Genomic DNA, 144,179 nt, shown 5'->3' with positions numbered 1-144,179 from the left:
CTAGTTATTTACAATAAATGTTTGTTCAGTCATTAAATGAAATCAAAATTCCATACTTTTGTAAGGATGGATTTCCTACAGAGGTTCAGGCTGCAAGACTGCCGAATGACTAAAGAAACGTTGTTATTATTATCCATTTTAAAATTCCATACTTTTGTAAGGATGGATTTCCTACAGGGGTTCAGGCTGCTAGACTGCCGAAAGAAACGTTATCAGTAAGATGGTGGAAAACTGTAGATTTCTTGTCTATTACCACCCACTGCTACTTATATCAACAACGGAAATAAGCGCAGTTACAAGTTGTAACAACAGCTAAATATGTGGCAGATTGCTGCTATAGAGTGACGATATTGTTTTGCAATAGGTAGCACTTCAAAGTCAATACCTAATCAAAACTAGTTAGCACATTATATGTAATTGAAAGGGTCTAATGACACTATATATGGTTACACTTAAAGTTACAAAATAGATGTGATGATAAAAACTTATCCCATCCCAAAATACCATTAATTGTACCCCCCATATATGTAAAGTGTTACCTGAGAGATATAAAGAGAGGGAGAGGGTGTAGAAAGAGACAAAGAAAGAGAGCCAGAGAATAAAAGGGACAGAGAAACTGTTATAATCTTTGATGCCTTCCTTGACCATGTGTCTGTAACCCAAATGTGAGACGTTCAAATCGACTAATCCGATAATTAGAATTTCCCCCATTGTAAAAGGTGTGACAATTCGTAGACCCCCGAAGTACACACATTTTGACCTACAGGCCTTGAGCACTATCAGCACCTCTGCCTTTAGGAATTCCAAATGGTACCCTGGGGTAAGAAAGGGGAATTGAAACAGTAAAAGAAAATTTTTTGTTCATTTTCAAATATCTTTAATTATTTTCAATCTTACACTTTTCCACACAGACTTAAAATTGCAATACTCTAGATTTTTCTAACCATATTAAACATTAATGATTCATAAAACATTATATTTTTGGCATACAGTACAATTAGTGTTGCTTTCGTCAACGAAAATTATGACGAAATATTGTCGTCAACGAACCGTTATCACCTGACGAAAACGATACGAGACGAGACGAGACGTAAATGCTGGTCATGTGACGATGACTAAAATACATGTATAATTCAATATCGTTGACGAATAAAAACGTGACTAAATGTGGTTTACAAAATAAAAACTATGCTAAAATGTCTCTTCATTTTCGTTGACCAAAACGAGACGAGACGAAATGTTATAACGTCACGACGAATGAGAGAGTTGTGCGTGAACCCATTGCTTGTCGGCTTTAAATTCTGGTTTGCGATCTGGTCACCCGATTATCAGCGAATTTAACAATATTACTCCATTAGTTATTCTATTAAAATGTCTCATTGATATATTTGACACATTCATAATCATTACTTTTGCCGGTTCTTTGTGACAGCTGTATGTTATTGGCAGCGTCTCTGGTTACATGAACGCGTCACCGCATCAGCACCAGAACATGTAGATTTTATTTTAGAGAATAATCGCACAACCTATTCGATATTCTATAATTAAATGAACTAATCGAATATCCAAAAATCGTGACTCATCCCTGCATGAAATCTCTTGTTTCTTTTCCCAAATCTTCTCTCACGTCTCACCCATTTTCTAAAGGGATTATAAACGTTTCTTCAGTGGTTCGCTTTTAATTAGGCCTATTATATTCGTATTCTTTACTGTGGTAAAGTAGAAAAACGCTGTAGGACAGATAGCCTACATTTGTACTTGCATGTCAAATTCTTTTTAACACAGTTTGTGCTTGTTATATTAGATATAGGGCGCGTCAAGTTTAGTTGTAAAGCGCGTTTCACACGCGCGGGTGATTTTTAGTTTCACTTTCTCTGGCAGCGCAATCTCAAACATAGCCTAAATATCTCGCCCTTGTGGAGGATAAAATTCGCTCTTCAGACCAATTTACATCAAGTAGAAAACACGAAGATATCATAAAGAGATCGATGGTCTCTTTCCTGCTCGTGTCCCACATCCCTCTCAGAGCGCAGATTGGTAGGCTATATCACGCGTCTTTGTGTGGAAATATAAAACGAGTTTTTATTTTATTTAATTTTTTTTAAATAACCCCCCAACCACCGCTGGTAGTTTGTCCATTACCGCGGTGGTAAAAAAAACTGCCACCGTCACAGCCCTAAATATAATAAGATAACCTTGTTTGAAATTCTATATTGACTGGGTTAAATAGAATTGCATTACTAAAAAGAGACTAAAATACAATTTTCATTGACTAAAACTAGACTAAAATGTCATCAGTTTTCGTCGACTAAAACTAGACTAAAATGTCATTAGTTTTCGTTGACTAAAACTTGACTAGACTAAAAAGAGTATGAACGTGACTAAAACTAATAAAAACTAAAACGACAGCTTGACACAAAGACTAGACTAAAACTAAAATTAAAACAGGCCGCCAAAAACAACACTAAGTACAATCAGTACAAAAGTTTTCTGGAAGTGATAAGCACTAACAGGATGAGAAGAAACCTAAAATGCTTTATAACCTGTGTGGTTTGATGTTGCATGACCACTAAAGCCTGGTTCACACGGGACGATTTTAAAATTGTCGGCCGATTTTCCAAACCTGAGAGACCCCACACACGGGGATAAAAAATCACGGGTCTAACAGTTTTGGTCGTACAGTGTGTGGTGCGCAGCCACACGGCAAAATCAACACATCACACACGAACCGATTTGACTCCCGAGCATTCCCAGGTCAGACGGGAAATCTCGCAAAATACCTCGAGATCAAACGTGACTTCAGAGTAAACAATCATGGCGGACGAAGAGGATGCAGTGTCGATAGTTTGTAGTTTGTTTTTAACCGAAAAAAAAAAACTTTATCAAAAGAAAGGCGATGATCTCTGACATCCACCGGACTTTCTGGTGCGCCATGCCGCCGGCTGTTTTGATTATGTTTACCGGTGCTTCCTCGCCATTTCGTCACCTCACTTTCTGATTGGCTACACTCCACAGTCCACAGGCTGCGTGCTCGGGGGACACCACACACGAGAAGAAATCGGGCCAAATAAATCCAACATGTTGGATATCCCCGATTTGAGATCGGAGCGGTCCCGACGTCCTACCGAGCAGACGAGAGCAGCCTTAACACACCACACACGGCAGGTGTTACGGCGTCCAGTGACATGCCTGTTATTCAGTCTCGAGCGCCGTCCCCTGAATACTGAGTATGCATACTTGGCCTAGTTTGGGGTTCCAGAAATCAGAGATAGGTTATATAGATTATCAAAGAATGCTCAGATATGCAACACAGTAGTGGAACAATACTTCGCAAGGAACACTGAGCTGATGAGCCAGATATACGCTAGAGCCCAGCGCTCATTGCGAACAGGTGCATCGATCATCAGCGCACGAATGGCCAAACTAGGACAAGTATGCATACTCAGTATTCAGGGGACGGCGCTCGAGACTGAATAACAGGCATGTCACTGGACGCCGTAACAGAGCCCCCTCCCTGGGAGCGACTCCTGGCGCGAAAACCCGCACGCGCTGATGATCGATGCACCTGTTCGCAATGAGCGCTGGGCTCTAGCGTATATCTGGCTCATCAGCTCAGTGTTCCTTGCGAAGTATTGTTCCACTACTGTGTTGCATATCTGAGCATTCTTTGATAATCTATATAACCTATCTCTGATTTCTGGAACCCCTGCTTGTCCTAACGACTCTGATTCTGTGCAGCCTGCCAAGTGAACCTCTGCCTGTGACCCGACTTCGATTCACGCCGCCTGCCCTGAACTAAGCCTGCCTGACCATTGAGAACGGACTGTACCAGCTACCTTGCCCTCTTTTCCCCTTAACCCTTTACCTTCACTCTAACCATTAATAAAACGTTGCACATGGATCCGTCTCAGTCTCCTGCTTCAAAACAGAATACTTCGCCACCACAGGATCCAGCAACAGTGTCCGTTCTATCTACTGCATTTAAAGCCCAAGCATCTCAACTCGCTACTCACCATCGTCAGTTGACCCATCTAACCTCGTTGACAGAGGAACTTGTGAAGGCAGTGCAGAGTTTACAGAAGCCCACGGAGGAAACCCCTGTGCCAGTCGCGCCAGTTCCAACGCCAGCCGCTGACTCTGCATCCTCCAGCACTCGTATTTCTCTTCCTGAAAAATATGAAGGGGATCCAGGTAAATGCAAGGGGTTCATGCTTCAGTGTTCCATGTATTTCGCCCGGCAGCCCGCTCAGTACGCTACGGACATGGACAAGATTACGTTTATCTGTTCTCTATTCACGGGGCGGGCTTTGGAGTGGATCACCGCAGTCTGGAGGCCGGATGGAACCGCTTTCGCCTCTTATGCCGACTTTCTTGAGCGCTTCAAGGCCGTTTTCGAGCATTCTGTGGAGGGGAAGGGATCGGAAGACCGCCTACTGGAGCTCACCCAGGGGAAGTGTACCGCTGCTGATTACGCGCTCAAGTTCCGCACTTACGCAGCGCAGACGGACTGGACTGATAGCGCCTTAAAGGTGGTGTATCGACGGGGACTCAACTACGACCTCCAAGCTGAGCTGGCCTGTCGCGATGAGGGGAGGAACCTGGATCAGTTCATTTACTTGTCCATTCAGATTGACAACCTCATACGATCACGCCGTTGCGGCATCCGCTCCTCGACTTATGCACACCATATCCCCAGTCCGCACTCTCCGGGTCCCCTGGCATCGGAGGCTGGAGAGCCTATGCAAATTAACGCCACACGGTTGACGGAGGAGGAGCGTGAACGCCGGAGGATGTTAAAGCTGTGCATGTACTGTGGAGGAGATGGACACTTCCGTTTGCACTGTCCCCAGCTATCCACACGCAAAGAAAAGACAACGGTGAGTCTAACTCTTGACAGTCTAAATCCTCTCTCCTGTGTTTCTGTGCCCCTTGAATTTACAAAGATTAATCAAATATTTTTTACTTCTGCACTGATCGATTCTGGGGCGGCGGGGAATTTTATGTCTCAAGAGTTTGCTCATAAGCACAAGATATCTCTAATTCCCTCCACGTCTCCTCTCACAGTCGAAGCCGTTGACGGACGGCCCCTTGGCACGGGGCGCATCACTCATATGACGCAGGAACTGCAAATGCGCACCGGACTGCTGCACTGTGAAAAAATTCAGTTTTACGTTCTTCAAGCCTCACATACTCCTGTCATACTGGGTCTTCCCTGGCTAAGGAAACATAATCCTCACCTGCAATGGTCCACGGGTCAGATCGTTCGCTGGGGTGAAGATTGTTTTTTCAAATGTTTAAGCCAAGTAAAACCATTGTCCGTTCGAAACATCTCAGCACTCAGTGAAAGCGCCGCTCTTTCCAGTCTCCCAGCGGAGTACAGCGATTTGCAGGAAGCATTCAGCAAAGTTAAAGCCACCCAGTTACCTCCACATCGAGAGTACGACTGTGCCATTGAACTCATGCCCGGATCCGCGCCTCCCAGGGGACGCATTTTCCCCCTTTCACAGCCCGAGACAGAAGCCATGGAGAATTACATCCAGGAAGAGTTGGCCAAGGGTTTCATTCGTTCTTCCACCTCTCCTGTATCAGCTGGATTTTTCTTCGTTAAGAAAAAGGATGGAGGTCTACGTCCATGTATAGATTACAGAGCCCTTAATGACTGCACTGTGAAATTCCGCTATCCTCTGCCGTTAGTTCCCGCGGCACTTGAGCTCCTCCGCACAGCAAAGTATTTCACGAAACTGGATCTGCGCTCAGCTTATAACTTGGTTCGTATCCGTGAGGGGGATGAATGGAAGACAGCGTTCTCCACAAGCACCGGCCACTACGAATATTTGGAGATGTCGTTCGGCCTTTCCAACTGTCCAGCTGTTTTCCAGTCATTCATGAATGACGTATTCCGAGACATGCTTCAGCGCTATGTAATTGTCTACATCGACGACATACTTGTGTACTCAGACACTTTGTCGGACCATGTTCAGCACGTACGGGCCGTGCTTCAAAGACTCATACAAAATCAACTTTATGCCAAGTTTGAAAAGTGCGAGTTCCACCAGACATCCACTTCATTCCTGGGTTACATCATCAGTCCTGAGGGCGTGGCAATGGATGATGGTAAGGTCAGAGCGGTGCTGGATTGGCCCCAACCTACCACTCTCAAAGAGTTACAGCGCTTCCTGGGCTTCGCAAACTTTTATCGGCGGTTCATCCGAGGTTTCAGTTCGGTGGCGGCTCCGCTGACTGCGCTGGTGCGTAAAGGTACCACTCGCCTTCCCTGGACTGAGAGCGCCACTCAAGCTTTCAATCAGCTCAAATTCTGCTTCACTACTGCCCCGATCTTGCGTCACCCCAATCCAGAGTGGCCCTTCATCGTAGAAGTTGATGCCTCCAGTACAGGCCTGGGCGCCGTTCTCTCTCAGCGCCAAGGAAATCCCGCTAAATTGCATCCGTGCGCATTCTACTCCAGAAAACTGAACCCTGCAGAACGGAATTACGACGTCGGAGACCGTGAGTTACTGGCCATGAAATCTGCATTTGAAGAGTGGCGGCACTGGCTCGAGGGGTCCTCTCATCCATTTACTGTGTTTACCGACCATAAAAATCTTGAATATCTGCGAACTGCCAAGAGATTGAACCCACGCCAAGCCCGGTGGTCTTTGTTCTTTTCTCGTTTCCAGTTTACTGTGACGTATCGCCCTGGATCAAAGAACACGAAAGCTGACTCCCTGTCTCGTCAGTACGACTCTGAACTCACCAGTCAGACTCCCGAAAACATTCTCCGTCCTGACCTGGTCATCGGTCCCATCCAGTGGGATATTGAGACTGAATTAGAACAAGTTAACACTAACTCCGAACCTCCGCCTGACTGTCCTCCAGGAAAAATGTTCGTGCCCGAAGCGCTCCGGGAGAAGGTGCTTAAACACGTCCATGCACTGCCTAGCTCTGGTCACCCTGGCATCACTACTACGATTCATATTCTCCGGAACCGTTACTGGTGGCCCACACTGCCTCAAGACACGACCAACTTCGTTCAGCAATGCCAGAACTGCAATACCCAGAAATCTTCACGGCTCCTACCTGCAGGTCTTCTACAGCCTCTACCGGTACCCCAACGCCCATGGTCACACATAGCCGTTGATTTCATTACTGACCTCCCTCCTTCTGACGGACATACAACAATCCTTACTGTTGTCGATCGCTTCTCAAAAGCATGTCGTCTTATTCCCCTGCCTAAACTGCCCACAGCCCTGCAAACTGCTGAGCACCTCTGTAATCTGGTCTTCCGTTTCTATGGCTTACCTGATGACATTGTCTCTGATCGCGGACCACAGTTTACCTCTCGTGTCTGGGCAGCCTTTTTCCGGATGCTCCAAGTGAATGTCAGCCTCACATCTGGGTACCACCCTCAGTCTAACGGGCAGGCTGAACGTCTCAATCAGGAGATTATCCGTTTCTTAAGATCCTACTGTCATTTCCACCAGGAGGATTGGAGTCGGTATCTCGTGTGGGCTGAATACGCTCAAAATTCCATTTGTAAGCACTCCACGGGTCAAACGCCTTTCAAGTGCATACTTGGTTATCAGCCACCTCTGTTCCCCTGGTCCGGCGAGCCCTCTACTGTACCGGCTGTGGATGACTGGATGAAGCGCAGTGAGGAGACGTGGAATCTAGCTCACACCCATCTTTTACGTGCCGTCAATCGCACTAAGAGACAAGCTGATCGTCACCGCCGTGCTGGTCCCGTCTATCAGCCCGGTCAGTGGGTGTGGTTATCCACCCGGGATTTCCGACTCAATCTGCCCAGCAAGAAACTCAGCCCTAAATTCATGGGTCCCTACAGGATTATACGGCAAATTACCCCAGTGTCTTTCCGCCTTGCCCTGCCCCGTCAGCTCCGCATTGCTCCCACATTTCATGTTTCTCTATTGAAGCCAGCCACTGCACCTTCCACAGTCAGAAATGTAGAGTCTGAGGATCCCCGTTCCCAGCCCATCCTGATAGAGGGCGAAGAGGCGTACCGTGTGCGCCATCTGCTGGATTCTAGACGTCGGGGCGGGCGTTTACAGTATCTTGTAGAATGGGAGGGCTTTGGTCCTGAAGAACGCTCCTGGGTGGACTCAAAAGACATTCTGGATCCTTTGCTCGTTCAAGTATTTCATCATGATCACCCAAACAAACCCGCTCCTCGTCCCCGCGGCAGACCTCGCCGCCGTCAGGGTTTTCGCGCCAGGAGTCGCTCCCAGAGAGGGGGCTCTGTTACGGCGTCCAGTGACATGCCTGTTATTCAGTCTCGAGCGCCGTCCCCTGAATACTGAGTATGCATACTTGTCCTAGTTTGGCCATTCGTGCGCTGATGATCGATGCACCTGTTCGCAATGAGCGCTGGGCTCTAGCGTATATCTGGCTCATCAGCTCAGTGTTCCTTGCGAAGTATTGTTCCACTACTGTGTTGCATATCTGAGCATTCTTTGATAATCTATATAACCTATCTCTGATTTCTGGAACCCCTGCTTGTCCTAACGACTCTGATTCTGTGCAGCCTGCCAAGTGAACCTCTGCCTGTGACCCGACTTCGATTCACGCCGCCTGCCCTGAACTAAGCCTGCCTGACCATTGAGAACGGACTGTACCAGCTACCTTGCCCTCTTTTCCCCTTAACCCTTTACCTTCACTCTAACCATTAATAAAACGTTGCACATGGATCCGTCTCAGTCTCCTGCTTCAAAACAGCAGGAATATCTGATCAGATTATTTTGCGATAATCGGAGCATCCTTAAGATTGTCGGAAGGGGTGAATCGGGGCTAAAATCGGCCTAATTATCCTGCCGTGTGAACCAGGCTTTAGTTAAATGGTAGTCTGCTCCTTTATCTGTTGCTGGTAGAGGGGTAAATGCACATTAATTTAGTGATATTCAAAAGAGACTCGCTTATCATGAAGACAAACAATCTCTAAATGATCACTTAACTTTTGACATGAATTCAATCTGCTTTTGATAAATGTATTTTTAGAAAATCTTAAATTTATATTTTAGAAAACAGAATGGTGGGAAAAGTATGGAAACTAAAATATTTTTTCCATACTTGGAAATTACTCTAATCAAATGCCAAACTTTTCCAAATTGCCTAGGAACCCTGAAATTAAAAGTCTTTGTTTCTCTGCAATACTCAGTGGAAAATTAAGTATTTGAACATAGATCCACATTTTGCAATCACATTTATGCATCACAAAGTCAACACTGAGATTGTGTGCTTGTATCAGGTGGAACCAAACGCTCTCCATCTTTGCATCCAGGCCTTAATCATAGACTGGGTAGCATCAGGCATCTTCAGTGTTGGCTCCTTTTATTCATCCAGTTTTTGCCAGCTCATTCAGGTAACTGAAGAATGAGATAAAATAAGTTAATAATAGACCAAAAAGAAATGTTCTACTTATGTAACAACAAAACGATTAAAAAGAATCAAATATAGCCTACCCTTAAAAATGTGTAGGGCTATAGATTTACTAGACTAAAAAACCAGCAAAAACATAAACAGAAAAAAAGAGTATTTTGTACTGTATATTTTGGTATTGTGGGACAACTTTGCTTTAGTTTTACAAAAGTGATGCCCTGAAGAATGCCCTGGGAGCTGACAGCCATGTTTACTGAATGTTTTTTTTTTTTTTTTTTTGAATGAACAATGATTAGTTATAGAGAAAAATTAAATTATTCTAGAACTGAGCTTAGTGTATCGAAAATGATTGCAGCACATAGTATCAATACTACTGTATATTCCTGCAATACAGGAATATTACAGGACCTCATTTCTAGGTAAATGCAAAGCAATTAGAATCTCTTGAGTACTCCTTCCCTGACAGCATGGAGTATTGCGCTAAAAGAACAGCGATTTGAATCTATTGAGTACTCCTGCCCTGAGAACAGCGTGTAATGCACAAAAATAAAAGCAATTTGAATCTATTGAGTACTCCTGCCCTGAGAGCAACGCGTAATACACTAAACATAACAGCGATTTGAATCTATTAGAGCAGCGCGTAATACACTAAACATAACTGCGATTTGAATCTATTGAGTACACCTGTCCTGAGAGCAGCGCGTAATACACTAAACATAACAGCGATTTGAATCTATTAGAGCAGCGCGTAATACACTAAACATAACTGCGATTTGAATCTATTGAGTACTCCTGCCCTGAGAGCAGCGCGTAATACACTAAAAATAACTGCGATTTGAATCTATTGAGTACTCCTGCCCTGAGAGCAGCGCGTAATACACTAAAATAACAGTGATTTGAATCTATTGAGTACTCCTGCCCTGAGAGCAGCACGTAATACACTAAAATAAAAACGATTTGAATCTATTGAGTACTCCTGCCCTGAGAGCAGCGCGTAATACACTAAAATAAAAGCGATTTGAATCTAGAGTACTCCTGCCCTGAGAGCAGCGCGTAATACACTAAAAATAAAAGCGATTTGAATCTATTGAGTACTCCTGCCCTGAGAGCAGCGCGTAATACACTAAAATAAAATCGCTTTGAATCTATTGAGTACTCCTGCCCTGAGAGCAGCGCGTAATACACAAAAAATAAAAGCGATTTGAATCTATTGAGTACTCCTGCCCTGAGAGCAGCGCATAATACACTAAAAATAAAAGCGATTTGAATCTATTGAGTACTCCTGCCCTGAGAGCAGCGCGTAATACACTAAAAATAAAAGCGATTTGAATCCATTGAGTACTCCTGCCCTGAGAGCAGCGCGTAATACACTAAAAATAAAAGCGATTTGAATCTATTGAGTACTCCTGCCCTGAGAGCAGCGTGTAATACACTAAAATAAAATCGCTTTGAATCTATTGAGTACTCCTGCCCTAAGAGCAGCGCGTAATACACTAAAATAAAATCGCTTTGAATCTATTGAGTACTCCTGCCCTGAGAGCAGCGCGTAATACACTAAAATAAAATCGCTTTGAATCTATTGAGTACTCCTGCCCTGAGAGCAGCACGTAATACACTAAAAATAAAAGTGATTTGAATCTAGAGTACTCCTGCCCTGAGAACAGCGCATAATACACAAAAAATAAAAGCGATTTGAATCTATTGAGTACTCCTGCCCTGAAGTAATACACTAAAAATAACAGCGATTTGAATCTATTGAACACTCCTGCCTGAGAGCAGCGCGTAATACACTAAAAATAACAGCGATTTGAATCTATTGAGTACTCCTGCCCAGAGAGCAGCACGTAATACACTAAAATAAAAACGATTTGAATCTATTGAGTACTCCTGCCCTGAGAGCAGCGCGTAATACACTAAAATAAAAGCGATTTGAATCTAGAGTACTCCTGCCCTGAGAGCAGCGCGTAATACACTAAAAATAAAAGCGATTTGAATCTATTGAGTACTCCTGCCCTGAGAGCAGCGCGTAATACACTAAAATAAAATCGCTTTGAATCTATTGAGTACTCCTGCCCTGAGAGCAGCGCGTAATACACTAAAAATAAAAGCGATTTGAATCTATTGAGTACTCCTGCCCTGAGAGCAGCGCGTAATACACTAAAAATAAAAGCGATTTGAATCTATTGAGTACTCCTGCCCTGAGAGCAGCGCGTAATACACTAAAAATAAAAGCGATTTGAATCCATTGAGTACTCCTGCCCTGAGAGCAGCGCGTAATACACTAAAAATAAAAGCGATTTGAATCTATTGAGTACTCCTGCCCTGACTCCTGCCCTGAGAGCAGCGCGTAATACACTAAAAATAACAGCGATTTGAATCTATTGAGTACTCCTGCCCTGAGAGTAGTGCGTAATACACTAAAAATAAAATCGCTTTGAATCTATTGAGTACTCCTGCCCTGAGAGCAGCGCGTAATACACTAAAAATAAAAGCGATTTGAATCTATTGAGTACTCCTGCCCTGAGAGCAGCGCGTAATACACTAAAAATAAAAGCGATTTGAATCTATTGAGTACTCCTGCCCTGAGAGCAGCGCGTAATACACTAAAAATAAAAGCGATTTGAATCCATTGAGTACTCCTGCCCTGAGAGCAGCGCGTAATACACTAAAAATAAAAGCGATTTGAATCTATTGAGCACTCCTGCCCTGACTCCTGCCCTGAGAGCAGCGCGTAATACACTAAAAATAACAGCGATTTGAATCTATTGAGTACTCCTGCCCTGAGAGCAGCGCGTAATACACTAAAAATAAAAGCGATTTGAATCCATTGAGTACTCCTGCCCTGAGAGCAGCGCGTAATACACTAAAAATAAAAGCGATTTGAATCCATTGAGTACTCCTGCCCTGAGAGCAGCGCGTAATACACTAAAAATAAAAGCGATTTGAATCTATTGAGTACTCCTGCCCTGAGAGCAGCGCGTAATACACTAAAATAAAATCGCTTTGAATCTATTGAGTACTCCTACCCTGAGAGCAGCGCGTAATACACTAAAATAAAATCGCTTTGAATCTATTGATTTCTCCTGCCCTGAGAGCAGCACGTAATACACTAAAAATAAAAGTGATTTGAATCTAGAGTACTCCTGCCCTGAGAACAGCGCATAATACACTAAAAATAAAAGCGATTTGAATCTATTGAGTACTCCTGCCCTGAAGTAATACACTAAAAATAACAGCGATTTGAATCTATTGAACACTCCTGCCCTGAGAGCAGCACGTAATACACTAAAATAAAAACGATTTGAATCTATTGAGTACTCCAGCCCTGAGAGCAGTGCGTAATACACTAAAAATAAAAGCGATTTGAATCTATTGAGTACTCCTGCCCTGAGAGCAGCGCGTAATACACTAAAAATAAAAGCGATTTGAATCTATTGAGTACTCCTGCCCTGAGAGCAGCGCGTAATACACTAAAAATAACAGCGATTTGAATCTATTGAGTACTCCTGCCCTGAGAGCAGCACGTAATACACTAAAAATAAAAGCGATTTGAATCTATTGAGTACTCCTGCCCTGAGAGCAGCGCGTAATACACTAAAAATAACAGCGATTTGAATCTATTGAGTACTCCTGCCCTGAGAGCAGCGCGTAATACACTAAAATAAAATCGCTTTGAATCTATTGAGTACTCCTACCCTGAGAGCAGCGCGTAATACACTAAAATAAAATCGCTTTGAATCTATTGAGTACTCCTGCCCTGAGAGCAGCGCGTAATACACTAAAAATAAAAGCGATTTGAATCTATTGAGTACTCCTGCCCTGAGAGCAGCGCGTAATACACTAAAAATAAAAGCGATTTGAATCTATTGAGTACTCCTGCCCTGAGAGCAGCGCGTAATACACTAAAAATAAAAGCGATTTGAATCCATTGAGTACTCCTGCCCTGAGAGCAGCGCGTAATACACTAAAAATAAAAGCGATTTGAATCTATTGAGTACTCCTGCCCTGACTCCTGCCCTGAGAGCAGCGCGTAATACACTAAAAATAACAGCGATTTGAATCTATTGAGTACTCCTGCCCTGAGAGCAGCTCGTAATACACTAAAATAACAGCGATTTGAATCTATTGAGTACTCCTGCCCTAGCCTGGTAATACCAAACTCTGCTACTTCGCTTTGCTTCGTAGACAGAGTCTGGAATGGCATAATAGAGAAGTGTTTTCTCTCCCGCGGGGGGGCGCTTGTCTGAAGTTTAAAATCATTGGTTACCCGTAAGCCAATCACATAACGTTTGGTTATGGCGTGTGTTATGCGCATGCTCAGCCGCATCTAACTTCCACTGTAAACACATGTATGATGCGAAAACAAAAACCATCGAGCGAAATATCGGAGTGAACATGGCTGTGAACGACTTTTGCAGATTATGTGAAGTAAATCTATGCATCCACGGTACAATCAGCGTCTACGTCACGGCTCTCAGCCCGCCCTCTGTTCGTTGATTGGCCCGGCTGTTTTCAGGCCGGAGGAAAACGGAAAGCTATGACGCTGTCTCAGACTGAGTACAGAAGCGAAATGAAATTGAGCGGAAGTACGAAGTCTGACGTAGTCAGGCTACTCCTGCCCAGAGAGCAGCGCGTAATACACTAAAAATAAAAGTGATTTGAATCTATTGAGTACTCCTGCCCTGAGAGCAGCGAGTAATACACTAAAAATAACTGTGATTTGAATCTATTGAGTACTCCTGCCCTGAGAGCAGCGCGTAATACACTAAAAATAAAAGTGATTTGAATCTAGAGTACTCCTGCCCTGAGAACAGCGCATAATACACTAAAAATAACAGCGATTTGAATCTATTGAACACTCCTGCCCTGAGAGCAGCGCGTAATACACTAAAAATAAAAGTGATTTGAATCTATTGAGTACTCCTGCCCTGAGAGCAGCGCGTAATACACTAAAAATAACAGCGATTTGAATCTATTGAACACTCCTGCCCTGAGAGCAGCGCGTAATACACTAAAAATAAAAGTGATTTGAATCTATTGAGTACTCCTGCCCTGAGAGCAGCACGTAATACACTAAAAATAACAGCGATTTGAATCTATTGAGTACTCCTGCCCTGAGAGCAGCGCTAAGGCGGGAGATGTATCATTTTGACCGTTGAAATATCGCGGAAAATTTGAACGAGTTCTGTTCTCGCATATCAATTTAACAGACAGCGAGGTAGCATTGGAAAAGCATGTTTTACACCAGTTAACCCATAAGCAGCTTTGTTTTGGTCGACTGATGAAACAGTCAAATCAAAATGCACAATACGACGATGATTATTAGTTCTGTGCATTTTTAAATGTTCGCTTATTATCTTAGTAAACGTTAGAAGATGTTGAATTGTAACAACATATTGTAGTAAATTCACTTACCTTGCAATAAATGCATTCTCCCACGAACATCTGTCTTTTATTCCGACTATTCCTCAAGAATCCCTCCGCACCGCAACGCACCTCAAAATCAAACGTCTAAACCCCGCCCTTGCTTCAGTTTCATTGGTTGAAGCTGTAAACCAATCATTTTCCTTTCTGCCCTCAGAACATGTTTGAGTAAGTAAAACTCCCATCTGCATGCAAAGCGGTGTCCTCGCGCTGACCGTTCTAATGGCCCGATGAGGTCCATACCAATTCGTTCGAAGGGGACCTGCATTAATGGTAGAGGGCACAATGGTGCTTTTGGGGTGGCCGGTGGATTCACCAACTGACATTCACGACAAGACGCGCACCACCTGCGCACATTCTCGTGAATGCCCGGCCAAAAGAACCGGGCCATGAGACGGTTTAGTGTAGCCGTTTGTCCTAAATGCCCGGCCATTGGATTACAATGAGCCGCCTGGAAAAGCATTTCCCGACGGCTTCTAGGTATCAGCAACTGGGTTGTATCTTGCTTTGTCTGGGCGTCTTGGGTCACCCGATACAACCTATCTTTTAAAATTGAAAAATAAGGATAGGAGAGCGGTTGATCAGGACGAAGAAGCTGACCGTCGATAGAGCGAACCTGATCAAAAGCATTTTTCAGCGTTTCATCCCGGGACTGTTCCAGGGGAAAATCATCATGCTCAGGGAGGATGGTTCGCTCCAGAGCACTCGGTTCCCCCGGAACAGGCTCCAGAGGTTCCGGCTCAGCTTCTCCCAACTGTGCAATTGCTATTCTACCCTTCTCTCTTTTCTCCCAAGAGGCATCCGAGCATAAATATCCCAATAATCTATTGAATGAGGGCCAATTAGTTCCCAAAATTATCGGATGCCGGAGGTGCGGATTAAAATAAATTTTTTCGAATACAACATTCGATAAAATGTCCTGGGTCCCCACAGCGCCAACAGGCCGGCCCAGACTTTACCGCCGCCCTGGCGGCAGGAAGCGGGTCAAGTGATTGGCGTGGAGAGAGCGGGGGTGGAGTTGGCGGTGTGACGAATCCCGTGGTCGAACTCCCTCCCCTGGGAGGAGCCATGGGTGCAGCTGTTGGCTCCATCGGATAACCCGTTCTCCACCGGGGCACTGGTTTTGGCGGGAGCCCTCCACGGGACCTAGGAAGGGGAACAGGTTTGGAGAGAGAGAGGGGAGGGGGAGAGAGAGAGAGAGAGAGAGAGAGAGAGAGAGAGATGCGGATGGTAAGGGATCGCCGACCCCTGGGCACGCCACCATCTGGTCCTCCGCCAGCTGGATGGCCTGGTTCAGCGACGTCGGGCGGTGGCACTGGACCCACTGCGCAGTCTTCCTTGGCAGCCTGGCCACGAACTGCTCCAGTACCACACGATCGATCACATCCTCGACGTCGCTACTGGCGGCCATCAACCATTTGCGGCAGGAGTCCCGGAGCTGCTGTGCCATCACGAAGGGTCGGCCGGACTCTTCCAGGGTCAGGGTCCTGAACCTCTGGCGATGTTGTTCCGGTGTCCGACCGACCCGCTGGAGGATGGCACGCTTGAGGTCCTGGTAGACCAGGAGGTTTTGAACTGGCAGTTGGTGGGCGGCTACTTGCGACTCTCCTGACAGCAGGGGGATGAGCCGCATTGGCCAGTCCTCGGTGGGCCATTCCCGATCCTCTGCCGACTTCTCGAATAAATCCAAGAACGCCTCCGGATCATCCTGGGGACCCATTTTGTTGAGCGGCAGAGGAGGTGTACTGTCCTTAGATGAGGGAATGGCCCGAACCTCCCGGTCTACCCAGCTCCGGAACAGCTCGCGGTCTTCCTGCAGGGACCGGAGGAGCGCCTCGAAGCGTTGATCTTGCTCCTCCTTGATCGCCAGCAGATGTTGGTGTTGCTCCTGGTGAAGACCGGCGAGCGACTGGATGATATCCGCAAATGGTGTGGCGGGCGGGGCCCGCATGGCGGCGGCGATCTTCTTCCTTCCCGGGTTTTCGGCACCAGTGTGATGAGGTTCAGTCCACTCAGGGTAAGGAAGGAAGAAGACAGGGGTCGGCTTGAGCTGGGACTCTTGTTTTATTTACGTTTCTTCGAGACAAACAAAAGGTGCGCACAAAGCGCGTTCACCGTGCACATGCACAGCAACAACCAACACAATAACTCAGAATTCTCGTGGTGATTCTTTCAGTTCACAGCAGCACACAAGGTCCCAGCCCGTCTCTCTCCCTCTCTCTCTGCCACGCTCCGGCTTATATCCGGTCTCTCCACGCCAATTACTGAAATCAGACACAGGTGTTTATCATCTGCACTTGACCTACTTACGTTACGCTCTGCTCCGTCCTCTCTCTCCCGCTACAGACTCCGCAAAACCACGCCCCCCTCGCCACACTGTATGTATATGTAGTTCTGTTCTATATTTTGTGATTACTACTCTTGAAATGATGCGCTGTCATTGATTGACATAAGAGTGATTGAACTGTTTTACATTGTATAAAAAAACAATACAGACTCTGATAAGTGAAGCAGCAGCAGCTCCGTGTCCTGTATTAATATATACATATATCTCCCCTCATCAGGCGGTGAGGGTACTACTACATTTTGGAGGCACCGCTGGGATAGATGTTCGATGGAGTGACTCCCTGACCGGTAGAGCCCATTTTGCAACATCGTCCCCTTAGTGACCCAGATGAGCAGCAGTGTGGGATATTCCGGATGAGTGGTGGTAAAGACTGATTGAGCAGTGTGTGCACTTGGAGTTGTCACAAGGTCAAGTCAGTAAGGTAAACACCCTCAAAAGCCTGTCTACATAGCAGCAGAAATGGAGGAGTTTAAACATCTTCAAGAGGAAATTTGTGAGAAATTATGCACACTATCACGGGAAAAACGGACAAAACTCAGTGTCTTTCTTCACCTAACACGAGAAGATGAGGCAAATGTGACTCGTTTATTCCTGTTGAGCCTCCTTAGTAACCATTTACTAAGAGCTGAGCTAGAGGAGTTAGAAGATGGCGGTATGGCTGAACTGTTAACAATTAATGACAAACTGATCCAGCTCACGGGAATCACAAGTAATGCTCCTGAAAAAGATACAGAGAGGGAGGAAATTAAACTTGGAGATGTTAACACAGCCCAGAAAACAATACAAGAAAGTGGAGAGAGTACAGCTGAATTGTTTTCTACCATGTATATTAGCCCCACAGCATTACAAAATACAGCAGATAGACAGACATATGCAGCCCAGAACCCAGCTTATTCTTCACCCACATATCAGAGACAAGTGAACGCGACATGGCAGAAAGACTTCAAAATTTCTGGTCTAATAGGAGATCTAGGGCAGAAGGACCGTCTCGCATTCTCCAGTCTGGCACGGCAGATAGAAGGTGGACTTAAAAAGGGCTATGCAGAACAGGAAATAGTAGATTCTGTCATCAGGGCTATCACACCAGGGCTTCAGCTGCGGAGCTATCTGGAGGGGAAGGCAGGGCTGACACTCCCGACGCTAAGGCGGATACTTCGTTCTCATTATCAGGAGAAAAATGCGACTGAATTATATAAGCAGCTCACCAAAGAAGCTCAGCACGCTAGAGAAACCCCACAAAGCTTCCTAATTCGAGCTCTTGATCTGAGACAGAAAATTCTGTTTGCTTCTCAGGAGGATGACTCCGGGTTGAAATATGATCCCGCCCTAGTTCAGAATATGTTCTTGCACACCGTCTTGACTGGATTACAAAACGACCGCATCCAAAGCCACCTTCAACCATACCTGTCAGATCCCGCTGTTCCAGACGAAGTGTTGCTGGAGAAACTCAATGTAGCTTGCTCCAATGAATCTGAAAGACAAAATAAGCGAAAATATGAAAAAAATGGTACTGTTCATGCTGTACAGTTGAATGAGCCTGCCCCTGAACAAAAGCTTCAGTCCAAACAGTCGAAGTTCGATTTAATGTCACAACTGAAAAGTGATGATATCATACAGATTAAAGAGTCCATCCAGCAGCCCTTACCTGTCCCTCAGCAGTGTTTTGCAGTTTATGACAAAGACCCAGCATCAGCAGTGTCCCAACAGACATCAGGATGGACCCAAGTCCAAGAGCATCAGACCTGGAAACCTGAGACGGCTACACACCAACGGCAGGGAAGCCCATACATGTCTCCACACCAGTTCTCACAAAGCCAACAACAGGTGAGGGAACAGAAAATACCTCCCCGACCTGCAAACCCAGTTCAGTTGTCCACTGTTCCACCAGAACATTCTCTCCAGTCACGTCAGCATTATTCAATAATAGAGACGCACCATGGACAGCCGTATGTGTATCCTTCTCCTCAGCAGCCCCCCATGTCCGTCAACTATGTAACTCAGCCGTCAAGCTTTGCAGCACCGCAGTATTATCCACAGCAGTATATGGAGCCACCACGACAGCACCCCCATCAGTTCCGCCAGTCCCGTCCCTCACGAGCCAGACAATGTTTCCATTGCCAGCAGCGCAACGCAGAAGAACCTTGCACCCATTGTTACCACTGTGGAAGCAGCGAGCATTTCTCAGCTGGCTGTAAGAGTAAAGGTGCCAGGCCTCAGCGTGGAGCTCTGTTAAACGGGAGCGGGTTACCTCCAAGGGACAGGGTGTGGCCTGAGCGGCAGAGAGGTCCCAGAAAAATGAGAAATGTAGCATGGGCCATCAGAGGCAGGTTGAGCCCCAGCCGCTGGATAGTATTTTAACTGCCCCTTGTCAGGTTAACCAGCATTCTGCCATCACGTCCTTAGTGGGAAAACAGTGCCTTGTTACCTGTTATCTACAGGGAAAAAAGACTGAAGCGTTATGGGATACAGGCTCCCAAGTATGCATTATAGATGAGGAGTGGAAAGCCAAATATGCACCTGAAGTGACACTGAGAAATATTTCCGAGGCGACCGAAGCGCCAGACAGTCTGCGCCTGGTGGCAGCAAATGGAGCGAACATGCCATACAGTGGATGGGTGGAGTTGACTTTCAAGCTGGCATCCCCTGTAACCGATGAGAAAGAGTTAAACATTCCTGTGCTTGTTTTGAAGGACCAAGAATTGCCCAGGCCTATCGTCGGGTATAACGTGATAGAACACATAATGAGACGAAGCGAAAGTGGATCCCTTGATGTGACTAATGCTTGTTTGTACAGAACTGTCAGAAGTGCTTTCCCTAGCATAAAGAAGAAAAGTGTACATACCTTCATCAATTTGGTGACTGCAGAGAGGCTCAGCGAGTACGTAGTAAGAACCAGGAAGGAACCTGTGAACATAGAGAAGCACACCATTATGCAAATTCAGTGTCTGGTAAAAATGCCTCACGTGACACAAGATACGGTGCTACTGTTTGAGCCATACGTTAACCCAATGTACCCAGATGGCCTTGAACTCTTTGATACTCTCTTCCTTCTGGAAAAGGGGGCCCGCCCAATAATTACTATCAATGTGCAGAATGGAACAGATTACGACATCACGCTCGGTGGTAGAACAGAGCTAGGAATTCTGCAGCCAGTTAAGTCTGTTTTACCAATATCAAATGCACAGTGTGAAGCCACAGCATCTGTTACGCAGGTCCTACCAGAGATCACTGAGGCAGCTCCCAATACAGATCGATGGGACCCTCCAGTGGATGTGAGCCATTTAACTCCGCCCCAACAACAACAAGTCAAGAGGATGTTACGTGAAGAGTGTCATGCCTTTTCGAAGTCAGACGACGATATCGGCTGTGTCCCAGGTTTGCATCTGAGTATCTTATTAAATGATTACACTCCTGTTGCCCGCACATACACATCAGTCCCTAAACCGTTATATCAAGAGATGAAGGACTACTTACATGACCTGATTGCTCAAGGGTGGGTGGCCAAGTCTCATTCCCCTTACTCGTCCCCAATTGTCTGCGTCCGTAAGAAGGATGGTAGCCTCAGGCTATGTATTGATTACAGGGACCTGAACAGCAAAACAATCCCTGATCGCCAGCCAATACCCAGGGCGCAGGATATCCTGGATGGGCTGGGAGGTAATGCGTGGTTCTCACTGCTAGATCAAGGGAAGGCCTACCACCAAGGTTTCATGTCCCCAGAGAGCCAGTACCTGACTGCATTCGCAACACCGTGGGGCCTATACGAATGGATTCGTATTCCTTTCGGCCTTATGAATGCGCCTGCAGCGTTCCAACGGTTTATGGAAGAGAGCCTGGAAGGGTTAAGAGACAAAATGTGCATACCGTACTTAGACGACATCCTAGTCTTCACTGAGTCCTTCGATGAACAAGTGGAAGCGGTGAAGAAAGTACTGCAGAGGTTACATTCCCGTGGAGTCAAGTTAAAACCAAGAAAATGTGAGCTCTTTAAGAAAGAGGTGCGATATCTGGGGAGAATTGTGTCAGCTGAAGGCAGTCGTATTGATCCCGCAGACACCGTTGCTGTAACGGCACTGAAGGAACAGACACCAAGCACGGTGGGGGAACTATGCAAGATTCTGGGCCTGCTCAGCTATTATCGGCAATACATTAAAGACTTTTCCCGAATTGCCAGTCCCCTCTATGACCTGCTAAAAAGTAACACCGAAGGTGCTGGGCCACAGAGAAAGGGGAGACACAAAGTAAGAAATAACAAACGAAATCATGTGGTGCCGTCAAGTAAATTAATTGAGTGGACAGAAAAACATCAGGAGATACTAGAAAAGTTGATTAACTGCTTGACTCAACCTCCGATCCTGGGATTCCCCGACTTCTCTCAACCGTTCATCCTTCATACGGATGCGTCCAACCAAGGGTTGGGAGCTGTTTTATACCAGCAGCAGAATGGCAAGCTGAGAGTAATTGCCTATGGTTCTCGGACTTTGACGGCAGCTGAGAAAAATTACCATCTGCACAGTGGGAAGTTGGAATTCTTAGCTCTGAAATGGGCCATCACTGAAAAGTTCAGAGACTACCTGTACTATGCACCAACCTTTACAGTTTTCAGTGACAATAATCCATTGACCTATGTCCTGACATCTGCGAAGTTGAACGCCACCGGGTGTAGGTGGGTGTCAGAGCTTGCAGATTTTCACTTCACCATCCGCTACCGTCCAGGTAAAGAAAACATAGACGCTGACTCACTCTCCAGGATGCCAGTGGATCTGGAAACGACGATGAGAGAATGTACTGAGCAGTTTTCACCTGACTGTGTGGGAGCCTTGATCCAAGCTGTGGAGTCCCAAGGGAATCCAGATGTGACTTTTGTATTAGCCTGTCAGAGTGTACTGGCAAGTGTGGAGAAAAATGAGGGACACCTCAAACCCCTGTCAAAAGAGGAAATCAGACAAGCACAAAAGGATGACAAGGACATTAGAGTAATAAGTGAACACTTACAAGCAGGATCTAGACCTCCTCAGCAGATGCATGATGAGATGGGTCATCAGGGACTCGATCGCACCACAAGCCTCATTAGGGATCGGTTTTTCTGGCCCTACATGCAGAAAGAAATTGAAAATTATGTTCTTAGAACCTGCTGCTGTATCAAACAAAAAAAGCCCTGTCGTGAGACAAGAGCGCCTCTTAAAAATATCAAAACGACCCACCCATTTGAATTGGTGTCCATTGACTTTCTCCATCTGGACAAATGCAAAGGGGGCTATGAGTACATTTTGGTAATCGTCGACCACTTCACTCGATTTGCCCAGGCCTATGCCACCACCTCAAAATCAGCAAAAACAGTAGCTGACCGGTTATTCAATGATTTCGCCCTGAAGTTTGGGCTTCCATCCAGAATTCACCACGATCAAGGGGGAGAATTTGAAAACCAGCTACTCACCCAACTCAAAAAGTACAGAAGCGTTGCCGGCTCAAGGACCACCCCCTACCACCCCCAGGGTAATGGACAGGTGGAACGATTTAACCGGACATTATTGCAGATGCTGAAAACCCTGACTGAAAGACAAAAAGCTAATTGGAAAGATGCATTGAACAAATTGATCTTTGCCTATAATTGTACCAGATGTGACGTGACTGGTTTCTCACCTTTCCAATTGCTGTTCGGACGCTCACCAAAGTTGCCCATCGATGCTCTCTTCGGACTCAACTCCGACAATAACTCCCAAAGTTACAGTGAGTACATGGAAAGATGGAAAAAAGGAATGCAGGAAGCTTGTGAGATTGCGAGAGAACAGGCAAATAAGTGTGCAGAAAGAAACAAAAGGAATTATGACCAACGAGTGAGGTGTACTGACCTGTTCCCAGGAAGCTGACTCCAAGAGGTGGGACCGGGAAACTGCGGAATTACTGGGAGGATGAAGTTCACGTTGTCACACGCCAGGTGGCAGATGATGCACCAATCTACGAAGTAAAACCTGAGCAGAGTAAAGGTAGATCAAGAGTTTTACATCGCAATCTTCTTCTTTCCTGTGACCATCTACCTCTTAACATCACACCACCTCAAAGTGTCAAACCAAAGCAAGGACATCAACCAAGAAAAAGCAGAACTCAGCCCACAAGAGAGAGAGAGAAAGATAGCCAGAGTGTGATAATGAAAGTGAAGAGGATGAGTACTACTTCAGAGTGGAGCCTTATGAGAATAGACCACAAGAAAGCAGTGATATCCTAGGAAACAGGGATCCATTACCTTGTAAGCCGCTATCTAGCTTTCCAGTGTCAGAACCATGCCCACAGTCACCTTCGGTCAAGTCAGAAATAAATCTTCAAGAGCCAGCCCTTGCACCTGTAATAAGACAAGAGTGTCATGAAAACGAACCAGCTGTGGATCTAATGGAACGAGACTTACCTGTTGACGAAACAACTGGAGCGCTTGAGTCCAGGTACAGGACCTCAGAGGAGGACAACGAGCACCAATTCACCAGGAGGAAGCGACGGCCACCCAAAAAGTTTACATATGACAATTTTGGGGTCCCATCATGCTACAATGTGCGAATGGTGGGAAATGACCATTACCCACACTATGCCTCTAGTGGAATGACTGCTGCGACACCCTGGTTAGCAACGCCACTTTGTTACCCCCAGCCCTCATATATGTGCTATTAACTCTGAAATGCACTACCACATGAAACCCCCACGTCACTAGTTACAGAATGGTCTGTGTTGAAGGTGAAGTATCGCTATACACCACACTACCCAGAGACTGTTTATTGCCCATAGTGTGAAACAAAAAAACAAAACAAAAAAAGAGCAAACAGAAAAACAATGGACTGTTACCAAATATTAAGAAAATGGACTGTTGTGCGGTCTTGAAACTGTGGACACTTTGAGTCACTTTGAGACTTTCTTGTTGACACTTTTTGAATCTTTTTTCTTGCTTTAAGGACTTTCTGCCATTTTTGCCGGGGCAAATTAATGGACTGTTTTTCCCCCCTAAAAGAGACTCTGTGGTGTTAAAAGAACTTTCTTTTTTGACACTAAACCATGGGACTTTTACGAACAAGTGCCTCTGGACTATTAAGTAATATGGACTCTTGTATGGTCAAATGATTGCTTGTGAAAAAAAAAGAATGTTGTGCAAGAAAATGTTGGTAACAGTGTTGTGAAATCTGATGTTACGTAAAACAACTGCTGGGTGGAGTTAAATATTGTAAATTGAGCATTGCTGTAGCCTAACTGATTAAGTCAAGTCAAGTCAAGTTTATTTGTATAGCGCTTTTCACAATACAGATTGTATCAAAGCAGCTTCACAGTATTAAATTAAAATAATACAACAAAGTTTGTTTCAAGAGGAATTTATTGATTGATAAAATGTAATTAAATATCCCCAAAATATCCCCAACTGAGCAAGCCAAAGGCAACAGTGGCAAGGAACCGAAAAACTCCATCAAGTGACCTAATGGTGTCCTAAAACTCCATCAGGTGACCTAATGGAGAAAAAAAAACCTTGGGAGAACCCAGGCTCAGTCGGGGGCCAGTTCTCCTCTGGCATTTATGAGCTAGAGGCCGGATTGTAGTTTGAACTGTAGGATTATATGAATGCCTGGCTGAAGAGATGCGACTTTAATCTAGTTTTAAACTGGGAGAGCGAGTCTGAGCAACGAACAGTATCAGGAAGACTATTCCAGAGTTTTGGAGCCAAATGTGAAAAAGCTCTCCCTCCTTTGGTGGTTCTGGATATCCTAGGTATGACCAAAAGCCTTGAATTTAGTGATCTTAAAGAGCGCGATGGATTATAGGGTGATAGAAGATCCGTTAAATAGACTGGAGCTAAGCCGTTTAGGGCTTTATAAGTCAGTAGCAATATCTTATAATTAATACGGAGCTTTATAGGTAACCAATGCAATGATGATAAAATCGGTGTTATATGATCATATTTTCTTGATCTCGTAAGAACTCTAGCGGCGGCATTTTGGACTAACTGTAGCTTGTTTATTGAGGATAAATAAATATAGCTAATAAAGCTAATAAAGCATTACAGTAATCTAGTCTCGAGGTCATGAATGCATGAACTAACTTTTCTGCATCAGAAACTGATAGCATATTACGTAGCTTAGCAATGTTTCTAAGGTGGAAAAAGGCTGTTTTTGTAACATATGAAATATGATTTTCAAAAGACAGGTTGCAATCGAGTATAACACCCAGGTCTTTTACTGTAGAGGATAAAGTAACAGGACATCCTATGATGTTAAAGTTGTATTGTGCGAGGTTTTGTGGGCGGTTTTTTGAACCGATAAGTATTATCTCTGTCTTGTCTGGATTTAATAAAAGAAAATTACGCGTCATCCAATCTTTTATATCTTTAACACACTCTGTCAATTTGGAAAATTTAGCGTTTTCATCCGGCCGTGATGAAATATATATTTGAGTGTCATCAGCATAACAATGGAAACTAATTCCATGTTTCCTTATAATATTTCCAAGTGGCATCATATATATTGAGAATAACAGAGGGCCTAACACAGATCCCTGCGGCACTCCATAGTTTACTGGAGTTATGATCGATTTTTCTCCATTTAAATAGACAAAATGGTAGCGGTCAGATAGGTATGATTTGAACCAGCTTAGTGCTTGTCCTTGAACACCAGTATAATTTTGTAGTCGATCTAAGAGTAATGTGTGATCTATAGTGTCGAACGCAGCACTAAGATCAAGTAAAACTAGTATTGAGATACAGCCTTGGTCAGAAGCTAAAAGTAAATCATTTGTGATTTTAACGAGCGCAGTTTCAGTGCTATGATGCGGTCTGAATCCAGACTGAAACTTTTCATAGATATCATTTTGTTGCAAGAAAGAGCCCAGTTGAGCGGACACCACTTTTTCTAATATTTTAGACATAAATGGAAGATTTGAAATGGGTCTATAATTTGCTAGATTATTATGATCTAATTGTGGTTTCTTAAAGCTGCCGTCGGCAAGTCTGGCAGATTGGGTCGATTAGCCAAAATGTTGAATGTTTACAACTCTCATGCCCCTCCCCACTACCAGCGAGCACCCTCCCATCGAGGTCGTGCTCGTCAGTGCGTCACTGTGCGTGTGTACCTGATTTTCTGTGAACGCGTCCGTCTCTTCAGCATCTATCAACACCATGGACTCGGAGGTAGGCTGCCCTGGTTAGTAGATTTTCTCTCCGCCATCACGCTTCATGCAATCTCCAGGCGAACTTCAGGCGTGGCGTGTGCATGTGATATTAACGTGCGCGAGTGAGGGGGGATCTGTGGCGTGTGCACGACCTGTGATTGACAGTCAGATCTCACACCCCCCTGCGCTGATTGGACCTGATGAAGCGGGAGCGCTGGATTTTTGCAAAACAAATAACACGCTCCAGGTGGAGTTAGAAGCTCGGGTTTTTTTCTAAAACCACCTTATTTATGTTGTTCTGTCGGATTATAGTGTCGATTACACTGAATATGATCAAAAAAATGTTGCCGACGGCAGCTTTAATGAGAGGTTTTATAACTGCCAGTTTAAATGTTCTTGGAACATGACCTAAAGATAAAGACGAGTTAATAATATTGAGGAGAGGCTCTTCCACTACAGGTAACACTTCTTTCAGTAGTTTAGTTGGTATAGGATCTAATAAACATGTTGTTGTTTTAGATGAAGTGATAAGTTTATTTAACTCTTTTTGTTCTATAGTTGTAAAGCACTGTAATTGTTCTTGCGGGGTGATAATTGAAGCTGAATTATAAGGCGCGATTGAAGATTGAACGTTTACAATTGTGGTTCTGATGCTTTCTATTTTCTCAGTGAAGAAGTTCATGAAATCATTACTACTGAACTGTAACGGGATATTTTGTTCGGGTGACGTCTGTTTATTTGTTAGTCTAGCCACGGTGTTAAATAAAAACCTTGGATTGTTTTGGTTGTTTTCTATTAGTTTGCGGAGGTGCTCAGCCCTGGCCGCTTTTAGGGCCTTTTTATAACGTGACATACTGTCTTTCCACGCGATTCTAAAGACCTCTAAATTAGTTTGTTTCCATTTACGCTCTAAAATACGGGTTTCTCTCTTTAAAACATGCGTAGTATTGTTATACCATGGTGCTTTATTTTTCTCTCTGACCTTTTTTAATTTAATAGGTGCAACAACATCCAATGTTCTAGAGAGAATGGTGCTCATAGTGCTAGTTAGTTCTTCTAGTTCATCTGTTTGTTTGGGTTCAGGCAGCAGCTGAGACAGATTAGATAAGCAATTTGAGAAATTATCTATGGTGGATGGGAGGATTGTTCTGCCTGGTTGATAACGCGACGCCGCATGACATATTACAGCAGTACGTAATATGCAAGTTACCATGTAGTGATCAGTGACTTCATCACTTTGTGGAATGATATCTATATCGGTTGGATCGGTTCCATGTGATATAATTAAATCGAGTGTATGATTATGTTGGTCCGGTGACGTTTTGCTTGACCCCAAATGAATTTAATAAATCTGTAAACGCAGCTCCTAACGCATCATTTGGATTATCTACGTGTATGTTAAAATCTCCAACAATTAATGCTTTATCGACATTGACTAATAGGTCTGAGAGAAAATCTGCAAACTCTTTTAGGAAATCAGCGTAAGGCCCTGGCGGTCTATATACGGTAGCCAAGGCTAGAGATAATAGGGATGTTTTTCTAACATCTAAGAGCGTAACATTTAGTACAAGTACTTCAAATGAAATAAACGTATAACCCGTTTTCTGAGTAACATTTAGAATATCTCTCAGGGCTCTCAAGTCTCACGCATTGGGCGTGAGACACACGCAATTCAACCAGTTCACACGCTCACACGCCACACCGTGTATTTCTCACGCTGAAAAGGCAATGCCAACCAAGTTGTCCTGCGAGCTTTATATATAACGTTGTATACGAGGCGCAGGCACACAAAGTGAAGTTTCCTGCCGCCAGCACGTATCTCGGCCAGATTGCGTTCATTACAAGGCAACACAGATGCGCGAACACACGGAAGTTGACGGAACATTCTCGGCCACCGTACGTTCGTTACTAGGTAACCAACAACATCGCGCGAACACACGTCATGATGGAGAAGGTAAGTTGGAAGAAAGCTCGTCTAACATTTTTAGGCTAGAACATTTAATATATTGCCCATCGTTTACATTATTATTGATGCAGTCAAAAACTCTACAACTACTCTGCAACCAGGCCAGAAGCTTTGGCTCAGTTTGGCTAGCTTACGTTTTCTTAAACTAAGGGAATGTTAGTGGGTATGGGAAGGAATGAAGATGTATTTCTTCATTTTATTTTAAATACATTTAAATTTGTTTATTTTATTTTAAATTATATATTATACTGTATTAATAGTCTTTCTAGTTACATTAAGGCTACATGTATTAAAGCAGAGTGCTCTGGGTAATATTTTATATCCTGTCAAAACATACATTAATCATTGCCATTGCATTTGTATTTTTCAAACACAAAACACATTTCATAAGCTGGAGTGTGTACTCACACACATACACACACACACACACACCTTAATAATACTCTAATATGTCATTTGTTCACAATGTCCCATGCACCACACAATAAATAATTATACCATTTTGACTAGACACATTCAAAATGCAAAAAGATTTGTTTTTCCAAACTGTTTGGAGCAATTTGTTATATTTTTGTAATTTTTGTATAACTTATTTGTCATTTTGAAATATAACATTAAAGAGTATATTTGATGTGATGAATTGCTCTGTCATTTATCAGATTTACCAATTGTTATAATTTCAATTTGGGCTGGTTAATTATGAACAATGGGTAAAATTGGGGGGCGGGGACATATGGGGGCGGGGACATATGGGGGCGGGGCTCCATTAGGGCTCCTCCCCTAACCGCATGTGATCTCACTCCGAGCTTTTGGTAAAACTTGAGAGCCCTGATCTCTATAAATGGTTGCAACACCTCCGCCACGACCAATCAGACGGGGCTCATGCTTATAACAGTATCCAGGAGGAGTAGACTCATTAATACCGAAATAATCATTTGGTTTAAGCCAGGTTTCAGTAAGGCAAAGTACATCGAAGCTATTATCTGTGACTATTTCATTTACAATAACTGCCTTAGGTGTGAGTGATCTAATGTTTAGAAGACCTAGCTTTAAAAATAGTTTTTGTTTACTAATAGCAACATTTTCTGTTTTAATAACAATTAGATTTTTCCTAGATCCTGCAGTAGATTTATTATTTGATCTCACTAAACGAGGAATAGACACGGTTTCTATGCAATGTTCTACACTAGTATTTATATCTGTTAAATTGGTGCAGCAGAGACTATGGCTGCGTTCCAAACCGCATACTTCCGTACTATTTAGTATGGGAAAAAGAGTAGGCGAGCGAAAAAGTATGTACGAATCCAAAAGAGTAGGCGAGAATTACCTGGGTGACGTATTAATTATCGCGAGATTCGGGCTTAAGTGCGTTCGAATATGCCTACTTTCCTACTATATAGTAGGCGAAAACAGTACGTGAAGGAAGCAGTACGTTCGAAACATCAGTATTCATAAAAGAGTAGGCGAGAAGCACTGCATGAAAATTGGGATTTCCGACCCCGTAAACGGCCGTAAATCTCCCTAATTTTCGGCAGTTAACGACAATTTACAGCCTGTGAACGTCGCGTTCGTCTGTGCCGAATATTGTCGGAAACGAACCATGACGTATGCAGAGCGCTCGCGCCGGAGGTGTGAATGGCTCTAATTACCATATGAATAGCAGCTCCCGCCAGAGAAAGGCTTGAATTTCCTCACTCACTATTGGTTGAACCCACGTGGTTTAAACAAGAAAAATCACTCGTGATTGGTTGGCAGATCTGTTACTATTGGTCACCCTCGCTCATTATAAATTCAAAAAATTATAATATTCATATAAATGATGATACATAAATAATTTTTTTATATTCATAATATGCTATTCTGTGGTATATTCATGTCATTGTTAACCTATGGACTACACTATTATTACCATCAAGGACATGAATTTATAAAGGAAAGGAAAATTTGCCAGGGACATGCTGTTTATTCAAAGAAAGAGCTTTATTAGCACAAACACAAAACAATATACACCTATGTACAAAGCATAGATCATCTGCACACACAACAAATTGGAAGCTCAGTGTCTGTTTTCATCTTCGGAGCTGTAGGTGACTAGCGGCGTTCTCTCTGAATTCGATCCACTTTGAAAACGTCTGTGGTGCGTTGCCCTGTATTTAGGAGTCGCCTCTAATCTCGACTGCAGCGTAGCACAGAGCTCTGTGAGCTGGTGGTTGAACTTCATCGGACATCAGATCTATGGTGGCGCACTTCCAAATGCCCACGTCATCCTCACCTAGCACACCGTCTCGCTTCTAGCAGCTGTAAAAACAACCAATACAGACAATCAGTACTGTGATGCACTGTGTATGGACACAAAACATCTATTAATGCACTTGAAAAATAGTCACATTGACTAAAAATCTTACCCTCTTTCTTCTCGCTCGACTCCGAGCTGAACTCTTCACAGCTTCGGCCTGCAGTGCCAGATCTGGTTGTTTGTACCTGAAGCGCCTGCGTACTGTCTCGTAGTACGTCTTACAGGCAGCTGGAAAACAATTAAATGAGAGTGATATGAATAAAAACAACGCAAGTCACAGTAAAATGAAACAAGGAGAAAATAGTCAAAGTTACTTATAATGTCGTCATGATCAGCGTCATGAAAATCTGGACTTGCAGACATAGCTCTGAGTAAATGTGAGGTTACGCCCTCGTTATGAGGCGAGGTTACTCTATGGAAACAAAATGTATGATTAAGATCGTAAACTATAACGGATCTATTTTCTTATACAAGAGAATGAAAGCATATTCTTTGAATCTTACCTTTAAAATGTTTGTAAGTTTTTATGAAAGTAAAAAAATAAAAGAATGTAAGATTCTTTAATTTTTTTTACCTTGCTCCAGTTCGTAGCGCCCACAATTTGTCTCAGAGTTGAGAAGATGGCATACTGCTTCCTGTAAATTACAGGATTATTTACAATTATTAAACAAATAATAGCCATCACTCCCATGACCTCTTGCTTTATGATGAAATCATGAAAAACTGAATATTCTTACATTTCACAAGGCCTGACAAAATACAAAAGTGACCGATGAGATGAATACTTACTGGGTGTCAACAGGTCTTTGCTCAGAGGTGCGCTAGCATCTTAAGGGCGAAAAAAACAAAGAATATTCAAAAATGTACAATTATTGAAATCAAACAAAAAGGTAAGAATTGCCACACTCTGCTCTTCTAAGCAAGACTGTCTGAAACATGTCATTAAGCCAATAAAATAAACTGTTACCAAACTTGATTCTCAAGCAGTAAGTAAAGACCAATTTATAGTTATGCGTCGACCTCCCGCTGTAGCTACAGAGTAGGCTGTGTACATAGCGTACCCTTTAGCACACCCTGACGTGCACCTCTCCCAAAATGTAACAATGCGTCAATTTTACGTGGACGGAAGCGCTGTGATTGGTCTAGAACGCCTCCCTCGGGTTTCACAGGCTTCTTTCTGCATGTGTAATTGTGCGTCAACAGGGACAACAATGCAGAAGTATAAATGAAACAGTGTAGCCTATAGCGTAGAGGCTCGGGCTTCGGTCTGACGCAAAAGTATAAATCAGCCTTAAAGGATTAGTTCACCTCAAAATGAAAATTTCCTGATAATTTACTCACACTGAGTGACAAGATATCCATGTCTGTCTTTCCTCAGTGGAAAAGAAATTAAGTTTAAGGAAAACATTTCCATATTTTTAATGGCATATACTTTAATGGCAACCAAAGATCTCAATGTTCCAAGACGGTTCAAATGTCCGTCTCAATGCAGCTTCAGAGTCTCTACACAATCCCAGTCGAGAAATCAGGTTCTTATCTAGCAAAACCATCTGTCATTTTCTAAAATTATATATACACATTTATGTATTTTTTAAACAATTGTTTGTCTTGTGCTAGTCTGCTGGCATTACAGACATTTGAACCTTCTTTGAACATTGGGATTGTTGGTTGCCATTAAAGTCCAATCTCTGTAGAAAAATACTGAAATGTTAATCCTCAAAACTAAATTTATTTTCCACTGAAAAAAGAAATAAAGGTTGGGGCAACAGATAAAGTGAATACTCACTGGAAATTTCCTTGCGCTGAAATCTGGCTGCACATTTCTCCGGGTCAGAGAAGGCTTCCACAAGACATTCAAAGTTTGACTTAGAGTCTGAAACACATGAGTCAGCCAGTAAGTTCGGTCATGTTGCCTATACTAAATTAATAATGAAATACTGGAGACATTACTACGCTTAATTAAGAGTGAGAAGAACCTACTCATCTTGAATGGACAAAAAAAAGCGAATGTTTTTGTCTCATCTTTCCATAGAACGTTTGAAAAGTAACTGAAACTACTGGACCTTCAAACGGGCAGAGGGACGACCAGACTCTGACCATAGAACGCTGCCCGTTTGAAGGTCCAGTAGTTTCAGTTACTTTTCAAACGTTCTATGGAAAGATGAGACAAAAACATTCGCTTTTTTTTGTCCATTCAAGATGAGTAGGTTCTCACTCTTAATTAAGCAGCTTAAATAACTCTGACCAGCACTGTATATATTTAAAATAGATTATTCACAAGCAGTAAAAAACTACTTGTCTTGAATGGAGTGTGACTTTGTGCAGAGCAATGTTTTGTGCAGGGGGAAAAGTACTTACCAGGAGTGGACATTTCACTGCCAGGACGCTCCACTTGGAGACACATGGCACAATCTTTATTAGATAAAACACATGAATAAGCCTGTGACTTATGTTGTACACAACACAATATTATGTTTAAGTTGTCATCAGTACTCACCAGTATTGTGCAACATGCTGGTGTCCTCAATGGGCTGCAGCTTCCTTCGTACATTATTGAAGGGGGTAACGTTATATCTTGACGCTTATACAGAGGTAATGTAAAATAAAATATATAAAGTTAAAGAATTTAATTTTTAAACTGCAATTATAAATGAAGAGAAAACGATTACCCCTGATATTCTCATCCGAATCCAATAATACTGCAAAATGTTTGTATAAAATTTCAGGCCCAATTTGTATCAACCGATTTTATATTTCATCTAATCACCTCATCGTCCTTCTCCTCTGCCTGGTAACGTTGTTACGTTAGGTGTCACATTCACGACGCACATTTATAAATTAGACAATTCACCTTTAAACCCACCTTGCATCATCTGTGAACCCCGTAGCAAGCTGCTATATGGACAAGCTAACTTAGTTAGCAAAGAGCTAAGTTAGCCAGTCAGACTCAGAACTCTATGCCATGCTGCTATCGGTTTACGTGCAGTTTAGTATCCCAAATTGACATAATCTCTCGTGTACAGCTAAAATAACATGGACACTGAACATGAACCATGAGCAGCAAGCTAACTTTAAAAAAAAAAAAAAAGCGCCAAAAGCTAACGAGAAGTTGTTTACACAGAGAGTGCGCGCGCGCGACCGGCTCTCTCTCTCTCTGGTCGTTCTTTAAGTTAAAACATGCGCCCCGTCACAAACGCAGCCGTTCATCTACATTACTCACCGATCAAATAAGACTTTGGCGGGACAAAAATTCACTTTGGCAGGCGCTAAAACAAGTTCAATGCAGAAAAATTCATGCGTAAGTTTCCATTAGACTCGCACGGTAGCCAGGCAAATGGCGAGCTCAGCTGTTGTTGACGCTGTGTGTGCTTCAAGATTATGACGCAAGTGCTAAGATTCTGATTGGCCAAGAGAAAAAGTGCTAAGATTCCGATTGGCCCAGAGAAATATAAATTATAAGATTTATCCAATAATGTTTCTCAATTCTAGCCTGCATGGCAGTTTACTGTGAGAATACAGGAATATAATTGTTTGTGTTTTGTTAGCTTAAGTTTCAGTGTGGATTGTTTGTGTAACCTTTAGACATTAATGAAGATAATTTAATATTTTGTCTAAATCATGCAGAAAACCATCTATCTTTGGATAAAAGCGTCTGACAAATGGATAAATGTAAAATAATATATATTGCCACTGTACACTGTAAGTCCAGATGTTCCTTTATGAACAACAGCCTTTTAAAGTGGATTTTAATGTGGTTATTCAATTTGTCCCATTTTGTCTGTTTAATAATACTGCTATCACAAAAAGGGCAGTAAAAATTTCTGCAACATGTTGTGCATTGCTCCAAAAGTGGTAGCGCTATTCAAACTCCACTGGCTACCTGTCACATTCAGGATTGATTTTAAAATGTTACTATTTGTTTATAAAGCTCTTAACAAACCGGCCCCCCAATATCTGACCAATCTCCTCTGCCCGTACACTCCATCTCGTACTTTGAGATCCAGTGATCACTGTCTTCTTATCGTGCCCAGATCCAGACTTAAAAAACGAGGCGACTGCACTTTTGCGACTGCAGGCCCAAAACTTTGGAACAGTCTACCCCTCTATATCAGACTAGCTCCCTCAATTTCCATCTTCAAAACATCCTTGAAAACTTATTTATTTTCTCTTGCTTTTAATACCCCTTGACTATGATACAACTATTGCCTTTTTTTTATTTTAGTATTTTTTTTAATTTTTTATTGTCCTGTTTCTGCCCTGCATTTTATCTATTGCCCTGTACAGCACTTTGGTCAGCCTTGGCTGTTTTTAATTGTGCGTTATAAATAAATATTGTATTGTATTGTATTTTTTTTAGAATTAAGTTAATACCTTTTAGTCACCTGGGATAAAACTCCCCCTGCTACCCTCATTTGCATTTGTAAAGCTCACAGCAGTCTCATTTACATGTTAAAGCATTAGAGGGAGGGGGGTCACGGGGCAAGCAAGTCCCACGTCAATTTCCGACAATTTCCGACAGTTTGCAGTGTTGCCTGTAAATTGCCGTTTGCAGTCGTAAACCTGAACTTCCACGACAATCTACAGCGCCGGTAACTGTCGAAAATCCCACTTTTCATGCAGTGAAGTTCCCGGATGGCTTACTGCTTCCACACAGATTTTTGAGTGCTGATCCGATGGATACTCTTCTATCCCAGGAGGCCACGCGAGAGGACACGTCATTATCAAACATAGCAGAGATCAGCGACGCGGGTGCTTTCAAATGTGAGTAAACACGGTTCCTTGTGTTAAAATTGCATGTGTTGAACTACTGTAGAGTAAACTGTTGAATTGTTGAAGGTGTAAAGACGTTACACAGTATAGTATAGTTGTGATTTTGCTGTAAAAACACGTTTTATTATGTATAACGTTAGCTAACAGGGGAGCTCCAGTAAGGACACGTAAGTTACGTCTCTAACGTGGATTTACATAAACCATATACATCTTAAAGACGCTTATTTTAAATGTCTATTTACATCTGACAGGAAAATCTTCAGTAAGTTGCAGAAGAGCACATCACAACATGAAATAGACATCTGAGTGATGAATGTGTGCTAGAACAAATCTATAAAGTAACTAAACATAAGTTATCTATTTTATTTGTCCATTATGTTGATAAATTGAGGAACATTTATGTTGGATAAAAAGTTAAAACAACCTCAACATGTAAATGTAGTGTTGAGCTCATAAATCACAGAGGTAATGTGAATCTTGTCTGTCTGGATGTTACAGGGTCGGATGAACAGATGTGTGTTTATCCAGTGGAGAGTGGCTCATGAAGCTAAATGCTGCCATCAAAGGCTTTGAGTGAGTATACTACAGAAATGAATAACAACAACTATTTAAATATTAAGTTGTAGTTTATTTTAATTATTGTAATTTCAAACAGAGCTATTACAGCACTTTTCTGATTCTTGATTTCTGTGCATTTGCTGCAGATCTTTTGTGGTGGAGCAGGACCTGCAAGGAAAGATGATGGCGGCATTTGTGAAAAACAACGTTTTTGTCTTCTAAATAATACTGAAATCAAATGACATTGTGCGGTTAAAATGACTGTTTTTGTGTTATGTTTGTGCATTTTTGTAGGATCTGAAATGTCAGCAGGCTGGTGTGAGCACTGAGGATGAGGAGCCCAGAGCTGAATCCTGGAGATGGTGCCATGGATGAGACCTTCCATCACTCCACCTGCCCTCAGATTGTGAAGCACAACGCATCACGCAACAACCTCAGGCACGAAAGCACGGCTCACCTCTGGCGGTCAGCTGATTCATCAGAATAAAACCGCAGAATGGGAACCGCTGTGTTGAGATGGCAGAAGGATGTGGGGTTCAGTGCCTGTAGCCTACATACATAACTGTAGTTTGAATAAAGCTTTGTTTCATGTGTTGACTTGTATATGCATTTGTTTATTGTGTGATGGTGACTTTGATTCATTCTTTTACTAATTTATTAATATTTCTCATTGTTGTCAGTAAATAAAATATAATTATTTAATTAATGCTTTATTTATTGTTTGAATGAAAATGTAGATATGTTTACTATATACACATCTAAAGTGTATTCATGCATAGCTATGTCATATGACACATTACATTTTGTTTGTTTTATTGAATTATTTTTAGTAAAAAGTAATATAATTAAGTATTGGTCAGCATTTATCGTTGTTATTATTGTATGTTTTGGGGTGGGATAGCAATGCAATTCATTCTGGGGTAATATTCATTTTTAATATCATTATACATAAATTTTTCGAGTATAAAATCAACAGTTTTCTCTAAAGGCGAATCTTGGCACAGCTGCCCATCTCCTTTGTGCAGACATTACAAACGCTGAAGAAAACCGTTCTAGGTAGGGCTGTCGAGTTACTGGTGTTATGAGGTATGTGTGTATATATATATATATATATATATACACACTTATATCAATCATGGGTTTGCATACATAATATGAGATTTTATACACAGGAAAAAATAACCTACAAGGTTGAATATCGTAATATATATTTTCTTAAATAATTAGTTATAATACACTTAAAAAATTCATTTTTTTGTTATTTATAGGCCTAGGCCTGAGGGATGAAACGAGAGTTAAATTCAGCAAGAAAAAGAGGAAAACATAAAGCAGTTTGCCACTTTTGCTTGTGGATGAAAATGTTTGGATATAAAATAAAGAAATTAACAACATATTCAAGAGATGACAATTTTGGGATTTCGTAATAAAAATAAATAATATCATTAAGGATATAACGGTGGGTCACATTAGTAGGGTTAAATATAAGAACTTAAATCAACCCTAAATGTATTCACAAAATAAATGGGCAGCAGTTTCTTCAAAAAGACCACAAAATGAGCAAGTTTAATCAATATCAAGATATTTACAGATAGATGAATTAAACGTGTCGTTCAAATCTTTTAAGTTGTTGCGCGTGTGATAACGCGTCGTAGGTCACATGACAACGTCAACATAGCAGATGTCCGGTTCGCATTCATACCTATGATTCATACTCAACGAGATCTGGCTATAAAGTACCTACTCTTTTAGCGCTCGTTAAGTAAGTACTTATTGAAATTAAGTACCTACTCACTGAGTATGCGGTTTGGAACGCAGCATATGATTTGGACTTTTGGTTACTAGTCAAAGGGTATTTAACATTTTGGAGATGTTATCTGACAGAAGATCCGCTCCGAATCTGCTTGGGTGTAAGCCATCAGCACGGAAAAGCCTAGGACGCTCCCAAAACAGATTCCAATTATTTACAAAGAGCAGTTTCTGCTCATTGCACCATGACATTAACCATTCATTTAGCGCAAATAATCTGCTGAACTTTTCATGCCCTAATCGGTACGTGGGAAGCGGTCCTGACACAATGATCGTTGTTTCAGGCGATGTGCTGCGTACCGTATCGATTAGATTCCTGAAGTCTTTCTTCAGAATCTCCGTCTGGCGCAGCCTGATGTCGTTCACTCCTGCGTGCAGGACCACAGTTCCGACGCGCTCGTCACCGTTCAGGATCTCGGGAACGTGAGCAGCGATTTCAGAAACACGAGCACCAGGAAAGCAGTGACTGTGCACCTTACTTTTACCTAACGTAGCGTGTACGTGCCGAACGATGGAATCGCCGATGATCACAGCATCGCGTTCTGTTTCGCGTAGAGGGGAGAAGCGGTTTTGTGTGGATAACTCGAAAACCGGGAGGGTCGGAGAAAGTCTTGGTCTAAACCTGACTCGCGTCTTCCGCTGCGGAACCACCCAGGCTTCGTGGTGGCGTGTTGGAGCCGGAGTGAACGAGACCATGGCTGATTGCGACCGATGCTGAGGAACGCACGGAGTAGACGCGGTCGGAGTCAGCGGGTTAGTAACGTTAAACACTGATTTGTGTGCATCGGCGCGTGATGTTTCAAGAGCCAAACACCGGTCTCTCAGCTCGGCCTGTCTCAATAAAAGGTCGTGGATCTGTTTCTCAACAGATTCCAGCTCAGACTGCAGTGCGTGCAGCTCAAATGTGTCCTCACCTGCACCAAAAGGTAGACTACTTACATTTGATATATTCGCCATTTTAACAGATGAACAGTGAGTTAGCAACGAAGCTACCAGTGATGCTATCAATATTAATACTAATTTATGACTGAAGTCTTGGATATAATCCGTTTATTTTATTTTATTTTATTTATTTATTTTAATTTAATTTTTTTTAGTGGTAGGGGTGTAGAGTAGACGCACGATAGGCGAAAAAAATTTTTTTTGTTTGTAAGTGAGTGTGGAGAAGACGCGTTCAGCCGTGATCCACGGACGTACCTTTAAGAGTATCCAGCGTTGGATCACTAATAGGCTTGAGACGTGTCTGCTCAACAGTCCGCGTTGTAACTATGAGGTTTTTTAGTGGTAGGGGTGTAGAGTAGACGCACGATAGGCGAGAAAAAAAAAAAAGAAAAAAAAAAAGAAAGAAAAAAAAGAAAGAAAAAAAACCCAATGTTTGTTTGTAAGTGAGTGTGGAGAAGACGCGTTCAGCCGTGATCCACGGACGTACCTTTAAGAGTATGCAGCGTTGGATCACTAATAGGCTTGAGACGCGTCTGCTCAACAGTCCGCCTTGTAACTATGAGGTTTGAGCAGTAGTGCTTCTCAGTGAGGAAAAGTAGAAAATGTTCGTTGTAAGCGAGTTTAAAGAGAAAAATCAAGAATTATAAATCAAATCGATAGAGCTCCAAAAACAACAACGCATTCAGACGCGACGCATGATAATAACAGGACAAGACATTACTCACCGTGTTTGTTGAGTGATTCTTACTCACCTGAGCTTTTATGAACTCAAAGGCGCGAGAGAAAATAAATAAATAAAAATAGCTGAGCGCACGGGTGGCGCGTTAACAGCCTAGCGAATTACTAGCGTGTTGTGCTAGTAGTAACGGAAGCTAGCGATGTCAGGTTAATCTGAGATGTTGGGTAAGCTGTATTTAGTAGTAGTATAAACAACTACAAATTGTAGTAGGCCTAAATGATGGTTCAAAACAAGGAAATACGAGGCTATAGACGGAGCTTACAGCACCGAAGCAAACACACTCACAGCAGGCAGCGAGGCAGACAGGAATAAGGAACTAGTGAGAATGTTTTTGGAGATTACTTAAACAATGATGTCGGGACGACATCTTATTTTGAGGGGGAGAGTGTGGTGGTTACAAAAGTAGATACGTAATTGTAAATCATTAAGTAGATAAATAGTAGTAAATATGTTATATGTAAGATATATGGATGACAAGAGAATTTATTCCTTAAATGTGTTTATTTCGTTGATTAATGTTCCCTGCTCAATCGTTCGATTAATTGATTGCTTTTCCTTTGGGAGGTGTTCGCCTGCTTGAGGAGCATAGTTGCCAAGTCCGCTTATAATACGCGACTTTGGGCTTTTTTTTTTTGTAAGTCGCGTTAAAACAGCACGGGTTGCGGGTTGCGTTTTTTTGGGCTTATTAAAAAATATATGGTTGCTTGTTAGGAAAATCTGACAAGCAACTTCGTTTTCTTTACATCTATGGTGGTTGCCGTTTTCAATACATTGATTGACACTGTCTGCTCACAGATATAGCCAATCAGTGCAATCATATAAGGGCTGTGGCGTAACATTCGTCAAAACATTCAGCCGAAACCGCCCCCTTATCCCCCTCATTGGAGAAAAATCACGTTCAACGTGCAGGCAGCGCGCGCGACGCTGTAATCCAGCTATGATCGACAGAAATACACGTATTTCAATTTCCACAAACAATGCCTCCAACGAAGTGGTCCAAATATGGCAAAAAGTACAACAAGGACTGGGAAAAGGATAAACAACTTAAAGACTGGATAGGCCAAGTGGTTGGTGATCAGACTAAAGCGATGTGCAGGTACTGCAAAACGGAGATTCGTGCTCACCATGGAGACCTACTACAACATGTAAGCACAGACAAACACAAGCGGAATGCCAAACCATTTTCCTCAACACGTCTAACAGACATCGGTTTTACAGTGTCAAAACCTTCGACTACAAATCAAATGGCTGAGCTTCAGCTAGCAAGCTATATAGCTTGCCACACAGCAATTAGTTCAGTTGATCACTTAGGTGAATTGGTAAATTCGGCTTTTGAAAAGGATGTGAGCATCCATCGTACAAAATGTACAGCACTTATCAGCAATGTCATAGCCCCCTGCATGTTTAAAGACTTGTTAAAAGATATTGGAGAGGCTTCGTATTCACTGGTAATCGACGAGAGCACAGATGTCGCGTCGGTAAAGCAGCTGTGTGTGGTAGTGCGTTACTACAGTGTCTCATTAAACAAAATTGTTTCAACATTTTTGGGTTTAGTGGATATGCAGGGAGAGACGGCAGAAGCAATCGCGACAACACTGACGCAGTTTCTTGACAGTATCGGTCTGGATTTCAAGAGGTGTGTAGGCATCGGAACTGATGGTTGTAGTGTCATGGTTGGACGGAAAAACTCTGTTTATACTCACCTTCTCAAAAAGAATGAGAAACTACAACTGCTTAAGTGCGTGTGTCATTCAATTCAACTTTGTGCCAGCAAAGCCGTTGAAACACTGCCTCGCAATCTCGAGTTTTTAATTTCACATTCGCACAACTGGTTTTCTCACAGTGCACTGAGGCGCAGAGAATATGCCAAAATTTACCAATTAATCAACCCCGATGAAACGCCATTGATGCTAGTGCAGCTTTCAGGCACTAGATGGCTCTCCATATATGACTGCTGTGTCCGTGTGTTAAAGCAATGGGATGAGCTGAAGTTACATTTCCAGCTGTGTAAAGATGCAAAACGATGCTATGATGCAGAAGTACTCTACCAGATGTACTGTGATCCTGTAAATAAACTGTACCTGGAGTTTCTTATGCCCATCTTACATGAGTTTTCTAGAGTCAACAAATTGTTCCAACTCGAAAATGGGAATGCGTTTAAAATGCTGGACTGCCTACAGTCATTTTTCCGTACACTTATCTCCAGAGTAATCACACCCAGCGCCATACCTCCTTCTGATTCCAAACTCCTTGATGTCAATTTGAATGACACAACCAATCATCTGCCCGTGTGTGCGGTTAATTTCGGCGTGCAGTTTACTATTACTCTTGGAGAGGCAAAGCTGGACAGCACTGCTGAAACAAATATGAAGAACAGATGCCGGGATTTCCTTCTGGAAGCAGCAAAGCAGGTGCAGAATAGGCTCCCAGCAAATATCAATACCTGGAAATCCATGTCATCGTTCAGCCCATCTGTGATTCTATCACAGAACAAACCACAGTTAGCCACAGTATCCATGCTGAAAATGTACACTGGTGATCTCGGGGCCCTGGATGCACAGTATCAGGCAATCAGCTTCCATGAGTGGAAAATAAAGGATGACTGTCAAGCAGAACAGTTCTGGGCGGAAGTTCTGAACTACAAGGACAGCAGTGGGGAACAGTGTTTTAAAGATCTGGGCCTGTTTGCGCTGTCTCTTCTTGCGATGCCTTTAAGCAATGCAGATGTTGAAAGGGTTTTTTCACAAATGAACCATGTAAAATCTAAATTGCGGAACAGAATGGGGCAGAAAACACTCAGTAGCATATTGTACATTCGCTACGGCCTAAGAAGACTTGGAATTTGTTGCAAGGACTTTGTCCCAAGCCAAGAAATGTTGCAGCGCTTTAGTGTTGGGATGTACAGAGGTGGAGAGGAGACCGCTGGTGAGATGATGGACAGTGCAGGGGAGGAGAGGGATGACCTTCTTTTGTAAGGTAAATTTGTAATTTTTATAGTGTTTTTGTAATATATTAATTATCACAGGCTTTAATAAAAAACAAGTAGGCCTAGTCCTATACTATACTAACAGAAAATACATATGGTTCAATTTTATTTTATTAAGCTAAATATATGTTACAGCTCCCCTTAATGCTCTTGTCTTTCCCTTCTTGTCTTTTTGTCCTTTTCCTTCTCTCCAATCCTATTCAGCCTCACAGGTGATCAGAGATGAGGAAAGTGCGTGCCCTCCGCTTTGTTGCAGTTCGCTGATTTTTTTTTTTATCCTTTTTTTCCTAATCAGTTTATCCTTTTCTAATAAAGGAGTGGTTTCAGTTTAATATGTTGCAGGCTCATTTATTGGTAATAAATGATAATGCGGAAAATAAATAATCTAATAATATTGGGCTTGTTTTGGGCTTGTTTTTGAAGCTCCAGTTGCTTATTTGTCTCGCGAGAGTTGGCAACTGTGTTGAGGAGGGGGCGCGCGCGCGCTGCTCAAACAATACAGACTCTGATAAGTGAAGCAGCAGCAGCTCCGTGTCCTGTATTAATATATACATATATCTCCCCTCATCAGGTATGAATTACATAAAAGCAATGAGAGTATGTTTTTTGACATGTAAGAGTTTAAGAAATGTTAACTACATTGTTTAAAGTGTTTAAGTTTACTGTTATTACGGACATGTAAAAGTTCGCTTCAAGTCACGTCTGTGTGCTGCGTCACGCGTGCTAGTTACACATTTCCATGCTAGTGATGGAGACTGTGCGGTCTCAGAGAAAATACGCAATATTAGAGTAAAGTCCACAAATAACGTGTTTTGGTGAAATAATACAATGAGTAAGTTGTAAGTGCCAAATAACTGTGAAAATGAGTGTCTGTACTAAAAAGTGTATCAGAAAGAATAATTCTGGCAAACATGAACACATTTTTAGGATTTATTCACATGGAAAATGTCATAAATGTTATCAGTGAATATCTCATAGTACATAATGCTTAATCTGTAGACACAGCAGTAAAGGGAAAATACTGTATATGTAGTTCTGTTCTATATTTTGTGATTACTGAAATGATGCGCTGTCATTGATTGACATAAGAGTGATTGAACTGTTTTACATTGTATAAAAAAACAATACAGACTCTGATAAGTGAAGCAGCAGCAGCTCCGTGTCCTGTATTAATATATACATATATCTCCCCTCATCAGGCGGTGAGGGTACTACACCAGCACAGCCTGTCTCATGATGACCCGTGCTGTTGTTTCAAACACTTGATGATTACGAGTGATGAAGTCCAGCAAGCTCTCGCAGGGTTCGGGATACTCCATAACCAGAGTGAAATCTCTAGGATCTTCAAACCACTCGAATAGTCGTATGACGAAGGGGCTTATGGGTTCTTGCCTCATCATCATCAGCAGCGCCACTTCTGTAACGAGAGGTTCGGGATTCCCAGGCTAGAGAGAAGTAGCAGACTGAAGGTTAGCTGGGTAAAAATCTGAAGAAAACATCATTTTGAAATGTACTTTTCTTTGATCTTTTTAGATCCGTTCAAAAGAGCCTTTTCAGCTCAAAGTTATTTGGTGCCTCTAGGCTTATTTGTTGATCACATTTACACCTAATGCTTCCTACGGGTGTATTAACTACAGTAATCTGCACTTAAACAACTCAATACACATTCAGCTTTTGGACAACTTACAATATTAAGATAACGATCGTTGTGAATCTTGCGCATCCGCTTGATGGCAACCTGCAAAAAAAACAAAACATCCCAGTTTCAATAACAGTAACAGTATTCTAGCGCCTGAACTTGCACTGAGTATTAAACCATCTGTAAATTGTTTTAAATGTGTTTTGCAAGAGCAAAATGTTTGTACAATTAAGTAAGATTTACCTTTTTGCCATCAAATCTGCGTGTTCCCAGGTACACCTTGCCAAATCCTCCGGATCCAATCATCTTTCCCACATTATAGAGAGACTCAAAGGACTCTGAAAAACAAACAGAATAATATGAGACAATTATTAGCTTGCTAGATCCAGTGCTGGTCGAGAAAATAATATTATAATGGGGGAAATAATATTAATATTCTCTAAAAAACAAGCCTTATTTTGAGTGGAAACCAAGATAATACTGTTGAAAATAATGTTGGAGAAATAATGATTTACCATGATTTGGCTTGACGCCGGAGTGATCTGGAGCGGGTGATGATGGTTCAGGATCAGGAACAAAAGCCTCCACAACATCCACAACACTACAGGAACAGCAGCAGAACACACACTTCAAAGCCTTCCAGAGCCGGAGGAAACAACCAGCTATTTCCCTCTTCCTGCGTTCTGGAGCTTTTTCTGAAATGAAGAAAAAACTATTGAAAACAACTATTAGACACATCTCTGACGTCAAATTAAGCAATGACATAACTTACATTTTACTGTTAAATTCTTATCTGTAATGTTACAAATCTAAAGTAATGGGAATTGTTCACGCTATCCCCCTGACTTCTGCTTAATGCCTGCATAAATGTCCCAACATCTTATTTCACAATATTAATAGTCATTTTATTTCACAATTATCTCGATTACGAGGGCGGAGCCTGGTGATTCCGTGTCAACGATAAAGTTCATTTTCTTATTTTATCTGATCTTTTATTAAAAAGAAAACATACATTTCCAGGCTTCATTTGGCCAACTCTGGCACATGTGTGGCTCAGTTCTGGTAATGGCAAAGATCATATGGGCCATATCTTAAAATATATTTATATTATATTAAACATTGACTTTTATTAAATGCATAGCAATGTCTTATTTATGACATAACCGACTCTGTAATGCTCGGCACGACAGCCATTTTGACAATTCAAGAGCAATAAGTGGCGAAATATAATTATTTTCTGGATCGTATGCTGTCGAGAAGCGGCTTTCTGTGTGTGTGTTTCTGGTGTGTGTCAGACAGCGCAAGTGCCATCAAGTTCATGCCTTATTGAGAGCGTTTTGCTAACATTCCCATTCAATTAAGGAAACATTATTTCTAAATGTTCCCTGAACGTTCAAAACGTCCAGTTTTTTCAACGTTTAAAACATTTTCTATCTTGGTTAAAGGAACATTCTATTTTATAATTTTGCATTATGGGAACGTTACTTTTGAAGGTTCTCGGAATGTTCTGAAAATGTTAGATGAATGTCCAATTCAAATATTTTAAAATATCTCACCTTTTGAGCTCTTGTTCACTGGAGAAGCCTCCACGGCACCCTGAGCAGTTCGGCCATCTGAAGTCTCTGTTGGCTCGACAGGAACTTGACCCGGCAGCGGAGGACACAGAAACCCTTCGAGGCTGTCGGAACTGGACAAACCCTGTTGGTTTGGGCTCTCCAATCCATCGCCACTCCACCTCCACTCGACGCTGTACGAGCCTCGGCTGCTCAGACTCAACGGCTCTCTACACCTCCTCTCGACAGGGACCTCAGAGAGGAACGAACCTGAGGATGACTCTCTACACCTCCTCTCGACATGGACCTCAGAGAGGAACGAACCTGAGGATGACTCTCTACACCTCCTCTCGACAGGGACCTCAGAGAGGAACGAACCTGAGGATGACTCTCTACACCTCCTCTCGACATGGACCTCAGAGAGGAACGAACCTGAGGATGACTCTCTACACCTCCTCTCGACAGGGACCTCAGACAGGAACGAACCTGAGGATGACTCTCTACACCTCCTCTCGACAGGGACCTCAGACAGGAACGAACCTGAGGATTGTAATATATTTGAATAACATGAGGAGACGTTCGTAATCTGGTGAACCTTTACTGAACAAGGCAACATAGAACGTCCATCATCTGGGTTCTGCTTCGCCCTCGTCCAAACCTCCTGACCAGCCGTCTGAGAGAAAGCAGCTCTCCATCTGGAGTGGTCTGAGGATGGAATATTTCACACATCACATAATTAGTAATGTTTTAATAATAATAATCAGTAATCAATGTCTGTGGTCAATTACAAATTTTTACTTCAGTTACTCAAATTCAAAAGTTTATTTCACATGCAAGGAATCAAATAAATGTGATCAAATGGGTTCTTCACATTAATGTAGTCAGTCATTGTACAACATCATACCATAAACCATAAATGAAAAATTAAAGCACTCACCTCCTCTTTCGCCCATCATGTGAGCCATCGACGTTCTCCTGCAAACTGAAATAAAAACTATACAAAATACAACACAAAATACAATACAATACAATACAAATCTCCTCAGAAATACTCCCCTAAAAATAAATAATAAAAGAAACAATTAAATAAACTCCTTCTAAAATTAGAAAAGAACAATCAAATAATAGTATTCTCGGAAATTATATGATGCTTTCAAAAATATAACTCTATAAAAAGGATATATCCTCCCGATGTCCTTCTAGAATAAAAGTCTCCTCTCAGAAATCCAGAAAACAGCTTCAAAGTCTCAAGATTTGCATAGAAATTTCTCTGCAAAAAGTCTGTCAATTCGCCTCGTCTCTCAATCGACAGACTGCGATATGTTCAAGTGTAAATATACATGCAGATTGCAGATTGATTCATAAAATGCGTCGCCATAGCAACTAAAATTCAAATCACTCATATGCGCGCACAGATAGCGATTGGTTCAAGTGTAAATATAGGCAGTATAGGCATGCACGCGCACATCGAATCTGATTATTAATAGTTACACATTTAATGTTTTCTTTAATATGAGATTATTTGTTTCAAACCAGTTTTATTATTAAAATCCGTGGAAAATGCGCATAAAAAGGCACAAGGGAGATTAAATCGGACATCATCTTAAACTCTAGATTAATTAAATTTGCCCATTTCCGCATATATAACCATTAAGGCCAATCAGCTTTCAGTATCACTAATGCGTCATCAAACCAGTTAGTAGTAGTGGTGAAGAAATCCAAATTTGAGAGAAAAACAATTATGGCCAAACTTGTATTGGATGGAGTTAGCCTTATTGATAAAAAAATGTAATAGTAAACTTATAAAGCTATTGTTACATTACACAGTTTACACATCCCCTCGATGTAAATCTTTCTGGAATAATTTTTTTGACAGTATTCACTGGAAGAGGGCGTGGTTACTCTCAGAGAAATACTGTATGTCCAATAAAAGTAGAGAGGTACACTTTAAGATTCTTCATAATGTTTAACGTTACCCAACCAACTCACAAATTGCCTCATTTGTTGATCTCTCTGACCTGTGTGTATTTTGTAAAGTTGAGGAAGAAACTTTGCTTCATTTATTCCACCACTGTAATCAGGTTAAGCCTCTTTGGGAGAGCTTGGGTTGTTATCTTTCTCACTTTATCAAATGTGATTTCAACTTTTCATTGAAGAATATATTCCTCTATTTTTCTGGGAGTGACTATGCTATTGATAATGTTGTTAATTTTTTTGTGTTTCATTGTTTTTTTTATTCACAAAAACAAATTTCTCAAGACTTTGCCTAGATTTGATGTCTTTATTGCTGAGATTTCCCTTATTGTAAAATCTCTTGAACTCATTGATAACAGTAAGAACAACAAGTTTCTTAAGAACTATGTACGTTTTTTTTCTTACTTGTTGAGGAGTCAGTTATTGTTTTGTTTTTTGTTGTTGTTTATTTTATTTTTTTCGGTTAATGTATTCAATGCAGTGCTGTTTCTTCTAAAGAAATTTAAAAATATATATATAAAAATCCAAATTTTTGTTGAATTCTCTATTAAAATTGTTCACAATTACTAGTACCCAGTTAACTATAAACTTGCTAAATTTGCTCTGCAAGTGAACGTCGTCTTGTGGGTCCATGATCTCAAAGAGGCACAAAATCACTTCCACGGACCTTCACCTGGACTGATCCTGCTGGAGGAATGATCTGCCTAACTCAGTCAGAGCTGCTGAGGCCGTGGACATTTTCAAGAAACGGCTGAAGACGCATCTTTTTCAGCAACACTTGATCCATTAATACTAACACTTTCTCTTCTATTCTAGATCTATTTATATAAAAGTACATGTACTGCGTTAGATTAAACCGGCAAGGGTCACAGCACTTGCATATTGTTGTCCTATTGTTAGTTTAACTGCTTCTATTGTTCTCATTTGTAAGTCGCTTTGGATAAAATTCTTCTATTCTTTGAATTTGATTTCTGAAGGATCATGTAAAACTGAAGACTGAGTAATGATGCTGAAAATTCAGCTTTGATAACAGGAATGAATGACATTTTAAATAATATTAAAACAGAAAACAGATATTTTTAAGTGTAAGAATATTTCACAATAAAAAAAGCCAACTTACTGACAGTTCTCCAAATAAACATAAAACAGTAAAATGAACTGAGATATTTTTATTGGAAGTGTTCATGCATCATACTAAGTTGATTCAACAAATTCATTACTTAAATGATGAAAACGTACAATGTTTTGTTGTTCAAACTAAATCTATAACTAAATCGTTTTAGTTTTCATTGAAGTTCGCATGTTTTGCAAGCGCGTGCGCAGTTTGAACCCTGAACGCATGCGCAGTTTGAGACTTCAGCTCCTCGGCGGTCACGTGTCTGTCTGCTGCTGGTGAGAAGTCGGTAGCGGAGTCCTGCCTTCAATTCAGCGTTTCTGCAGAATCACTGGTATGTGTTAATCATTTTTATAATCGACTGTATGTTATTTGTCATATATAATGTATATTGTGCTCTTCCCAAACTGATGGCCTGATCTAATTCACCAGTGCTGCCGATTTCGCACACTTTTGGGTGCTTTTGTCAATGCTGTTGTTAACTAGCGGTGTCCTGCCTATTCAATCCAGCGTTTCTAAAGAGTCACTGGTGTGTATTAACGACACACTGACGGGAATATTGTTCTTTGTGTTGTTCACTGTATCGCTTGTTTATACAAAGGGTTTGTTACCGCCGGCGCTCTCTGGAAGACTACATTACCCATCACTGCCTAGAACTACAGCAAACTACGGCAACTCAAATAGCTCAAAATACACAGCACGTTTAGTTTTTTTTTTTTTTTGGTGACTCTCCCTGCATTCCAAATGGCATAATGTTATGTATTTTAAAAATAATAATTTTTATTGTGAATACATTTATTTTAAATTCATTAATTAATTAATGATTTAAGTAATAATTGATGTGCTATATTAGACATTTTTGAAGTAGAAATTTGAAAGTTCAAAACACTGATAATTACAATAACTAGGTTTCCTGAAATAAATATTGTTTAAATATTGCTTAAGTACAAAGACTTGACTTGGCCTTTAGGGACTTGTGAACATGTTCTGGTATTTATCATTTTTATAATCAACTGTATGTTTTGTCATATCAAATGAGATGTTTGCTCATTATGTATTTACAGTAGTTGAGGAGTTCAGAGAGAGATGGCCTGCCGACTGCACCTTTTCTAAAGGATGAGGTAAACCATTTAATAGCAACTGTCAATATTAATAATTATTCTAATTATTATTTCTAAATATCTTCAAATGCATCATATTTTTGCCAGTGATGAAGATCTTTATTAGTTGAACATCTTCGTATGCTGTCTGTGAATGAATGATTCCACAGGACGATATATTCGATTTCATTTCACTCAGGTAATACATTTTACAACCAAACAGATTATTACGCCACAATAGCACTACTAGAAAGTATGACATTACCTGTTTTTTTGGACATATACATTAATTTATACATTAAATAAGCTACCATTGTTCACAGTTTATGAACACCCGCCATCCCGCGGTAGTTTGTGTGTATTGTTGCGCAGTGGCGTGCGAACTCGACTTGAAAACGAATGCCTTTGCCTGCCGTAGACACAGTTAACCAGTTTAAACATGCTTGCAGAAATATACATTTGATTATATTTTGGAGAACAGACAGAAGAAGATCCGGTGATGTACTTTTGTTTGTTTTTTTGTGTTCAGATGTTCAGTAGCAGTCATGAGCGCGAGCACATGTGGAGAGTTTTAACTCTTTCTTCTCTGTGTCAATTACATGCCTTTGAATGCAACACTCTGCAGATTCACTTTATTTCTACATGTCTAATAATCCAAATGTAGTTGTATAAGTTACTATTATACAAACCAAAGGACAGGCAATGATTTTCGGGCTACAGATGGCAGAAATAATGCTTGTCTCTTCTGTTTTTGTTGCAAAGATAGCCTATCTACTTATGATAATAATAGTCATTTAAATTAAATGCAAGAGATGCAAAAGCCTCTGAGTACCATCTGAAATTTTCTACTAAAAGAGCATTTTTATCAAGCTATGTTTATGTTCAGTTATTTCACTTAAATGGCAATGTAAAGTACCTATTAATTGTCATTAAAGTGAAATTACTGAACTTAAATATACAAGCTCGATAAAAATGCTTGTTTTAGAAGAAAGTTTCAGATGGCACTCAGAGGCTTTTGCATCTGAAGTCTTCATATATATATATATATATATATATATATATATATATATATATATATATATATATATATATATGATTATTACTTTTACTTTGAGTAAATATTTCTATAAGTACTTGTACTTTTACTTGAGTACAGTTTTTGGATACTCTACCCACCTCTGGTTAATTGATGCACATGATGTTGTATAACGTTAATGGTCGCCGAATATAACCACAAAATGGCGTTAACTGTTATCTACATCACAAGAGAAATGGACGAATCAGTCATATAAAAAAGTTATTCAGTAAATCGCTTTGGACAAAAGCGTCTGCTTTGGCCTGTTTAATAACATATAGATAATAGATGGACAATAACGAATGTCACCCATAACATCTATAACTAATGGTTGCCCTTTTCATTTTTCTTTCCTCATAGGTTCAAATACTAATAGCTGGACTGAAGTGGCACTACACCATGCCTAACAACAAAGGTAAGCCATGTAGCTATAGTGTAATTTAGATTAAAGTCAAATATTGAAAGCAACACATTGACCGTAAGAGAGAATAAAATAATAAATTACCCTTGTGTAATACCTATACTGTCATATTATTATTTCAATGAACAGATAAGAGCAATTAATTTGTGTTTTATTGTATATCTGCATTAGGGGTGTCCCCGACTATGGATTTTCATAGTCGAATCAGAATCGTCAAGTCTTGCCTATAGTCGACTAATAGTCGAATCATGTGTATGGGGGCGGGGCTTTAACATTTCAAAGCCGCGATGTACAGAAAATCACACAAAGATATAGAAGAAAATGTATAAAAACATTTTGGATCAATAAAACTAAGAAATAACATTAATAACTCCAGAAAGTCCACACTGCAGACAGGATTTACATTTCACATGCAAAAAAAAAAATTTCTTTTTAGCTAAACATGTTCACAGCATCCAAAAATCTAATTTTTTATTAACTAGTTTTGAAATCACTTGTACCCAATACCTGATCGAGAGAACAAATCCAGTCTTTCACTCTGTCTGTGTCCGCTGGAGTCTTTTGTGCGCGCGGATAAAATACACTCTAAAACACTTAACGTGAAAAACGTTTAACGACTCAATCTCCTAAAATAGTTAAATTAAGGAAAACCATGATCGCACTTCTGCCGGCCAACGTTAACAAGTTGGTTTTCCACGGGACATTCTAAAATGCTTAAAGGAACACTCCACCGTTTTTTGAAATAGGGCTTATTCACCTTCTTTCCTACATTTAGATAGGTGGGCAAATGCATTTTTGTCTCAGTGCATGCCTTGTTTTAGTTTTACAGGGTTGGCGCTAGCTTAGCTTAGCATAATGAATGGAATCCTTTGTTGCCAGCTAGCATGTCCTGAGTAAAAGTGATATAAAAAAAAAAAACCCCACCTAATTACTTCTTGTGGCCTGCGTATTCACAACGAGTACAAATAGCGATGCAGATTAACACTAGGCGATTTCCTATGCAGATTTTGACTTGGGACTATATTAGGGGGAAGCACAGGCGAAGCACTGCTACTTGGGCGCAGAGATATCACGCCCAAGTAGCAGTGCTTCGCCTGTGCTTCCCCCTAATATAGTCCTTAATATATAAGTCAATATCTGCCTAGGAAATCGCCTAGTGTTAATCTGCATCACTATTTGTACTTGTTGTGAATACGCAGGCCACAAGAAGTAATTAGGTAGGGTTTTTTTTTTTTTATCACTTTTATTCAGGACATGCTAGCTGGCAACAAAGGATTCCATTCATTATGCTAAGCTAAGCTCACGCCGACCCTGTCAAACTAAAACAATGCATGCACTGAGACAAAAATGCATTTGCCCACCTATCTAAATGTGGGAAAGAAGGTGAATAAGCCCTATTTCAAAAAACGGTGGAGTGTTCCTTTAACGTGAAAAAAGCTTTTAAAACGCTTAAAGGCACTTTAACGTGGCTTAATGTACACAGTAGCCTACACACTTTATGTGCAGAGAAGCAGATGAACCCAGAATATGAACGCAATGCGTTCCTCCTATATTTTTTATTTAACTATTTTAGGAGATTGAGTCGTTAAACGTTTTTCACGTTAAGTGTTTTAGAATGTATTTTATCCGCGCGCACAAAAGACTCCAGCGGACACAGACAGAGTGAAAGACTGGTTTTCCTGATGCTAAATCCAGCCTTGGAGAATATCCTTTCTGATGGTGTACATGATCCACACTTTAGATTTTCTTATCCCAGACATTGTTAAAGATTTAAATCCTTGCCGCCAAGACGCTCCTCTGTCGGTCACGGATTGAAAGTGAAACTTAAATCTGTCACGGGGTGTTTGCATTTATTCACGCACGTTAAAAAATATTTAGAAAGCTTCTTTCTTTGCACATTTTATATACAGCATTATCATAATAGGCTGAATATTAACGTATTGACAGAAAACCGGTAGTTCTATGTGAAATCAGACATTGAGCGCCCTCATATAGCCAAAGTGGCATGATCCTCGTTTCATAACACCTCAGCGAAGATTCGAGCGTGAGATCGGTAGTCGAATCAGGCTCCTCCAATCGAAGCATCGAATCTTCGACTATTCGGGGTCACCCCTAATCTGCATATCATTTTTTTCTGTTTTGTTTGGATAGAAAGAAATCAATGGCCGACACAAGTTACTTGTGTGTGTTAAAATATGTGTACTGACAAAACAATGTTTTGATTGTGATTGCTGTATGCTATTAACAGGTCCAGTGATTTGGATCATGGGCAGCAGTTACATTCGTCGTGGGGAAGAGAGGGCCAGAGAGACCATAGGGGCCAAGGTTCACTGGTTTGGCTGGGGTGGACTTCGATGGCACGGACTCCTTCCTTTCTTCTACCGGTCCCTTAGAGGAAGAGCAGCCCCGGATGTCCTGCTGATTCACTGCGGCGGGAACGACTTACAGTAAAAAAAAAAAAAATTGAACATTGTTACACGTTACATGTAGTTCATACAAAAAGAATTCTACAGTAAAAACTGCTTAAAATGTGGATTTCGTTGGAGTTGTGCCTCTACTATGATGGGATAATGTCCACTTTAACGCACCCTCCGAGACTGCCGTGAAATAGCACCGCGAATTGTGCAGAAAATGCAATAGGCGGCTCTTTGTGCATTGTGTAATGTGAAGTTCAAAAATTCATTCAAAATAATTCTACAGTAAAAACTGCTTAAAATTTGGATTTCGTTAGAGTAGCAGCTCTACTATAATGGGATTCCTTTTTTTTCTTTTTCCTTTTTTCTGCACCCGATGGATAGACTCGTTTCATTTTTGCGGTCAAATTTCCAAGACAACGATTTTACACGGTCGGTTGACTGTTAAACCGCGGCACCGGCGAGTACCATCTGTAGTTAGGGGGCCCGCTAGTGGCGGCGGGGCCCTAAGCAGCCGCTTAGTTCGCTTATAGGGAGAGCCGGCTCTGAGTGTGAGCGATACACACAGAAAGTGCTGTAAACATTATTTGAACAGGAAGATGTGCACTAAAAACACCATACTATTGGGGATGGAAAAGTATTAATTTGTTCATCCTCCTTCTCACAAGAGCCCCTGATACTTTTTCAGTTTCTCGCCTTGCCAAATGATGAAGGCGTATCTTGCAGTACATGGAGGCTGCCATCTTAACCAAGGTGTGAACATGATTGTCCTCAACACTGGTCTCAAACATGTGGTCGTGCAACTCTGAAAAAATATTCTTGTCAGCACAATCACTCAGAACCTGAATTATAATGGCAGCTGTCACTCCTTTTCCTTGAGGAAGCTTTCCTCCACTAGTATTCAGTAGTCTTTGAAAGCACCTTTCAGAGGCTTTACACACCTCCACAATGCTTGTTGGTGGATTCTGTAAGCCTCCCCTGTTCTTCAGGGCAATGAAAGCATGCATACTGGATCAGAACTCAGTGCAACAGAACAGGGCATGCACAAGAATTTCTCCTTCATCTTTTTCACCACATATCCAGCAATGTAATGGATAGCGGCGTCCTTGAACTCGGATATTGAATCGACATAATGTGAGATGCTGTAGTCGTGGTCAGAATCCAGAGGGAGTGCTGGTGTGACATCAAATTGACGAGAAGCTGGACCGACTGTCACTGCCAACATGTTGGTTCCATCTCTAATGAGACGGTTCCCGGTTCCATTTTTCACTTGATGTCTCACTAGGAGGCGTTTGTACGCAGCTTTGAACTGTCGGGCTGTAGGGTTGTTGTTGTTGTAGCCTCCGCGTGCCCTAACTGCAGAAAAGAACAGCTCAAGATGATCCTGACTGAGTTTGTAAGTGAGGAGATACTTACAAGGTGCATCCTGTGCTTCAACCAGCTCTTTAAAAATGTTGGAAATGCTTCTGGAGCTGGCAACAAATCCAATGGGACCCGTTTTCCTAGGACCTGCATGAAGATGTCTCCCAGAGCTATCTCTGAGCTGCAGAAGGACATTTTCAGCTCTCTCCAACAGACTCAGCATGTGAAGTTTATTACAACTTTGGAAGGAGCTTTGTAACCCTTTGCCAGAGGGTTCCTGCTGTTGAGAACATCAAAAGCTAAGTCGATTGTTCTCAGAAATTCGACGGTTTCCTCTGAACCATGAAACTGAGGCAAGTGAAGTTCCTTGTTGCAGAATTCAAGGGCATCTGCAACGCTGCTGCTGAAAACTTGAGCAGCAAGATTTACCTTCATCTTCTGATGTCTCCACAGAATATGTGCCATCTTCAGCTTATTACCCAGCCTCAAGGTCTATATGTCAGGAGAGCAACTCTGAGAAAATGTTATATTCATGCCAGGTCTATGCGTTTCCGTGTTTCTCTGCCGTAGTACAGTAAGATTGAGCTTAAATCAAGCGGCAACCTCCCCGTCTCTCTCTTGAAACCAACACGGAAGTGAGTTAAACTGCAATTCATTGACTGGCCGCTTGAGGCTGGCTGCAGAAGTGAGTCAAATCTGTATCTCCCCCATGTTAAAATGACCAACTTTACAGCAGAAAAAAACATGTTTACAGCCTGGATCTCTATGTGGCTTTGGTCTATACAGCTAATTTTGCCCTTCATGACAACTGTGAGGGGGTGAATTTTTTTATAACTCATCCGTTTAGTTGATTAATATTTAAAGTTCTGCATAATTAAGGGTGTGTCCACTTTTGAGTGACAGGTGGATTCCCACTGATGTCAATGCTAGCCGTTTGTCTGCTATTAGCTGCGTGCCTGCGTCACTTCACCTCAGCAAATTTTAGCTGCTGAACTTGCCATCTCTGCAGTGTTTGTGCTTTTCTAGGGATTATTTCATACTATTTAATACACCCATTACTTCGCCCACGGCTTAGGATTCCGTCGTTGTCGTCGAGTATCGTTCAAGAGAACAACCAGCGCTGTATTTCAGTTGTTTTCCTCTGTGAACATGCACTAATGGATGTCTGACAATTTCGTTGATTTTTTTTAGTTTTCAGATGTAAAAACGTCTATAGATATAAAGGCTTGTTCGTTCTGCTCTCACGGAACAGATAGATTATAATATGCTTATGTACCGTCAGATGAAATCCTGCAGGTGTCGTTGCTTTCTCCGTCCATGTAATAAATGCACATCCTTGAATGAGCGCAGATTTCTAGCGCATTTAACGTACTTGAACTTCATAGGTAATATATCTATGGTTTAACTCATTTGAGAGGCGGCCAAATCAGAATTTAAAATGGACTGAATAAGCTCTCTACGAACTTGACGAGCGATGCCACGCTGACGGACCATAGACTATAAAAAAGTGTACTGACATGTAACTGTTATGCACATAAATCACTGTCACACACACTCTCTCATATTAAGTTACTGCATAATACATTTTCAACTTGCAGAATAGTACAGAATCACGATACACAGTCTCACTTGTAGCCATGTCTTTTAACTATTATAATATTTCGAAGGGCAAAAACAGGAACTTTTAATTGGCTTTACATCATCAACTGTCACTTTAGCGCGAGGCTCTGTGCAGTCGCAGACTTGGTACTGTCAGTAGCATATAGCATTACCTCCCTGAGCTAACTCTGGTAGCCAGGCTACTCACGCCCCGCCTCTTTGCCCATTTTCTGTTATCCAGGAGTGACGTAAGGTGACACGAGGCCAAGATGGCGACGGCCGAATCCGCCCACTTTAGGCTTCAAAAATGCTCTTCAGAAACCTACGGGTGATGTCACGGACACTACGTCCATATTTTTTTACAGTCTATGGCTTAAATACACAACTGAACGACTTTCGACTTCCTTGTAAGGTGGAAAAAACATTGTTTAAAGATAGAACGTATATGCTAATGCTTACACATGATACAATCCCCTTTCCACATTAAGAAACTATTTCTCAGTGTATATTAGTGGTATACAAATGCTACATTTGCATCAGTCGAAACATTCATTTTCTTGCAAAGAGCAAACCAAGTGTACACATCTGAAGTATCATCATCACTGGAACTCTCTGCTAAGTGAACATTGCATTTTACTCGTACCTTTAAGCAGGAATTTTGTCAGTCAAAAGTAGTTGATCTCCGAATATATATTTATAAACATGTCCCAGAAAAAAACTTTACTGGTGTGCATCTTGTGAAAAAACAATTGCACTGACATATTTTAAGATACGTTCTCATTTAAAACAGCTCAAACATGCAATTTAGTCTAGGACTAGCCTTGTCTGTGAAGCCGGGTATAAAATGAATGGGCTATTTTCTTATAACGTGTTTTAATTGAATATTAGATTCAAACTAAATAAAAATTCTGCAAGAAAAGGTATATTAAATAAAACCCCTAAATATCATGACTGTGTGGACTATTACACCTTTGTTTTTCTGAAGTATGACCACCAGCTTTCAATTCGTTGGTTTGTGGTTGAGGAGTCACACTGTACATATGGCCTGAAGCCCCTGCAAGGTCATCATCTGTGTGTGACTGATCCCAGAACAGTGGATTGCAGCCATATTTCCATCTAAACAGAACTGGAACCTTTGTAAAATATGCGCTCGTCTTCACAAAAAACTAAATGCAGGGTTTTTAAACTTCTCGTGTGGGGAAAATGTTGTTTATTCTGGGCAGTATGGCAAGCCATGGCAAAAAGCAGGATAACTTGTAGGCTATAGCTTACTTGAAAGAAAAAGAAATTTGCCGAGTAAAAACAGAGTTTGTGTTGTTGAGTCATATTTTTTTTCTAGTAGACTACAGAGCTCATGACAAATAAAAGTTCCAGATGGACAAACATTAAATAAACCAGTGTGAATAACAATATCTTAAAATAAACTAGAGAGTGGATACACAGATATGGCCTATTATGAATGAAATTAATGCATTTATTTGTCATTTAAACTGATGCAAACAGGGAAAGAGAGTAGAAAACACGTATTATCCTGTCGCTCCCTCTAGTGGACAGCATTAAGTATTACGGCCTTCATTACTCAGATAACTCAAGTCGATGGATTTTTTTTGGGAAAGTAAGTCTGACCAGTTAGAAAAGATATAAGCAGACCAGTCTGAGGGTCTGAGCTGAGGCTGGTGAAGCATTAAAGTTCTAGCCGGAGTCAATTTCTCATAATAATAATAATTAATCCCAAACCTGGTAATTTTGTCAGTATTAATTTACATTCACTGATTCTGGCTTCTCTCTTTTCTGTCTCTTTCTTTTAATGCAAACTGAGTAGGCTACACATGCTTATATTCAAAAATATAAACTTTATTTCTATTCAATTTTCAAAATTATTTATAGCCCATAGGCTGTGTCACACACGCCTACCTGCCTTTTGATGTAAATATACCTTAATAAAGTGTTTTTGTGACATTTTCTGCCATTTGTCTTTAGTAGGATTGGAAGCAGTGCTAGAGGTAGCATATTGGTATTGACACTCAATAATGTTATTGCTGAAGAGTATTTTAACACTTAATGTTGTTGTATTCACACTACACTGGTGTTAAAAAGTATTAAAATTAAAATAAAAAGTATTACTCAATAACACTGTAATTTAACACTAACACTAGTGTGGTGTAAAAACAACAATGTTAAGTGTTGAATAGTGCTAACTTTTAACAATATACAGTGTTGAATTAACAGAAAATTAGTGTTAAAAAATGAACACTTTCAAAAGTGTAAATGTAACACTGTGTAGTGTGGACACCAGGGCTCGAGACTAACGGCGTCATATCGTCCTGGGGACGATAGAAAATGTGTTTAGGACCAACAGAAATATTCTCCAGGACGCCTACAGGACGAAAGACATTTTTGTATGTGTGTTCATTTATTACTAGCCTATTAGGGTAACTTACTTAGAAAATGCCAAATTTAACCGACCAAGCGCTGACTACAACTGAGCGCGTCTTCTCATGCTGTTACTATAGTTACTATCACTGGCCGGCTACTCACCCGGAGACTTGTTTCGCGGTACATCTATCACATGGCTTATTTTCACAGACGAAAACGAGACGATAACTAAATAAAACTAGTTTTGAATGACAAAAACCATGACGAATAAAAACTAGACAAAAATGTTAGATAGTGACGATTTGGGAAGCGATCCAGTCAGAACTGATGTCCTGCGTTTGTGGTAGATGCGCACATTTGTACTGTGACGTGCTGATCTACCCAGCGGCAAAGGGGTTGATATGCGCTGCATGTCTCATAAAACGTTAAAAAATTTTAACATCTGGGAGAATGAGTAGAGCAGACATATAGATCTGAATGAAAGTGACGAAGCAAAAAAAGAGCTCTATTCGGTACGGTTTTCTGTGCGCACACACCCGACCCGAAGCGTGCAGCCATGCACAGAGACACCTATACACCGCGCGAGTACTGAATTGAGCTCTCTTTCGTGTCTGAATGGACAAATACACACAAATATGTCTAAATGTCCGTTTTGGAGAGTATTCACGTAAACTATGTTGGTTATGTCTTAAACAGTTTTGAGTGTATCGGATATGCATCAGTGCAATTGGATCCGCATGTCATTGGACATGATCCGATGTCTTAAAGTGACAGTAAAACCTAATGCGGTCTGTGTCCTTAATATTGATCAAGCAACAAAAGAAAAAGAGAAAAGCATTCACTGCTCGTTAATAGCTTTAATAGTGATTCATTATATTTAATTCATACAAATAAATATGTCTGCTGCTTAGTGGTGCAACGGATCATCATTGATCCGTGATCCGTTCGGATCAATATCTTCGGTTCGGCACTCACGTGATCCGCGGATTGATTTATGAGAAAAAAAGTTGTGCGCATGTTCAGTCCACACACAGCGTGGTCATGGCGAGCGTTATGAACCGCAGAGAGCGTGACGCCTCATTCGCGCCGCAAAACCTCCAGACGTGCGTAAACGCGTCTTTACATTGACTTCACATTGAAATCACTCGCGCCAGACGCTCTATTCGCGTTTGGTGTGAACGCAGCATGGGTGACGGCGAGAGAGAGAGAGAAAGAGTGCCTGCGAGTGCGAGCGAGCAAGGTAATACGTTGTCAAATATGTTTAAACTTAAATGAACTACATATACAAGTAGTTATGTCTCTTTGTATTAATTTGTCCTGTTATTGACATAGGCCTAATGCGCGTCATTGACAAAATGCGCAACCAGATGTTCGACTAATTCGAATATGTGTTTTTTAGAGGGAATATTCGAACGTCATTTTTGAGCAATTTTGACAGCCCTATATGACAGTGGAAACACATAAAGCATTGGTCCATGTTTAAAGGAAGGAGATGCCTTTTTATGTTGCACTTTAAGTTGTTTTTCATGAATTATGTTAAAAAGAAGATATTATGCCTTGTGCACTTTAAGATGATTTTATATATTTTAATTTAATAATTTAAAAGTGTTAATAAAAAAATTAAATTAAATTTTGCTGATCCGAAAAATGATCCGATCCGTGACTCTGATCCGAGAAACGATCCGAACCGTGAGTTTTTTGATCCGTTGCACCCCTACTGCTGCTTGAAAGAATAAAGAATGATGATATTTTTAAGATATGTTGTCACCAGTATTTATTTGTTATTTTTTAATCCAACCAACTCAAAAACGTTTTGAGCTGTATGTATTTGTATCTTATTTTTCGTATATGTAAAAAAAAAAAAAAAGAAGCATTTTTTTTTTCTGCATGAATACATATAGCATTTAACTCCTGTTATTTTTTATTAAATCTGTTTTTTACCTGTTTACAGATAACTACTTTGAATGGAGCTAAATAAATATAATAATATATATCATAAACATTTTAATGGTGTTTTTATTATGTAACTAACAACTATAGATGATAATAACAATGTACAGAAACAACATGTTTATTTTGGGACGGTTGACATTCACTTTAGGACGGTTCAAATCGTTTTTCAGGACGGTTCCAGGACGGAGGTGAAAAAAGTTAGTCTGGAGCCCTGGTGGACACATATACACACTTTGCTGGTGTTAAATTTGACACTGTAGGTGTTATTTTAACACTGGGGATTTTGCTGTGTAGAGTGGTAAATGTTAAAGACATATTATCATGGTACAGTTCAGCCTATTATTGATTTTTATTTCCACTTCCCTTTTATCCAAAGAGACGGAACTATTTGCACTGTATTTATCAATGGGAAATATGCTAATATAATCTGTCATACTGTAGTTCACATTAATGGGGTCGCTTGCAAATCGCAGCAGCACGAATTACGTGACCAGCAACATATTTCTGCTTCAAATATTGTGTGTAGTTAACAGTGAGTGGTGGTTTCAGACATTATTTTATTAAAGTGCATTTGTCAGTGCCGCACTCGTACTGACTCTTATTCTGCCTGACAGAAAGAAAAGCTCATAGCTTACTGAAGGCGGAGCGGTTTGACCAATCAGATGAAAGGGGCGTTTCAGCGCCGCCCATGTGTGCAAATGAAATATCGAACCCATAAACCGACTTTTAAACCATAAATGAAAAATCGAGCCAAAATCTAATTTTTCGTTTTTTAAGCTAAACTAAAAAAACGAATAAACGAGCTGGTTTTCATTTCTCGTTATTCCATTCCAAACAGGAAATGAAATGATCAAAAAGTACACAGACCAAGTACTTGTTCATTCAACTTTCGACCTATAACCCATGTTGAACTTGCAAAACCTCAAATCAAATCTGAGATTTCTCAACGGCAATCGGGTGAAAGAGACAAATTTAGCCGTCTTGCCCCATAGACTCCCATTCATTTTGCACTCATGGGCGATCGCCCCCAGTGGAACTCTGGTGGAACTACAACCAAAATTCGGTACGATAGGACTTAAAAGGGAGTGGCCAGGCTCTCCGTAGACGGGCTCTGGTATTGCTATGTATTGCTGGACCCAGATGCTTCAGAGGTGAAAAACATTCCAGGAACAAAAAGCCCTTTCAAACTACAGCTGTACAAAGAGGCACTCGGGAAGGCTTATCATTGAATAACACTGTTTATAAGCACATTTCAAGACTTTTCAGCCAGTGGTGAGCATATTTAATTTAATGAAAATCTTACAAAGACATATGTATAAAAGACTATTTACATGAATGGGTTTAAATCAAAGTGAATTTTCATTACTTTCATTGTTGTTTGAAGACTGTACCAGGGATTCTTCTAGCGAAGACAATGAAGTGCACGTAAAGTCTCACAGTCCACATTATGAGAGTGACACTTTTGTGGGTGCATTTAATTCCATGTCTCCTTACATAAATATAACGTTTAATTGTAACTCATTTTAACACGTGACTTTTTTAAAAAACATTTTTTAATTTTTTTTATACAGATATGGGATGTTCCAGATGAAGCAAGCACACCAAAGAAAGGAAGCACATCAAACAGGTATTAGTTAACAAGACATTATTTGGAGGTTAGGAGTGGAGTTGCTCAAATTAATACATAGTTGGGTAACACTTTAGAATACTGTATCTTACTTACTGCATAACTAATAAGTAATTATTGAAAAACTAATAGGTAATTATTCATTAACTACTTCTTCACTACTGTTAACTACTGAGGAAGATGTGTTAACTAATCAGTATGTAATATATTTTTATGATTGTGTTAAGTAACAGTTAGTTAATCAATAAATAATGAATTCTGTCATAACTCTTGAAGAAGAACTACTAATTATCTACTAATTAAGGTTCAAGAAAAATAACTAAGAAGTAACTACTAATGAACAGTCATACAAAACTAACCTCAGATTAGTTTTTATATTTTATATACAGTAGTGTGTGTGTGTGTGTGTGTGTGTGTGTGTGTGTGTGTGTGTGTGTGTGTGTGTGTGTGTGTGTGTGTGTGTGTGTGTGTGTGTGTGTGTGTGTGTGTGTGTGTGTGTGTGTGTGTGTGTGTGTGTGTGTGTGTGTGTGTTCCTCAGCATAGAATGCCATTGAGTAAATTCATGTTTGAGGCAATGACTGAGGGAAACTGAAAATATAGGGAACTTATTAGTAATTCATAAATAATTATCAAATAATTCTGCAGGAATTACTTAGAACCTGGAACAGTATTCTAAAGTGAGAATATAGGGAACTCATTAGTAATTAATAAATAATGATCAAATAATTATCCAGGAATTAGGCTACTTATAACCTGAAACAGTATTCTAAAGTGAACATATAAGGAAATTAATTGGTAATTAACAAATAATTATTAGATAATTCTTCAGGAATTACTTAGAACCTGGAACAGTATTCTAAAGTGAGAATATAGGGAACTCATTAGTAATTAATACAGAATTACCACATACTTCTGACTCAAATCAAACTTACTGTAAAAAAACACATTATTAACGGTATTTTCTAAACCTTTGTAAAATAGATAAGTTATCATACATTATGATACATTTTGCTAATTAAATAAAAAGTTTGCTTATTTGCAGATCAATATATAGCCTAGTAAATGTCTGCACTTATCTTTCTTATTAGTGCTGAACAATGACTAAAACTGGCTAGAAAATAAAATAAAAAACATTGATCAGTGCTTTTTACTTTTCAAGTAATTACCTTTGTACTTTTACTAAGGTAATTTTGAAAATGAATAGGCCAATAGTTTATCATTTTACTGGAGTAATATTTTATTGGGTTATCTGTACTTTTACTCAAGTACTTGATTTGTGTACTTCATCCACTCCGCTGCTAAAATAAAACGGTTTATTGTAGTGACTACTGTGTATGACTGTTCATTAGTAGTTACTTCTTACTTATTTTTCTTGAACAGTAATTAATAGGTAATTAATAATAGTTCTTCAAGAGTTATGACAATTCATTAGTTATTGATTAACTAACTGAAACTTAACACAATCATACAATTCTATTACATACTAATTAGTTAACACATCTTCCTTAGTAGTTAACAGTAGTGACTTAAGTGTTAATAAAGAATTACCTATTAGTTCCTCAATAATTCCTTATTAGTTATGCAATAAGTAAGATACAGTATTCTAAAGTGTTACCCATAGTTGTTGTTTTTCAGACCCCCTGATCTCTCTCTGCCTTTTTTGGACCAAGTAAGTTCATAATGTTCATACCTTGCTAAGTTACTTTGTTACAACAAATGAAAAAATGTAGTCTGTCTTTATAATGGTCAGTTCTAATGTTATTTTAATAACTGTAGGAAAAAACTGAACAAATATCCAAGAACACACACATGATTGCTTTACAAGTAGCCTAATTACATTTGTATGTCCATTGATGTAAATTCCTGTTAATCTTTGTCTTTTTACAGCAGTTACACACGTCTCTATGCACCAATAATAATCTAAAGTGACTGGGAAGAGTCAGATGAGAGCAGACAACATGTTCAAGAAGAAATGTTCTTAATTCATTTATTAATTACTCCGTCTCAATATCATGTTCCCAAATTTATTGACTATTTTTTTTTAATTTCATCATTAACTTAATCAAAACCTCTTTATTTATTACAGCACAGATGTATTAACTGCTGCAGATATTGTGTCAGATCTCTCATTGAAGATCATAAAAACGTCTTGCAGCAGATTCAACATGAATAGAGCCAATGTTTGGGATGGAGCAATTCGTGGATTCAAGCATCATACGACCCATTACACAACATGCTTGTTAAATTCACAGATGACGAAGGCACAACTGAAGATGCAGTGGACACAGGTGTTCCCAAATGCGAGTTTCTAACCCTCCTAATGGACTGTTTATGGGCACGGAGAATCTTTGATGGTCCAGAAAATAGGACATTTCTCACCTTTAACAACACAAGTAAATGATTTACTTACATCTACCTTTTATCTGCCCTGTTCATAATTGTCTTGTTTTATACTAACTGGACAATAACAGTTTACTACAGCTGCCAGAGAAGATGAATACTTCCTTGCTGGGCGGATGATTGCAGTTTCTATTGTTCACGGTGGTCCAGGTCCAGGTGGTGGACGATCACCTCACTGGGAGAGTTGGCATTAATGGAACAGTTGAAGATAAAACAGATGAGAAAAAGGCAGCTTTCCTTGAGGTGCACTCAATTTTTATATAGTTTAAAATATCTGTCCAGATTACAGGCATATGTTATAGCATAAAGTAATTTTGTTAAGTGAGAAACCTTATTAAAGGTGTAAAATCCTAATAGCAAAAATAACATAGCTCTAATTCATCTAACAATATTAATGAAAGCAGTTTACATATGATAATAATAATTTAAATTAAGAGTTATTTTTCTGAAAGTTATCATAATGACTAGATCTTTCTGTTAAACACAGGGCCATTTGGACACACCCACATAATGAAAGTTGGTGGCCCCACATCTACGCCACCTGGACAGACGATGATTGGCTGAAAAACTTCAGAATGGGAAGAGGCAGTTTCAAACTACTGACACTCTCCGGCCCTGGCTGACATGACAGACCACTCAATTCAGACAGGCTGTGCCTATAGAGGCTCGTGTTGCAATTTGTATTTGGAGGTTATCCACAAACCTGGAGTACAGATCCATCTCACAACTGTTTGGTGTTGGGTTATCAACATGTTGCACTATCACCCAAGAGGTTGTGACTGCCATAAATGTGGTAATGAAGCCTCTGTACATAAGCCTCTGCAGCAGAGTTCAGGCAGATAATACAGGGTTTTCGTGACAAATGGAGATTCCCTCAGGTGGCAGGTGCGATAGATGGAAGCCATATGAAGATCAGAGCTCCACCTGACAACTCATCTTGTTATTACAATCGGAAGGGAGACTATTCCATCATTCTGCAAGGTGTGGTGGACCATAGAATGAGACATTAATGTTGGACGACCAGGTAAGATACACGATGTCCGTGTTTTCTCCCTCTCATCATTGTATGAGCGTGGCAGTGCAGGCACTCTTTTACCTCATTGGACTGAAACGTTTGAGGGGGTCGACGTGCCTGTTTTTCTTTTGGGTGATTCGGCTTACCTTCTACTAACTTGGCTCATGAAAGCTTACCCAGAGGGAGGAGCAGTAACACCACAGCAGCTCAACTTCTACCACAGATTGAGGCAAGCCCGTATGACCATTGAGCGTGCCTTTGGGTGCCTCAAAGGACGCTGGCGTTGCCTTCTTAAAGAAAATGAGACCCACATAATTTTTGTAAGCCGCATTGTGTCTGCTTGCTGTGTGCTGCATCATTTCTGTGAGATACAGAAGGAGGAATTTCTGGAGGCAGAAACCGTTGCAGAGGAAGAAGGATCTGTACATGATGAGCAGGGACACGCACAGCAGCAACACGACATTAGAAATGCATTGTGTAGCTACTTCACTACTATATGAATGGCCAACACCTGCAAATACTCTGCATTTAGTATTCACTATGTTAAATAGTTAAGGTGTGTTATCTCCCTTGATGAGTTCATTTTCACTTATTCTTATGTGCTAGTATAGGAACCACCACATACTGAACCAGTTTTGTCTGATTTAAAATGGATGGGATGGGAATACTTTTTAGTTTGAAATACTGTTTTATTTCCTGTTTAATTAGTAACAAATGTAAAGTTGACACATCTGAACAAACATTCTTTTTCTCCATTTCGAAAATAAAATGTTGTAGTAGACAGTCCTGCATCAGCAATGGTGTTTGTGACATCTCAGGAAACGCTGCTTGAATCTCCCACTGTTTATTGAAATACACAATTTCTCTGTGTTACTCGTGTCATTTTAATGCAGAAAAAAATATATCACAATGCATGTTGCTATATACACAATGCAGTGTGAGTGAGTGAGTGAGTATAACGAAGAGAATATAACATGAAAACAAGCAACAGGTTTATTTAGCTGCTTTTGGTTAATGTGAAGTATCCTAACTGGCTGTCATATTGGCAAGGCAAAGTATACTATCTATGCCTAAAGTTACGCCATAACTTCTGAAACAAGTGGTTGGTATTGGCAAGTGCAAAAACTAAATAAACTCACCGTCAACCTCTGTGTCAGTGCGGTATAGCCCGGTCAACTGTGCTAGCATCAGTAGCATCATTGTAATCTGACGATGGCAATGTTGAACTATCATGGGACTGTAGTGGATTTTTCCCCCTAAACCCAACTATTTAGAATAAAACTGTTGCGTCTACTCATCGACACAGAGCGTCTACAAATCGACACTTAATAACTTTTATACTCCAGCTCTTGCGTCTTCAGTCGACAACTGGCCGAGTCTCTTACCCTAACTTACTTGCTTCCCTAAACTGACCTGCTGCACAGCAGAAATTAACAGACAGACAAATGTCCTCTAAATGCTTCAATAACGGCCAGGAGAGTCTTATAGCAGTTCTCAGGGAATCTCTCCCAAGAAGCAAGGCCGGAGGATCTCAGACTAATTCCATTGAGAATCCCACCATAAAACACATATACAACAGTTTTTATAGAATCGAGAAAACAAATAAGACTAACATGTCACCTTCAATATGATTGGTTCAAAAGCCCCAACCCTTTTCCTCTGTCACTGGCACAAGCAAACTTTGTTTTAATGATGACTTCATTCGTTAATCACAAGATTCTAACAGACTGTCTAGTTTCATTTCCCAAACTTTGTTATTTTTACATATACATACGCACACAGTCAAAGACACAAGTTTTCCATTGGTTTCGTACAGTACATCCTGTTCAAATAAGGTTAGATGTTAGAAACATGGTTAGTTTAATATACAGTTTAAAATTTTCACGACAGGACTCAACAACATCGACCGGATCAACGTCAGGTTTTGTCCCAAGTGTTTTGTCGAGGTCATCGTACCAGGGGAACTTGTCTTTCTCCTTACCTGAGCTGCCTGTTTTATTAAGTGCATCCCGCACTTGTATGCACTGCTGGCGAAGGCTCCACAGACCTGTTAAATCCCCTTTCCCTGAGCTGCTTGCTAAACAAAGCAAATATTTCGCTGTTCTTGTGTGGGTTTTTGACAGTTGGGACCTAATATGGTCATCAGACCAAATATCTATCAGGCTCCGCAACTCCTCACAACTCCAAGTGTGTCCGCGAGCTGCCATGCTTAAAGTGCAATCTGTCAACAAACATTTCTCCTCATCCCATAATGCACAGCGCAGCTGACTACGGCAACTGGTTTAGTTAAAAAATGTGCAGTTCTTTTGCAGTTGGTTCTGTTCGAGGTCAGATCACGTTCTCACCACAAACGAACCGCTCCAGAGTTCGTTTGTTTGGTCCGCTGTTGGTGCGCACCCGAGTGCGATTGCCGCATTCACACCTGCCCAAACGAACCGCACCAATGGGGAAAACGAACTCTAGTGCGATTCAACCGAACTAAATGAGGCAGGTGTGAAAGCACCCTCAGACGTGAATCATGGCAGAGTCGACGAAGAAAACGAAGAAAGCGCGGTCGGAAGAGTGCAGAGACGGCTCTGCGTGAGTGGTATTTACGACAGTAATGTTAAACACAAGTACTCTACAGCGACTCTAGGGGTCGATGTTTGACAAAAACGGAAACTGCATAGTGTGCCTTTAACTGCCCTAATGGTGTGAGTGTTCTTTGCATTCATTAAAGGGTAACTCTGGCCAAAATTGAACCTAGGCTCTTTTTGTTAATCTGCCCGAGTCAAACTTTCGTGTAAAAGCATAAATAGGATGGAAACGCCACTTTTAAGATTGACTGTATTTTCGTTTTAGTTCAAAATGCCTTTTGAATGGGAGTGAATGGGGCACTGCTATGATAGCATCAAAATCGCTATTTTTAAAACACTAATGCGGCTCGACACAACATCAAACTGTGCTGAAGTATCACCAGAGGCTCTACACATGAACTCCAGCATGGTTTGTGGACACAGAGTTTACTAAAAAGAAAGGTTTTAGGACTCACTTTATCAGTTTTCCGGTGGCTGGAATTTTGTCAGTCAAAAGTAGTCGATCTCTGAATATATATTTATAAACATGTCCCAGAAAAAAACATTACTGGTGTGCATCTTGTGACAAAACAATTGCACTGACATATTTTAAGATACGTTCTCATTAAAACAGCTCAAACATGCATTTTAATCTAGGACTAGCCTTGTCTGTGAAGCCGGGTATAAATTGAATGGGCTATTTTCTTATAACGTGTTTTAATTGAATATTAGATTCAAACTAAATTAAAATTCTGCAAGAAAAGGTATATTAAATAAAACCCCTAAATATCATGACTGTGTGGACTATTACACCTTTGTTTTCCTGAAGTATGACCACCAGCTTTCAATTCATTGGTTTGTGGTTGAGGAGTCACACTGTACATATGGCCTGAAGCCCCTGCAAGGTCATCATCTGTGTGACTGATCCCAGAACAGTGGATTGCAGCCATATTTCCATTTTCAGTGCCACAGTCTGTGCGAAGAAGCTTTGGTATGACTCCAAATTGAGTGGCACACTGTAGGTAATAAGCAGCTATAATGTCTGGGTTGTTATTGCTAGCGCCACAGTCACTTTGCGTGAGTAACATCTGTTACGAACTCTTATGATCTAAGGCCAGAAGAGGTAACTTTGAGGTCATGATAACATTTGGTGTGATTGGGGTGGCAAGAGACAACACGTAATGAAGTGATGTGAAAGAAAGATGATTTATTATACATAAGTGAAATAATTATCCAAAAAGATGGAAAATAGTAATAATAATAATGGTGAATATAAGCAAGGAAAAATAAGCAAAACATTTACAGATCAAAAAGATATAAGATAAATAAATAACCCAAGAGAAAAAGGGGACGCAATTAGTGAAGCCAAAGAAATGAAAAGAACAAAACAAAACTCATTCTAACTTGTAATTAAACCTCTAATCTAACTAATAAAATAAATAAAGGAGAATACATCAAATCTTCAGCGTCAAACACCCTAACTTACTGTAATTACTCTAACTAATACAAAACATACAGAGGGCATTCACTTTCTTACCTGGGGTATCTATACATCGAGTTACATAGGTGTTGTTTCACGTGACATTTAACCTGTCCACTTTACTCTATCAAAACGCCATCAAAAGGCAGAAAGAAAACGTAAAGTGAGAAGAATCAAAGCAATATTCAAAACGAGATGGCAACTAAAAGCAACAGGGTTACAGGGCTTTAATTAGTCATAGCCATCAATGTGCCAGACATGATTTGGCCCCAGAGAATGGTAAACCCTTCTCACAAATCTTCTTCTTGAGTGTTGTTCAATGCCTTATGGATCAAGGTCTGCCATCATAAGCATTACATCTTGCCTTCTCACTGTAAGATTGTTTTTTTGACGCAGGGTCCATTCAACTCAGTCAATAATAGCTGTCCGGACAATGTCCAAAGGCGAGTAGTTTTTCCGTTTTTACAAGGACAGTCTGTTCACTTTTTTTTTTTTCAGGGTACGAAGGCTCATTTTAATGTTGTGCTTCGATATCGAGAAATCCACAATGACACTGTAACTGTGTCCATCTCTTCCGAAGAAGATCGTCCTCACAAACAAAGAAGGACATACATAATACTAAATTTAATTTGACACACTAAAGCTTTCAATATATAATAGAAAGAGTATTATTGAGTAACAACTTTAATTGGTAGAAACACCTGCCTAAGAATTCAGTTAATAAACAGTGTGCTCCAATAACACTAACTCAAGGTTTAGGCCCTGTCCCATTTCTCCCCCCTTAAAACTTCCACTTGGTTTTGAGTGCCCTCGAAAGTAAAGTCCCCTCAACGAGGGAAGTGGAGTTTAAGATCTTTCCCTATGAAATGGGACACCACTACTATGTGAATACATGCACATAACTATCCCAGTTATGATCAGGATATAAGTATCCATAATAATATGCTAGAAATCTAATAAAGTAATCAAATGTAAAATAACACAGCATAGTTTATTATAGATAGATTAATGCTTATTAAAGCTAAAGTTATTCATTCAAGAGCTGGGATTAATTTTCTCTTTGCCTTTAGTTGTTGTATTCACATTAAAGGTGTAATCATTAGCAGGTTTATTAGACGCTGCCACTTTAAGACCGAATGCAGATCTAATAATACACATTTTCTCCCAACTATTCCACAACTAACTCCCATTTAAGACATAAACTGTGTTAAAGTGAATCTCCAAACCGGTCATTTAGCCATATTTTTGTCTGTATTTGATCGTTTAGACGCGCACATGAAACCCAAAGTATAGTTTGCTTGTCTCGTTGCAGTCCGTTTCTGAACGCGCGCGCGCCGCCATGGGAACAGCGTACGTCTCTTGCGCGGATCATTGTGCTTATAAAAGCTCTTTTTACAATCAAACACCTCCCGCAATTTAGAATCAGCAGACACTGCATTTTACAACAATCACTGATTGTGCTCAGTGCTGTTTGGGTTTAACGTTAGGAAGAAGTGACAGCGCGCAGTAAAGAAAAAAGATGAAACACTAGACGAACGCGGCTAGTTTTTAATCGTTTTACCTCACATCTTCTTTTTAACATCCTTGGAAGCCAAAATCGAAAATAAAATTAGATGAACTACCCAGATCTGATGTATATTTGATGGGCAGACTCTCTCGAAGTACTCGCAGATATCATGAACATCGTCAGATAGATAGCTTCGTGAAATATTTTCTAACATTAGTGTTCAAAACTTAACAGTCCATTGGATGTGCATCAAACTAACATATTCCAACATATTTAGAAATTTTAACATGCTTATTTGCGAAAATATACTTAAAATTCAATTGTTCCTTTCCAGCGGTATCCGCCATCTTGTTTAAAAAAATTTACCGGCTTGCTGAGTCTGCAAGGTATCCTGGGTAATTTCATCTTCCACTTCGTTTTAAGCCTGCATCAGACCGCACTATGTTTTGAGGGTTGATTTTAAGGGGAGAATAGCACTCCCCCTTGCTCTTTAGAGTATTGGGACACCCTACCCCTACACGAGAACGCGCAAAAACAAGGGTTAGGGCAGAAATCTAGGGTAAGGGGAGGTATTGGGACAGGCCCTTAGACTTACACTTTAGGTGCCAAGGCAGACTTAACGCGTACTTACCAAGTTCAACTTCTTCAGCCAAAAACTGGACATTAGAGCCACACGAGCTGCAAAAGGCTGTAATAGTTCTCAAATAGTAGACAAAACATGCCAGCATAGGAAGACAACGGTTGAAATGATAACAGTTCAGCTAACGTTAACTATCAGTGGGTGTTCATGAAACAAGAGCAGAGAAAAATTGTCTAAATCGAAATTAATGTATCTATCTTCTGCTCGTTTCATGAATCAATACATTAAGATTCTCAGGATATCAAAACATTTAGTACAAATATTTTGTTAATTTAAAAATCAATTACACATTAAGATCACATCACTTACACAGAGAATCTCTTATCGTGTCTCGACTCCCGAGGAAATATCGGCTTTTCAGTGCCGACACTGACCCCTAGTGGTCGGGAGCATTTCCGTTGTGTTGCGGCTATTTCGTTGTGTTGTGAATATATGTTTGCTTTTTAAATTTTGTTGTGTTGTACACTACTGGGCCACCGTACATTACAGTTTCATAATTGACTTAAGATATGTAGGCTTCTTATACCATAGAGGATAAATGAAGTTTTTAAAGACCAGGCTGTAAACTCTGGGCATTTCAGGAAGGCCAGCATTATAGATCCAGGGTACCCCACATTCTCCAATCCAGTCACCAAAAGAGGCCTTCAATATTAGATCACCATTTAATTTTTCATCAGGTTAAATATATAGGTGATAATAGGCTACCTGTTACAACTTTAACTTCACTTCATTATCTGGCAAGACTATTCAACTGCCTTTCCTGTCCACACATCAACAAATATAAAGCCGAATGAAGGGCTTTAATGCCTAGGCCTCCATGAATCCGGTGACCAAGCAATGAGTTTTCTTCATGTGTAAAACCGGTTCTGTTTTAAGGCTGATTGGTTGTAGGCAAAAAAACAAACAAAGTCTGGCCTTTTTTTCCCTTTAAAAATTCCAAGTGCTGACAGTCTCAATCATTGCCTGATGGAAACAAAATTATATTTCATAATTTTTTACTCGTAAACAAAGGACAGATGAGAATGCTAGGCAGTTTGCCTTGGCACTTCATGAATTGAGCAGTCGGTTGGAGAATAGGCACCACTAGGGGGAATATCTTACGGGACTAACTTATTTTAGGGCTCTGTGATGCAGGATTGCGTAGGGAACTTTGGGGTATGGTTAGAGCGGCACCAGATTGTTCTGTTGGGGAGGAAAGGCAACCGTACAGTTAAAACCAGCCCCAGATACAACAACATTGGTTGAGGAGAGCAAACAGGACGTCTTCTTGCAGTTAAAATGAGAAATAAAGGAAATAATGGCCGGAATGATTAAAGTTTGTGAAGGAGTGCAGAACTTACAACCAAGCAGTGATAATGCAGTGATAATGCAGTGATAATGCAGTGATAATGCAGGGATAATGCAGTGATAATGCAGTGATAATGCAGTGATAAAATACCAAACTTTTCTACACGAGTATGTGTTTCCAGTCTCCAGCTTCGTATACATATTAAAGCTACACTGTGTGATATTTTCCCCCATCTAGCGGTGAAATTGTATATGACTATCCAGTGAATATTAGTTTCTGTTCCTTTCAATTTCGAGGGCGTTTTAACTCCTACGGTGGCCGTATTATTTCAAGATTAACATGGCTTCCAGTTCGACTTCGTCCAATAGCGCCTTTAAAACTATCACCTGTGATCCGTCGCAGCACAGATTTATGTTACAAGGTAAACAATACTTTTTCACCATTGACGTGAGGAAAAGTAACACAAGTTATACTAGAGGTCGTTCTGGCGTTATGCACAACCATGCTATGGTTAGACAAGCAACTATAAAACTTTTTAAAACGAATTTACACAAATAGGCTGGATTACCTCTCGAGAGGAAAGCAGGCAACTTCGGCGTCCGTTTTAAAATCTTTGCTCCTCATGAGCTCTTTCCATCTGGGAAAAGTTACTCCAGTATTGACTTTGGTCTTGCTGATTTGCCTGTCGCGTTGACGTTTTAATTCTCTCTTTCGCTTCCTTGGCGACTCGGCTACATATCCTCGAAAATAGGCGTGATCCTCCATCAGCAATCTTTCAAATCTGCCGGCAGTCGCGAGTAATCTCCCCCTCGCATTCGTCTCTCCGTCACTGAGTGTGAAGCGCGAAAGGCGAAGCTTGAATTTACAGGTATGTCCCTCTTTGGCTAATGTAGTTTCAAGATGGAGGGGCAACATGGCGACCGGCATTCGAACCCCTCACCCGTATGTACTTTCAATGGCAGATTATAAACTTATGAGAATACTTTATTACTTGAAAGAAGTAAATATACATTAATGAGCACATATATTTTTGAAAGAACTAAGTGTTTTTTGCTAAGAATCAACTAAAAAAATTACACAGTGTAGCTTTAATGGAAGTCAATGGAACAAAAAGTGTAGTGTGACTGCCCCTTCCAGCTTCGTACTTTTTATTATTAAAGTATAGGTCAATTTTGTATTTATTTTTTAAAGGACATTATTAACCGGTATTTTTTTCTAATCAAACAGTTTTCGGAACGTTAATGTTACAGAAGGAACGCATGAACAGAAACTAGGGTGACCACCATCAAACAAACCAAATGTGGGACGATTATAAGTTTGTGTGGGACAATGTGGGACATGTTACCGACACTAAAACATAACCTGAAACTGTTATATAGCCTAATGTTGATCTAAATTAAAACATTTGTATTCTGCCTTTCAGCTGATAAAAATTCTTTGTTCTTTAGTCCCTTCCAGAAAACACCATTGCACAACAATGTAACATAACTGTAATGTTTCTTATTTCAATGAAGAAACTGTTTGTAATTAAACTTATCTTTTAATTCACTTTCAGGTCGCTAGCAGGAACAGCAACAACACATGTGATCGTCTCACTCACTGTCTGTATATTCTGCAGGTAAGTATAATAATACTGACACCTAGTGGTTAGTTTCTGCATATACAACTATACTATCACTACATCCCCTCTCCATTAGACATAAAGAACAAGTTATTACAACTAATAACTTCTGGATTATCTAACCACTAAGTAAGCACTGTACACATTATACAGGATGTAATGTATCAAATAACAATCTCCAGAATTATTTACTTTACAATCACAGTAACAATAATCAACAGATTACATTTTCTTTTATCTTTTCTTTTATGAACATTCTAATGCTTCTGATCTGTTTAAGCAATATTCAGAGGTTCAGTCTATCAGGAGGCTTTACTGTGCGGTTGGATCTTCTCAGCACGGGTGAATGCATTTCTTTAGCTTGCTCATTGTGATGCAGTACTGGAAGTGTTTCAGATGTTGACTCTGCACAGTCAGTGTCACCTGTATGTGTATTCTCTACTGTCTCTTTTGTTTTTAGCAAACTCCTCCGGTTTCTCCTCAGGATCTGACCATCTTCTGTCCTGACAGTGTAAGACCTTGGCTTCACCTCCTCCAGGACTGTGGCTCTTTTAGTCCAGGTACTGGAATCCTCAAGTCTTACTGTGTCGTTATTGGAGAGTGGTTCTAGGCTTTTTGATGCCTTGTCATAGTTCGCTTTTTGTCTCAGTTTCAGGTGCTTTTGTTTTCTTTTCAGGTACTTTCTCTTGTTTTGTGTTGCTAAGCACGGAAGTGTGGTTTGTAATCTGCGCCCCATCAGTATTTCAGCAGGAGACACACCGTGTTCTAGTGGAGAAGCACGGTAATTCAGCAGAGCTAAATAAGGATCTGATTGACTGTCCACTGCTTTCTTGAGTAGTAGTTTCACTATGTGAACTCCTTTCTCTGCCTTTCCATTCGACTGCGGATATAATGGGCTCGATGTCACGTGTTGAAACCCATATTCCTCAGCAAACTTCTGGAAGTCCCTTCCACTGTAGCATGGCCCATTATCACTGCAAACCACCTGCGGAATGCCGTGTCTCGCAAAGATGGATTTCATGTGTGTTATCACACAAGCAGAAGATGTATTGGAAAGCAACGCAATCTCTGGGTAGTTTGACAGATAGTCTATCACCAGCAAATAGTTTCGTCCGTCCAGGAAGAATAAGTCCGTCCCAACTTTCTGCCATGGTTCATCCGGTGGATCAGTGATGATCATTGGCTCCTTTTGTTGCTTAGCATGATGCTTCAAGCACGTATCACAGGTTGACACCATCCTGTCGATGTCTGCGTTTATTCCGGGCCAGTAGATTGCAGTTCTAGCCCTTCTTTTACATTTCTCGGCCCCAAGGTGTCCCTCGTGCAGTTTTTTTAACATCTCCTGTCTCAGTGACTGAGGGATAATGATCCTGTCTTGTCTCAGCAGAAGTCCCTTAACAACACTCAACTCTGTTGTGATGTTGTAGTACTGAGCACATTTTCCTCTAGGCCAACCTTCATTCAGATTTGTGATGACCAATTGCAGACATTTATCTTTTCCAGTCTCCACTGCAATCTGTTTGAGTTTTGTGTCTGTGACTGGAAGAGCTTCAGCTACCATGTTCACATGCTGAGTCACATCAGCCTCTGTGGAACTTTCACATTTTCCACTCTGTTCCACAGCTCTGGACAGAGCATCCGCCAGAACTAGATGCTTCCCTTGAGTGTACATTAGCTCCATATCATACCTCTGCAGTCGCATCATCAGTCGCTGGATTCTTGGAGACATTTGGTTCAAGTTCTTTTTAATGATGGCAATTAATGGTTTGTGATCTGTCTCTGCCACAAATGTCGGTAAGCCGTACACATAGCCGTGAAATTTCTCCAATCCATACACTAAGCCCAGGCACTCTTTTTCAATCTGTGCATAGCGACGTTCCGTCGGAGTCATCGTTCTCGAGGCATATGCGACTGGCCTCCAATTCTCTCCATCCGCCTGCAGTAGAACTGCACCCATTCCATCTTTGGAAGCATCCGTCGAGATCTTTGTCTTCTTTGTCGGGTCAAAGAACGTCAGAACAGGCTCTGTAGTGAGGAGAGTCTTCAGTCGTCCCCATTCTTGTTCATGATCAGCTGTCCATTTGAACTCGCCTTTATCGCACAACAGTTCTCTCAAATAAACAGTTTTTGAAGACAGGTTAGGTATGAACTTCCCGACGAAATTGATCATCCCCATCACTCTCAATACCGCTTTTCTGTCTGTGGGTCTGGGCATTTTGAGTATAGCCTGTATCTTACTCTTGTCTGGTTCCACACCCCTTTCTGACAGCGTATCTCCAAGGAACGTGATTTCCTTCGCTCCAAACTGACACTTGTTCCTATTTAACTTGAGCCCATACTTCCTTACACGCTGTAGGACGTCCATGAGCCTCTTGTTGTGCTGTTCTATTGTGGATCCCCACAATACAATGTCGTCCACATAAACACGCACGCCCTCGATGCCTTCGATTACGTGTTCCATAGCCCTGTGGAATACTTCAGGAGCTGAGGAAATTCCGAACGGCATCCTCAAGAAGGAGTAACGGCCAAAGGGCGTGTTGAATGTGCAATACCTTGTGCTGTCCTCATGTAGTTTCAGCTGCCAGAAGCCCTGAGATGCATCCAGCTTCGTGAAAAACTTAGCACCTGCCATCTCACTTATAATTTCCTCCCGTGTCGGAATCTGATAATGTTCTCTCTGTATGTTTGCATTTAAGTCCTTTGGATCCATACAAATACGTAGATCACCATTGGCTTTCTTCACACACACCATCGAATTAACCCACTCCGTTGGCTCTTCCACTTTTTCTATGACTCCCATTGTTGTCATTTTATCCAGCTCTTGCCTCAGCTTTTCACGAAGTGGTGTTGGAACCCGTCTTGGTGCGTGAACTACTGGCTGTGCATCTTGTTTCAACTGTATTTTGTAGGTGAATGGTAATACTCCAAACCCTTCAAAGATGTCTGGAAACTGTTTCACGATTTGTTCCACACTGTTCTGTGTTTCTCCATTCTTTATGGTGTATATTCTTCTTACCAGACCCAGATCTTCACATGCCTTGTCTCCCAACACAGAATCATGGCCATCTGGAACAACCACAAACATGAGGTAATGTTCTTTGTTTTTAACTTTTACTCTGAGAGTACATGTTCCTTTTGTTGGAATGTTCTGGCCATTATAGGCTTTGAGTTGCACAGTTTTCTGACTTATGCGCGGCTTGATTTTCATTGCTCCGACATCATACTCTGAAATCAGATTGACTTTTGCTCCTGTGTCTAGCTTGAGTGATACTGTTACTCCATTTATTTCCAGAGCAGTCACCCACTTGTCCCGTGCAACACTATTCACATCAGTCTGTTCTGTTCTTTCTTGACTGATATCGGCCTGCTGCACCATTCCAACGAAGAATGTGTCACTGAGGGATGTTTCTTCTACTGCATGCACACGCTCTCTCTGACTTTGTCCACCTTTCGAAAAGCATTGTTTGGCAAAATGATTCTGCCCTTTACATTTAGCACAGACTTTGCCATAAGCTGGGCACTGCTTTGGCAGGTGTCTTTTGCCACATCTCTTACAGTTAAACAGTTCTTTCTGCTGTTTCAGTTTACTCATTCCGCTTTTCTGCATCTTCTCTGTTACTGCAGCTACGGCTGAATTGTCACTCCCGCTCATCTTTGTGTGTTCACCAAAGGTTTTAGCATGCTGAATAGCTATCTCACTGGCATGACATATCCGCACTGCTTCATTCAAGGTTAGCTCCGTCTCTCTCAAAAGCCTCTCTCTCACTTTTTTATCATTGATGCCGAACACAATTTGGTCACGGACCATTGAATCTTGCAACAGTCCAAAATTGCATGTTTTAGCTTTCAACTTTAAATCAATTAAGAAACTGTCAAACGTCTCTCCTTGTTGTTGTAGACGAGAGCGAAAAACATACCTCTCAAAAGTCTCGTTTTTTCTTGGTGTGCAGTGCAAATCAAACTTTTCCATCACCACGTCATATTTGCCTTTGTCCGCGGCTTGTGCAAACACGAGTGTGTTAAACACTTCTATTGACTGAGGTCCCGCGACGGTGAGAAGCAATGCAATCTTGCGTGCATCCGACGCTTCATCCAAGCCCACTGCTTGCAAATACAGCGTGAATCTCTGTTTGAACATACGCCATTCGTGATCAATGTTTCCAGTCCAGTTTACAGCGTCAGGCGGTTTAACACTTTCCATGACGACTGTCAATGTTGGTGATTATCACCACTCCTGGTACCATGTAATGTTTCTTATTTCAATGAAGAAACTGTTTGTAATTAAACTTATCTTTTAATTCACTTTCAGGTCGCTAGCAGGAACAGCAACAACACATGTGATCGTCTCACTCACTGTCTGTATATTCTGCAGGTAAGTATAATAATACTGACACCTAGTGGTTAGTTTCTGCATATACAACTATACTATCACTACAATAACATGTCTTTATTTTACATGTCATTTAAATTCAACATCACTGAGCCCAAAGGTAGCAGGCATCATGCAGATCACTATTTTTGAAACAGTTCTGACCAAGTCCAACTAAAATCCAACAAACTTAATAATGAACAAATAAAATACAAAACAACATAAAATTAGATCATTGACAGTCTTATATATTAAGGGTCCGTGTATCATCTGATCATTTCATTTCCTGTTTGGAATGGAATAAAGAGAAATGAAAAGACGGATCGTTTATTCGTTTTTTTTCCCCCGTTTAGTTTAATAAACGGAAAATTAGATTATCGGCTCGATTTCTTGATTTTCGTTTGTGGTTTACAAATAAGTTTATGGCTTTGATATTTCGTTTGCACATGTGGGCGGAGCTGAAACGGCCCTTTCATCTAATTGGTCAAACCGCTTCGTCTTCAGTACAGCCAGAATAAGAGTCCGTACGGCACACTCAAATCCCACTTTAATAAGCTTTTGCACCACTCGCTGACATTTGATGCAGAAATATGTTGCTGGGAACACAATTAGTGCTGCTGCGATGCTTCGCTTCTAATGTACGACACTTGAGAGATCGCAAGCCATAGGCTACAATATGCTGACATGGAGTTTGGGGTTTTATAGCCTATTTAAGAGCACTGATTTTGGAAGTAGGTCCTACCTGTGTTTCATTGTCCCATTGAAAAATGCAATGAAAATATCTTATATAAAATGGATAAAAATAAAATGTTTTACTCATAGCCTATTATTGTATGGGCAACAAGGATTGGACTTAAAAACAATGATAAACATGACCGTGATAACATATCCATAACATTTCCCACTCGCCTTTTAATGAAATCAGTAGGTGTGTGTGTGTGTGTGTGTGTGTGTGTGTGTGTGTGTGTGTGTGTGTGTGTGTGTGTGTGTGTGTGTGTGTGTGTGACACCAGAAGCTGCTGTGTGCTCTTCCTAATTAAGTATTATTCCAAGTATAATTTCTACAAACTGAGCTCATAACTCATAGGACTGATTAATAACAAGTGTATTTAAAAAAAAAAAAAAACATACCTAATGTAACTCTCGTATGCAAAATGTATTTGCATTTGTTATAATTTATATCTAATTTAATTTCTTTTTTTCGTTCATGGAGATAGCATGGACAATGTGCCATGTTTTAGTGGAAGATTGCTGCCATCTACTGGAAAGCAAACACATTTAAAATTAAAATAACATGACATTTGAAGGACAGCCACTAGATGGCAGCAGCGCATCACTCACTGGCTCGTTTGCCATTTCCATTGTTTCCATCATAGTAGGTATTCATCTTCATCAAGTTTTCATTTAGATTTGTGTTTAGACATTATAAAATCATTATTATAACAATAAAAAAAAAATCTTTAGTCAAAGTATCTGAAATATCATTGTTTTTTACAATACAGTCAAACCTGAACATGGTGTTGTGTGTGTGTAGGCCTATATGTGTGTGTGTGTGTGTGTGTGTGTGTGTGTGTGTGTGTGTGTGTGTGTGTGTGTGTGTGTGTGTGTGTGTGTGTGTGTGTGTGTGTGTGTGTGTGTGTGTGTGTGTGTGTGTGTGTGTGTGTGTGTGTGTGTGTGTGTGTAGGCCTATATGTGTGTGTTTTTGTATTCGTTCTGCATTGTGGATGTTTTATGGTGTAACCCCTTCATTTCTGTGTCTGCTCCGCATTGTAGCTGATTTATTTTTGGGACAAAATATGTAACAGAGAGCAATCCTATGGATGACTTTTGGGGGTGGGGTTGTTTGTGTTTTGGGTGAGCATTCCCCAATGTGGATGTGTTAACTTGGTGTCGCTCTCAAATCATGTTCAGTTTTGGTTGCATGCATTGTTGTGAAAATAAAAAACATTTTGCACATTACATTTTCAATTGTATTGACTGACTCACACATCTGCCTGCAGACACCCAGCTGTGCAGATTCATTTATAGATTTAACAACATTTAACGGTTAACCCAAGCCAATGGTGACCAATCACGCTTCTGGAGGACCAATGTCCTGCAGTTTAGCTCCAGCCTATTCCAACACAATTCATCAGGAACAAAAGCTGTAACTGGGGTGGTAGCCTTATATACAGTATATATATAACATCCCAGTGACGGCTTTTGTACCCTTTGTTTCTGAGAGTGTATAGCCTGTATATTTCTAGTAATCCTGAAGACTTGCTTAGCTGGTTCAGATGTGTTTATTGGGTTGAAGCTAAACTTTGCAGGACAGGACACCCCTGACATAGGCCCTTTACATTAATTGAATGTGATTTATCAACACCTAGTACATCTTAAAATATAGAGTTCATGACAAATGAAAACAACATAAAGAAAGTATTTTAGTTGTTAGAAAATACTACCAGAGCTTTGATGGACAAACATTATATGCATAAAACAGTGGGAATAAATAATACCTTGAAAGAAATTAGCAAATCTCAGAGAAACATCAAACAATTGAGCATGTAACAATAATAACTTAAAAAGTGCTGTCTTATATTTTACAGTGTTAAAAGGCTTGGTTTTAAATGGTTAATTTTGAATTATTTGTTTAACACTGATTTTAATTTGAACCACTGCAGAAACTCTCCTCAGATCACAATTCATTAATTGCTATTCTTGTATTATAGGCCTTAAATTGAAATATGAATATGAACTGTACTGTTAACGTTATAGGCTAGAATACACTAAATTACTGGTTATAAAAAAAAATGTTGTTAATAGTTTACTTTGGATTAGAAATGCAATCCAACTGTTACTCTCAAACCCTGATAATTTTGTCAGGTATTCAGTATCCTACAAGTTCAACTGATTCAATTATCTTTTTTTATCTCATTCTATTTGTGTGAACTGAGTCCTCAACGCTTACAGTCATACTGTTACATTTCTATCTATTTTCACAATTATTTATTCAGGTGTCTCTCTCTCTCTCTCTCTCTCTCTCTCTCTCACACACACACACACACACACACACACAGAGAGAGAGAGAGAGAGAGAGAGAGAGAGAGAGAGAGAGAGAGAGAGAGAGAGAGAGAGACAAAGGTTAGACATGTTATCATGGTCATGTATATCATGTTATTTTTGATGCTCATACAGTAATTATAGCCTAGAGTAAAAAAAAAAATTGCCTACATTTTAAGTTTAGAGATACTGAACTATTTTCATTTATCGAAGGGACATATAGGACCTCACCTACAGTACAAAAAAAAAATCATACGTTGCTCTTGAGTCTATAGAAATAATACATAAAACCCCAAACTCCATGTCAGCATATTGTAGCCTATGGCTTGCGATCTCTCAAGTGTCGTACATTAGAAGCGAAGCATCGCAGCAGCACTAATTGTGTTCCCAGCAACATATTTCTGCATCAAATGTCAGCGAGTGGTGCAAAAGCTTATTAAAGTGGGATTTGAGTGTGCCGTACGGACTCTTATTCTGGCTGTACTGAAGACGAAGCGGTTTGACCAATCAGATGAAAGGGCCGTTTCAGCTCCGCCCACATGTGCGAACTAAATATCAAAGCCATAAACTGATTTGTAAACAACAAACGAAAAATGAGAAATCGAGCCGAAATCTCATTTTCCGTTTATTAAACTAAACGAATAAACGATCCGTCTTTTCATTTCTAGTTATTCCACTCCAAATGAAATGTTCAGATGATACACGGACCATTAAGAATATATTAAACCAAAAACTTTCAAAGGATGTTAATTAAAACAACCACAGAAGGGCATAAATTCTGTAGAATTTACCGAATTATCCATTTGTTTTCTGACAGGAAACACATGGAACGAATCACCGCTCCACATTTTGATTGACAGCCGTCACAACCTTCCAGTGACCGTGTTTACTCCTTTCTTTTCAACCATTGGATAGGATTTAGAAAACGGCTGTTGTATTTGTACTTCTGATGAAGCGCTGTTAAATATAGGGGGAAAACTACGCCGGAAAAATTATAAATAAAATGCTTTCTTAAAAAGGCAAAATAACGCATGCACGTTTTCTACATATGATAATTAAAAACCAACAGACTGATGAAAATGAGGGACATTTTCTCAATATGCGACGTGCGGGACAAGGGGTGAAAATGCTGTGCGGTGCAACCAGAGCCCGTCTACGGAGAGCCTGCCCACTCCCTATTAAGTCCTATTGTACCGAATTTTGGTTGTAGTTCCACCAGAGTTCCACTGGGGGGCGCTCGCCATGAGTGCAAAATGAATGGGAGTCAAAGGGGCTAGACGGCTAAATCTGTCTCTTTCACCCGATTGCCGTTGAGAAATCTCAGATTTGATTGTAGGTTTTGCAAGTTCAACATGGGTTATAGGTCGAAAGTTGAATGAACGAGTACTTATGTTCTTTCGATTTCTTACAGGTTGAGTTGTTGTTGCCCATAACACGCTAGCATTCTGCTAATGAACGCTGATTGGTCAGTGAAGGACTGATTACGACCAGAGATACAGCTTGATGGCATCGTGGCATCAGAAGCGGGACCAGAAACAAACAAAACAAAAACTCTTCTAGCACGTGTATTTACCTGTGTCAGCTGTGTTGTGTATTTACCTGTGTCAGCTGTGTTGTGTATTTACCTGTGTCAGCTGTGTTGTGTATTTACCTGTGTCAGCTGTGTTGTGTATTTACCTGTGTCAGCTGTGTTGTGTATTTCCCTGTGTCAGCTGTGTTGTGTATTTCCCTGTGTCAGCTGTGTTGTGTGTTTACCTGTGTCAGCTGTGTTGTGTAGTTACCTGTCAACTGTGTTGTGTATTTACCTGTGTCAGCTGTGTTGTGCGTTTACCTGTGTCAGCTGTGTTGTGTTTACCTGTGTCAGCTGTGTTGTGTATTTCCCTGTGTCAGCTGTGTTGTGTATTTCCCTGTGTCAGCTGTGTTGTGTGTTTACCTGTGTCAGCTGTGTTGTGTATTTACCTGTGTCAGCTGTGTTGTGTATTTACCTGTGTCAGCTGTGTTGTGTATTTACCTGTGTCAGCTGTGTTGTGTATTTACCTGTGTCAGCTGTGTTGTGTATTTACCTGTGTCAGCTGTGTTGTGTATTTACCTGTGTCAGCTGTGTTGTGTGTTTACCTGTGTCAGCTGTGTTGTGTATTTCCCTGTGTCAGCTGTGTTGTGTATTTACCTGTGTCAGCTGTGTTGTGTATTTACCTGTGTCAGCTGTGTTGTGTATTTACCTGTGTCAGCTGTGTTGTGTATTTACCTGTGTCAGCTGTGTTGTGTGTTTACCTGTGTCAGCTGTGTTGTCGATGCCTCGAGAGAAAAGAAAGTGCAGAGCGCGAAAGCACCAAAGTGACTGAAGGATCGCCGTAAAGCAGTATCTCTGGTCGTACGATGTGTATGACGTCATTGACACTTTAAAATACTTTTTAAAGCAAATAAGTGACTCAAAAAAATCTAACACCCAGCAATGTGTAATTTCTTTGCATCCCCTTTCGAAAACAACATTCAAATTACTCGACAAAAAAATATATCCTGAGAAAAGTGGATTTTGAGAGCAATATCTCCATAGACCTCCATTCATTCTGCACTCGTCCTGTGAGCGCCCTCATATGGAATCAGAGTGGAACTGCAACCAGTTCAGAAGCCGGAAGTTTACTGAGAGTGAAACTTCTCGCCATATTAGACATTCTCTGGTGCAACGCAAAGCGGGACGCGTGGTCACCCTAACATAAACGTTAAAATACGTCTAAAATATTACAATATTTTTCGGTCTTAAGCCCTGGTTCAAATGTTTACCTCATTGCCTTGCCTTGAATAAGACATTTCTCCTAAACAATAATAAGCGTAAAAAATGACGCTGATTAACTGCAGGTTAACTTACCATATGCAGTGAAAAACGGTTTAACAATATGTAATTTACTGTAAAAAACTGATTCTGGTGTCTTATTTTGCATTGCATGTTGTTTAGTTAATGTTTAGTGCATGATTTCAGTGGTATGTCTTCTACTCTGATGGGTTTAGGGTTTGTGTGTGGGATACTGTCTACTGTATGTGTTTATTAGCTCATGGAAAGATATTACTCAGTATGTCATCTTCAATATAAAGTAGAGATCTGTCTTCGGGATCTCTGGAATGTTTTATTTTAATGTTTTGTTTTATGTTTAGTTTAATGTTTATTTAAGGTTTATTTATAAAAAGGAGCAAGGAAAGTCTTGAGCTGAGACTCGGGGTGAGGATACAGTGTCATTGCAGGGAGTCTTCAGGATCCTCTGATCCCGCTTTGTGCTTCTTTTAATCTTACAGTTCAAAATACAATCCGGCCTCTACTTCATAAATGCCAGAGGAGAACTGACCCCGACTGAGCCTGGGTTCTCCCAAGGTTTTTTTTCTCCATTAGGTCACTTGATGGAGTTTTTCGGTTCCTTGCCACTGTTGCCTTTGGCTTGCTCAGTTGGGGATATTTTAGGGATATTTAATTTAATTGTATCAATCAATAAATTCCACTTGAAACAAACCTTGTTGTATTATTTTGATTTAATACTGTGAAGCTGCTTTGATACAATCTGTATTGTGAAAAGCGCTATACAAATATACTTGACTTGACTTCTTGTGTTGAAAGAGAGATAAAGTAGACAAAAACAGGAGAAATTATACAGTAGCAGTATATAACACAGTTGTTGTATTTAATATGATTCCCCATTTAGCCTATATGATTTATGTTTTGAAACTGCTTGCCTTTTTTAAACTTGAAGAAGGAGATCTTGTACTTCTAAAAGACAATCAGAGCCCTCGTAACAAGTGGCCTATGGCTCTTGTGTCCCAAGTATTTAAAGCACTGATGGGAGAGTACGCAAGGTTCAGTTGAAAGTTACTAAAAATGGATCTGGAAAGGAAGTAAAGGATCTCAGACCAATTACAGAGGTTGTTCTTCTGTTCCCTAAGGAAAATTAAGACTTAAATGAGACATCCTTAGGATGTCTGGCGGGGAGTGTTCTGCTTCTAGTTTAAATGTCACTCAACAATGTATGGTTTTGTATAGTTGTTTTAGTTATGGCGCCCCCTGTGGGAAATATAAGTGATTCAACTTATAAATTATAACTATTAACAAACAATACAAAAAATATTAAGTTGAACATATTTGTCAGTGAAATCATTCTTAATTTATCTGTAATATAAATATGATACTAAAATTGTTATTTATACAGAGATACTGTCATTCAGTTTTTTGAAGAATTTGCATTAAACTGAATGACAAAAACTTACTTCAGCTTATATTGACGGCCATCAACTGGCCACCTATATTAAACAATGAGCTTGACCAGCAAAGTTAATCACAATTATTCACAACATCTACTTATTTTTCAAAAAATCTAACAATATAGGCTAAGTGTGTTGTGGCATTTCACTGAATGACATGCGTTTGTTACTCAGGTACACCCAAAAAGGGTCAAATTTGACAAGCTATAATAAATGATCTGGGGGTATTTTGAGCTGAAATGTCACAGACACATTCTGGGGACACCATCGATTTATATTACATCTTGTGAAAAGGGGCATAATATGTCACCTTTAAAGTAGACTTTACTTTTGTAAATTTAATTTGATGCTGTAGACTTGGAATTAAGCCTTTTCCCCGTTATTATTTGATTCACGGGACTGGACACCAGTTATCTTGCTAAGAAAAATATTTATTCTTATATGTCAGGAGAGAAACTCTGAGAAGATGTTATATTCATGCCAGGTCTATGCGTTTGCGTGTTTCTCTGCCGTAGTTCAGTAAGATTGAGCTTAAATACACAACTGAACGACTTTCCACTTCCTTGTCAGGGAGAAAAAACATATTGTTTAAAGATAGAACGTATATGCTAATGCTTACACATGATACAATCCCCTTTCCACATTAAGAAACTATTTCTCAGTGTATATTAGTGGTATACAAATGCTACATTTGCATCAGTCGAAACATTCAAGAGCAAAACCAAGTGTAGACATCTGAAGTATCATCATCACTGGAACTCTCTGCTAAGTGAACATTGCATTTTACTCGTACCTTTAAGCAGAATACATAATCCTCCCAGCTACCCTCCTTGTGTCTAAAATATGTTCCTTAAACACTTGTGTCCATGCAATCTATAGTCTAACTCGTGCATTTTACACTTGATAATACAACTGATTATGAATATTAATAAAGAATAATACAGATACATAATATTAAATAATGAAATTTTATTCAAAGATGAAATTTTAGTCTTCAGATGCAGACACAAAATGGTGACATATCGTCTTTGACCCATATTTCTATCACAGATGGAGACAGTTCAAATGAGTGAAGTTTGTTTAGCAAGATCTGGTGGTTCACTGTGTCGAAGGCTTTATGGAAATCAATAAAAATAGCTCCAGTAATGTGACCTTTGTTAAGAGCGTCACGTAATTGTTCAGTGAAAAGTAATAACGCCGACATGGTTGATCTCTTATCACGAAAACCGTGTTGACAGTCACTGAGCCAGTTATTAGTTTCAAGGTAAAACCTTAGCTGGTTATGCAAGACTTTTTCCAGCAACTTAGACATTGCTGGAAGTATTGCAATAGGTCTGTAATTTGAAACTGTCATGATTCTGCCCTCGTGTCCTTGATTTTCTCTAGTCTTGAGGCAGGATCATGACAGACCCGTGTTTTGTGTGCAAGCACATGGTCTTTTGTTTGGGCCATGTGCTTGTGTTGTCTCGTTACTTAACCCCGCCCCCTTGTTATCCTCGTTTTGTCATTATTGCTTTACCTGTGTCACCTGTTATGTTATCATTAGTCTCCCTATTTAATCCCCTTGTGTTTGCTGTCCTGTGCCGGTTCATTATCTTACCTTGTGAGTATCTTTTCAAGAGTATTGTCTAGACTAGAGAAAGTGCTGATTCTGTATTTGCTGTTGGTTTATTGTCTAGTTATCTGTCAAGTCTTAGTTAGTGGTGGGCAGATCGAGGCTTCGTGAAGCAATGAAACAGTTGAACCAAATGGGCCATATTGTTTCGAGGCTTCGAATCAATCCGACACCCGTCTCAACGGTGACACCTAGTGGTCACTTGCAGGTGTTGATCTGAAACAACCTTGACGAGCCATTAATTTTTTTTTTTTTTTTGTATTATTGTATTTTTCTAATATGTGAAGCTTGTAACCTATAGGCTCCTCACTGTGCATAATGTTATTTTGGTCCTGCAAAATTAATATTAATAAAAGAAATCAAGCCACAATGTCTCACTATTTCAGAGATTTTTATTAAAAATAAATTTCTCTGCTGTGGAAGGACTTAGCCTACTACTTTTTTTTACAGATAATTTATCCAGCCTTTCAAAAACTCCTCTACAAGGGACACTTGTTGCTGGCATGCAAATATATTTTTCAGCTAGGACATACAAATGAGGAAAGATTACTGCTCTCTCTTTCCAGTAAGTTAGTGGATCATGAGTTCTGGGCAAATACGCAAATTTCAAATTCTCCTCAAATGGCGCATCATGGATGATGTATTGTTGCAGTAGGCTAGCTGCCGATCACAATACACACATCTCACTTTATTTGGGGTTTCTAAACGGAAATGCTCCCACACCACAGATGTACAGCATCTCTTCTGGGGAGCCTCCATTTTATCTATCTATCCAAATCTATGTATCTATATATGAATCTATAATCTATCTATATACAGTATGTATCTATCTATAATCTATCTATGTATTTATATATGTAGGCTATATATAATCTATATATGTATCTATCTATTAATCTAGCTGTCTATATATATTTATATCTATGTATCTATTAATGTGTCACTATATACACTCTGTCTGTCTCTAGCCTATCAGTCAATGTGTTGTGTAAATTTAAATGTAAGCCTAAATAGCCTATAACTAATCAAATCGCACTATGTCACTATATCACCAAAAATCCGCTATCTCAAAATCAAACTCCTCTCACAAAAACCCACGAGGTCATATGCGATGATTTCACTTTTATACAGATGTGCGATTGTGTGGTCTGTTCCCGACCGTGTCAATCAAACGCTGATTCGGCGGACCACACCTGATGAAACACTAGTGAAACACTTCGAGGCTTCGTTTGGCCATAGTCACGTGACATGGGTGTTTTGAATCACGCTTCGGATCAGTGTTTCGAAACATCTGCGCTTCGGGATCTCGCAAAGCTTCGGAACGACTGTTTCGCGTCAGCCATGTCTTAGTTTAGTCACTCCTTGTCCTGTCCATGTTTTGCCCCCTCGTGGGTTTTGTTTTCCCTGTTTTTTGTCCATAAATTAGGGATGGGGAAATGAAGCCTCATGAATCACTGAGGCTTTCTCCTGACTGTTCCGGGAAAAGATTCAAAGCTTCGAGAGTGTCGAGAACTGGTCGAGAACAGCGCCATCTGGTGGTTATTTAAAATAAAGCAGCCAGAAGCCTGTGTTAGAAGCTCTGGCAGATCAAGCAACCACAACACACTCCATAGTTTCAATGTTATGTGTACAAATAAAAACCTTACATGTTTGTGTTTGATTTGTTCATTAAATAAATTATTTTACCCATTAAAGTGTGACAATTAAAATATAAAATGAGCTTATATGATTCAATAAGATCTAATGTAGGCTCTCTCTCTATATATTTCTCTCTCTCTCTCTCTATACACACATAATGAATAAGGACATTGTCTGATAGGATCATCTGTTATTAAATGTGCTTATGACACTTGTTACTGATAGTGCTTAATCAACTGTAGGAATGACAGAAAGTTGATAAAGTTTTTAATTATTTTTATATTTTTGGATGTTGCCATTGCTCTAAATACAAACCCTTCACCAAACACCAACACCCCTTCCCCCCTAATCCCACCCTAAACCCCAATACCAACACCAAATTACCTAAAATCACCAAAAAGTGCAAAGATTTGACAAAAACAAAAAGACACAACAACAAAAAATAATAGCCTAAGTAGCGAAAAATTTATTTTGCTTATTTAAATGTAATATATTGTTTAACTTTCAAAGTACAGCACTCTCCTCACAAACACATCAACCAGACTGAGGCAACAATGACTCGTTAAATAAGATCTGGAGTTCGAGCCTTCTGACACCCAAAGCGAAACGCCCACGTGACTGGAGAGAAAGTGAGGCTTCGTTTGTCATCGATCACGTGACTCTAGTAAACCGATACACGCCCCGATACGGGGCTTCACTACAAATTGTTTCGCTTGTGTGATATGCGCATCGAAGCTTCAGTGTCATATGTAACATCACTACCATAAATAAACTGTGTGTCAAGCATCATGTCTGCGCTTGGGTTCATCCTCAAATTCATGACAGAAACAAGGGTGTGATCATCAGATTTAAAGTTGGAGTAATTTACAGTTTACAGTTAGTTAATCATGTATTAATTTAGGGCACAACATATCGCCGGCGTCGGGTCGTCTCTTCCCAGGCGTGGCGTCGTCTCTTCCCAGGCGTCGCGTCGTCTCTTCCCAGGCGTCGCGTCGTCTCTTCCCAGGCGTGGCGTCGTCTCTTCCCAGGCGTGGCGTCGTCTCTTCCCAGGCGTCGGGTCGTCTCTTCCCAGGCGTGGCGTCGTCTCTTCCCAGGCGTCGGGTCGTCTCTTCCCAGGCGTCGCGTCGTCTCTTCCCAGGCGTCGGGTCGTCTCTTCCCAGGCGTGGCGTCGTCTCTTCCCAGGCGTCGGGTCGTCTCTTCCCAGGCGTGGCGTCGTCTCTTCCCAGGCGTCGGGTCGTCTCTTCCCAGGCGTCACGTCGTCTCTTCCCAGGCGTGGCGTCGTCTCTTCCCAGGCGTCGGGTCGTCTCTTCCCAGGCGTGGCGTCGTCTCTTCCCAGGCGTCGGGTCGTCTCTTCCCAGGCGTCGCGTCGTCTCTTCCCAGGCGTGGCGTCGTCTCTTCCCAGGCGTCGAGTCGTCTCTTCCCAGGCGTCGCGTCGTCTCTTCAGCTGTAGAATAAAAGGTAAGTATTATGTGAATGCTAATCTAGTTTTAAACTGGGACAGCGAGTCTGAGCCTCGAACAATATCAGGAAGGCCATTCCAGAGTTTAGGAGCTAAATGTGAAAATGGAGCTGCGTGTTTTGCCTATTCTTGTTGGATCCTTAATTAATTGATACAGTCCGAGTTTCATTACAATAGCTTTTAAAGATTTTGATGAGCTATCATTCCAGTCAAGGTTGATATCGGCCAGAATTACAAGCTCCTTTGATATAACAGATTTAATTATGTCAGAAAGCTGAGATAGATAAGAACTTTCACTGACATTAGGGGGTTTGTAGGTGACAATAATGGTAATTGCATGTTGAGGTGTAAAATGTACGATCAGTTTTAATGTTTCGGTTTCAAACTTTGATATCAAGTGTGCATATTTCCGACTCACATAGAAGGCCACTCCGCCGCCGGTCTTGCTAATGCGGTCTTTACCATACAATTCATAAAAGAATCTGTAATATTAGGAGTTAACCATGATTCAGAGATTGCCATTACATGTGCTTTCGACTGCGCAAGCAAGATTTTAAATTCGTCTAGTTTGGGAACAAGGCTTCGGGTGTTTAAATGGCAAATCTTAAAGCCTCTGGTGCTACCGAGTTGACTTAAATTAGTTGGACTTTTTCTTGGATGAGGTCTTCTTCTTTGTACTTTAACTGTTTTGACTAAAGGACTAGAAGAAGATACTTCAGAGGGTAAGATCGGAAAAAATGGGGGAGTAAAGATAATCGGGGTTGGAAGTCTAGAATGGAGGAAATATTCGCGAGTTATCAGTAAAAACATGCGCTGTGGTTGCGGTACAGCGGTAAGAAATCTGCTATAGTTTGCAAATGCTAATAGTCCCCACAAATGCAATATGCCTAAAGTTGTCAAAAAAGTATTTGAGTCCGGCCCGGGATTTAGCTCAACATTTCCAATAAACAGGAGAATAGTTATTAAAAGTCTTGATGCACTTAAAACGTATTTAGACTTATTTTCATTTTCATCAGAGTCATTTGCTTTAACATCAGTTACCCACCGGTGAAAAATAATAGTTTGGATGGAGAAAGACAATGGCTGATGAGAAGCTGATTGGCCAGAGTTTTTAAACACAAACCTCTTGTCAGAGCATTGTAGGTTGCTAACCGGTGAACTAGTCCGCTGACGGCCGGGTACGTGGTAGTCGGACACACCCGCGCAGAGCAGCCGCCTGTGAGCTGTGATTTCCTATCCAATACAAAGATGATATGAACAAGTCAACTCATGAATGATTTTTTAGAGCTAGAACAGAATTGAATTCTGCTTGGTTCACTGATTCTGTTATTCTCCTGTTTACTACAGTGAAGCCGCTTTAAAACAATCTGTATAGTATCAAGCGCTATATAAATGAAGGTGACTTGACTATAACAAGAACATTACAATGAACACACATTTGAAAATCTCACTACAAATAATCCAGAATTTAAGACAAAAGATAATAATCCTTCTCTGCCTGTTACACTTCCTCACACCTGAAACTGATGGTGTGAATCTCCTGAACTTCTCCAATCTACTGTAGACCATTACTAATCCATTTATGTTGTAACATCTGCTCTAACGTCGGGCGTTTAGTCGGATCCCGCGCTAGACACTGGCTAATCAGATCCCTGCATTCTGTACAATAAGGAGAGAGCTGGTTAGTCATGAGCATGTGACCTGGCATTTTTGAAAACAGCATCTAAAACATGATTAATATACTGTAAAATGTTCCTTATCTTCAGTTTAAAAGTGAAGTATGTCGTTTCTGTGACACTAGTGGCAGCGAGTGGAATAAATGACCAAATAAAACAGCTATATATAAAACATCTTACATACTTCACCTTTAACTGTTTCTGTACAAAGCCTTTGCTTTATGTGTGTGTTTATCAATGTTATCAATATTATTCACTCACTTTTGGATAAGTTGGGTTTCAGAAATGTAACTTTGGCTTGTGTGATTTCCGTTCTATTGTGAAAAGGAGAACATCCGTTCACCATCTGGTACAGCAACACTCCTAGAGACCAGACATTTGCTGGGACGGCGTGGAATCGAGGCTCTGTCAAGACTTCAGGTGGGCAGTAATCCGGAACTCCTGGAAGAAAGACATTTGCACATTGTTGAGCTTTTTTTTTTTAAAGCATCAAATAATTAGTAAGTCTATACATTCAGGTTTCCACACTCCCAGAATGCTCACCAATGTATATTTTGCTGTCGTAGCCATCGCTACTAAACAGCTGACCGCAGCCAAAGTCTATCAGCTTGAGCTGTAGCGGGGGTTTCTTCAACAGGAAATTCTGCGCATGAATGTCATTATGGAAAACGCCACGATGGATGCAGTGTTGCACTGCCAGCACAGCCTGTCTCATGATGACCCGTGCTGTTGTTTCAAACACTTGATGATTACGAGTGATGAAGTCCAGCAAGCTCTCGCAGGGTTCGGGATACTCCATAACCAGAGTGAAATCTCTAGGATCTTCAAACCACTCGTATAGTCGGATGACGAAGGGGCTTATGGGTTCTTGCCTCATCATCATCAGCAGCGCCACTTCTGTAACAAGAGATTCGGGATTCCCAGGCTAGAGAGAAGTAGCAGACTGAAGGTTAGCTGGGTAAAAATCTGAAGAAAACATCATTTTGAAATGTACTTTTCTTTGATCTTTTTAGATCCGTTCAAAAGAGCCTTTTCAGCTCAAAGTTATTTGGTGCCTCTAGGCTTATTTGTTGATCACATTTACACCTAATGCTTCCTACGGGTGTATTAACTACAGTAATCTGCACTTAAACAACTCAATACACATTCAGCTTTTGGACAACTTACAATATTAAGATAACGATCGTTGTGAATCTTGCGCATCCGCTTGATGGCAACCTGCAAAAAAAACAAAACATCCCAGTTTCAATAACAGTAACAGTATTCTAGCGCCTGAACTTGCACTGAGTATTAAACCATCTGTAAATTGTTTTAAATGTGTTTTGCAAGAGCAAAATGTTTGTACAATTAAGTAAGATTGACCTTTTTGCCATCAAATCTGCGTGTTCCCAGGTACACCTTGCCAAATCCTCCGGATCCAATCATCTTTCCCACATTATAGAGAGACTCAAAGGACTCTGAAAAACAAACAGAATAATATGAGACAATTATTAGCTTGCTAGATCCAGTGCTGGTCGAGAAAATAATATTATAATGGGGGAAATAATATTAATATTCTCTAAAAAACAAGCCTTATTTTGAGTGGAAACCAAGATAATACTGTTGAAAATAATGTTGGAGAAATAATGATTTACCATGATTTGGCTTGACGCCGGAGTGATCTGGAGCGGGTGATGATGGTTCAGGATCAGGAACAAAAGCCTCCACAACATCCACAACACTACAGGAACAGCAGCAGAACACACACTTCAAAGCCTTCCAGAGCCGGAGGAAACAACCAGCTATTTCCCTCTTCCTGCGTTCTGGAGCTTTTTCTGAAATGAAGAAAAAACAATTGAAAACAACTATTAGACACATCTCTGACGTCAAATTAAGCAATGACATAACTTACATTTTACTGTTAAATTCTTATCTGTAATGTTACAAATCTAAAGTAATGGGAATTGTTCACGCTATCCCCCTGACTTCTGCTTAATGCCTGCATAAATGTCCCAACATCTTATTTCACAATATTAATAGTCATTTTATTTCACAATTATCTCGATTACGAGGGCGGAGCCTGGTGATTCCGTGTCAACGATAAAGTTCATTTTCTTATTTTATCTGATCTTTTGTTAAAAAGAAAACATACATTTCCAGGCTTCATTTGGCCAACTCTGGCACATGTGTGGCTCAGTTCTGGTAATGGCAAAGATCATATGGGCCATATCTTACAATATATTTATATTATATTAAACATTGACTTTTATTAAATGCATAGCAATGTCTTATTTATGACATAACCGACTCTGTAATGCTCGGCACGACAGCCATTTTGACAATTCAAGAGCAATAAGTGGTGAAATATAATTATTTTCTGGATCGTATGCTGTCGAGAAGCGGCTTTCTGTGTGTGTGTTTCTGGTGTGTGTCAGACAGCGCAAGTGCCATCAAGTTCATGCCTTATTGAGAGCGTTTTGCTAACATTCCCATTCAATTAAGGAAACATTATTTCTAAATGTTCCCTGAACGTTCAAAACGTCCAGTTTTTTCAACGTTTCAAAAATGTTCTATCTTGGTTAAAGGAACATTCTATTTTATAATTTTGCATTATGGGAACGTTACTTTTGAAGGTTCTCGGAATGTTCTGAAAATGTTAGATGAACGTCCAATTCAAATATTTTAAAATATCTCACCTTTTGAGCTCTTGTTCACTGGAGAAGCCTCCACGGCACCCTTAGCAGTTCGGCCATCTGAAGTCTCTGTTGGCTCGACAGGAACTTGACCCGGCAGCGGAGGACACAGAAACCCTTCGAGGCTGTCGGAACTGGACAAACCCTGTTGGTTTGGGCTCTCCAATCCATCGCCACTCCACCTCCACTCGACGCTGTACGAGTCTCGGCTGCTCAGACTCAACGGCTCTCTACACCTCCTCTCGACAGGGACCTCAGAGAGGAACGAACCTGAGGATGACTCTCTACACCTCCTCTCGACAGGGACCTCAGACAGGAACGAACCTGAGGATTGTAATATATTTGAATAACATGAGGAGACGTTCGTAATCTGGTGAACCTTTACTGAACAAGGCAACATAGAACGTACATCTAGCTCGGCCAAATCCCAGAAACACTCTGGCAAAAAACACATATTCCCCCCAGACATGGACCTCAGAGAGGAACGAACCTGAGGAAGACTCTCTACACCTCCTCTCGACAGGGACCTCAGACAGGAACGAACCTGAGGATGACGTGATGCCCGGAGAAGAATCTGTGAAGCAGAGGATGGAACATTTCAGACATCAAAAACTGTTTTTGTTTCATACATTTTTTATAATATTAATAATCAATATCAGTGGTCACATCAAATTGTTACTTTGGTTTCACTTTATTTTGGTCCCTTTAAGATATTCGGTTGTCTATAAGTAACACTGCACTTACATGTCTACTAACTCTCATTAGAGTATTAGTAGAGTATTAGTAGACTGGTAGGGTTAGAATAAGTTGACATGTAGTTGTAAAGTTACTTATAGTCGACAGAATATTCAAAAGGGACCATCAAAATAAAGTGTTACCGTTACTTTAGTTGGTTCAACTTTCTATTTTCAATGACAAATCAGCCATTGAAAATAGAAATAGAAACTAAGCCATTACTTCTTTATTAAAAGCCTATTCTGACCTCTGAGAGAGTGTTCAGATGAAGTGGACGGACGTCCATCATCTGGGTTCTGCATCACCCTCGTCCAAACCTCCTGACCAGCCGTCTGAGAGAAAGCAGCTCTCCATCTGGAGTGGTCTGAGGATGGAATATTTCACACATCACATAATTAGTAATGTTTTAATAATAATAATCAGTAATCAATGTCTGTGGTCAATTACTAATTTTTACTTCAGTTACTCAAATTCAAAAGTTTATTTCACATGCAAGGAATCAAATAAATGTGATCAAATGGGTTCTTCACATTAATGTAGTCAGTCATTGTACAACATCATACCATAAACCATAAATGAAAAATTAAAGCACTCACCTCCTCTTTCGCCCATCATGTGAGCCATCGACGTTCTCCTGCAAACTGAAATAAAAACTATACAAAATACAACACAAAATACAATACAATACAATACAATACAAATCTCCTCAGAAATACTCCCCTAAAAATAAATAATAAAACAAACAATTAAATAAACTCCTTCTAAAATTAGAAAAGAACAATGAAATAAAAGTATTTTCGGAAATTATATGATGCTTTCAAAAATATAACTCTATAAAAAGGATATATCCTCCCGATGTCCTTCTAGAATAAAAGTCTCCTCTCAGAAATCCAGAAAACAGCTTCAAAGTCTCAAGATTTGCATAGAAATTTCTCTGCAAAAAGTCTGTCAATTCGCCTCGTCTCTCAATCGACAGACTGCGATATGTTCAAGTGTAAATATACATGCAGATTGCAGATTGATTCATAAAATGCGTCGCCATAGCAACTAAAATTCAAATCACTCATATGCGCGCACAGATAGCGATTGGTTCAAGTGTAAATATAGGCAGTATAGGCATGCACGCGCACATCGAATCTGATTATTAATAGTTACACATTTAATGTTTTCTTTAATATGAGATTATTTGTTTCAAACCAGTTTTATTATTAAAATCCGTGGAAAATGCGCATAAAAAGGCACAAGGGAGAATAAATCGGACATCATCTTAAACTCAAGATTAATTAAATTTGCCCATTTCCGCATATATAACCATCAAGGCCAATCAGCTTTCAGTATCACTAATGCGTCATCAAACCAGTTAGTAGTAGTGGTGAAGAAATCCAAATTCGAGAGAAAAACAATTATGGCCAAACTTTTATTGGATGGAGTTAGCCTTATTGATAAAAAATGTAATAGTAAACTTATAAAGCTATTGTTACATTACACAGTTTACACATCCCCTCGATGTAAATCTTTCTGGAATATTTTTTTGACAGTATTCACTGGAAGAGGGCGTGGTTACTCTCAGAGAAATACTGTATGTCCAATAAAAGTAGAGAGGTACACTTTAAGATTCTTCATAATGTTTAACGTTACCCAACCAACTCACAAATTGCCTAATTTGTTGATCTCTCTGACCTGTGTGTATTTTGTAAAGTTGAGGAAGAAACTTTGCTTCATTTATTCCACCACTGTAATCAGGTTAAGCCTCTTTGGGAGAGCTTGGGTTGTTATCTTTCTCACTTTATCAAATGTGATTTCAACTTTTCATTGAAGAATATATTCCTCTATTTTTCTGGGAGTGACTATGCTATTGATAATGTTGTTAATTTCTTTGTGTTTCATTGTTTTTTTATTCACAAAAACAAATTTCTCAAGACTTTGCCTAGATTTGATGTCTTTATTGCTGAGATTTCCCTTATTGTAAAATCTCTTGAACTCATTGATAACAGTAAGAACAACAAGTTTCTTAAGAACTATGTACGGTTTTTTTCTTACTTGTTGAGGAGTCAGTTATTGTTTTGTTTTTTAGTTGGTGTCTATTTTATTTTTTTGGTTAATGTATTCAATGCAGTGCTGTTTCTTCTAAAGAAATTGAAATATATATATATATAAAAAGAAGAAATCCAAATTTTTGTTGAATTCTCTATTAAAATTGTTCACAATTACTAGTACCCAGTTAACTATAAACTTGCTAAATTTGCTCTGCAAGTGAACGTCGTCTTGTGGGTCCATGATCTCAAAGAGGCACAAAATCACTTCCACGGACCTTCACCTGGACTGATCCTGCTGGAGGAATGATCTGCCTAACTCAGTCAGAGCTGCTGAGGCCGTGGACATTTTCAAGAAACGGCTGAAGACGCATCTTTTTCAGCAACACTTGATCCATTAATACTAACACTTTCTCTTCTATTCTTTGAATTTGAAAATTCAGCTTTGATAACAGGAATAAATTACATTTTAAATAATATTAAAACAGAAAACAGATATTTTTAAGTTCACAATAAAAAAAGCCAACTTACTGACAGTTCTCCAAATAAACATAAAACAGTAAAATGAACTGAGATATTTTTATTGGAAGTGTTCATGCATCATACTAAGTTGATTCAACAAATTCATTACTTAAATGATGAAAACGTACAATGTTTTCTTGTTCAAACTAAATCGTTTTAGTTTTCATTGAAGTTCGCATGTTTTTTTTAGCGCGTGCGCAGTTTGAACCCTGAACGCATGCGCAGTTTGAGACTTCAGCTCCTCGGCGGTCACGTGTCTGTCTGCTGCTGGTGAGAAGTCGGTAGCGGAGTCCTGCCTTCAATTCAGCGTTTCTGCAGAATCACTGGTATGTGTTAATCATTTTTATAATCGACTGTATGTTATTTGTCATATATAATGTATATTGTGCTCTTCCCAAACTGATGGCCTGATCTAATTCACCAGTGCTGCCGATTTCGCACACTTTTGGGTGCTTTTGTCAATGCTGTTGTTAACTAGCGGTGTCCTGCCTATTCAATCCAGCGTTTCTAAAGAGTCACTGGTGTGTATTAACGACACACTGACGGGAATATTGTTCTTTGTGTTGTTCACTGTATCGCTTGTTTATACAAAGGGTTTGTTACCGCCGGCGCTCTCTGGAAGACTACATTACCCATCACTGCCTAGAACTACAGCAAACTACGGCAACTCAAATAGCTCAAAATACACAGCACGTTTAGTTTTTTTTTCTTTTTTTCCGTGGTGACTCTCCCTGCATTCCAAATGGCATAATGTTATGTATTTTATATATTGTGAATACATTTATTATAAATTCATTCATTAATAAATGATTTAAGTAATAATTGATGTGCTATATTATACATTTTTGAAGTAGAAATCCGTTTTGAAAGTTCAAAACACTGATAATTACAATAACTAGGTTTCCTGAAATAAATATTGTTTAAATATTGCTTAGGTACAAAGACTTGGACTTGGCCTTTAGGGACTTGTGAACATGTCTGGTATTTATCATTTTTATAATCAACTGTATTGTTTTGTCATATCAAATGAGATGTTTGCTCATTATGTATTTACAGTAGTTGAGGAGTTCAGAGAGAGATGGCCTGCCGACTGCACCTTTTCTAAAGGATGAGGTAAACCATTTAATAGCAACTGTCAATATTAATAATTATTCTAATTAATATTTCTAAATATCTTCAAATGCATCATATTTTTGCCAGTGATGAAGATCTTTATTAGTTGAACATCTTCATATGCTGTCTGTGAATGAATGATTCCACAGGACGATATATTCGATTTCATTTCACTCAGGTAATACATTTTAAAACCAAACAGATTATTACGCCACGATAGCACTACTAGAAAGTATGACATTACCTGTTTTTTTGGACATATACATTAATTTATACATTAAATAAGCTACCATTGTTCACAGTTTATGAACACCCGCCATCCCGCGGTAGTTTGTGTGTATTGTTGCGCAGTGGCGTGCGAACTCGACTTGAAAACGAATGCCTTTGCCTGCCGTAGACACAGTTAACCAGTTTAAACATGCTTGCAGAAATATACATTTGATTATATTTTGGAGAACAGACAGAAGAAGATCCGTCGATGTACTTTTGTTTGTTTTTTTGTGTTCAGATGTTCAGTAGCAGTCATGAGCGCGAGCACATGTGGAGAGTTTTAACTCTTTCTTCTCTGTGTCAATTACATGCCTTTGAATGCAACACTCTGCAGATTCACTTTATTTCTACATGTCTAATAATCCAAATGTAGTTGTATAAGTTACTATTATATAAACCAAAGGACAGGCAATAATTTTCGGGCTACAGATGGCAGAAATAATGCTTGTCTAATGCAAAGATAGCCTATCTACTTATGATAATAATAGTCATTTAAATAAAAAAAATATCATTTTATATATATGACGACGTCAGATGCAAAAGCCTCTGAGTACCATCTGCAATTTTCTACTAAAAGAGCATTTTTATCAAGCTTGTATGTTTATGTTCAGTTATTTCACTTAAATGGCAATGAAAAGTACCTATTAATTGTCATTAAAGTGAAATTACTGAACTTAAAGGGACAGTTCACTTTGAAATTAATTTTTGGTATGTTTTAGCTTACCTCAAGGGCATCCAAGATGTAGGTGTCTTTTTTTCCGCAGTAGTTTCAATTTTGATATTTTTAGGTCAAACCGTTCTTGTCTGTCAGTCATAATGCAGGTCTATGGTCATTATCTCAAAACACAAGCACAGAGTCCAAATTAAACAATTCCCCATCGTAAGTACACATTGATGGCCTAAGACACGAAACGAGCGGTTTGTGCAGATGTCGCCTTGTCTACGGCAGTTCATTGGAACGAATGTCTTTAAGGCGACATCTAGTGTATATATCTATGCACCAGTCTGCGTACACGTCAGATCAGATCACTTGGACATGGCTGTGTACAAGAGGTAAAAACTATATAAATACTGTTCGTTTTCTCACACAAACCGCTCGTTTCGTGTCTTAGGCCATCAATGTGTACTTACGATGGGGAATTGTTTTAATTTGGACTCTGTGCATGCTCTTTGAGACAGTGACCATAGACCTGCATTATATGACTGACAGACAAGAACGGTTTGACCTAAAAATATCAAAATTGAAACTACTGTGGAAAAAAAGACACCTACATTTTGGATGCCCTTGAGGTAAGCTAAAACATACCAAAAATTAATTTCAAAGTGAACTATCCCTTTAAATATACGAGCTCGATAAAAATGCTTGTTTTAGAAGAAAGTTTCCGATGGCACTCAGAGGCTTTTGCATCTGAAGTCTTCATATATATATATATAGATTATTACTTTTACATTCGTCGTGGGGAAGAGAGGGCCAGAGAGACCATAGGGGCCAAGGTTTGAGACTTCAGCTCCTCTGCGGTCACGTGTCTGTTTGCTGCTGGTGAGAAGTCGGTAGCGGAGTCCTGCCTTCAATACATACAGTCGACATCTAGTCATAGTTGGGGGCGTGGCGAGGGTGGAGTCGGCGTGGGGGAAAACACTGCGAGCATCGTGTGTATTTGAATGACAAAAATGTGATATTGCGAGTCATTGACTCCTGCCGACCGGCAAACGGTACATTGTAAAATTAACTGCAATAGGTTATGCTAGGCCTTATTTAATTAAAAACTGGGTCAATGACCCAACCAAATGGCCGGAGGTGTCGTTTCCAGACATATTTTGTGAGCTGGTTGAATCTCCAAGACATCGCGGCAGCTGTAGCGGTAACATTAGCCTATAACTCAATCAACTTATGTTGCATGCTATAACTCCATAAAACCTTGTCACTTACCAATTGTACGTATGCTTCACTCCAAACTATTAATCCTTTTGTAAAACGGTGATCACTTAAGAAGTTATAAAGTCCTCTAGTAACTCACAGACTGCAGTCTACTCCATAGTTTCACGGCTCGCATCATGAGCCTTCAGCTGATAACGCTGATGTGAATGAGACATCCCTTATGAAAAACAACTATAGGAATCTTGTAGTATTTTGGGACAAAATATTATAGTAATAGTGCAGCAGATTAATGGCATATTTCAAGAGAATCGTTCAAATTGGTATAAAAGCATGAAATTTGGCACAGATACTCTCTAAGGGTCACTTTTTGGGAAAAAGGCGTTGGCCACCGAAAAATTCAACATGGCAGCCATTTTTTCAAGATGGCCGCTATTTCTATAAAATGCTCATTATGTCAATTGTTAAAACAGTGATGTAGGCATAACATTTTGTGAAAATACTCTTCAGAATGTTTTTTTGGAAAACGGTGCTTGTCCCTCAAAAATTCAAGATGGCTACCAGTTTTCAAGATGGCCGCCATTTCTCTTGAATCCTTACATCTTTTTTTCAAATGGTGCTGCTATCATGAAATTTGGTACAAATATTCTTCAAGGAACATTATCATGGAAAAAGGTGTGTGCCGCTCAAATTCAAGATGGTGACCATTTTCAAGATGGCCACCATTTCTGTCAGAGCTCAATTTAATGTGTTAAGGAAGGTTTTGTTTAATAGAGTGAACGTCATTACACAACCAGGGCACACTGGTGACTTAACTGCTGTGGAACTCAGCATGGGGTTCAGTGTCAGCTGATCTAGTTTTACTTACACTGTAGTTCTTGACTAGTAGTAATAGTATAGCTAAGTTTAGTGTCCCAAATGCTGTCTACCAGCCCCTCATCAATTAGCTAGTAATAGATGTAGTTAGATAGCCGCACCTGAATTGACAGGTTGTGCCAGCGCGGGAGAGCCGAGCCAAGGGTAAGCGGGGCAATACATGACTTGTTCATGTATGCTTACCTGGAAGGTGTACAGATCACACGGGACTTAAATGGCACTGGATGAATGATTGGGCTAGGTGTAGGTGACCCGTACCTAGTTGTATCCCATACCTGAATGTGTACTATGTCTATGATTGAGGTGGTAAAAGGATAACCCCTCGGCCTTAATCAGACAACAAATCCCAAAATGGCAAATGAAAATCCCATGTCAGCCAAGAGGCCAACTGATTGGAAGAAATGTTGTCTTTGTCAGACAGACACAAAGGAAACCCTCCAATCACCACCCATCCATCATGTTTCTCAACATGATGGCTATAAAATGATTGCCACCAACATTCCACTCTTACACAAGATGAACAAAATGCCAATGACCCTGGACCTGGAACGACTGGATGAAGGTGGTGGTATAGAAGCTTTGAGAAGGAACCAAGCGAAGTATCACTACAATCGTCGACTTCGGTTCAACAACACAAAGTTACTTCGTGCCCAGAAGCAACAATCCGATGCTCAATGTAGTGAGATAGATGAAGGCCAAACAAAGCATCGCAGAACCATGATGCAGAAAAGTCTAGATGATCAGGTTTGCTTTCTTTGTGATAACATATCTCCTGAATCTGACCTACGTCAGGTAATGACACTGCAACTGAATGAGACTACATGAATGTGCACAAACACTGAATGATGCTAAATTATTGTCTCAACTAAGTGGTGCTGATGCCATTGCACAGGAGCTGAAATACCATAATTTGCGTCTCATTCATCTTTACAACAGAGAGAAACCTCAGAAGGCTTGAGAAAGAGTCACAGAGTGAAACGATTCAACCAGCCATCTTTCCTATGGCTCTTTCTGAACTGGTCACCTATATTGTTGAAACCAGTCTCAATTCTGATGGTCCTTCCGCCTTCCGTCTCGCAGATACAGTGGGGAGAACAAATATTTGATACACTTCTGATTTTGCAGGTTTTCCCACTTACAAAGCATGTAGAAGTCTGTAATTTTTATCCTATGTATTCTTCAACTGTGATTAACAGAATCTAAAACAAAAATCCAGAAAATCACATTGTATGATTTAAGTAATTAATTTGCATTTTATTGCAAGACATAAGTATTTGATACATCAGAAAAGCAGAACTTAATATTTGGTACAGAAACCTTTGTTTGCAATTACAGAGATCATTCGTTTCCTGTAGTTCTTGACCAGGTTTGCACACGCTGCAGCAGGGATTTTGGCACACTCCTCCAGACCTTCTCCAGATCCTTCAGGTTTCGGGGCTGTCGCTGGGCAATACAGACTTTCAGCTCCCTCCAAAGATTTTTTATTGGGTTCAGGTCTGGAGACTGGCTAGGCCACTCCAGGACCTTGAGATGCTTCTTACAGAGGCACTCCTTAGTTGCCCTGGCTGTGTGTTTCAGGTCGTTGTCATGCTGGAAGACCCAGCCACAACCTATCTTCAATGCTCTTACTGAGGGAAGGAGGTTGTTGGCCAAGATCTCGCGATACATGGCCCCATCCATCCTCCCCTCAATACGGTGCAGTCGTCCTGTCCCCTTTGCAGAAAAGCATCCCCAAAGAATGATGTTTCCACCTCCATGTTTCACGGTTGGGATGGTGCTCTTGGGGTTGTACTCATCCTCCTTCTTCCTCCAAACACGGCAAGTGGAGTTTAGACCAAAAAGCTCTATTTTTGTCTCATCAGACCACATGACCTTCTCCCATTCCTCCTCTGGATCATCCAGATGGTCATTGGCAAACTTCAGATGGGCCTGGACATGCACTGGCTTGAGCAGGGGGACCTTGCGTACGCTGTAGGATTTTAATCCATGATGGCGTAGTGTGTTACTAATAGTTTTCTTTGAGACTGTGGTCCCAGCTCTCTTCAGGTCATTGACCTGCCGCGTAGTTCTGGGCTGATCCCTCACCTTCCTCATGATCATTGATGCCCCACGAGGTGAGATCTTGCATGGTGCCCCAGACCGAGGGAGATTGACCGTCATCTTGAACTTCTTCCATTTTCTAATAATTGTGCCAACAGTTGTTGCCTTCTCACCAAGCTGCTTGCCTATTGTCCTGTAGCCCATTACACAGCTCTCTGGTCTTGGCCATTGTGGAGAGGTTGGAATCTGTTTGATTGAGTGTGTGGACAGGTGTCTTTTATACAGGTAACAAGTTCAAACAGGTGCAGTTAATACAGGTAATGAGTGGAGAACAGGAGGGCTTCTTAAAGAAAAACTAACAGGTCTGTGAGAGCCGGAATTCTTACTGGTTGGTAGGTGATCAAATACTTATGTCATGCAATAAAATGCAAATTAATTATTTAAAAATCATACAATGTGATTTTCTGGATTTTTGTTTTAGATTCCGTCTCTCACAGTTTCAGTGTACCTATGATAAAAATTACAGACCTCTACATGCTTTGTAAGTAGGAAAACCTTCAAAATCAGCAGTGTATCAAATACTTGTTCTCCCCACAGTATGTGCAACCTGTACCAGCAGCGTATCCTTTTTCTAACAGTGGCACTTACTCTCTGTGGACTACACCTTGCCGTGGTGGAGAGGCTTGTGTACTCCAATGAACCTGAGACCTATGCCGGCGGGGATTTTATATCCCTGGCAAGTTTAACTAAGCTGGACAGGTCAAAGGAGAGGAGGCAGACAAAGCAGACATTATGACTATTTGACAGAAATGGTGGCCATCTTGAAAATGGTGTCCATCCTGAATTTTTGAGTGGCACATACACTCTAAACAAAAATGGTGCTAAATAGCACTGAAAGTGGTTAATTGGCTTGTAATCATAGGGGAACCACTTTAAGTGCCATATAGCACCTACCTTTGTCAAATGGTGCTATGTAGAACCATAAGAGGTGCCATATAGCACCTTAACCACCCCAAAGAACCGCTAAAGAACCGCTGAAGAACCAAACTGGGCTTAACAGGTTCTTTAAATGGTAGTGGTGCTATATAGCACCTTAACCACCGCAAAGAACCCCTGAAGAACCGCTGAAGAACCATTTTTTTTTTGTGTGTACCTTTTTCCAAAAGAGTGTTCCTTGAAGAGTATTTCTGCCCAATTTTATGCTTGCATCACCATTTAAACACTTGAAATAATTAATATTCGACAGGAACGGTGGCCATCTTTAAAAATGGCGGCCATCTTGAATTTTTGAGGGACAAGCATCTTTTTCTATTAACATGTCCTTTAGAGAGTAATTGTATAAAATGTTATGCTTGGATCACTGTTTGTTATGCTTGATCACTGAAAAATGGCCGCCATATTGAATTTTTGAGTGGCCAACGCCTTTTTCCAAAATAGTGGCCCTTAGAGAGTATCTGTGCCAAATGTCATGCTTCTATACCAAAGTGAACGATTTTTTTACTAATCTGCTGCACTATAATCCTATTGGAATACTACAGTATTTTGGGACATACTATAGAAGTACTATAGAGGTATTACAGAACATCACATAAGTATTATACACTACTATAGAAATCTTATAGGATTACTAATAGTTCTTTTTCGAAAGGAATGTAGACAAAACTAGCCCACCACTGCCTAATACGAGTTTAACACCCACTACTATATCACACAGGGATCTACTCACACAGTAATATTAAAACATTTTCCTCATTTCCGGTTCTGTGTGTTTATTAGGAAGAATGTAGAACATCAATTCATAATTTGTTAGTTTATTGGCGGTACGGAAAACGACACAGCAACTCTTCGGCATGATTGCCCCGTGTATTTCAATGAGAGCCGAGGCAATGTTTTCCCCCACGGGCTAAATTCACATCACGTGACGGGGCGTTCCCGGGGGCGTTCCCAGACCAACAGTCTGTATCTATTCAGCGTTTCTGCAGAATCACTGGTATGTATTAATCATTTTTATAATCGACTGTATGTTATTTGTCATATATAATGTATATTGTGCTCTTCCCAAACTGATGGCCTGATCTAATTCACCAGTGCTGCAGATTTCGCACACTTTTCGATGCTTTTGTCAATGCTGTTGTTAACTAGCGGTGTCCTGCCTATTCAATCCAGCGTTTCTAAAGAGTCACTGGTGTGTATTAACGACACACTGACGGGAATATTGTTCTTTGTGTTGTTCACTGTATCGCTTGTTTATACAAAGGGTTTGTTACCGCCGGCGCTCTCTGGAAGACTACATTACCCATCACTGCCTAGAACTACAGCAAACTACGGCAACTCAAATAGCTCAAAATACACAGCACGTTTAGTTTTTTTTTTGTTTTTTCGTGGTGACTCTCCCTGCATTCCAAATGGCATAATGTTATGTATTTTAAAAATAATAACTTTTTATTGTGAATACATTTATTTTAAATTCATTCATTAATTAATGATTTAAGTAATAATTGATGTGCTATATTATACATTTTTTTTAAGTAGAAATCCATTTTGAAAGTACTTAGGTAAAGTTGGTTTTATATCCGCACATTCGCGTTAAAGAACTTTTTCAATTAAATAGTCAATAAAGTAATTTTTTTCAGATTCTAAGCAGCTACATGATATTGACAACAAAGATTGTGAACTACAACCAGACTTGGGAGGGTTACTTTAAAAATGTATTCCGTTACAGTTACAAATTACTTCATAAAAAAAGTATTCAGTAACGTAATCCAAGTACCACAATATGAAAGTAATGTAATCTGATTACTTTTGGATTACTTCAAGGCCACATATATAAATAAAGTCAAGCAAGAAGAAATATAATTTTTTTGAAAACCTTTTTTTTATTAAGAATTTGGTCCGGTGTAAAATATTTGCAAAATATAAACTATTTAAGAAAATGTCTTATAGCTGTAAGTAACTATGTTGTAGCTAAAAACTTATTAAAACTAAGCAATCATGTCTCATTTCCACAACTTGGGAACACACAGCCCTGCATATTTATATAAAGGGCTATACAGACATCTAGTGGCTACTGTATGGTATTACAGATTATTTTATTTTTATTTTTAACTAACATGTACAAGGAAAAAACTAAATATTAGTTTATTATAAAATAGGCCTAGGCTACATGTTGACTAAAGCCGTGATCTTTCTTAATTTGCCTGACTAAACTTGGGGCGTTGGCAGTGGGAGTTCGTTACCTAGGCAGCGAACATCCTGTTAAGTGAGAAGAGATTAAGAAAGGACATTTTGGTACAACCATGTTGTTTGCATTTTTTTTTTGAAAACAAAATGTCAGCGGAGTTTCCATGAATTGAAAGCGTTTTTGTCCCGCGGGCATCGTTTCTACTGGCAGCAGTGATTCATTCAGCGTCTGAGGAGATTGTAGAAAGCTGTTATTTGCACACGCACCAGCGGGTGGCACACGCGAGTCATTACTGGCAACAGAACCAGGAACTACTGTATAATCAAGCAGCGCTTAATATAGTGTTATTATGCCAAAATACTGATTTATTAAGTTTTAAATTAAACCATTGTAATCCTGAAAGTATTCCCCCTTTTTTCAAAATGTAACTATAATCTGATTACTACGTTTTTTGACGTAACTGTAACGAATTACAGTTACTGGATTTTTGTATCCTGATTACATAACGCCGTTACATGTATTCCGTTACTCCCCAACCCTGACTACAACATTTTCTACAATCGATCAAAATGGGCAAGTATATTTTTAATGCATACATACTTTAGTAGAATATTCAATGTAGTGTGGTAACCAAGATAGGGACCGTCTAAAAAGTTCATATTGTTTTTCATTGTGTGCAAACAGACAACTACATTTTAGCCAACTGCAGATGTACTGGCAAATATCTCTCACATTATGTGTTCTGATGCTAACCACACCCCCATAACTAATCCTAAACTTACCAATAGAGGGTAATAATTTGGCGGGGGTTGAAATTTGGCACAACGCATGTTTTTCGCACGCTGGAAACGGCACTGTCCACGGTTCTGCATTTCATACATTATCCTGTATTCCAGAATCCACTTCTTCAGGACTTCATAACAAAAATTTAACTTGAATCATTACAATAAGGGTGTTGCTTATTTATAACGTTGAAAATATGATTAATCTAAAGTATCTGAATTTCTTTAATCAATGAAAGAAATGTGTTGTACAAGGAACAGCAGTTATAATACATACTTTTACCTAATACATTGATCAAAGTTAATTGAGTAGAGTGATCACTATGAACATGCTATAACCTCTGGAACATGAAAAAAAGTGAAATTAGAATCATTTCTTCAGAATATGATTGTAGTTTACTTACAGTAAGGTAGGTATTGGCAGTATTCAACATGTAGCAAGTCAGTCTGATCACTAGGAAATTACTACAACCATTGGAATATATATATAAAAACACTATAGGTGAATTACAGTTTATTACATAAATATATTTGATAATTGTACAGTAAGGGAGTTATTGTCCAAATTCCACCTGTAGTAAGTCAGTGTGGTCACTAGGAAAGCACTACAGCCTTTGGAACAGGAAAAAATACTTTAGGGGAATTACAGTAATTTTTTCTTGAACTTATTGGTTTATTGTACATACAGTAAGAGAGTTATTGTCCAAATTCCACCAGTAGTAAGTCAGTGTGGTCACTAGCAAAGCCTTTGGAACAGGAAAAAATGATTTGATTATTGTACTGTTTGGGGGGGGGTACAGTTGTAAGACCTAGGACCAGATATATGATGAAATTAGACCAGGAGTCGTGAAATTCAATCAAATAAGTAAAATTTTACTGAAGAATAGTCTGCAGTTAAATTGGTAGAGCCAGCGTCAAAGTTACGAGGAGGTCGCAAGCCAACTCTACCTTACAAACAAATCTCACACAATTATATCTTTTCCAAGGACATGCATTACATAATCGTTTACTTCTGATTGGCTAAGAGAACGCAACATTTTTGATAGATAAGTGGGTATATCGCCGTTAATCAGAATATTTGTCGTCCATTTCCGAGATTTAAGTCCGTGGTGACCTTCTTCCAGGGTCCGAGAATGTTGTATATCACAAAGTTCAGAACCTGCAAAGAATATCAAACGCACACACACACAGAACACTGACAAACAACAGTTCTCTTCGAGGCTGAAGAAGGCCTGAGCTCATTATCAGAAGAGCAGTCCAACTTAACAGGCTGATAAAACATTTCACTCCAGGAAAGCAGAAACGATAATATGCCCCTTTACTCCCTAAAGAAATACACATGAGATGTTCACTTAATGAAAATAAGGTGAAATTATGTATAAATTGACCCTCAATCTTATACAAGTCAACTAAGACAGATATATAGATGCAGATATGTGGATATTGTTGTGAAATATGCAATTATTCTATTCTAATCATGGCTTTTGGTATATGAAGTATTTATGGGTCATAGTAAACCACAATTGTAACTAATAAAAAGTGGTTTTATAATGAAAGGTACCATAAGTAGTTGTTAAACAATTTGTGTTTACTGTAAAACACTTGTATTAATAATCATTGTAACCATATATTGAGAAAATAGTTTATTAAGAAAAACACCTGAACTTGTTTTATAAAGATTTTTATTATGAAGCTGGTTTATAAAGGAAAACATACCACACTGAATGTTGTAAGCATTTATTAAGCAGATGATGGTGGCAGAGTAGAGAGGAATTGAAAATGTATTAGAAAGAGCTTTGCAAAAGAAAGGAGAAAAATGCCATCATTACCGTCTATGTGTTGCGGACGAGATACAGAAGATACAGCGATGATGGAAAGGTCCTGAAAAAGAGGACAAAGAGACAAAGAGTTTTATATGCGAAAGTCCTAAGGGGTCTTCCAGAAATAATGACAGTTCAAGATTTTATGTTTGACCAATTGGCTGTAAAAGACAATGTATGCAGAGGGAGTTTCCAGGAGGGGATTTCTGAACATGTCAAAAAGTTGATGGACTTTAAAAAGGACTGTAAAGGAATGTCCAGCCAGACGCAGATTCACCAAGGACGTCTCCGGTGTTAGATACCTTGCCATTGCACCTCATGAAGTTAAAAGCTTGTAAATTATTTGGTTTTGATTTACTTACAATATAATATATATGCAATACATGAGTACAGAGTCTCTCTCGCCGCTCTCTGAATCCCAAGACAATTATCATCAAAAGGCCCCTTGCATGTGAACACAACCCAAGGGCACACACTGAAAAGAAAATGAATACAGAAATGATTAGGATACATACTTGATTGTTGAATTTTTAATAAGAATAAAGTAATCATTCAAAAGGATATATATAATTAAATGGAAGAGACAGGGGATTCTGACCCCAACCCTTCAGGACGTACAGTAAGGGAGGTATTGTCGAAATGTCACCTGTAGTAAGTCAGTGTGGGACAGTGTAAGTCAATAGGAAAGCACTACAGCCTTTGGAACAAGAAAAAATACTTTAGGGGAATTACTGTAATTTTTAAAAAATTAATATTTGTATACTGAACGTACAGTAAGGGAGGTACTGTCAAAATTCCACCTGTAGTAAGTCAGTCTGGTCAGTAGGAACATACTACAACCTTTGGAACATGAAAAAAATCTCTTTGGTGAATTACTGTAACTTTTACATAAAACATTTGTGCGTACTGTATGTACAATAGCCTACACAAAAGTACACTAAAGCAGCAAATATCAAACCTGAAACTATTTTTACCCTGGATGTTTTTTTTATTTTTTACTTGACTATGTTCATAGTGAAGGTCCTACATGATCAAGTCTGCAACTTGGGTAAAGTTGCTTTTTATATTCGCTTCGCATATTCGCGGAGTTCCGCGTTCAATATCTCGTGAGCTGAATATTGTTACTACACAAATAAATATTGTTTAAATATTGCTTAGGTACAAAGACTTGACTTGGACTTGGCCTTTAGGGACTTGTGAACGTCATGTCTGGTATTTATCATTTTTATAATCAACTGTATGTTTTGTCATATCAAATGAGATGTTTGCTCATTATGTATTTACAGTAGTTGAGGAGTTCAGAGAGAGATGGCCTGCCGACTGCACCTTTTCTAAAGGATGAGGTAAACCATTTAATAGCAACTGTCAATATTGTAATGTCTGTAGATGTCCTTTACAGCAGTGGTTCCCAACCTTTTTTTGTCTGAGACCCCCTTTTTCCCAAGAAAATATTTTAGGGCCCCCCTTCACATTTAATGATATTTTCGCTCTTGTAAGCTTGCAGCAAGGATGACAAAATATGTTGTTACAAACGGTATGTTTACTATAAACAGATATGTTTATGCACAAATAATAGCCTATAATATTGAAAATACAATAACAAAAACATTAGTAGGCCCTTTGTAATTTAAAAATGTAAGCCTAGGAGTAGCCTATAAATTTGCCCTATTTTAAATGCAATAACAAAAATATCAGTATTCACACTTGTGTGTAGGTAAAAAAAGAATGAATATAGGCTATTACTAAATTACTTCTGTCTGGGGCCTCAATACTTGCATGTTATTTGTGAGGCTTTATCAATGTGAGGCTTCATTTTTTAGGCTTTTGGCGCTATAGCGAGCGATAACAAACTTGAGTTTATTAACAGAATAATGCGTCTTTCGGAAGAACATTGTAGCCGGAACTACTTCTCTCTCTGTGTGCGTCTATGACGAGTCACACAGGTACTGGGCTACTCCGCAGCGGCAGCGATCCGAACCAGGGTAAAATAGTCCCAATGTAATCACTTATAGTGTACCATAGTGATTCAGGATAAGACAAAAACACGGTTTGGAAAATGGATTCATCATGAACTCGCTCATTATATACATTTTGAATAGAAAAAAGTTAAGGACTTTTATTTAATGCAAATTGCTCAAAACTTTTCAAAATATGACGCGACCCCCCACAGAGCTCGCTGAGGCCCCCTTGTGGGCCGCGACCCCCCTGTTGGGAACCGATGCTTTACAGGCATCTATCAATACTTTAAAGACAACGACTCGTGAGTTCTCTCTGTGTTCGGTTTATTAGTTTTCCAGCATGAACAACAACTCAAAACATCCCGTCTATATCTCTTCTTCGGCTCCTCCTTCCCGACTAGAACAACGACACCTCTCAGTCACTACCTGTCATTACATCTCCCCCGTCAAAGATGTTGCCCTTCTTAATTAACATGAACTGTTAGTATAAGCAACAAACATGTCTCTATCTTAACAATATCTCGTATTGTAAAACACAACTGTCTTGTTAACTTCCAACCTCAATGGTGGCCAATGAAAAAATAACCATTCCTACTCATCTTAGTTCTACAAACAACACAGTGCATTTTCTGAACAACAAATCAGCACTTAATCAACCGTCACCCCTCCTTTACATTTATTGTTTTATTTTTTTTAAAGTCCATACAAACCATTCCCTTGATGGAATTTAGCAGATTGCAGATTGTCCTGCAGGGTGGGCAAGGTGGTCCTGATTTTCCTGCCCATTAGCAGTTCAGCTGGACTGACTCCTGTCGACGAAGTGGGTGTGGCTCTGTACACCATCAGGGCAAGGAGGGGGTCCTCCTGTCTCAGTATAGATTTCGCTACCTGAACTGCCCTCTCTGCCTGCCCATTACTTTGAGGGTAGTGTGGGCTGGAAGTAACATGAACAAAGCCATATTCCTTGCTAAACTCCCTCATCACTTCCGGAATGCCAAAACGAGCAAATGTAGCTTTCAGCTTTGCTACAACTTGGCTGGTAGTAGTTGTAGGCAGATTCAAAATCTCCAGATATCTGGAGTAATAATCTGATACTACTAAGTAGTTTTGCTTCTTACTCTCACACAGATCTATAGCCACTTTCTGCCATGGCCTACAGGGGAGCTCACTGGGTATTAACGGCTCCTTCTTCTGTGCGTTTCTGTTTTCTCTGGAAAATTCACACTGCTGTACTGTTTTTACAATCTCATCAGACATTCCAGGCCACCATACGGATTGGTAAGCTCTTTCTCTGCACTTTACCAGGCCTTGGTGTCCGTCATGGATTCTCTCTAAGATGACCTTCCTCATTTCTGTGGGAATGACGATGCGGTTACCTCTAATGACCAAACCATCTATCTCAGATAGTTCTCCTCTCACTTGGTAGAAGTCCTTGACTACCTCAGGCACCCTTCCAGCATAATCAGGCCACCCATTCTTGATGAAGCCCATGACCGTCTGGAGCTGTCTATCATTTCCAGTGTGCTGTCTTAGCTCTGCCATCCGGTGCGGTGTGGCTGGGACCTGACTCATGACAGCCTCGATGTGTACTGCCACTTCCTCATGACAGACCCCATCCCCGCAACATTGCTCTGGGCTCCTAGAAAGCGCATCCGCCACTGCTAATGTTTTGCCTGGTGCATGCTCAGCTGTAGCATTGAAGCGCATGAGTCTCATTAATAGCCTCTGGCACCTGATTGGGACACAGTCTAAGTCTTTACTGTTCATGAGAGGTACCAATGGTTTGTGATCAGTAACCAATCTAAAGCCATCCAGTCCATACAGGTATTTATCAAACCGTTCACAGGCCCACACACTTGCCAGGCACTCCTTCTCGATTTGCGCGTACCTTTTCTCCGCGTCACTTAATCGCCTTGAGCAGTAGGCCACGGGCTTCCAGTTATCTCCGTGCTGCTGGAGAAGAACGCCGCCCAGCCCGTAGCTGCTGGCGTCTGCTGACACTATGGTGGGCTTGTTGGCATCGTAGAAGGTAAGTACCGGAGCTGTGGCTAGTGCAGTCTTTAGGTTCCTAAACGCCTCGCACTGAGCAGGTCCCCACATCCACTCCTTGTCTCCTTTCAGTAGTTCGTACAGTGGGTGGGCCACTGTTGATAACTCTGGAATGAACTTGGCTAAATAATTAACCATCCCTAAGAATCTTTTGAGTTCTGTTGTGTTTTGTGGCTGTGGAAAGTTCCCTATTCCTGCGACTTTAGTTGGGTCTGCCCTGACACCTGCCTCATCGATTAGATGACCCAAGAAGCGAACCTGTCTCTGTTTGAACTTGCACTTTGCCTGGTTCAACTTGAGCCCTGCTTTCTCAATGACCTTCAACACCTCAGCCAGTCGTCGGTCATGTTGCTCCTCTGTCTCTGCGTGAATCAAAATATCATCCATAAAGATCTCTGTCCCTTCTAGGCCAGCCAGAGTTTCCGACATTTTCCTCTGGAAAATTTCGGGAGCACTTGTAATTCCGAAAGGAAGACGGCGGAAAGCATATCTCCCAAACGGAGTGATAAAAGTGGTGAGCATCCTGCTCTCCTCGTGCAGAGGGATCTGATCAAATCCACTTGCTGCGTCCAGTGACGTGAACACTTTTGAACCGGCGAGCTTTGGCATTATTTCCTCCACTGTGGGCAGGACATACTTCTCCCGTTTCACAGCTCTGTTCAGTTTCCTGAGGTCTGCACAGAGACGGACCTCTCTCTTATTGGGTTTGAGCACCGGGACCATAGCAGCGCACCATTCTGTCGGCTGTATTACTTTTTCAATTATGCCCTCATCCTCCATGCGCTGCAGTTCCTTTTTTACCAGCGGTACCAGTGGCAGGGGTATCCGCCTGGCTGTCGGCACTGCATATGGCTGGGCATCGTCGCGCAGGGCTATTCTGACTGGCTCAGTTTTCAATAATCCGCTTGATCCAAACACACCACTGACCTCACCCATCCTTTTCACTAGCCCCATTTCCACTGCCTCCTCGCGGCCCAGTAAACAGCTTTTTCCATCTGTCACAAACACCTTAAGGGAGTACTTTCTCTCCTTATAGCTGGTGGTACCCTGGAACATGCCTATGCAGCTGAGATCTGGTCTGTAGGCTCTAGTTTCATTTTAGGAGTCATCTTTTTAAATGTCTCTTTATCAATAATGGTAGCGTCGGCTCCTGTATCAATTTTAAAGGTTACTACCACATTGTTTACAGGTAAGCCTACAGTCCATGTATCCACATTATCCTCCCTGTCAACTGCTCCAAGGAAGTATGTCTGTCCAGGCTGTTCGCTTGTGACTTCTCTCACTGCTTTAGAATGACATTTACGTTCCCAATGTCCTCCTTTGTGACACTTATTACACTTGCTTTTTAATGCAGGACAATGTCTTTCATCAGAATGTTGTGGCTTACCGCACCTCCCACACTCCTCCTTTGTGTTGGGTCCATGGCTGTTGTTCTCTCGTCGCTGACTCTTTTTTTTCTATACTGTCCAACCTTCCCTTTGACATCATTAACATTGGCCAGCTGAGCTTCCGGCCGATTGGTTTGAAGGTTGACCTGCCGCGTTATCGCCTCTGTCTGACGCACACTTTCAATCACTTGCGTCAACGTCAGGTCTGCTTTGAGCTGGAACTGATGGGAAAGTTCCTTGTCCGCTATTCCTACCACAAGACGATCCCTTATGTGTTCATCTCTTGTAGCCCCGAATTGACAGTGCTCTGCTAATTCATATAATGTCCTGATGTACATTTCCGCCGTTTCCCCGGATTGCTGATTCCGTTGGTAGAAACATGCGCGCTCGTGTATGATGTTGCGTTGTGGAATAAAGTAGTCGTCAAATTTTTTCATGACAACTTCAAATTCCTTCTTTTCATCTTCCGCTGCAAACTCAAATGAACTGAATATCTTTTCAGCTTCACTGCCCATCGCGTAGATCAGCGAACTTACTTGAATCTCGCCATCATCTTTGTTTAACACTCTGGCCATTCGGTTGGGCTCTCAAACTTAAACTCTCTCTGTGGGCTAAACTTCGCCATGTCTTCTGTAACGTTACCGACACACAGGCTATTCTGACACCATGTAATGTCTATATATGTCCTTTATAGGCATCTATCAATACTTTTAAAGACAACGACTCGTGAGTTCTCTCTGTGTTCGGTTTATTAGTTTTCCAGCATGAACAACAACTCAAAACATCCCGTCTATATCTCTTCTTCGGCTCCTCCTTCCCGACTAGAACAACGACACCTCTCAGTCACTACCTGTCATTACAAATATTAATAATTATTCTAATTATTATTTCTAAATATCTTCAAATGCATCCTATTTTTGCCAGCGATGAAGATCTTTATTAGTTGAACATCTTCGTATGCTGTCTGTGAATGAATGATTCCACAGGATGATATATTCGATTTCATTTCACTCAGGTAATACATTTTACAACCAAACAGATTATTACGCCACGATAGCACTACTAGAAAGTATGACATTACCTGTTTTTTTGGACATATACATTAATTTATACATTAAATAAGCTACCATTGTTCACAGTTTATGAACACCCGCCATCCCGCGGTAGTTTGTGTGTATTGTTGCGCAGTGGCGTGCGAACTCGACTTGAAAACGAATGCCTTTGCCTGCCGTAGACACAGTTAACCAGTTTAAACATGCTTGCAGAAATATACATTTGATTATATTTTGGAGAACAGACAGAAGAAGATCCGTCGATGTACTTTTGTTTGTTTTTTTGTGTTCAGATGTTCAGTAGCAGTCATGAGCGCGAGCACATGTGGAGAGTTTTAACTCTTTCTTCTCTGTGTCAATTACATGCCTTTGAATGCAACACTCTGCAGATTCACTTTATTTCTACATGTCTAATAATCCAAATGTAGTTGTATAAGTTACTATTATACAAACCAAAGGACAGGCAATGATTTTCTGGCTACAGATGGCAGAAATAATGCTTGTCTCTTCTGTTTTTTTTTTTTTTGCAAAGATAGCCTATCTACTTATGATAATAATAATAGTCATTTAAAAAAAAAAAAATCTTTTTATATATATGACGACTTCAGATGCAAAAGCCTCTGAGTACCATCTGAAATTTTCTACTAAAAGAGCATTTTTATCAAGCTTGTATGTTTATGTTCAGTTATTTCACTTAAATGGCAATGTAAAGTACCTATTAATTGTCATTAAAGTGAAATTACTGAACTTAAATATACAAGCTCGATAAAAATGCTTGTTTTAGAAGAAAGTTTCAGATGGCACTCAGAGGCTTTTGCATCTGAAGTCTTCATATATATATATATAGATTATTACTTTTACTTTGAGTAAATATTTCTATAAGTACTTGTACTTTTACTTGAGTACAGTTTTTGGATACTCTACCCACCTCTGGTTAATTGATGCACATGATGTTGTATAACGTTAATGGTCGCCGAATATAACCACACAATGGCGTTAACTGTTATCTACATCACAAGAGAAATGGACGAATCAGTCATATAAAAAAGTTATTCAGTAAATCGCTTTGGACAAAAGCGTCTGCTTTGGCCTGTTTAATAACATATAGATAATAGATGGACAATAACAAATGTCACCCATAACATCTATAACTAATGGTTGCCCTTTTCATTTTTCTTTCCTCATAGGTTCAAATACTAATAGCTGGACTGAAGTGGCACTACACCATGCCTAACAACAAAGGTAAGCCATGTAGCTATAGTGTAATTTAGATTAAAGTCAAATATTGAAAGCAACACATTGACCGTAAGAGAGAATAAAATAATAAATTACCCTTGTGTAATACCTATACTGTCATATTATTATTTCAATGAACAGATAAGAGCAATTCATTTGTGTTTTATTGTATATCTGCATTAGGAGTGTCCCCGACTATGGATTTTCATAGTCGACAAGTCTTGCCTATAGTCGACTAATAGTCGAATCATGTGTATGGGGGCGGGGCTTTAACATTTCAAAGCCACGATGTACAGAAAATCACACAAAGATATAGAAGAAAATGTATAAAAACATTTTGGATCAATAAAACTAAGAAATAACATTAATAACTCCAGAAAGTCCACACTGCAGACAGGATTTGCATTTCACACGCAAAAAAAAATATTTAATCGGCTAAATTACCTGTGCGAGCAGGCTCTAAGTACAGCACAACATCAATGCACCGAAAAAATAAACAATTAATTAAATATGAACAGAATATACTAGGGCTGAACGATTAATTGCATTTGCGATAATATCGCGATATGATGAAATGCGATTTTTTTAAACCGCAAAGCTGCGATTATAGTCTGGTCACGTGACACGCGAGAGTAAACCAGTCTGATTTACAGATGAAGCATCAACTTGGCACGCGACATATACTATTTTTTACAGTCTATGGACACATATAGACCTGGCTACAGGAAATAACAGTTTATGTTTAATTTATGTTATATTGTGTTATAGATTCTCTCCAACGATTCTGTATTGTATATGTCTGAGCTTAGTTTTAAACACAGACGTGTACGACGCGCGTGCTTTATAAACAACCGTATTCTGCTTGCTTCTAATTCCTCTGTCTCTCTCACACACACACACGACACCACTCGAACATTACGAGAAATAATCTTTAATAAAGTTCGGAAAAGTTGAAGCGAGTTACAAGGACATTCAGGCTTCATTGCGCAAGATATGAGATACGCGCGGTCTGCGTGATGTTACTTCAGTAAGTTAGTGCGCGGTCTCGCCCGCCGGTATTTTACTAACAAATGTTCTACGAAGGCATCATATGTCTTGGAATGCAGTTGGCTTATATATTAAAAATATGAAAATCACCGACAGAAGCTGCTTTCAATTTCAAATACTCACGTGCGTTTTGCGAAGAGCATTTGAGCATGCGGCTGTGAGCGAGTCTACGTGGTTAAATGTACGTTTACATCTCAAAATGCTTTTATGATGCGAATTTACCGGTAATGTGACACAGTCAGTTATTAAACAAACAGGACAAACCACATCTTATCATTTCAAAAGAGATGAACACGTTCAGACAGCCTACTCTTAAATACTGAAAGCACTCTTTGTTTATTGCTTGTAATATTTTTTTCCCTCTTTGTTATTTGTTTTGAAGCTATATTTGTTAAAATTATTAACATGTAATTGCATTAATTTAGTTGTTTAATGTGTAATTATTATAAGTAGGCCTAATTATAATTATGTAATTAAATATTTTAAGTTTTATTAATAAGATCAATTAAAGAAAAAAAATGTATCGGCTCATGAGGTGCCTAAAGATTCCCTTCCCTATTTTACAATGATTTATTGCTTGTTTTTGTTGAAAAATAGAAAAGATAAAGAGCTTAAAAAATAATCGCATATTAAATCGCAATCGCAATATTGGTAAAAAAAATCGCAATTAGATTATTTTCCAAAATCGTCCAGCCCTAGAATATACCTTTCTAATAAATAAAAATACAAAACGAAATAAATCAGAATCAAGTCACAAGATGAGGAGCAAATGTGTGCAAAATGCCTAAAGTGCAGGGGAACATAATATTCAAAACACAAGCCACAAATAGTTAGATTAGATAACCCTGACAGATCAATAAATACAATTAAAATAAAGAAATTATTAAAATAACGATAGTAGCCAGAATTTTCTACTTTGTCTTTTTAACTGCAGAAACAACAATAAATGCTAAACTGGAGTCGCAGTCTTTTTAGCTAAACATGTTCACAGCATCCAAAAATCTAATTAGAACCGGCTGGAAAGTTTTGAAATCACTTGTACCCGATACCTGATCGAGAGAACAAATCCAGTCTTTCACTCTGTCTGTGTCCGCTGGAGTCTTTTGTGCGCGCGGATAAAATACATTCTAAAACACTTAACGTGAAAAACGTTTAACGACTCAATCTCCTAAAATAGTTAAATTAAGGAAAACCATGATCGCACTTCTGCCGGCCAACGTTAACAAGTTGGTTTTCCACGGGACATTCTAAAATGCTTAACGTGAAAAAAGCTTTTAAAACGCTTAAAGGCACTTTAACGTGGCTTAATGTACACAGTAGCCTACACACTTTATGTGCAGAGAAGCAGATGAACCCAGAATATGAACGCAATGCGTTCCTCCTATATTTTTTATTTAACTATTTTAGGAGATTGAGTCGTTAAACGTTTTTCACGTTAAGTGTTTTAGAATGTATTTTATCCGCGCGCACAAAAGACTCCAGCGGACACAGACAGAGTGAAAGACTGGTTTTCCTGATGCTAAATCCAGCCTTGGAGAATATCCTTTCTGATGGTGTACATGATCCACACTTTAGATTTTCTTATCCCAGACATTGTTAAAGATTTAAATCCTTGCCGCCAAGACGCTCCTCTGTCGGTCACGGATTGAAAGTGAAACTTAAATCTGTCACGGGGTGTTTGGATTTATTCACGCACGTTAAAAAATATTTAGAAAGCTTCTTTCTTTGCACATTTTTATATACAGTATTATCATAATAGGCTGAATATTAACGTATTGACAGAAAACCGGTAGTTCTATGTGAAATCAGACATTGAGCGCCCTCATATAGCCAAAGTGGCATGATCCTCGTTTCATAACACCTCAGCGAAGATTCGAGCGTGAGATCGGTAGTCGAATCAGGCTCCTCCAATCGAAGCATCGAATCTTCGACTATTCGGGGTCACCCCTAATCTGCATATCATTTTTTTCTGTTTTGTTTGGATAGAAAGAAATCAATGGCCGACACAAGTTACTTGTGTGTGTTAAAATATGTGTACTGACAAAAAAAAAAAAAAAAAAAAACCCCAAAAGACAGGTATTTGCCTCATATATGTACAATATGTATTTGATGAACTCTTAAAGCCTATCTTCGTGAAAAAAAGGTTAAATATTATTATTTTTAATGACATTCATGTGCAATGGGGAGAGTAATACAATATGTTCCTATGAACCACAGCGTGTTTAACACACAAACGATAAGTTCAGTTCAATTAAAGGACAAGTTCGGTATTTTACACTTAAAGCCCTGTTTTCAGATCGTTTCTGATGAAATACAATGGTTAAGATTGAAATTTGGACAAATGCTGCTGGCCCGAGAATTTTCGGTTTCTGTGGTAGCACCCCCCCCCCCCCCCCCCCCCCACCTCCACAATCGTAGTTTTTGTCCAACTCCATTGACTTGTATTGGATGAAAAACTACGATAACACCTGTTGGAAAGCATCTTTTGCAGCGATTTTTGTGTGAGCATATCAGTGAACACCCCTGACCACTCGGTGAGTTTCACGTCTTTGTAAACGAAAGTTTAATGCGTTTTAGGAAGGATTATTCCAGTGCACCTATGCAACCATTGTGGAGGTGGGGGGGTGCTAACACAGAAACCGAAAATTCTCAGGCCAGCAGCATTTGTCCAAATTTCAATCTTAACCATTGTATTTCATCAGAAACGATCTGAAAACAGGGCTTTAAGTGTAAAATACCGAACTTGTCCTTTAAGTGAAATTAACAGTTTTGTTTTGATAGCTGGTAGCTTTATTCCTTACCCGTCGAAGTTTATGGTTTGAATCGATCTGCCATGTTTTCTGTTTGTTTGTGTTTGTGTTTGTTCTTTGCATCTTTTATCCACACTAGTTCACTTTCTGTTAATTTATTTAAGTGTTCAAAGCTTCCATGCAGGATCTGGGTGATTGCTGTGTGAAAAAAGGGCGCGCGATTTAAACTCGCGAGGGGGAGTGCGATTTGTCCGGGGAGACGGATTTTGGGCGGATTTCCGAGTGGGCGGGTTTTGGTGAGCTTTTGGGCTGGAAATCCCTGTCCCAATCTGGCAACACTGGGCGAGGACAGTCTCCGCAATGAAAGCCCGTTGCAGAAGCCGAGGGAAACGCTTTATAAAGCAGCTTTCTGCCATTGGAACTCATTCTCCTTCACCGACGATCTCCTTCTCTTCGCTGAGACTCTCCGAGAACTGAAGCATCAGACAGCAGATCCAGCGATCTCTCCTCGATAATAACACTGAAGTCAATATGCCTTTACCGGACTCTATACCTGAAACACCTGTAACCCGGCCAGCTTTGTCTGTTTCACAGATACTGCAGTGGTTTGCTTGTGTCAGTGGTTTGGTTTCAGCTGGATTTCAATGCTCGTCTTCTCCAAAGCTACAGCTCGTCGCACAGCTTCCAGAAAGTTCCTGACAGTTCTTGACAGGGGCGTCAGACAGGGGGTAATAGTGGAACTGAGTAACGGGCCCTTGGCGAAGGGGGGGGCCCACAAAGATATATTGATGTATATTGGGGTTGTGAGGGGCCCACCCCTTGGTTCTGTGACTGGGGCCCAACATTTGGTGCTACGCCCCTGGTTCTTGAGATCTAGCTGTTAGGTTGGTGTAGAGTTGATAAATGTTGCTAGCCCTTTAAGGTTGGGGTTACATGGGAAGGTGGGTGTGATCCGGTTGGACCGGCGGGAGTGTAGAACAGGTGAAACAAAATAAAAAAGACGTAACACGTTCGGTTGTTAAACCTATCCTGCGTTGTGTCAGTTATTGAGAAATCTACATGGTGTCAGAAGTGATCGAACATGGCACAAGGTCTCCGCCGTATTGATCCATTAATTTTCGACGAGCACATTGCTGACAACTGGAGCAAATTCGAAAAAGAATGGCGCATATATTGCAATGCTGGTCTATCAGACAAATTGAAGAAGGTGTAGGCGTACACTCTGCTGAATTTAGCGGGCCCCGACGCGGTGGAGAAATCCGAGGCTTTCACATTTGCCGAGGGAGAGGACAGAGAAGATCCCGATGTATTACTGCAGAAGTTTGCTGAACTCTGCTTGCCTACAAAGAACATTATAATGGACAGACACGTCTTCAACACGACTAATCAAAAACCTGGTGAGTCCATTCAGTCGTATGTTTCCAAACTAAAATTACTCGCAAAAAAATGTGACTTTGGAACTTTAAATGACGAGCTAATACGTGACCGCATAGTCTGCGGGATTGAAAGTGACGGTGTGCGGAAACAGCTGCCAATGTATGCTTGTTATATGAGCAATCTGAAAAGAGCACTGAAGCAATGAAGGGGAAAGTCATGGCAGAGCGTGCAGTGCGATCCGCCAAGCATCTGCTCGAGAAGTGCCATAGATTCAGGCTGCTTTACTCCACCTGCGTAACCTTCCACGCGCTGACCTGCCATCACCTGCCCAACTGCTCCTCTCCAGGCGTACGAGAACTTTTCTTCCTGAGCTGAAAGACAGACTGATGCCCTCTGTATGCTGCAACGTCAAGGCAGTGCTTACCAGGAGGAGAAAGGAAAGCAAAGCATACTATGACCGCAATGCCCACACCCTTCCACCCTTACAACAGGGTCAGACAGTAAGGATGCAGATGGCTCGCGGTTTCGACAAACTGGCAGTTGTACAGGGCCATGCTGCTCAACCTAACAGCTATGTGGGGACCTCTCAGGGCAGACAGTACATAAGAAATCGACGTCTCCTCCTCCGTGTTCAAGAGCCTGCGCCCACTGAATGTTCAGAAGATGATTATAGACCACTTCCACCAGCGTGACCTCTTACAACCCTCCTGTCATCTACAGTGTTACCATCTCAGAGCGAAGCACCTGCCACTGGTGATGTTGCTGCAACTGCCCAGCCTGTAGTGACTCGTTCAGGGAGAGTTAGCCGTCCTAACCCACCTTATCAGGACTATCTCACTGGTTAAGGATACCCTTTCTATATATTACATGTTATACTATCCTTATTCACACGTTCAGTCGGTGAATGTTAGCTTAAGGGAAGGGATGTAGAGTTGATAAATGTTGCTAGCCCTTTAAGGTTGGGGTTACATGGGAAGGTGGGTGTGGTCCGGTTGGACCGGCGGGAGTGTAGAACAGGAGAAACAAAATAAAAAAGACGAAACACGTTCGGTTGTTAAACCTATCCTGCGTTGTGTCAGTTATTGAGAAATCTACAGTTGGAAAACTCCTTGTAATGGTTGATTCAGTCTGTAACTCAGAACACGTTTGGACAGCAGTCAGTCTGATGTGGTTTGCCTAATGCTGATCGATTTCATTGGTGTGAAGTTCACTGTGAACGGAAAAGGGAAAAGAAACTGTATTTCACTGCAAATATTTCATTCCCTCACAATGGCTCTTATTCTGACATCTTGTCTCGTATCGAGACCTTCTTAATGACACATTCAGTCAGTCTGCAGTTTCTTTTGTGCTTAATCCAGTGTTAAGTCTGAATATTTATGGAAAACTTTGTAAAAGGTAGGTTAAATACACGCAGAGAACAGATGAATATGATGGTAAGTAGAATAAGAAGGTAAGATGATTTTATCCAAAGTTTGCAACTTTCTTCTGTGGAACAAAAGACCCCATTCAGCAAACCCAGATCCATCACTCGTTCTCTCGGGGAAGAACAATCATTTCAACAACAGTATTTTGTTTACTTTAATGAACATTTGGCACATAATGTGTTTCTCAGCGTGTGTGTGTGTGTGTCTGTCTTGTTTCTTCTTCAGTGACGAGGAACATTATTGACGGGAAACTTCCAGAAGCTTCTGTGAGCATCGACCAGAAACATCACAAAACATCTTGAAGAGCTTTAATCTGGAAGAAGATCGGCAGAGACCGTAACTAAACCCCTGAGAAAGATAATCTGTGTTATTTGGTTTACTCTGTGAGATTTGTGTGTGTTTTCTAGCTGACATTGAGGAGCTTCTGGAGCATTTGATTGAAGAGTTCATCAGTTCTCTCTAGATTTCTACCAGCACGAGTTTGACTTCAACATCAACAGTATCTCAACATTATAAAGTACTTGAAACACTGAAATCAGTGCATAAAGACCCTCATGTATCCCATAATCAGTTCTTCTCACTGTCCACAGTATAAGATTCAAACCATTATCCAACAAAACAAATATAAACACATTCAGTACAAGCGCTACATAGCTCATGACAAACAGGTGTGTGTCCCACTGAGAACCTGTAATATGTTTATTAATTCCCCTAAAATCCCAGTCACACGAACCATCATTTGATCCATCAGTAAACAGCCTCTCTCCTGTTTCAACACAAGCACTTCTTATAAAATATTTGCATATTAGAGTTTTGAGTTTTATGAGTGTGACGGCCCCTGTGTGATTGTTAATTATCTTTGTTCTGTTGAGATGATTGCTGATTGGTAAGGATGGCTGAAGCGAAACAGTCGTTCCGAAGCTTTGCGAGATCCCGAAGCGCAGATGTGTCGAAACACTGATCCGAAGCGTGATTCGAAACACCCATGTCACGTGACTATGACCAAACGAAGCCTCGAAGTGTTTCACTAAGTGTTTCATCAGGTGTGGTCCGCCGAATCAGCGTTTGATTGACACGGTCGGGAACAGACCACACAATCGCACATCTGTATAAAAGTGAAATAAACGCATTTTGACCTCGTGGGTTTTTGTGAGAGGAGTTTGATTTTGAGATAGCGGATTTTTGGTGATATAGTGACATAGTGCGATTTGATTAGTTATAGGCAATTTAGATTTACATTTAAATTTACACAACACATTGACTGATAGGCTAGAGACAGACAGAGTATACATATAGTGACACATTAATAGATACATAGATATAAATATATATAGACAGCTAGATTAATAGATAAATACATATATATATATAGATAGATTACAGATACATATATAAATACATATATTATAGATCGATACATATATAGATACATAGATTATAGATACATATCTAGATACATAGATCGATTCATATATAGATAGATTTGGATAGATAGATAAAATGGAGGCTCCCCAGAAGAGATGCTGTACATCTGTGGTGTGGGAGCATTTCCATTTAGAAACCCCAAATAAAGTGAGATGTGTGTATTGTGATCGGCAGCTAGCCTACTGCAACAATACATCATCCATGATGCGCCATTTGACAAGCAACAAGTGTCCCTTGTGAGAGGATTTTTTCAAAGGCTGGAGAAATTATCTGTAAAAAAAGAAGTAGGCTAAGTCCTTCCACAGCAGATAAATTAATATTTTTGAATAAAAATCTCTAAAAAAGTGAGACATTGTGGCTTGATTTCTTTTATTAATATTCATTTTTCATGACCAAAATAACATTATGCACAGTGAGGAGCCTATAGGTTACAAGCTTCACATATTAGAACATTATAATAATAAAAAAACAACAAATTTTTTTAATGGCTCGTCAAGGTTGTTTCAGATCAACACCTTCAAGTGACCACTAGGTGTCACCGTTGAGACGGGTGTCGGATTGATTCGAAGCCTCGAAACAATATGGCACATTTGGTTCAACTGTTTCATTGGTTCACGGGGCCTCGATTTTGCCATCACTACTGATTGGGTGCACCTGGAACCTGTGAACCAGTGGAGATAAAGCTCAACTTGGTCAAACTACTCGAGCATTCTCTTCTCTGCAACACAGACGTCAACCATGGCCTGATCACTCCGACTACTATTTGTTTTGAGTTTACTTATGTTATAGAGACTTATCATTAGTGGTGGGCAGATCGAGGCTTCGTGAAGCAATGAAGCAGTTGAACCAAATGGTCCATATTGTTTCGAGGCTTCGAATCAATCCGACACCCGTCTCAACGGTGACACCTAGTGGTCACTTGCAGGTGTTGATCTAAAACAACCTTGACGAGCCATTAAAAAAATGTGTTGGTTTTTTATTATTGTATTTTTCTAATATGTGAAGCTTGTAACCTGTTGGCTCCTCACTGTGCATAATGTTATTTTGGTCCTGCAATTTGAATATTAATAAAATAAATCAAGCCACAATGTCTCACTTTTTTAGAGATTTTTATTTAAAAATATTAATTTCTCTGCTGTGGAAGGACTTAGCCTACTTATTTTTTTACAGATAATTTCTCCAGCCTTAGAAAAAATCCTCTCACAAGGGACTCTTGTTGCTGACGTGCAAATATATATTTTTAGCTAGGACATACAAATGAGGAAAGATTACTGCTCTCTCTTTCCAGTAAGTTAGTGGATCATGAGTTCTGGGCAAATACGCAAATTTCAAATTCTCCTCAAATGGCGCATCATGGATGATGTATTGTTGCAGTAGGCTAGCAGCCGATCACAATACACACATCTCACTTTATTTGGGGTTTCTAAACCACAGATGTACAGCATCTCTTCTGGGGAGCCTCCATTTGATCTATCTATCTATGTATCTATCTATATGAATCTATCTATGTATCTATAATCTATCTATGTCTCTAAATATGTATCTAGATATAATCTATGTATCTGTATCTATCTATAATCTATCTATGTATATAATCTATGTATATATGTATCCATCTATTAATCTAGCTGTCTATATATATTTATATCTATGTATCTATTAATTTGTCACTATATGTATACTCTGTCTGTCTCTAGCCTATCAGTCAATGTGTTGTGTAAATTTAAATGTAAGCCTAAATAGCCTATAACTAATCAAATCGCACTGTCACTATATCACCAAAAGTCCGCTATCTCAAAATCAAACTCCTCTCACAAAAACCCACGAGGTCATATGCGTTGACTTCACTTTTATACAGATGTGCGATTGTGTGGTCTGTTCCCGACCGTGTCAATCAAACGCTGATTCGGCGGACCACAGGTCTGATGAAACACTTAGTGAAACACTTCGAGGCTTCGTTTGGCCATAGTCACGTGACATGGGTGTTTTGAATCACGCTTCGGATCAGTGTTTCGAAACATCTGCGCTTCGGGATCTCGCAAACCTTCGGAACGACTGTTTCGCGTCAGCCATCCCTACTTATCATTTACATTTAAATAGTTATGTTTGGTGACTCTTTTGTTAAATAAATCACTTTTGATTATTTATGCTGCCTCGTTCCCTCTTTTGTCATGACCCTTGAGCCAGGTTGTGACAAAATGGGGGCTTGTCTCGGTCTTAGAACTCGGGCAATTTAATAAGATATCAATGTTTAATACGTAGACCTATGTATTGGGGTCTAGTTTGTTGGGAGCGTGGCAGCCCGTTGGAATGGTAAGAAGCTTGTTTTACTTTGGTAATTGTTTGTTCGCTTGTTTGTTCATTTGGGGTAGCGCTGTGGTGATATACAATAGGTTTGTTGGTTGAGCAGGGTAAGTGAAGGTTTGTTTACTGCATTTGAAAAACTTGTAGGTGATTTGTTTGTTTTTTACAAATTATTTATTGTTTCTACAGTCAACAGGTAATCCAGGTGACTGTTGTAGGTCCTTGTGTGCATATTGTAGTTAAAAGCGGTTGGAGTTTTCTCTTGTAGGCTGTAGCGACGGTCCACTTTTGGGCTTGTTGTGCGGGTCCTTGGTAGTGTTGTGGCGAACGTGGGTGAAGCTTTTAGCTTGGGAGCATGTCCGTGGTTTTGGGAGGGTCGCTAGTGTGCTAGTTGCTCTTCCATGCCAGCGGTCATTAGTGCATAAATACCCACCACAAGTAGCTGCATGAAGACTAGGGATGAGTTAGTTAGCTGGGTTGATCAAGATAGCGGGAAAACTCCATATCACGTGAGGTTTAGTCCTTTTAGTACGCACGAGGAAGCTACACTGTCTTGCTGTGTCTGTGGGTCTGTTGCTGTGGTTTTGATGTGCCAATTGTAATTAGGTGTAATGGCAGATTGTGATGCATTTATTGCAGCTCCGTCTGAAGAGGCGTTGGTATGAAGGTAAAACAGTAGCAAAACTCGAGAGCACGTAGATGTGAATTTGAGAACTTGTACTATAAATATTTGTACTTGTACATGAACATTTACACTCACAGCTCCAATGTGAAAACCTGTAGAATAAAAATCTGAAGTTGAATGTTGAAATTCGCACTCGCATACAATAGTCACAAACCTGTATTCTGAATCTGAAGCTGCAGACAAGTAGACACAAATGTGTAAAATGCCATTCACAGAAATACAACGACAGACACAAACTTGTAATATATATTTTGCGTTTAATCTTACGTTCACATTCGCAGTACTACCTCAAATAGGCACTTGCAACTTCTCACATCTGTCACTGCAATTTCAAATTTCCAGCCTTGACTTTTGCTACTCTTTTCGCGATATATCAGGTGCAAAACTAACTTGTGCACTTGAAACTCAGAGGCGGCGAGAGAGAAAGGGGGGCGGGAGTGGGGGGTTCAAAGGAGCCGTTTTATTGGTTGGCAGCTAGCCAATGAAATGGGACTTCGATGATGTCACGAAACCCGCGTGCACTGAAACGCTAACATGGCTTAATGCATTAGACTGATATTAAAAGAAATAAACGATATTATCAAACTCAGTAAACACAATGCTTATAATGCATACTACAGAAAAGCAGATGAGCACAGAATATGAACGCAACGCGTTTAATTGAGACAGTGGTATAAAAAGACCAAACTCAGGAAACACCATTCAAATAAGCGGCCATATCACCCTGTAGCCCAAGACTGGTTGCCCACTGAAGCTAAGCAGGGCTGAGCCTGGTTAGTACCTGGATGGGAGACCTCCTGAGAAAACCAGGTTGCTGCTGGAAGAGGTGTTAGTGAGGCCAGCAGGGGGTGCTCACCCTGTGGTCTGTGTGGGTCCTAATGCCCCAGTATAGTGACGGGGACACTATACTGCCAAAAGAGCACCGTCCTTCGGATGAGACGTTAAACCGAGGTCCTGACTCTCTGTGGTCATTAAAAATCCCAGGATGTCCTTCGAAAAAGAGTAGGGGTGTAACCCCGGCATCCTGGCCAAATTTGCCCCTTGGCCTCTGTCCATCATGGCCTCCTAAGCATCCCCATATACTGATTGGCTTCATCACTGTCTCCTCTCCACCAGTAAGCTGGTGTGTGGTGGGCGTTCTGGCGCAATATGGCTGCCGTCGCATCATCCAAGTGGATGCTGCACATTGGTGGTGGTTGAGGAGATTCCCCCATCTATGTAAAGCGCTTTGAGGTCTCAGAAAAAGCGCTATATAAATGTAACAAATAATAATAAAAAAATAAAGCATACAGAAAAGCAATTGAGCACAGAATATGAACGCAACGCGTTTAATTGTACGTTTTCCTCCCATAGAAAACCAAGAAAACGCTTAAAGAGGCTTAATGGACCAACAGTTATAAAAAAAAAAGATTATTAATAAAACACAGGCAAGTTTATTTGCACTGAACACACATTTTCTTTCTTTTGTCATATTCTGTGCTCATCTGCTTTTCTGTAGTATGCATTATAAGCATTGTGTTTACTGAGTTTGATAATATCGTTTATTTCTTTTAATATCAGTCTAATGCATTAAGCCATGTTAGCGTTTCAGTGCACGCGGGTTTCGTGACATCATCGAAGTCCCATTTCATTGGCTAGCTGCCCACCAATAAAACGGCTCCTTTGAACCCTCCACTCCCGCCCCACTTTCTCTCTCGCCGCCTCTGAGTTTCAAGTGCACAAGTTAGTTTTGCACCTGATATATCGCGAAAAGAGTAGCAAAAGTCAAGGCGCGAAATTTGAAATTGCAGTGACAGATGTGAGAAGTTGCAAGTGCCTATTTGAGGTAGTACTGCGAATGTGAACGTAAGATTAAACGCAAAATATATATTACAAGTTTGTGTCTGTCGTTGTATTTCTGTGAATGGCATTTTACACATTTGTGTCTACTTGTCTGCAGCTTCAGATTCAGAATACAGGTTTGTGACTATTGTATGCGAGTGCGAATTTCAACATTCAACTTCAGATTTTTATTTTACAGGTTTTCACATTGGAGCTGTGAGTGTAAATGTTCATGTACAAGTACGAATATTTATAGTACAAGTTCTCAAATTCACATCTACGTGCTCTCGAGTTTTGCTACTATTTTACCTTCATACGTTGGAGCGTTGTACTAGAGAGCAGCTACTGAAGATTGCAGAGCACTTCTCTATAGTGGTAGGTGACAAACGCCTTAAAGAGAATATTAAGGTAGTTTTGAAGTCTGAGTTGAGGGAGAAGGGTGTGTTGGCTGTAGACGAAAAAGATGATTCTCCAGTTTCCGCTCGTGTACTTATCCAGACTCAGGGCTTAACGTTTGACCAACAAAAGGAACTGTTGATTCAGCTTGATCATGACAAATGTAAACATGAGTTGCAAATTAAAAAGCAGATTGAGGTGGAGAGGATTCGGCAAGAAATAGAGGCAGGCCAAATTAGATCTGGAAGGGCACCGCTTATCTTTGGCAAATGATAGTAAGGGGTCCACTGAAGATCAGAGCGGGCAGTTGTCTAGAGCTATGTGTTCCTTTGATATTAGTAATTTAAGACTACTGCCACAGTTTAATGAAAAGGACCCGGATACTTTTTTTATATTATTTGAGCGTGTTGCTAAAGCTAGAGGTTGGCCTAATGCAGATTGTGCTTTGATGCTTCAGTGTGTGCTGACAGGACGAGCGCAGGAAGCTTATTCATCCTTGAGCACAGAAGATAGCTCTAGCTTTGTAAAAATCAAGTCTGCTGTGTTAAAGGCGTATGAGCTGGTACCAGAAGCGTATCGCCAACGCTTTAGGTCCTGGGAAAGACGCACTGGTCAAACTTATATGGAGTTTGCTCAGGACGTGACTGGTCATTTTAAACGTTGGTTGGATGCGCTGGAGGTCACTACTTTTGAGTATCTGTGTGACCTTGTTGTTTTGGAGCAGTTCAAAAACATGCTTCCTGGCTACATTGCAATATATGTTAGTGAGAGAAAGTGTGTCACGGCGGCAGGTGCGGCTGCATTAGCAGATGAGTATTTGTTACTCCATAAAGGGAGTTTTAGAGAGCGTGCTATAACACGTGAGCGTTCTTGGAGAGCTGGTGCGCCAAAGTTAGAAGCAGTTTCGCGAGGTAATGTTGACACTAACTGTAACTACTGTCATGAAGAGGGTCACTGGAAGGCTGATTGTCCGCTGCTGCATTTTAGAAATAAAACTGTAATATCTAAGGTTAATCCTGTGGCAGCAGCTGCACCGGTTGTTACGGACTGTGTGTCTGAGTTACTTACAGCGGAGCTTGAACCGGATGTCTTGGCAGCTTATGCCCCTTTTATTAGAGATGGTTTTGTGTCACTGGTAGGAAGTGAGGTTAGGGTTCCAGTAAAAATTCTGAGGGACACAGGGGCCTATGACTCTTATATTGTGGGATCTGTGTTGTCGTTGTCAGAAGAAACTGATACGGGTGACTGCATACTAAGTCGTGGCATGGGTTTAACTGTTTTGCCCATACCGTTACATAAGTTGATCTTGGACTGTGAACTGGTAAAAGGAGAGGTAGATGTAGGTGTGCGTCCAGCGTTGCCCATTGAGGGGATTCATTTCATTCTGGGTAACGGGCTGGCTGGTAGCCGTGTTTGGGCTGACACTACTCCCTTGCCAGTCGTTGCATCTTGCCCAGTTAAGTCTGTTGTTGACCATATTGCCGCTGATTTACCTCAGGTTTTCTCAGCTTGTGTAAGTACACGAGCTATGAGTCTGAGAGGGAATCTGATGAGAGTGAAGTAGAGTTCGTGACTCCATCGATGTCGGACTTTCCACTATCTGTGTCAAAAATTGAGTTGTTACAGGAACAGCAAAGTGACTCTTCCCTTAAAGAAATGTTTAATTGTGTTGTATCTGCTAAGGAGATCAACAGTGTAGCAAGTGGGTATTTTGTACAAAAAGGCTTGTTGCTTAGGAAATGGTTGATTATGGGTACTGACTTTGTTGGGGATGCTGTCGTTCAGTTGGTGGTACCAACAAAATTTCGTCCCCTTGACTTAAAAGTCACTCATGATGAGAGTGGGCACTTTGGTGTGAAAGACTTATCTTAATGTCTTGAAGCATTTCTTTTGGCCACGGTTGAAAAAAGATGTTGCAGCATACATTAAGACATGTCACGTGTGTCAGTTAACGGGAAAGCCCAATCAGTCTGTTAAACCTGCTCTATTACAACCCATTTTGGTTAGGAATGAACCATCTGAGCACCTGATTGTGGACTGTGTGGGTCCGTTACCATGCTCTAAGTCTGGCTGTAAATACCTGCTGTCTGTGATGTGTCAGAATACTCGGTATCCTGCTGCGTATCCATTGAGGGCAATTACCACTAAGGCGGTAGTGAAAGCTCTAAGTCAGTTCATTTCGGTCTTTGGCATTCTGAAGGTCATCCAGAGCGATCAGGGGTCCAATTTTTCTTCGCACGTGTTTGGTCAAATTTTGAAGTTGTTGCGTGTCCGTCATAACCAGTCATCAGCCTATCATGCACAGAGTCAGGGGGCCTTGGAAAGATTCCATCAGACTTTGAAGTCTCTCCTGCGTGCATATTGCACAGAGCTGGATAGAGACTGGGAGGAGGGTCTTCCCTGGCTTATGTTGGCTGCAAGAGAAGCTGTGCAGGAAAGTATAGGTTTTAGTCCTAATGACTTGGTTTTTGGACACAAAGTGCGTAGACCCTTGGCTGTTTTAAAGGATGGCCTGGTGGAGGCAGAACCGCCCAGAAATTTGGTTGATTTTGTCAATGGCTTTAAACATCGTCTGTTTGTAGCAGGTGAAATGGCGAGGGAGAAATTGCAAGTGTCACAGAGTAAGATGAAAAATATCTATGATCGCCTTGCGGAGCATCAAGAGTTTAGTCCGGGAGATCAAGTGCTTGCACTGATGCCTGTTGTGAGCTCGCCATTTCAGGCTAAATATGCTGGTCCTTATACAGTTGTTGAGAGAAGGTCTGACCTGAATTACATAATTGCAACACCAGGACGGAAAAAGTCAACACAGTTATGTCATGTCAACCTTCTCAAACCATATTATAAACGTGAGGCTGAGGTAAGCCAGACAGTAAGAGACAAGGTGCATCCGGTTCTGCTTGTGAGTTCGGTGTCAGAATCACAGGAGGCAGATGGAGTGCCAGAACCAGATGACAGTTTGTTATATGGTCGTCTAAAAAATTCTGAGACACTTCGTAACCTTGATAGTCTGTTGTTGCATTTGACTGAATCTAAGCGTGGTGAGTTGTCTGATCTGATACAGAAATATCTATGTCTGTTTGATGATGTTCCTACATGCACAAATTGGATCGAACATGATGTTGATGTTGGAAATGCACAACCAATTAAACAGCGTTTTTACCGCATGTCTCCAGAGAAACTTAAACATCTAGACTCTGAAGTTGCTTACATGCTGGAAAATAATATTGCAGTCCCATCACCTTCTAGTTGGTCTTCACCGTGTATTTTGGTTCCAAAGGCTGATAAATCGCCTAGATTTTGCACAGACTTCAGAAAGGTAAACTCAGTCACTAAACCAGATTCCTTTCCGTTGCCGCGTATGGACGACTGTATAGATCAGGTTGGTTCTGCCAAATTTGTTAGCAAGTTTGACTTGCTTAAAGGATATTGGCAGGTTCCGCTGTCTGCGCGTGCTCAGGAGGTGTCGGCATTTGTTACACCATCTGGACTCTATTCCTATAGAGTCATGCCGTTTGGTTTGAGGAACGCTCCAGCGACATTCCAACGATTGATCAATCGCGTTGTGTCAGGTCTGGAAGGTTGTTCCGTTTACCTAGATGATCTGGTTATTTATAGTGACACATGGCATGCTCATCTTAAACGCATTCGAGCTTTGTTTGACAGGTTGTCTGAGGCACGTCTGACTGTAAATTTGGCCAAGTGTGAGTTTGCGAGGGCAACGGTGACATATTTGGGAAGTGTAGTGGGGCAGGGCCATGTAGCTCCGGTCCAGGCCAAAGTCAGGGCAGTAGAACATTTTCCTAGGCCTACAACTAAAAAAGAGTTACAACGATTTTTGGGTCTCGTTGGATACTACAGGAGTTTCTGTAAAAACTTCTCTACAGTTGTTTTTCATATGACTGAGTTGTTAAAAGCTAAGGTAAAGTTTGTGTGGTCTAATGAGTGTCAGCAAGCCTTTGAGAACATTAAGTCCCTGTTGTGTTCGTCTCCTGTGTTGATAGCGCCACAGTTTGATAAAACATTCATGCTCCAAGTAGATGCAAGTCAGGTGGGTGCAGGTGCTGTTTTGTTACAGGAGGATTGTCAGGGAATGGCGAGACCAGTTAGCTTCTTTTCCAAAAAATTCAACCGTTATCAGCTGAATTATTCAGTGATAGAGAAAGAAGCACTGGCACTTGTTTGGGCTTTGCAGCACTTTGAGGTGTACATTGGAGGAGGGCGGCCACTTGTTGTGTACACAGATCACAACCCGCTGACATTTTTACAGTCACTGAAGTGTCCCAATCAGAGACTCATGAGGTGGTCGTTGTTTTTGCAAGCCTACGCACTGGAGATTAGACATATTAAAGGTGTAGACAACGTAATAGCAGACGCGTTGCCACGTGCCCCTATGCTTTAAGTTGTTGATGCCGCTTCTTGTTGTCTTAAGACCTGTTTTTTCCTATGCCTGTCTTCTTAATTTGATTCCCAGGTATCGGGGTTGTTGAAGATGGAACAACAACTGTGTGATTGTTAATTATCTTTGTTCTGTTGAGGTGATTGCTGATTGGGTGCACCTGGAACCTGTGAGTGGTGCACCTGGAACCTGTGAACCAGTGGAGATAAAGCTCAACTTGGTCAAACTACTCGAGCATTCTCTTCTCTGCAACACAGACGTCAACCATGGCCTGATCACTCCGACTATATTTTGTTTTGAGTTTACTTATGTTATAGAGACTTATCATTTACATTTAAATAGTTATGTTTGGTGACTCTTTTGTTAAATAAATCACTTTTGATTATTTATGCTGCCTCGTTCCCTCTTTTGTCATGACCCTTGAGCCAGGTTGTGACATGAGTACTTCCTGTAATCAGCAGTTTGATTATTGCCTTCCTTTATATTCATTTACCTCTTCCCTTTCTGCATCTTTTTTTTTTTTTTACTCATTTACAATTCTATGTAAGGATTATTCAATTCAATTTGATGGAATTTTACTATTATTTGAAATGCGTAAATCAAAAACATAACATTTTTTAGTGTAGTTTTAGACTTCCAGTAGAGTTTATGAAGCATGAGTGATTCCAGCCACTTCAGCACAAAACTCTGAGTGTCACAGATTTAACATCCGGACATTTGTGACTTGTTTGTTTTTGCAGCTTCGGTTCATGGCTTATAACGCTTTAACAAAGACTTTATGGCACTCTAGGTGTCTGTGGCCAGGGCCACCAAAGAGTCTTAATCACCACTGTGGACAGACTTCGTTTCAAAGTTGAAGACAGAATCATACATCCCTCCTGAAACAACTCTACTTCTGTCACTGATTCATGCGCGTGAGCTTCAGACTCCACATCATCATCATCATCATCATTATCATCATCACTCCGAGTGGCATGAGAGAAGAAACTCTAGCAGGGTTTGGGAGATCCATCGGTTGCTCTGGCTGAAATAACACTATATTGGGACTGGAGAGGGTGCTCAAAGCTCCTCAGATCATATAACTTGGTGGAAAAATTAAAGAAATGATCATTGAATGATCAAACGTAATGCACACATAAGAATGTAGCTCTTTTTTTTTTTATGTGCATACTTTCAACCCCAGTGATGTTCTGTGTGATTACAAATAAACAAATATATGCGACTGAATAAGCACATTTGTCTTTTTTTGTGAAATAACGGTAAATACCACTTTATTTCTCTGATTAATGTGCAATCCTGACACAAATTAGTTATCATTGTATCACTTTTTATTGTAAAACATCAGTGCTTGTGTTTTAAATCTAAGCAGGGTTTCTGCAGCCATCTTCAAATCTAATTTAATGCTTTAAATGCCATTTTTAATGCCATACACTTACAGCCATCTAGTGGCTTTGATGTATTCGTCGTGTGACTGTATGCACCGAACAGTGACGTCCGTACCGTACATTTCGGGACGAATACATGTACCTACCGTTGCACCCCTACTATAAATGGTAAATGGTAATGGTAATGAATTGTAACCATTCGGTTTGACGATGATGATTTAGAAACGGCTCACGAGACAGCTTAAAAAGTCAATTTTTATTTGCAGACATAAAAATGTCAAATTCAATCAGCCTGAACTTTTAAAGGCTGAAACTTAATCCGTAAAATTCATGTGCTAAAGAAATTGAACAGTTGTAACTTTGTAAATAAAAGAATGCATGTGCCCTTAATTCACTCCCTTTTAGTTTCAACTCCGACTCAAGATTTCTCAGACGAGTCTGGGCTTCAACGGTTTCTGATTCTCTCTCCACCAGAGTTTTGGCCATGATAACAGCAGGAGGAGCTGTTTTTTTTTCGATTGCTAAACGACAGTGAGCACAACTGGAGCTACATGTGCAAAACTCTAACTACAGTCGGCACTACCATCAGTCACCTGAGCTAAACAGTTCACATCACCTGCAAAACTCACTCCAAGCAACACAACTCTTAACACATGGCTCAAAACAGCTCAGTGCAGCCAAACACTACACACAACCCTCACTGAGATAACACACACTGTCACTCAGAACACACTGCTCAACCCTCACTGAGATAACACACACTGTCACTCAGAACACACTGCTCAACCCTCACTGAGATAACACACACTGTCACTCAGAACACACTGCTCAACCCTCACTGAGATAACACACACTGTCACTCAGAACACACTGAGAGGAAACACACTACACACAACCCTCACTGAGATAACACACACTGTCACTCAGAACACACTGCTCAACCCTCACTGAGATAACACACACTGTCACTCAGAACACACTGAGAGGAAACACACTACACACAACCCTCACTGAGATAACACACACTGTCACTCAGAACACACTGCTCAACCCTCACTGAGATAACACACACTGTCACTCAGAACACACTGCTCAACCCTCACTGAGATAACACACACTGTCACTCAGAACACACTGAGAGGAAACACACTACACACAACCCTCACTGAGATAACACACACTGTCACTCAGAACACACTACACAACCCTCACTGAGATAACACACACTGTCACTCAGAACACACTGCACAACCCTCACTGAGATAACACACACTGTCACTCAGAACACACTGCACAACCCTCACTGAGATAACACACACTGTCACGCAGAACACACTGCACAACCCTCACTGAGATAACACACACTGTCACTCAGAACACACTGCACAACCCTCACTGAGATAACACACACTGTCACTCAGAACACACTGCACAACCCTCACTGAGATAACACACACTGTCACTCAGAACACACTGCACAACCCTCACTGAGATAACACACACTGTCACTCAGAACACACTGCACAACCCTCACTGAGATAACACACACTGTCACTCAGAACACACTGCACAACCCTCACTGAGATAACACACAGTCACTCAGAACACACTGCACAACCCTCACTGAGATAACACACACTGTCACTCAGAACACACTACACAACCCTCACTGAGATAACACACTGTCACTCAGAACACACTGAGAGGAAACACACTACACACTACACACAACCCTCACTGAGATAACACACACTGTCACTCAGAACACACTGCACAACCCTCACTGAGATAACACACACTGTCACTCAGAACACACTGAGAGGAAACACACTACACACAACCCTCACTGAGATAACACACACTGTCACTCAGAACACACTGAGAGGAAACACACTACACACAACCCTCACTGAGATAACACACACTGTCACTCAGAACACACTGAGAGGAAACACACTACACACAACCCTCACTGAGATAACACACACTGTCACTCAGAACACACTGCACAACCCTCACTGAGATAACACACACTGTCACTCAGAACACACTGAGAGGAAACACACTACACACAACCCTCACTGAGATAACACACACTGTCACTCAGAACACACTGAGAGGAAACACACTACACACAACCCTCACTGAGATAACACACACTGTCACTCAGAACACACTGCTCAACCCTCACTGAGATAACACACACTGTCACTCAGAACACACTGAGAGGAAACACACTACACACTACACACAACCCTCACTGAGATAACACACACTGTCACTCAGAACACACTGCACAACCCTCACTGAGATAACACACACTGTCACTCAGAACACACTGAGAGGAAACACACTACACACAACCCTCACTGAGATAACACACACTGTCACTCAGAACACACTGCACAACCCTCACTGAGATAACACACACTGTCACTCAGAACACACTGAGAGGAAACACACTAGCATCAAACACCAATACAGAAAATACTAACTTTTCATCTTTACAGTTTGAACAATTTCAGTGACTTCATACAAAGTAATATTTTCTTCAAAGAAAAGAGTGACATTCTTTCACATGATTTATACAATTTTTTAGAACATAACAATTCTTTAATGTAAATGAAAATTAGCAGTTTGCTTCAATAGTCTGTAGTAATTTACGGAATTACAGTAATGCGGAAAAAAAAGGTAGAAACTAAAAGTACATACTGTAATTCGAACAAATAATTGAGGGGCTAATCCTGCCTCTCTCTAGCATCAGGACACAGGTTTACATCAACATCACATCTAATGTTCTCTCTTGCCATGAGAACCTTCTGGAGTGCCTTATCCATCCCTGGCAGTCCTCTGGGAGTCGTGTCCTCACATCCGGCACGCATCCGCCCTCTCCCTGCCACCCTTCTCCCTTCACCAACCCGTCTTCCTTGTTCCATTTCCAAAGTTAGTCTTTCTGAGCTCTACCTATATATATATGTACAGTATGTGTGTGTGTGTGTGTGTGTGTGTGTGTGTGTGTGTGTGTGTGTGTGTGTGTGTGTGTGTGTGTGTGTGTTCACTAACAAGTCTAAAACAAGACCCCTGCTTAGCCTTTCAACTGAAACTGCACTCATCAGTGTTTGAAAGGCACAAGGCTGAAATCTATTCTGTTTTGAATGTGTGGTTCACAGTTTTGACAGCAGTGTGTTAGCATTTGAACAAAGTGCTGTACATCCACAGTGTTGTGCAGGTTGTGGTTAAAGTCATGGGATAAGTGTGTAGAGTTTTGAAAACTGTGTTCAAGCAATGAAAAACGAACTAGAGTTTGGTCCACATGAACTGCTGCTGTGCAGACTGTAGTTAGAGTTTTGCACATGTGACTCCAGTTGTGCTCACTGTCGTTTAGCAATCGAAAAAAACTGTAATATTCTGTGACCAACTGCTCCTATACCAACTTTGATATATTTTGTGAATATATATATATATAATATAAAAACTAATTCTAAACTTAGAACTTACTATATATATATATAGTAAGTTCTAAGTTTAGAATTAGTTTTTGTTATTTGGGAAGTTTAAGTTTTTGCAAAAATGCCAATATGCAAAAATGCCACAAAAAAACTAAAAAGATTGTTTCAATAAACCCAATTTTTTTATTTATTTTTTTATTAACTTTAGAATAGGAAATAAACATTTTTAAAAACAAATAGCAATAAGCAGAAGATAAGTTGTGTGTTTGTGCATGTGTGTGTGTTAGGTCTCACCTCTTCATATCTTGTTTTTTTTTTTGCATGCCAAGTTTTATACAAATGCTCTATGAGACAGAGAGAGAGAGTGAGTATGTGTGAGAGAGTTAGTGAGTGTGTGTGTGTGTTAAAGAGTGTGTGAGTGAGTGAGTGAGTGTGAGAGTGAGTGAGTGAGTGAGTGAGTGAGTGAGTGAGTGAGTGAGTGAGTGAGTGTGTGTGAGTGAGTGAGTGAGTGAGTGAGTGAGTGTGTGTGTGTGTGTGTGTGTGTGTGTGTGTGTGTGTGTGTGTGTGTGTGTGTGTGTGTGTGTGTGTGTGTGTACCATAGCGACAAAACGACCAACTTTCGGATCCTGCACTTAAGCCTATAATTTCGTTTTTACACATTTTATTATGTATTTAAAAGTTGCAGAATGGATTCATTTGGAGACTCCGAAATCGGCAGAGATAGGCAGGCATTTGCTTAGATGAATTTGTGTCTTTGATGTGTGTGTGTGTGTGTGTGTGTGGTGTTTGATTACAGTATTGTATTTAAGATGGTGTTAGACTAAATAAATGGTCTTTTAAATATCATATGCATATCTCCGTTGTGTTGACTAAACATTAGGCCTAATCCAAGTTTATAATTGTGTATCTTTAATTTGATGTAACGATTTCATCTACACATTAAGTATAATTTCAATTGGTTACATATTTCTCATTCTTTAGACAGTTGTTGGAGGAGCAAGATGGTGTTGGAGGTGTTTGATGTTTTGTCAGATGAACCAGTCAGTCAGTACCAGTCGTGTCAGTCCTCAACAGTACACAAAAGTTAAGGGAGTCTCAATCCTCTAATAGTGCAGTAACAGCCGTCATGAAATTGCTACACATAGTTGATCTCACCCAGTCTGCAAAAACATTTACAGTGAGCTCACAGTCACACACATGACATGGTCTGTCTCTGTATTGTTCTGCCCGTGTAGTTGAAGTAATACCGTCTAATATTGAATGTAAACTGCGGCTGAACCCTAGTATGCTGCTGTTCTTGAATTCATACAAGTTATAGCTTAGCTTCAACACTAGTCTGTTTTTTTTTTTCCTCCGGTCTCGACTTGGTCTCGGTCTTGGTCTCGACTTGGTCTTGGTCTTGACTTGGTCTGTCTTGGTCTCGATACCCTCTGGTCTTGGTAGTGTCTTGGTCTTGGTTTAGGTGGTCTTGACTAGCATGCTGTCACAGTGATGACAGCCGCCTTTAGTGAGCACTGCGTCGGCGTGCTCAGGGCCGAGACAGACAGCGCACTGGGTGTGTCGGTCTGACACATGCAGGGGAACCCCGCAGGATTCGCAGATGGGGAGCGGCATTTGAAACAACGCGCTCCGCTGTTAAAACAGTGTTTTGCTCTTTTAGAAAGCGTCTGAAAGGATACTCGCCGGATGCCACAGGGAAACGCTTGCTGGGCGAAGTCTGCCACGGCGCGAAGCTGTTCCGCTGAAAGGCTGTTCTACGGCGTGCGGCTTCCAATCCGGAGAAATCAGCAACGAGGTGTGTCTCAGAGCTGAAGGAGAATAGATCTGTCATATGGCGAGTTTTCTCTGAATTTAGGCTACGTTTACACGTGGATGGCTATTTTCATAAACGGACATTTCTCCCCTCTTCGTTTTCAAAAATAACATCGTGCACACGAACCTGTGTATATGCTGTCAAGAGCATGCCAAACCTGTAGGTGGCAGTGTAACGAGAAGCTCAAGCCCACCTTAGCCAATCAGAATCCCGAAAATGGTCACATTCTGTGACGTCGCTGCCTAAAACTCCGTTTTTCTCAGTTTACATGCAAACGTGCAAACGAAGATTTTCAAAATCTCCACTCTGGCCGGAGTTTTTAGAAAGAATCGGTTTCATTGGCGAATCCTCCGTTTGCGTGTAAACGAAGGGTGCAAACGAAGGGAAATGTCTCCGTTTTTCAAAATAACCATGTACGTGTAAACGGGGCCTTATACTCTCCTGCCGCGCCGTCTGGCAGGGCGCCAAGCGCTCCCATTGGATCGCGCGCTCCTGCTCACTCGCCATAGGTTCATGCAGTTGCCGCAGCACAGCCAATCAGCTCGCTCGCGCAAGCTATGATTCTCTCGCTGTGCAGCTGCAATGCGTTTTAAAATAAAGGCTTCAATATTCTCCAGAAAAGGAGTTTTCCCACAGCGTTTGCAACGCAGTACGAGAGAACGTTCTTATAAGGGAACTGTTAATTTCACTTAATTGAACTGAACTTATCGTTTGTGTGTTAAACACGCTGTGGTTCATAGGAAAATATTGTATTACTCTCCCCATTGCACATGAATGTCATTAAAAATAATAATATTTAACCTTTTTTTCACGAAGATAGGCTTTAAGAGTTCATCAAATACATATTGTACATATATGAGGCAAATACCTGTCTTTTTGTTTGTTTGTTTGTTTTTTTGCTTAATTGCATCTAAAAAATAGAAATAAAACAAATGATTAGTGATAATTGACACTTAAAGCTAAGAATGTAAAGAAACCTTAGACATTTCTTTTAATTAATAGTTATTTTCCAGCACATTAGGGCCCCAAAAAGCATTATTTGTTTCATTCATTCTTTCAATTGTACATCTTACATAGCTTATGGATATACAATTAAAATAGCTGGAGCAATTGCTTTGCGGTCAGGTGCTCTTTAAAAAAAACAAAAAAACAAAACAAGATGGGTTTAGCAGGGGGAGTGGGATTTTCA

General features: G+C 40.4%; 2 protein-coding genes and 1 long non-coding RNA gene across 5 annotated transcripts; 2 read left to right on the top strand and 1 right to left on the bottom strand.

Moving 5' to 3' along the window:
- The first annotated feature begins 35,179 nt into the window (after positions 1 to 35,179).
- LOC309479503 lies at positions 35,180 to 36,592 on the top strand. Its single transcript, XR_014199239.1, has 3 exons — positions 35,180 to 35,319; positions 35,827 to 35,901; positions 36,033 to 36,592. It is a non-coding gene; the product is annotated as an uncharacterized lncRNA (long non-coding RNA).
- Positions 36,593 to 37,728: 1,136 nt separating this feature from the next.
- Positions 37,729 to 39,450, bottom strand: LOC309478986 (uncharacterized protein; the record flags this gene model as incomplete). The annotated part of the gene is made up of 2 exons (XM_082142831.1): positions 39,061 to 39,450; positions 37,729 to 38,719 (listed from the first exon to the last, which is right to left on the bottom strand). The coding sequence occupies exon 2, from the start codon at positions 38,647 to 38,649 to the stop codon at positions 37,729 to 37,731; it is 921 nt and encodes a 306-aa protein (XP_081998957.1). The 5' UTR covers positions 38,650 to 38,719; positions 39,061 to 39,450.
- A 9,300-nt stretch (positions 39,451 to 48,750) lies between these two features.
- Positions 48,751 to 102,458, top strand: LOC309479488 (uncharacterized protein). 3 transcript variants are annotated; one of them, XM_082143677.1, is made up of 7 exons: positions 48,751 to 48,973; positions 49,704 to 49,938; positions 51,175 to 51,229; positions 53,484 to 53,682; positions 62,511 to 62,566; positions 64,454 to 65,209; positions 65,454 to 66,854. In XM_082143677.1, the coding sequence occupies exons 2-6, from the start codon at positions 49,894 to 49,896 to the stop codon at positions 64,480 to 64,482; spliced, it is 384 nt and encodes a 127-aa protein (XP_081999803.1). In that variant the 5' UTR covers positions 48,751 to 48,973; positions 49,704 to 49,893; the 3' UTR covers positions 64,483 to 65,209; positions 65,454 to 66,854. The 3 variants fall into 3 exon arrangements, 1 of the variants encoding a protein (XP_081999803.1); XR_014199225.1 differs by lacking the exons at positions 62,511 to 62,566; positions 64,454 to 65,209; positions 65,454 to 66,854 and adding an exon at positions 101,952 to 102,458 and having other exon boundaries at positions 53,484 to 53,560; XR_014199226.1 differs by lacking the exons at positions 49,704 to 49,938; positions 51,175 to 51,229; positions 62,511 to 62,566; positions 64,454 to 65,209; positions 65,454 to 66,854 and adding an exon at positions 101,952 to 102,458 and having other exon boundaries at positions 48,767 to 48,973; positions 53,484 to 53,560.
- The last annotated feature ends 41,721 nt before the right edge of the window (positions 102,459 to 144,179 follow it).

Source organism: Leuciscus leuciscus (assembly GCF_965113295.1).
Source record: "Leuciscus leuciscus genome assembly, chromosome: 17".
NCBI classification, from domain to species: domain Eukaryota; kingdom Metazoa; phylum Chordata; class Actinopteri; order Cypriniformes; family Leuciscidae; genus Leuciscus; species Leuciscus leuciscus.
This window is presented reverse-complemented; position numbering and strand designations above follow the sequence as displayed.

Bases quoted from the DNA above. Each gene is read 5' to 3' on its own strand.
- LOC309479488 (XM_082143677.1), top strand. From the start codon at position 49,894: ATGAATGATTCCACAGGACGATATATTCGATTTCATTTCACTCAG. The intron at 49,939-51,174 runs GTAATACATTTT...CTTTCCTCATAG, and splicing joins TTCGATTTCATTTCACTCAG to GTTCAAATACTAATAGCTGG. The intron at 62,567-64,453 runs GTATTAGTTAAC...GTCTTTTTACAG, and splicing joins AAAGGAAGCACATCAAACAG to CAGTTACACACGTCTCTATG.